At 39.0% G+C, this 144179-nt stretch overlaps 2 protein-coding genes across 3 annotated transcripts; both read right to left on the reverse strand.

Moving 5' to 3' along the window:
- Positions 1 to 5689: 5689 nt before the first annotated feature.
- LOC128520743 (gap junction delta-4 protein) lies at positions 5690 to 9836 on the reverse strand. Its single transcript, XM_053495114.1, has 2 exons — positions 9676 to 9836; positions 5690 to 8493 (listed from the first exon to the last, which is right to left on the reverse strand). The coding sequence occupies exons 1-2, from the start codon at positions 9737 to 9739 to the stop codon at positions 7295 to 7297; spliced, it is 1263 nt and encodes a 420-aa protein (XP_053351089.1). The 5' UTR covers positions 9740 to 9836; the 3' UTR covers positions 5690 to 7294.
- Positions 9837 to 17106: 7270 nt separating this feature from the next.
- ccny (cyclin Y) lies at positions 17107 to 80246 on the reverse strand. Of its 2 annotated transcripts, XM_053494136.1 has the most exons (11): positions 79503 to 80246; positions 37462 to 37536; positions 34379 to 34399; positions 32164 to 32198; positions 31008 to 31111; positions 30789 to 30824; positions 29439 to 29496; positions 29189 to 29308; positions 24525 to 24691; positions 21060 to 21222; positions 17107 to 19856 (listed from the first exon to the last, which is right to left on the reverse strand). In XM_053494136.1, the coding sequence occupies exons 1-11, from the start codon at positions 79654 to 79656 to the stop codon at positions 19740 to 19742; spliced, it is 1050 nt and encodes a 349-aa protein (XP_053350111.1). In that variant the 5' UTR covers positions 79657 to 80246; the 3' UTR covers positions 17107 to 19739. The 2 variants fall into 2 exon arrangements, with proteins under 2 accessions (XP_053350111.1, XP_053350112.1); XM_053494137.1 differs by lacking the exon at positions 34379 to 34399.
- Between the last annotated feature and the right edge of the window lie 63933 nt (positions 80247 to 144179).

Raw genomic sequence — 144179 nt, forward strand, 5'->3', positions numbered from 1 at the left:
TTTGAAGGCTGACGAAAATCACTTAAAACAGACAAAAGAAATTTTGAGAAATTAGCATCAAAGTAAAAATCAGAAGCCTAAACAATTAATCTATCTATCTGATTCATTATGTATGAATGTATGTACACTTTCCATTGAAAAAAAAAATCAGCACTTCTATCAGGGAATGAAAAATTACAAAAATGTTAGATTTTTGAAGGAGTTTAGGTCAAAGTATTAAAGCATTCCATTAATACTGTCTGCTATACAGAAGTTAATAGCTATGAGAGTTGTTCTTATCAGATCTTTAAACAGCACAAAGACATGTTTCAGGAGACAGAGGTCAACCAGGTCTTATTCTGTAAATGCCTTACCCTTTTCTTTATTTCCCTAAATTTTACTATAATTATCATAATTAAAGTAGTTTCAGTATTATTGGCTATTTCTTTGGCTGGTATGTGTACAGATATTTCCAACTTGAAAAAAGGCCAACCTCCTACTATTGATCATATATGATCAAATGATCATATTAAAATTATATACTAAGTCCAAAATGTTCAATAATAATTAAATTGATCAGGCTGATTGTGAAATCGCTTTATTTTAGACTTTAGAAATATTTATATTGTACCTTATAATCTAAAAATAGTTTAAAAAAAATCTAAATAAACAGTTACATCAATCTTTTTATTCATCATAAATAAAATTTGTTAAAATAAACATGATGACGATGATTATTATACTAATACTGTATATTATAATGGTATACAATCTGATCATGGCTCTGGCGTAGTGAAAAAAACGTTCTACCTTGTTGGTATCCAAGCACTAGTGAAGCACTGAGATAAGTGCATTAGTGTAGCAGGGGACGAACACCCCTCGTAACAGACGTGTACTTGAGCTCCTTTATTTAATTACTTGTTGCGTACAGAAAATGTGTAAAGCATTTAGACTTTCAGGTAAATAAATAAATAAAACATTATCAAAACATTGGCATAATCATTACTATCAAAAAGTAATAAGTATCATATTCATGCAGCCACAACAGCAAAAATAAAACTTTTTTTTTTCCCTCCAGAGAAATAACTCAGTCAAAAGAGGGCAAAAGACACACATTAGTAGTTTTGGGGAACTTCAGCCTCACCCTGTGCACATTAGACTGAACACATCTCCTTTGAACATTTCTTTGGAATTGTCTGTCTCAGTTCTCCGCATGTGTAAGGATGGGTCTATTCCAATCTGAACAGAAGAAAGCAGATAGTGGTCATGAAAATGGCAAAACATTTTGGTTTATATATTTTATCATAAAGCTGTGTACGTCTATTTACCTTATGCATACCTGTGTAACTATTAATATTAATCTTTATTGATATAAGGCTTTCTATGTATGTTTCTGACTAATCCTAAATATGCAGCTGTGACTTGGAGGACAAACACTGAATGTTTATCTTACTGATTGATTCCAGATGCTGAAGTCTCTCTCTCTCTCTCTCTTTCTCAACACTCCCACACCCAGATCGATTTGTTCATAATTGAGTCCTGAGGCGAATCCCAGGTTTACACACTATCTGCTTCTCATGTTAATAAACCTGCTGATGAAATATGGCTCAGGGAGTGATGTGTGTGTAATGTGTGTAATGTTGTGTTTCGGGGCTGATTCATGCTATTAATGCCATATTTATCTGTCAGATCTCCAAATATTGGAAAAGTGTCAACACACCAGGCTGAGTGTATAAGTCACATGTTGGTTCAAATCAACACATCGGCTTATTAAGAATCTGCTCTGACTGTCAGGGTATAATGAATGGTAAGTGTATCTGCTTCAGAAGTGGAAGATACCACCAGATAGTGGTCTGCAATAACGATTAGTGTCTCAGGTGCTTAAAAGAGTAAAAAAAAAAAAAAAAAGTTTCCCCAACACACATACAAGCACACATAGAAGCAAAGTGTTTGAGCATGTCCGCTTCATTAACCCATGAAGTTAAGCCAATAATCAGTCAATTTTTATCGTTAGAAGTATAATCATTTGCTTTGGCGCTTTATATTATCCGTCTGAATTTGCAGTCAGGAGGAAATCTTTTTCTACAGTAATCTGCATGACAGAGACAGACACCATACTATTAAACTTGGGATTGAACTGTATTTACAAATGATTGCTTACGTGTACAGTACACAGACAGCCATGATTAACCCTTATTATTATTTATTTGTAATACATGTCATAATTGTAAGGGAATTAATGATGAAATATTAGTAAATTGTCCTCTAAAAATGTACCCTTTTGTATTTAGATTAGCACTGGCTGCTGTCAGATTCTATTAGGACTTTAAAATAATGCTGGATAGCAAACAAGAAAAGTTTGTAAATAAAAGCAAATTATATTTTATATTTTGAATTAAGATACTTTTTAAACCATGAAATAGATAATACTACTATTTCTTTTTCTACTACTACTACTACTACTACTACTACTAATAATAATAATAATAATAATAATAGTAATAATTAATAATCATCATAATCATTATAATTTAATACAATTTTATTTATATAGCACATTTAATGGATGGTGTCGCAAAGCAGCTTTACAGAATAAAAAAATACATATATGTAAATAAATTAGAAAAATATAAAGAAAAAAGTATAAATTGTCATTATGATGAGAAACCTAAGGAGAGCGTGGCGAGAAAAATAGGAATATCTTGAGAGGAACAAGACTCGATAGGAAACCCTTCCTCATCTGGGTGATATCAGAGAGCAGGGATTGATCTGCAGTCATACTGTGTGTTAACCAGCTGGAAGTTCAAATAATAATAATAATAATAATAATAATAATAATATAGGTAGAACATTGTGGCAGATCTTACTAAGTTTCAGGATCTGACTAACATCAAACACCGATCACATCAAAGTATTGCTTAGAATTCATTTTAAATAATAAGTAATAAACACATTTTTTTCTACTTTAAACTAATTAGTCATTGTTATTTGCATACCTATTGTTATATCTGCTCAGTGAAATCATTACCTTCTTTTGAACAGCACAACCATTATACTCTTACTATTTCTCCTCTGTATCTGTAATTAGTGCTGTTGTTCTTTAAGAGGTGATGCACCCTACATAAAGAATTTGAAAACTGTTAATGGTCACAGAAACCATCGTGTATTGTGATTAAAGCATTACGTTCAAAGCAGCCTTTAAATAAAGCAGCCATTTTTGAAGGAAGTAACCAGTGGACACTCTGCTCTCAATATACTTTGAGCTGCTTTTATACTGAATGCAAATCAGTGCTTTGATGCAGGTTTCATGTTTTTATCACTACCTCGGGTGAAAAAAGAAAGGAAATGAAAAACAATACGCATTTGCAATCTAGTTGTTTGTTTTGAAGTTGGCACATTTACACCAACCGGTTGCATATGGGGGAGGTTTTTGATGCTTAAGACTATTTGATCATAATTAAATAAAAGAAATGTTTTAGAGGGAAGAGTCGACTCCTAGTGTTTAATTAAAAGAGTTTCCTCAAAGAGTTGACTCATTTTCTAACGACTCATCACTACTAAACAAAACAACTGTACTAAGGCGAGCGGAGACTGAAGTAAACTTCCTAGATTGAGACACAGGAGGGCAGCAGTGGAGTTTAATTTAGTGATGTTATGTTTGGTACTGGAGGGTACAAGTGTGAATAAAATTGTACATATTTATTCATTTTCCATACCGCAAGGCGGGGTACACCCTGGGTGGGGTGCCAGCCCAGTTTAGGGCACAAGCACACACACAGTTGCACTCACACACCCAATCAGTCGTACACCAGCGGCAATTTTGGAGATGCTAATCAGTGTACATCATAGGACTTTGGAGTGTGGGGGGAAACTGGAGGACCTTGAGGAAACCCACCAAGCACAGGGAGAACATGGAAACTCCATGCACACAGACCCGAGGTGGCAATTCAACCTTCAGTGAGACAAAGCGGAAGAGTGCCACAGTGCAGGTGTGAAATGTCATTAATGTCAAAATTATTTATGTAAAAATGTACTTATTTACATAAAAAATATTAATTTGTCATAATTATATGTATATTTATTTATTTATTTATTTCAGTTATAAAGTATATAGCTCTAACTAAGCATTAATTTTCTAGGAGGAAAAAAATGGAAAAATTACATTTAAAAATGTAAAAAAGAAATTTAGTATAAAATACCAATAATTAGATAAATTGATACTTGGGAATATACAGTATTGTGTATCACAAATACACATAAAATAAACATAGATGTCTAACAGTGCTTTAAACACCACACCCGACACACTTAAGTGTTGTGGTTTTTATATGTCATATTAGCATTTTATTTCCTACATGAATATATAACTGTACCATTATTTTAAAACCAACATTTATATAAGCTTCAAAAAGCTAAATGAATAGGAAGTGAATAAGTCATGACGGTGTATAATGTGGATTCAGGCGTGTGAGTAGGCTCAGTGTTCTACTGAATGTCTGAATTAGAAGAATATCTGAAGGAGGAACAATCCTCTTCTATTGAGCTCCAACACTCGCCTTGAAACATCGAATTATTCACAGAGTAGGAGGCGAAAGAGAAACATCATGGCAGTGCCGTCCCCCAGATACACTGTGTGTGATGGCTTTTTGTTCTTCGTTCTCTTCAAATTCGGTGAAGAAAATAATATATAATGGTTTTGTACAAATGCATGTTACATTACATGGTCTTTATGTTTAAAGCTGAGACTCCATATGGAGCAGTTTAGAGGTTTTCAGCTAAATCACAATAAAAATCATGAACAGTATATAGAACATAGTGTGAGGAACTGGACATGTTTGAAAACCACCTGAAAGTCGCCTGTTTTGTTTTTTTTTTTTTGCTTGTTTGTTTTTTATTTTCTTTAGGATATAATGAAAGGAACTGCAACAACACCTGCATTAATTAGAGTCTGTTTAGTCTGGGTTTTTACTCTGCAGTAATTTATTCTTCCACTAGAGGGCATACATGGATTACACGTGTATGGATTACACACATCTTTTTAATCTGGTGTAATTTTCTGGAATGTTACATAAAAGGGAAAAAAATATTTATTAAGGATGTTTCTGACCTGATGTTTCTAGTAGTTAATGTATATTGTGTATGTGTATTTTGTCGCCTTGCACCTCCAGGGTCCGGGTTCGATTCTCGAGCAGGCTCGATTCCCTTCTCTGTGTGCATGGAGTTTGCATGTTCTCCCCGTGCTTGGTGAGTTTCATCCCACAGTCCAAAGACATGCACATTAGGCTAATTGGCGCTTCCAAATTGCCCATAGTGTGTGGGTGTGAGTGTATGTGTGTGTGCCCTGCGTTGGACTGGGATAGATTCCAGGCCCCCCGTGACCTTGGATACAGAATAAAGCGGTATAGTTTTGTGAGTGAATGAGTGAGATGTGTGTGAAAAAGTCAACACTGACCATGACAGAAAGGTATCAGAACACCCAGTGCATCACAGCCTGCTGTCAGACGGGACATAATGTTGATTAAAAATGGTGCCACTTTATTTCTCTCTCTCATTTTTATTGTTGCATTGGTCATTACTCATGCTTAAATGTTTTTTTTTATGCATTTGTGTTGGGAGAATTTGTCGAATTACACAAATTATTTAAACTTTTAGTCAAGATTTAATCATTCAGCCATTAAAATCATTACACATTGAATGATATGCATGTATGCTTACAATAAACTGGCATGCAAAAACATTACACTGTAAACATGCCTCTTTGAACTACAAATTGTGTAAAGGTTACAAGGAGGTGAAAATTAACAAACGCCACGGTATTTTTGCGAGTGAGGCAGGTAAGGTATATTTTTCATTCTATTTATGCTTTCAGAATGTACACTTTACATAAATGTTGATAAATTATTACATATAAACAGGAACCGCCATGTTATTGTTCAACTAAACAACTTGGCATTGGACCGAGTCGAATGCGGCCCGTTATCTAAAAAGAGTTTGATAGTCTGATCTGGAGTCAGTCTAAGCCTTCCTAAGATTGGAAGAATTATCCATGGCAACAGTCTGCAACTATATACCTACAACTGTACCTAATAACTCACAGATATGTGGCACAAACTGAACACATTTTTCATAGATGGATTCATTCTACAGCAATAACAATCTGGAAAAAAAAACAAAAAACACTACAATTCGGAAACTCAAAACTCAAGCAAGCGGTTGATAATCTCCAGACTTCACATGTTGTGTATTCATTACTGTCTTATTTGTGTTGAAATACAGCCCTAAATTTAGATAAAGATCTGAAGTGATATATCGAGTTCAAACCATTTCAGAGTGATGGGAGAACTTGAGGTCCTTTCTCACTCCTCATGAACAAATAGTCTGACGTGAAGATGGGTAAGTAATAAGTTGGTGAGAAGAGACAGGAGGTTGATATCGGCATGTTGTGGTTAATTCAGCTGTGGAGGTAAAACCTACTCAGAGAGGTTGCGTTGTGTCAGGCGTCATCAGATCTCATGTTTCATTGGGTTGTTGTGTGCTATTTTAAGTGTTTGTAGGTCCTCTAAAGCTCAAGTCACAAATCCCACTGGGTCGTTGAATATATTGTGACAAACCAGCTCCATAAATACAAATCCAGGCTTTGACGTTAATTGCTCTGCCTGGTAGCCAGACTTGGGGAATTTCCTGCTCTTCAGAGTCTGGTCACTGCCCTTGAAAATCAAAAACGCCAAACCCATCAATGCTAATAATGTACTAAAAAAAAAAAACATTGTATGGTCTAGTTACAACCATTGCTTAATTATTGTAAGCCAGGCTAGTTATCGTTTTTTGGAAAGAAAGACGTAATGCCTGTCTTCACTATGGAGAATGTATGTCGGTTTTCAACCTTGGAGGTCTGCTTTTAGAATGATCTCTAACCCTGACGCACACCGCCACATCAAGAGAGGTCAACGCTGATCCATGTTTGGTGTTTAGAGAAGCCCAGTGAGCTAACAGAGGCAACAGGTGGATGGTGAAGGTCGCGGCTGGGCTGTAAAGGGTAAGCATTCCACAGAGACCTCCAAACAGAAGAACCAACAAGAGTCACCTTGTCTTCAAACATTTTTAAGACCTTTGTATATGGTCCCTCATGTCTCCAAACACAAAAATGCACCATTTACATAATTGAGTAAAGTCTGACAGGCTCTGAAAAGTCCCGTCTCATCTAAAGGTTAAGCGATATCAGGACTTTATACTGTTTAAACTTTCCAGCTGCAAATTTTCTTAAAATTTTCAATCCCACCGTGCCACCAATAAGATTAGGATCATCTCTAGACACTCACACCCATGCTGATCTGTTATCCCCACAAGTGGACATTAGGTCACTATCAGAACTTAATCGATTCCTCAACATGTACTGTCCTGGCATAATTTCACAAGTTGTCACAGCTCCGGAGTTATCCAGCAGCCCTTCGCTTGGTGGTTTGTCTTTTCTGGGAGGTGGCAAGGGTTTGTGGCGACTACGTTTGTTGACCCGTATGGACCTGGGCGTGCCTATCGGCTCAGATGGACACAATGCCACTGCACTGCCCTCTCGCTCTGTTACCTCATCTTGAGTCACTGGGTAACAATTGGCTCCATTACCGCTCATAGCACTGGGTATACCAAGATTGATACCTACAGGGGTTCCTTCATGAGGAATGGCTGGATGACTTTTACCTTCTGAATGCAGAGAGGTATCATCATGCACACAGGCTTTGCTCATTCTCTTTCGAAAGCTTCCATTGACCAGCAAGGATTGATGCTCCGGGTCACCAAAGTCAACACCAGTAGTTCCACTGTCTGCAAGAAAGTATCGTCCCTCCTCGTACATCTTCTCCACTATCATCTTCTTCTTGCTTCTGTGTCTTGCTGACTGCTTAATGGCACAGATAAGATCTAACATGTTGAGAAAGATGGACAGGGTAGCCAACCCCAGCATGAAATTCAGCATGATGGTCTTCTCAGTAGGTCTGGATATATAGCAGTCCACCATGGTTGTGCAGGGAGTACGCTGGCATATGAAGCGCTTCGGGATGTAGAAACCAAACAGGTAGTAATGCGCTGCCCCAAAACCAGCTTCCAGGAAGATCCGGACCAAAAGGTGAAAGATGTAGGCTCCAGCGAAACAAGGCAGCCGCCTCACCCCTGGCTTCATACCAGACTTTGACAGGGACGCTTCATTGAAGGATTCCTGTTTAATCTTGTAGAAGTATCTAAACTTCAATCTGTTAGAGGCATCATAACGAGGCAGGCTGGATGTAACTTTGTGGATCACATAAACAACAAATACAATATGAACCAGGATAATAGAGGTAAGCTGGACCAGCCAGAAGCGGAACAGTGACAGAGGGGCAAATATATCGTAACACACGTTGGCACAGCCAGGCTGGATAGTGTTACAGACAAATCTCTCCTGCTCATCCTGGTAGAGCGGATATCCAGCCAGGAACAAGACTGATACACGTAGGAAGACCGTTAGAACCAGCCATATCTTGCCTGGAAGAGAAACAAATAAAGAAGTCACTTTTAAGTGGTTATATAGATACATATATAACAGAAGCTACAACTCTTTAAGGGGAACTTTGAAGGTTTCATGAAGGTGCTTCAATTTCAGTCTATTCTGGTGTGGGAATATATTCGCACAGGGTTCTACAGATCATCTTAAAGGTTCCCCCAGAGAGACAAATCAAAGATCCTTTCACTATCATAAAGGGTACTTTGTTTTATCTCTATGGTACTAGAAACTCTTCGGATATGGAAATGTTCTGTTATAGGGTTTACTATGGAATTCTCCCTGGTGCTAACTAAAGAACATTTAAGGGCTTTACCTTGAAGCCTTATTTAAACGACACTCATTTCTCATACTGATTTAAATGATGGAGATTAAATTAAAGAAATTGGAACAATTGTTTTACTGCAACGGATACAGTTTAAAAACTGGTCATTTATGTAACAGCAGCGACCTCATTTCCCCTCTCGTCTGTTCCAACAACTCAGTATTCAGCATCACCAGTACAGTAATCACCGGCCTGATCATCTGTCGACATCTGCACCTCTTTCTCACTGGTTTATGCCTTGTGTTAGGTGTTTTTTTATGCTGAGACTAATTTATAAATCACTGTGTGGCTTAACAAGCAAAAAACACTTCTTTGAATCTGATCAGCTACAACAACTAGGCAAAAGAGACAAAATAAGTGCTTTATGATGCCTGGAGAACTATTCTACTTATTACTACTATTAATAAATAAATAAATAAATAAATGCAAAAAAAAGTCTGGCTTTTCAAAAACAAAAATATGAAGAAATGAGGGAGCGCTCATGAGCTCATAGACAAATATACAAGTAGTATAAAAATAAAAATGATTTTCATGGTTTTTACAGTTGTTGAATCTACATCAGGTTGATTGCACCTTGTAAATTATTTGGCCAGTTAGTCAATAAAATGGAAACAAAAAAAGATAAACTAATTTTGCCATGTTAAACAAGCTTAATGGAAATCTGAATTATTTAGATACATCTAAAATGTAGTTCCACAAAAGTAAGAGGCCAATAATATAATTATCATTAATTATTTACTAAGTATAACAAGTGCAATACGCAGTTCCCAGATGGGTCTACACTTAATTCATCATTATATATTTTTTAAAAACAACATAATGTTTAATAATTACTACCTACCCGCAATAGTGATGTTGTAATTCAGTGTGATGAAGACAGCTTCCGAGGCTCCTTGCCTCCCCATGACTCAAAGTTCTCCAAAAAAGCAGCTCACTGGATAATGTATTGCCTTTTAATTCGACTCCAGGTGAGCATCCCACAGACCCATCAGATCAATGCTCTTTACAAATGGACAGAAACTCAGTGGCCTCCTAGTCTCCTGCCTCTGCTTCTTGTCTTACCTATTCTCTTGCTTGGACAACAACTGTTCTCAGACAACAGAAAATGACAGACGTGAGCTCCATTGTGAAGCTATTCTTACCCACCAAAGGCACGTCAACAGGCTAACATTGTTGAGATAGCTCGGGTCAGTGTGCACTTAGGAGTGAATAATGAACAAAAAGCCTTTGGTAACTCCTCGTCCTCAATTAATCATTTTTAAGGTAATTAAGGCATCATTTTTATTTTAGAAATGAGAAAAAGTTTTTTATTAGTACATCAGTAACACCAGAATGGTTTTGCAGTAACATTTTGGATTGATGCATTGATTTAAAGAGGCATAAAAACTTTCAGTCATCCAAGCAACAATCATAAGTCATTCAATTATTACTAAAATAAAAAAATTGCCAAAACACAGTATTGGGGCTGATATTTATTTTTTTTTTTTATGGTAAACATATAAAATAAAATGTGTTTGCCAAAGAAGCTACTGTACTTCTGAAGTTTATGCAACATGGAAGTGACCAATCTTGCTTCCCCTAAAAATTTTAAGTTTCTAACTTCAGCCGTTTTGGAGAAATGATTTTATATGTGCCCCAAAAATGCTGTCTTGCTTCACACAATAATAATTTAAAATGCATACATTCTGTACTGTCCATAAACATGTCAAACTCATTTCGCAATATCTTAACAATTTTACATTTTAGAATAATACACTTTTTCAGGTTTGTCTTTTCACATGAAATTGGCCAAGTTTCATCTAAATTTAAAAAAGTTACAGACACTACAAACATCAAAGGGCATGAGATTGTACTTAACAAATGTGTTCTTTTACTCTGATAAAAATTAAAATGTGTATGTATGTTCACACAAAATGAAGCATGGATCGAGAGATAAGAAGCATTAAGGGTTATAAGAAATGGTGTAATATCATAATCTCTGAAAAATTCACTTTTTCGCCTAGATGAGACATTTTCTTTAACACCAATATCATGACTTGGACGAAAATAAAATACTTCTTGCAACCTTCTTGTGTCCAATCTAACAGTAGTTTAAACTTTAAGCTAAAAGAGCATTAATGAGATCAGGCAGTGATGTTCAGTGAGGAGGTCAGGGGTGCAGTCAGTGTTCGAGGTCATCTAAAGGTGTTCGATGGGGTTGAGGTCAGTCAGGGCTCTGTTCAGGGCACTCAAGATATTCCAGTCCAACTTACGCCAACCCTTCATGGAGCTCACTTTGTTTGGATAGGGACGTTGTGATGCTGGATGAGTTTTGGGCCTTTTAGTTGCACTGAAGGGAATTTGTAATGCTACAGCATATGTATAAAGACATTATATCCTATATAGCTGTGTGCTTCTAACTTTGTGGCAACAAAGCAAACCCTGGGGACCATGTTGACCTCAGCGTATCGCTCACCTCGCCTTCTTCAGCAACGCTGACGACAATCATTTCTGCGCAAGGTGATCTGACACTCATCAGACCACTGCTGTATTGTCCAGGTCACATGGTCTTGTGCCCACTGCAAACGTCCACGACTGTGTCTTGGTGTCAGTGGAGTCACCTGCAACGGTTGTCTGGCATTCAAGCCAAAGCGGTGGAGTCGGTTGCGTATGGTTGCTTTGAGACACACCAAGTTCACGAGCAACATCTTACTGCCTGCCATTGACCCAAAGGCGCGCCACGACCAGGTGGCGCTGCTCGTCCGTTAAGTAACGTCATGTGTTCATGGCTGTTTGAATGATGAACTTGGAATGACTTACTGACAATACCAGCTTTTTATACCCACAAAATGTTGAAATTGATGCCACAATTGTTGTCTTTTGGGATTGGCCCCGATATAAGGCGCACCTGTACACCATGAGACCATTACATGGAAAACAAAAAATGAGGTGTGTCTACCACCCCAATACAATCGCCTCCCTATCCCAAAAATGTCTAAAGTGAAACAAACACCGTATGAATGACATCCACTAAGTCACCATAACTTATTGTGAGTAGTGTGTGTGTGCGCGTGTACATAAGGCATTCATTCCTGCTTAACTCCTACAGTTCCTAAGATAGTCTCTGGATCCACTGTGAGCCTGGATAGAATACAACATGTAAATAAAATTAATAAATAAATGCTGTCTTTAATTTGGTACTATACAGGGATCAGATATTGTATTAAAATTAGGACTGTCAATATCAACACGTTTACTATGTTAGTATTTTTAATGCAAATTAATCATATGACCAAGTTTGACCCTAATGGCTTCCCATTATCGCAGCGCTGTTACTTGGCTGTGTGTGATAACGGCACATTTAACGCGGATAATAAGATGACTGAGTAAAAACTTCACCATGTGTGCTGAACATCAAGTTTCATTATAAAAAGCTTCTAGATGAACATTTTTTAAAAACATTTTTGGAGATGAAAAAAAGTTACCATCAAGGGGACAAGCAAGTATTTTAAAGTTGTGATTAATCTCTGGCTCTGAGGTTGTGCTATTACATGCTGTGACACTTTTTCCTTGCCAAAGGAAACAGCTGTCAGAAGCGGTGGTGTTTGGCCCCAGGTCCTTGCAGGTGGATCCAATGAATCAGATTTGATTGTCCTCCACATCCCATGGGTGATCAATTAGACTAGGATCTGGAGATTTTGGAGGCTGGGTCAGGATCTTTGGCATGCAGGCTGCGGTGAATTGGTTTAGTGTTAGATCAGATTGGACGGACTGGACCTTGGTCCCGCTGGACATTGGTGAGCCTTGGGTCATGTCACCAGTATACCGGTGTAAATGAAGGTAACATAACATTTACCTGTCAGTGTTATGGTGATCAGTGTATATGATGGTTGTAGGCATCGCAAATACATCTTTTGATATTACGTGTACATGTAGAAATGCTACAGTGCTTTATTGAGAGAAGTCATTACTCATTTTACTCAGTTACTCATTTCTTTGTGTGAAATGTTTGCCAAAGGAAACCAGTGAGTGTACAGCTTAATAAAGCTTCTGACAGCTGTTTCCTTTGGCAAGGAAAAAGTGTGTCACAGCGTGTAACAAATCAGTGCAGGGCCATGGTACAGCAAAATGAATTACATCCTTATTGTATGTGTGTGTGTGTGTGTGTGTGAGAGAGAAAGAGAGGCTTGCAGTAGACCAAGACTGATTTAGAAAAGCAGGAAATGTGAATTATGTAGAATTACTCCTGAAGATTGTTTGTTGTGACGTGTTTAGGAAACGAGTTTTAAATAATGATCATACCACGGTGAGCGGTGGATTCCGATTGGTCGGTAGGTGTTAAATTAGTTTTCTATTTGAACAGGTTTGACAGAAGTTCTGGCTGATACAAGACTAAGATTCGTCATGCAACGCACTTCTTATACATTCTACTTATTGCAGTAACAAATTTTTATTTGTATTATTTTCCTGTGTGGGAAAGTGTCGTCAGTACGCACTTTTGTGTTCGGCTATCGTTTGGAGATCACAAGATCGTTTTTTTTTTTTTTTTTTTAGGTTGTTACAGACATCCACAGCTGGGAGTCTAAATATCAGATTGGCTGCACTCTCCGTCAGGTGGAAGGGAAGCACAATCGCACTCTCACACCAATCACAGCAACACTACGCCATTATGGGTGTGATAATGCAAGTGGAAGGGGTGGATAGTGCTTTCCTTCGAGCGTGTTACTCTGAAAAAAAAATGCTTTTGTGTTTGGATTGTTTTTTGTTGTGGATTAAAAAAAATAGTTTCTATTGTTAATTTGTTGGCTGACCCTGTATTATTTTATTCATTTGATTGTTTTTTTACTCATGTCAGAAGTCTGTGGCTCTGTATAAAGGAAAAAAAATGCTAGAATAAGATAACACTTGGAGCATAAAGGAAATAAAAATGTGCAAAGCCTAGAAATGTTATAGTGTAGAGATAAAGGAGATTAGAAATAGACAAATCCTTAAAGGCAGCAAGACATGGCTGTAGGGGGATTTTTTTTTGTTGTTTAATATAAAAGAGCTCAGATACTCAGCTCCAGCTCTAAGTGGATTTCTAGATTTCTATACGTTTGAAAGCTGAATAAATACGATGATGCAGAACCATCTTCACTAACAGCATGGTGATGGTAGCTTCAGGTTCAGACATACCCTCGACCTCTTTGTTTATTTTGTGCTTCATATCAGTTTCCAATGAACCACCAATTTACTTAAAAAGTGGGTGGGAAAAAAGGAAGAGGGAAAGACATTGGTGGAAACTGACAAAATCCCAGGCAGGTGTAAAGCGCAGTCCCTTTATTAGAAAAAAAAAAAAGATCTCCTGTATATAGTTAGATGCCATTTAGAAAAGTCATTTTAAGTTAAAAATCAATAAATTCCTTTAATTTACCGATTGACAGTGCAAGCTCCGAACAGCATGCACCACACAAAGGCCTACAATTCACAAGTAAGACTTCTGAAAATACACAAGTTTTTTTTTTTGTTCTTTTCTTTTTTTTTTTCCTGGTATTGATGACAGAAATGTAATACATAAAAGAACAATTTATAATCAATAGTAGCAACAAAAGAAACAATAGTGAGATAAATATCAACCATTTCTCTAAGATTGCTTTTCATGTTTCGACACAAAAAGGAATGACAAAAGCAATGCGATTGCAAAGTCCACAAAGGGGAAGGGAAAAGAAAAGCAGAATCCGGCGGAGTGCGCTCACCTTCAGCGGCGCTCGCTACGGAACTCTGCGTGACGGCTAAAAAATAGTAACAAACTCGACAAAAGCAAAAACAACAGACTCGTGCACTTCTCAACGACGGCACGTAAATTCAGTCACTTTATCATCCCAAGAGCTTTTCTCTTATCATGCATGAAGCTGATCATGACTCAGTTCCTCCCTCATCATCACCACCCTGATTTAAATAGAGATGATTAAACAATGAGATGAATACTGATTTCCCATAAATATCTCGGCATAATATTTAAACTATGATCTCATCTGACACAGTATGTACACTGTACAAAATGTATATATATATATTTATATATAAAGTTAGAATTATCATTTAATGATTTTAAAATCATTAATGAGCTAAGCTTGTTGCTGTCCATAGAAGAAGAAAAATATCAGTCTTTCATTTTTACGGTGAAAAAATGAATAGCATTATTAAATAAACATTTCTGAAAATAGACACAGATCAGGTATAAAAAAAAAATCAGTTGGAAGATTGGCAACTCAACCAGTCATTATTATAATTTGATCTGGAATGAGAAACAATATGCTGTAAAATTAGACTGTTAAGGGTGTGTGATGGGTTAAAAAAAAAAAAAAAAAAAGAATTCTACCAAATAAAGACAACAATACAGTCAGTGGATCTCAGGGGTGTTACGGTTTCAAATTTTCACAGGATCAAAACCTTGTTCGGAAAAATTCAACATTAATTAAAGGACTAAAAAATATAAAGCCTTAGAAAAGCCAATTTATACACGTCTGTGACCTGCATCATCATAACTGAATTCTGTATTAATACAATAAAATTAAACCAGTCACACTGCAGCCACCGTTCTGCCATCGAATACCCTAATCATTACCTTTACCAAGCCTTACACTTAACAGATTATAATATATAATAACCGTTTACAATAAGAATTAATAATAATAAAAAAAAAAACGAATTCTTTATTGAATATTTGATTTATAACTGTTTAGTCAGTTTTCACATGGTGGTTAAAATCATAAAATTATTCACGTTTTTCTATTACAACATCGATCAGCCATAAGGTTAATCCCACAGACAGGTGAGATGAATAACATTGAATATCTGGATACAGGGGAACCTCTTGGAAGGTGGGATACTTTAAACACTGTTTAAACAGTCAGTCCTCAAAGCTGATGTGTTGAAAGCAGGAAAAATGGGTGTGAAAAAAAGTGATTTTGACAAGGGCCAAATTGTGATGTCTAAAAGACTTGGGCAGAGCTAAAAGAGCAGGTCTTGTGGGTTGTTCCCGGTATGCAGTGGCCAGGACCTATCAAAATTGGTCCAAGGAAGGACAACGGTGAGCCTTTGAAGGGGTCAAGGCCTTGAACGAGTCATTGATGTATGCAGGAAGCAAAGGCTAACCTGTCTGGGTCAATTCCTATGAAGAGACTAGAGCTCAAATTGCAGTCAGAACAGTCAGAAGAGTGCCTACACGGAGCGTCGTTCTCCTCAGGAAGTGGACACATGAGCATCAGAACTGCACCATGGAGCACTGGAAGAAGGTGGTCTGGTCTGATAAGTAACAGTTTCTTTTACATCATCATGTGGATGGCCATGTGCGCGTGTTTCACTTAATTGGGGAAGACATGCCACCAGGATGCACTATGGGAAGAAGGCGAGCTGGCGGAGAAAGTGTGATGCTTTGAGCAATGTTCTGGTGGGAAACCTTGGGTCCTGCCATTAATGTGGATGTTACATTGATGTACCAACTACTTAAACATCTTTTCCCTAATGACATTGGCTGATGCAACCCTGCAAACACGCTTTGAGAATGCTTTGAGGAACAAGACAAAGAGTTCAAGAATCAAGCATCTGTAGAAAGTGCTGGAGTAAAATGACTGATCGATGAAGGCAACACCTTACAACTTGTAGGACTTAAAGGATCTTCTACTGGTGTCCTTGTGGCAGATACTACAGCACACCGTCAGAGGTCTAGTGAAGTCCATGCCTTGATGGTTCAGAGTTGCTTAGGGGTCTGATACAATACTGTATTAGGCGGAAGATTTTTAACGTTATGGCTGATCAAAAACAAAACATCAATAGGATACCTTGGGATGACATTTTAGAATGAACATTCTGTAAAAACATGGCATACCTTCTGTGTTTATCATGTTATTCCAAGTTGCTTTTTGAGAATCAATTCATAAATTTTAACAAGAAAAAAGGAAATGTTAGACTATATTCAAGAAATTTACACTTGCTGAGATTGCCAAGACAACAACATTTGTTCAATTTAGATTAGTCCTGGCATCTTCATTTGTCTTTCGGAGCTGATGTTTTTAATTCAGTTATGAAAAAAAAACTTGGAGCTGTAGCAGAGGTAGCAAATGTATCATCTTTACAGCAGTAGTCCAAGCTAACCGTCTGATCTCACACACGTCAGGACTGAGCGTAAAACCATGACAACCGTAACAACCCCGGTGGATCCTGCAGACGTTTAAACCCTCAATTAAAATCTAAGACTCTTCTTTTAGACTTCCAGAGATGATAAAATGACTTCATCCGGGGGAACGTGGCAAACTCTTGAACATCAAACCAATTTAATAGAAAAAAAAATTAGCAACCTTCATTCATGAACAAAGCGAATTAAACAATATATATAACACACTGTAATATGAAAGGTCTGTTGAAGGAGAAGCGTCCATTTCTCTGTAATCTGTGTATTGCTTGGTGTTTGAATCTGAAATGAGGTCAACGTTATCCTTTATTCAGCCCATAAAAATGTACGTGCCAAGTTGTGCAATTTCTTTTTACTTATACTGAAATGGAATGTCTCCTTGAAGAGAAAAGAAATCTGTCCCTCCCTTTCTTCAGTCATCAGATCACCGGGTTCTACAGAGAGAACCAGATCGCTACATATCCACCTTCCAACATGACGTACTTCCTCTGTGGCTTTTTTGAAATTATCATCATCATCATGTGGCGTTAATGGAGGGAAGAAACGCAAGGACACCTGGAATGAGGACCTGGATGGTGTCCAAACCTCCCTTGTCGTGTTCCTGCCTTAACACCAATCCGTTTTGTCTCGGGAACAAGCAGCACGTTTAGAGTGTGAACTGGAATCCACTTCAAATCATCTGATCTTGAAATTCCTTATTTTATATAGAAGATAGAATTTACATTTCTAATTTCAGAAGATTTAGGATGTTCCTTACCGATTCGCCCAAATTATAAAATAAAATGTAAAAAAAAAAATGCGATTACATCATCCTAAACACGATGGGACCAGTAGGTAAGGTGGTGATTAGTGCTGGAACAGGACATCAGTAACGATTAGGAAATTTCCAGCAATTAATCACTGCGCAAAAAAATTTGTGTGCATTAATGTGTATTTTCTTAACCTGGCTCATCACTCACTTGCTATCCAACTTTATTCACTGACTTTGCTCCGTATAACAACATTAGCACTGCCTATAATCAATCAGCTGATTTATTTTTTTTTGCTGAAGAATCACTGGGTTCGTCGGTTTCTTTACAGTTTTGCTTTATCATGTTACTAAAATAAATACTATAAAATTAAAAGTCGATTTGTGCAGTGACACGTAAGCGCAAACCACATTTAGAAACTAAAGAAGCAACGGCAAATTCAGAACCGAACCGGCATGGAGGAAAAATGAAAAGCGTGGACCTGATGTACGACTATCACAAGGAAAAGAATGAAAAGTTCTCTGTCTATTTATTACGTTGGGTGAAAAACTATTTAATATAAAGTTATGTATGGTATAAAAAATCTTTTTGCTTTTATTTACTTGGCTTTCCAGGGTACCGATATATGTATTTAAAAAAACAGAGACCATAAAAGCAAAACTGGAGGGAAAAAAAAAAGGCATTATTTTTTTTTTGCTGTTTACTGATAAGTTGTTCTGGATTTGCAGTATAATTTTAAGTTAAATTTTTCGTCCTGTTGCATATTATTTTGTCCTGTTTTCTTTGTCTGTTTGGTTTTATCAGCTGGTTTTTTAAATAGTTTTTCTTGTTCTGTTTTTTGGACTATTTCTGAATGTGTTTTCTAAACTTACTGTTAGTTTGTTTAGAGTTGTGGCACATTTTGGTCTTACACAATTCTTTTTCTGTTGCATTTTTTATTTTATTTTCTGTGGTCTTTTCCATTTATTTATTTTTTGCTGTTTTGTTGCTTCTTGTTGTCGTTTTGCTTTTAGTTTGTTAATGTGTTTTGCACTTACGGAAAAAAAAATACTTTGAAATAAAAAGTTTAATGCCGTGAACCGTTTTCAATTCATTTCGTTCTATAACCTCGTTGAGTCTCTATGTTCATAAGGTTGTTGAATAAATGATCCGATAATAACTTTAAGGGTAATGAAGCTTGTGACTGGAAAAGTGTTTAATCCCTATATAACCCCGGCCAAGGAAAAAATATAAACTATAGTTTTCGGTTGTTACCGTTAATGGTCCATCTTTTGTAACCTTCCAACTGGAAACTTGAATATGGTGCATCTTTATTTAAAAAAAAAAAAATTTTTAGGTACATCATAGAAACTATGAAGCTCCAAGACTTAGTTAAAGATGTACCTTATATGGTGTCACCATAGCGACAGGGAAAAGACAGAGTGTGAGGCTGGGACTAATTGTGATGTTTCACTCACAAGGTTCCACAGGTTCCTGACACCTGCTTGACTTGAAAGCATAAACTGATCGTTTAAGACCAACTTTCACACCGTGAGCTGAGGATGTTCCGAGTGGCGTATTTTGGGCTGATTATTGATTTTGTTCTGGTCAGACATGCCCCTGTACTTCAGAGGGGACGTAGCAGAAATGAACCGTCAAATAAAAAAAAAATTAAAAAATTAACCTGTACAGAATAAGCAGAAGATGGTTGAAAAACGACAATCGTTTAAGACACACAGAGTCGCTGGAATGCTTTTCCTCCTCATATGAGACAATCCTCACACACTCCAATCAATCTGCTGCTCTCTTTCATTCCTCCTTCTAGCAGGTTTTTTTTTTTTTTTTTTAAGAGTCCTGTCCCGTTCTCCTGTATTTACAGCAGCCATCAGAACAACAAAGACACATGTGGAAGGTAAAAATCTGCCAGGTTTTTGTCTAGAGCAGATTAAGGAAGAGGACATATTCTGTAGACAGTGTCTCTCTGTTTCTCTCGCCGGATCGTCCCGCAGCGTCCCCAAACTGCTGTTAAGAGATGATAGCGGGAGACCACCGCACCACTGTGAGATTGTCCGCACTCACTGACCGCTTCTTGGCTGCTTTTCTCAAGTCTTTATACTTGTCATCGCAAAGCCTGGAGATCGCCTGGGGAAGAGAAAAAGACGCCTTGTCTCAGTAAGAGTCCTAAACCGCACCACACACACACCATTAACAGCCTGCATCATCACAGCTGCAGCTAGATGAAGGCCCAGTGCTCTCGTGAGACACGCAGGAGGACGAGAAACATGTAATTGCTCAATCCTGCTGCTGTCTCGGCTCCTGATTATTACTGCACCGTGGGAGTGTCTCTCTGTCGGGGTGATGCGTCTGTGAGTCGGCGGGTTACAGAGAGAATCCTCAGGTTAATAATAATTACACAAGGAATGTGGTGCCTTAGCCTGTATCTGGATCTGTATCAGGATCCTGATTAGGTTTTGTCCATGTGCAAGTCAAATTAGTCTCGGCTTTATCAGGACTAAAATCGAAATTAAAAAAGGAGACTGAAAGTAGGCAGAAAAAAGATAGCTCGAAAAGAGACAGAAAAGTAAAACAAACAAAAAAAAACAGAAGGTCTGACAGAAAGATGAAAGGAAGGTAGAAGAGAAGGGAGAAGAAAAAAAAGACAAAAAAGAAAGAAATACAAAAGCAAGAAAGCATTAAACAAAAAAGAATAAGAAAAAAAGAAAGAAGAAAACAAGGAAGAACAAAGAAAAAGGATAATGCAAGCAAGAAAAGGAAAAGAAGAAGAAAATAAAAAAATAAAGAAAAAGGAGGACACAAAAAAAGGACAAATGAAAAAGAAAGGACACAGACAGAAAAAAGAAGAGAAATCCAAAAGACAAAGAGATCAAGAGATGGAAATGTGGGCAAACAAACAAACAAAAGGGTCTGGAAAAAAGAGTAAAAGAAAACAGTCTAAAATAAGAAAGAAAGAAGGATGTATATTACAGATTAGTGAAGGATGTTGTGTTGGTCTGCATGCTGATAAACACAGCTAGTAAAACCCATCCCACACTGGGCCTGGGCTGGTGTGTGTACTGTAGCAGGAGGTGGAAGTGTATGCTGTGATAGTCAGTTAAGATTTATTCCTCAGCTGCTCAACACACTTTTCTCCTCCACTGCTGGGGGACACGCGGCCTGTAGTCACTTATCTTCTGCTCCACAAAACTAATAAACCTGCCATAAAGGACCGAATCAGAGGGGTTTGGAGATGGATGCTGATGGATCCTCAGTGCTGAAGGTGGAGCTGAGCTGTCTAGAGGAGGTGTGTGTGTGTGTGTGTGTGTGTGTGTGTGTGCGCGCACTCACCTCTAGTTTCTGGGCCTTCTCTCTGCTCAGAGGCTCCAGAGGGAAGTTCAGGTTGTTGGCCTCGGACAGCGAGCGCAGGTCGAAGTAGTACTTCGCATAAACGCTCGACGGCACATTGATGTTAAACTGCAGCAGCTCCAGGAACTGTCTCTCCAACTCGTTCCTAAAAAAAAAAAACCCAGGGAGAGAAGGATGAAGAGAGAGAAAGGGAGAGAGAGAGAGAAAGATGGGTTTTCTTTAGACACACAAAGACTAATAATATACACAAAGTCTCAATTGTACAAAAAGTAAATCGTGCAGCATGTTCAAAATGTACAGCACTGTAAAATTCCCCATGACTTTACCGCCTGACATGCTACTAAACTGGTTGTTGATTGCTTGGTGTGTGATGTAATACTGTAGGTCAATGGGGGAAAAAAAAGTCCCATACAGACGAGCTGAAAGGCGGCCTATTGTAGTGGAGTCTGACATACTTCAGACAATAAATCGATTGGAAATTAGTCCAATTAAATGGCCTGGTCGAGCTATAACCACAGCTTAACTGTGCATGTGAACGTATAGCCAGAAACCAGAAAGACAGAGAATCAAAAACATTGTCAGAAAAACAGAAAGACAAACAGAAACATAGGACAAAAGACAGACAGATGAACAGACACTTGAATAAAAAACAAACAGGTAAAAAAAATACAGAAAAACAAACAGGCAGAAATGCAGACAGGTGAAAAAAGACAAAGAAATATACAAAACAGACAGACAGACAATAAGGATACATATAAACATAAGGACAGGCAAAAAGACAAGAAAAAAAAAGAAAGGCAAAAAATCAAAAAGGAAGACAATCTGACTATAAGAAAATACATGCAAAACAGATTGACAGAATAGAGAGAAATACAGCATTAAAGACAGAGTAATAGAGAAAAAAAAGATGGACAGAATGAGGACAGGCTGAGACAGAGACAGCTGTCTGCTTTCAACTCTAAAGGATGTTTTACGTTTAATATAACAGCAGCCTCCACCCACTGTAACATTTAAATTAGGATACACACAGACTAAATATAACCAAAATGCTTTGAAAAACACACACACACACACACCTCACAGCATGACACACTTTAACAAACTCTCTGCGCCCCACACGGCGTGGTCTTTAAAATAACTGTGTTTAGTGGAAATCAGAAGACAGGAGACATGCTGAGGGTCACGTCTCCATTTACTCCAGGTTACAGATGAATCCCTCACCATTCAGTCTGATCTAGTGTTGGTCAGAGTGTTTGGATTTGTAAGATCAGCTCTCAGGTGATCTTCCAGATGTGCAGGACAGTGGTGGTGGTGTTGGCTTTTTTCTTTTTAGCACAACACTGGAATGTCACATTAGCACATGATGTACAACACATGCTGACAGCGGTACGTTCTAAGTCACTTTTAATCAGTTTGTGGATAAGAAATGTAAATAAAAAGTGTTATTTAACAAATGAAAAGTAAATTAAGGCAATGTAATTTTTAATAGACTTAAGTTTGCTTGTAGGAAGGAGTCTCCAGTGTCAGAGAAGAAAAAACATGAGCTGATGAAGGAACAAATGTTTTCTAGCTGCTGTTACAACTACATTTACGGCATTCGGCAGACGCCCTTATCCAGAGCAACTTACATTTTTATCTCATTATACATCTGAGCAGTTGAGTGTTAAGGGCCTTGCTCAAAGGCCCAACAGTGGCAACTTGGTGGTTGTGGGATTTTAACCTGGGACCTTCTGAACCTTAAAATTAATTGAAATGAAAAGTGTGATGTGCATTTTTAAATAACGTAAACATATAAAAAGTGAAATTAAATTCCTTAGGGCATTCTGTAATTGGGAAATAATCAGTGTGAAGCTAAAAATCATTAAGAGTCGCTACAACAAGCCAGGACACTTTTGTAGGACTCCTATGGCTCAACATGATCTATGAATCTGTACTGATTTATACGAAAAAAAATAAATAATTATAAGTGGGAAGTGGGTAAATTAATACTATACTATGCATTACTTGACATTTTTGGTTTTTGGTCTGAACTTTAGAAAAGGTTTTTAAAATATTATAGAGATAATTAATTAAAAAGGGAGCAGCTGCTATACAGTATGAAGGGATAAATAAAGAAAACAGATTAACAAGAACAGTATAGATGACCTAATCTAATGTAAACTTTGTAAAAAAAAGTATTAAAAATGGAAACACTCTGGTAAATTGCATTGTTGTGGTATAAAAGGAATAGAAGTATTCAGGAAGTAATCAGCACAGTCACTCTATACTTTACTTCATACATGAGATACTGTGTATTCTGCTAGGATGTGAGTCGCCTATTACTACAGAAACAATAACCTAGAACACTAGACACACTAATACTGTATATACCTGAAATTGAACTGGCAGCCAAAACTTAAAATGTGAAATTATCAGCGTGAGTGATTATCATTATGAGTCATAAGTGATCATTGCTGTAAAATGACAGGGAACATAAGATAAGTGATGAGTACAGCGATATCTCGGGTTAAATCCTGCAGTAACACCCAACTGCCTTTAACTGAAGAATCTGCTGATGTTATTCCAGTCTTTTGTAGAGGGGTCACGACCGACAAGTCTGATCTTTCAGAAAATTCTCCAACTGCTAATTAGAAGTGTGAGGTTCTGCATATCGAGAACTTTTATAATTACTGTAATTAGCTGTTTCTACACCAACGATGTGCCATCATATACAATCTAACAGTCGTTTACTGTTAAATTATATATTAAAGAGAATCTGAATCTTTTAATGATGAAGTGATGGAGAGTTTGAATCTTTTTATAATTAAGAGATGGAGAGCCTGAATCTTTTTAATAATTAAGAGATGGAAAGTCTGAATCTTTTTATAATTAAGAGATGGAGAGCCTGAATCTTTTTAATAATTAAGAGATGGAAAGTCTGAATCTTTTTATAATTAAGAGATGGAGAGTCTGAATCTTTTTAATAATTAAAAGATGGAAAGTCTGAATCTTTTTTATAATAAAGTGATGGAGAGTCTGAATCTTTTTAATAATTTAGAGATGGAAAGTCTGAATCTTTTTATAATTAAGAGATGGAGAGTCTGAATCTTTTTATAATAAAGTGATGGAGAGTCTGAATCTTTTTAATAATTTAAAGATAGAGAGTCTGAATCTTAGTAGGAATGAACAGATAGAGAGTCTAATAACTTCTAATAAAGTGATGAGTCTGAATTTTTTAAGAACAATGAAATAATGGACAGTCAAATAATTTTTATTAAACCGATTGAAAGAGTGTTTTTTTTTAATGAAATGATGGAAAGTCTGATTTTTTTTTTTTAAATAAAGAGATTGAAAGTCCGAACCTATTTAATAAGGCAGTGATGAAGAGTCTAAAAAAGTAGCTGTGGACAAACGACTTGTACACCAAATACATACAGCAAACACACACACCTACACACAGACACTTACATGTCCTCTACGGTGATGTCTTTGAGAATCTGACAGTAGTCCACGTTCCACACGGCCTGATCGTCCCACACCTTAGACGCCAACAATATGGCTCCCAGGACGATCCTCTTCCAGTTAGCAGGACAGATATCAATCTCGGCATATGTTAACAACCTCTCCAAATATACCTGAGAGACAAAAAACAGACCTGCATGGTGAGTAACTAGAACTTATGAATAGTCTAGAATTATTTATTGAAAAGTTCGATTTACATCATGTGTTTAGGTTTAAGACTCGTAGCTCAGTGCAAGCATTAAACTCCTCAGGTTTCTTATGCATCTTAATAAATGTTCTGTGTCGACCTCAAGCTACTGTCTGCTTCAGTATTTCTCACCGCTAAAATATAAACCCAAAGAACCAATCAAGTCCGAAAAGAGAGCCATGCAGAGCAGCAGTGACTCTGTAGTTGTCTTACTTCCTCTAGAACAACTGCCTAAACCATGAAGTGTGTAGATACTAATAGACTACAACGCCATGTCAATTTTCCTGCCTAAGCAAATAGGTCAAATCCCCCAGCTGTACACTAGAGAGATATTCCATCTTAAAAAATAATTCTTATTCAGATTAAGCTGTATCGATCGAGTTGCATGATCTTCCAAGTGCACAATGTCAGGCATTTCTAAACAGACAGACTTGTTTGGAATGCGTGAGTATGAGGAGAGGCCCAAACAAAGACGGCCTTGTGGTTCCAGTGCTCCCCTGCTGCTAACGGAATACTCACGTCACGACTACAGTATGACATACAGGCTTTAAAATTGACCCTCGGAAATGCTGCGGACATTAGATCCTCATATGAAACAGTTTTACAAACAGCAGCAGCCAGTACTTTCTATAATTAATACACTTAATTTGTACATTCCTTAACTGTACAAATTCAAAATTTCAAAGAACTTTATTAATCCCAAAAAGAAATTGGGACAGACACAGACACACAGACACACAGACACACACAGACACACACAGACACACACAGACACACACAGACACACACAGACACACACAGACACACACAGACACACACAGACACACACAGACACACACAGACACACACACACACACACACACACACACACCTGTCCCTGTGTAGAAAGTTACACTGTCTTATTTTTATGTGTTTTTGGTTCCCCCTTACCATCCATGAAAACAATCCTCAGGTGATTCGTTTATGAATTTTTAATAAATAAATCACAGATTGCTGTTCTCTGCCTCTTCAACTCTCTTGGATCACAGTCATTAAAATTCATGACCCCTAATGCTCATTCATATTCATTACTGTCATCTTACCGACACTCCTGGGCAATATATAAAGAAAACAATGCAAAATATTAAACTGTGGGGGCAGTGAGAAGTTTTAGGGTGTTAACTTTAAACAACAGTACAATTTGTAGAAGGAATCCAGACATTTCATCTAGAAAATGTGCAAATTCATGACATAATTCCAATAAAGTCTAACCTCTGCTCTGGGTTGTAATAACAGAAACTGTGGAAAGTTCCATCAGGGTGTGTGTAAATATTTATGCAAGGCAGAATAAGCTACTTAAAATTATATATTCTCTAAGAGAGTAAGCAACATATTTTTCATCTTTTAATTCTGGCAAAACATTCATCATCTGTGGAAGTTCAACAAATAGCAGGCCATTACTACACACACATACGATATATATACACATGTATGAAAGGTAAAAACTAATATAAAATAGACTCAAAGCACGATAATTTAAGCCGTGATTTGTCTTAATTGAGATGGTTATGGCTTACAGCAGCTCATGAAAACCCCAAATCCACAATCTTAGAAAATTAGAATATTACATGCAATCAATAAAACAAGGATTGTACATAGAACATATCGGACCTCTGAAAAGTATAAGTATATGTACTCAGTACTTGGTTTGGGCCACTTTTGCAGCAATTACTGCCTTAATGCGGTGCGGCATGGAAGCTATTAGCCTGAGACACTGCTGAGGTGTTATGGAAGACCAGGATGCTTCAATAGCGGCCTTCAGCTCTTTTGCATTGTTTGGTCTCATGTCTCATCTTTCTCTTTGCAATGCCCCATAGATTCTCTATGGGGTCCAAGTCAGGTAAGTTTGCTGGCCAATCAAGCACGGTAATCCTACTGTCATTAAACCAGGATTTGGTGCTTTTGGCAGTGTGGGCAGGTGCCAAGTCCTGCTGGAAAATGAAGTCAGCATCCCCATAAAGCTCGTTTGTTGGAAATAAACCACAGGGGGCGCTGGTTTTCTATACAGACCTGATTGTAATAACCCATACCCATGACTTGTCTACTACAAACCCGTATCCAGAGTGAAACAAACTGGATCCGAACCTTCAATCCTGAGGATGCCCTGCTTGTTTCTGAGTTGGCACACTGAGTGTGTATTGATTTCCATCACGGCTGATAAGACCGACAATCTGGTTCAAACAAACCACTTATCAAATCAATGCTAAAATCCTCTCCGCTGTTCCACCTGAACACCTGCTGCGTGTCGACATGTTGATTTTTAACATCGTTCACAAATGCGTTGAGTGAAGTTTTAGCTTTTAGTGTAGCAGTGCTTCTTGAGCTGCACAAACAAACTGATAAGTTGTAAGGAGAGCGGAAGCTAGAACCTAACAAGGAGGCTATAAACTATACAACAGGTAGAAACCATGAACTAAAATATTGTGAGCTAAATGGGGAGAGCGGGCCACAGTTTCCATTACAACTATATCCTATTGATATTCCCACTCTAATTCCATTAAAACCAACACTGTCCCAGTTTTCATTCCTAAATTCATTATAACAGTTTGATCTCCATTCCCACCCCTAGTTAAAGTAAACCAGTTCAATCAGTAAGTCAGTTAAAACCAATTCCATCCCTGTTTTTACCCCTAACCCCATCAAAATCATTCCCACCTTTGTTTCATATTGACAATCTGATCTCTATTTCTAGCCCTAATTCCCTTCTAACTGTTATTTCCACCCCCAATGCTGATATAACCAATCTGATCTTTGCTCCCAAACATATTTCCAGATCTCTTTTGTTAACCCAAATTCCATAATATAATAATTCCACTAATTTAGAGGTCACAAATCTAATCTAAATTGTATCCCTAAAAAATAGACACTATAATAGACACTACAATAGACACTGCAGTGCATCAGATACCAACATTTACAATTATATACAATATTATTAGTGCATAAGTGAATGTATAAAATGTCTAAAGTCCAGTATATTGTATGTGTTAGTGCATGTGGAGGTGTTGGAGAAATGATTTGGCCTCAACGATTTCAATGAACCAGTTCGGAAGCGTTCACAGTCTGATACAGTGGAAAACAGCTCTGAGACAAAAGGGTGTCTGGGATTTCCCTCATGATTTAAAGGTGCAGAGAGAAAACTTAGAGATTTATTTGCTTAGGCGCGATTGCTGTTTTTGTAATGGGGTGTGGGAAAGGGGACAGAGATTTAGTCAAATGGATTGGTATGCTTTACATTGTATAATCGTGTCAAAGGTGTATAAGTAACACTTTTTCAGATTTGAGAACAAATCGGACTTACGAACGTACTCCTGGAACAGAAATTGTTTGTAGGTCAGGGATGACCTGTATAAGCATTCTAACGGCTGTTCCCAGTCTCAGATGGAAATGAGGCTACACGTCGCCTTATGGCTTCATCTTAAGGCTTTTCGAAAGCCATAAGAAGAAACTTTAAATAAATTTACTGCTGTAACTGTGTTTATTTTTGTCCTTCTGACTGTGCAGGTCTACTCATGCACATCCCAAATAGATCCAGCAACAACAACAACAAAATCTAGCATTAATGCAAGATTATCACATTCACTCTTTTCCTGTTGCCAGGTATCTAAAAAAAAAAAAAAAAAAAAAAAAAACCTTTTGATACTTGTACAATAAAACTGTGTTCTTTTAGGCTGAGCATAGAACCAGGAAGTGTCTTTAAATTCTCCACATAGTGAGCATCGACATTTATGGAGTCACTCTAGAGAAGTGCAAACATGACATTTAGTGAGTTGTGAAGAATTTTTACTCCATACTCTCTTGAGATGAACAGTAGCGAACACACACACACACCTATAGCTGACGCTTTTCTGGTAATCAGTGTGTACGTGTGTGAGATATAACAAGAAGCTGATCTAGGATCTGGGTTGTCTTTTTGACCAGAGGTGCGAGAATAGACGACAAGCTAAAACAAGCACGTCTTCCTGACTGCTAAACCCGCAAACAGCTGCACCGTATCATACAGTACCTCGCTGCAATGTGATACGCGTAATCAGTCATCGAGCCTGTTACTATGGGACTTGTGCTGGACTAGAAGACAATTTCTCACCTGTTCCTTTAGACAGCTGATTAGTTTATGATTAAAACATGAATAAACCTATTATCTAAACAATCCATTAAGGACTCCCTACGGATTAGTTACAGTTCTACGACTACAACATGGTTTGTATTGACCCTTAAAAGCTATTATTAAAGGCGATCTTATATTACAGTATTTCACTGTATACAAAAGTCTACTTTTATAGAGGAGCTTAAATAATCATGCTAATAATTTAATCTTTCATGCTATATCAGGGCCCCTAACACCTGCACCCTGCTTGTTTCACCCTCATGACCTGAGCCTCACCAGTGTGACGATGGCGCACTCGGCCGTGAGCTGAGCGGCGCTGAAGAGCGTCCGGACGAACCGGTAGATCTGCTTCTGCTCCGGGTCATGTTTATCATAATCCGCCGGGACCTCTGACTTCTGCAGGAAAGACAAACAACACAAATCCGACAACCACCAAGACTGAGGTGTGCATATGGTATTTGTGTTCGGGTTTTTTTTTTCCTCCGTGAGTAAATCTAAAGCTGATCATTGTCAGTGTGAGACTTACCGACAGCGGATGAAGCTTTTCGTCGAATATGTCTAACAGCGTTCGACCATCTACGTCTCTGAAATGAGTAAAAGGACTGAATCAGAGAGACAACATTTGTCAGGAAATCCTTATCATGGATTTATACACAAAACAGAAAGTCGCCTCTTTGACAAGTTATAAATGGATTATGATCGATGGGATAGGACGATAGGACAGAATTTTATTTTTAAGTTAACTTTCTAGGGTGCCTCAGAAATGAACTGCACTCTTAATGCAGAATTTATTTTAATCAACTTTTAGAATAGACAAAAACATAATTTTGACATAATCATTTTTATTTTAATCGCACTTTGTCCGTCTGTCAAAAGCCTTTGATATTCAATTATTAAAAAACTATATAGGCGAGCTATGAATGCGCCACTGTCCTCGTTTCTTCATCAGAGGTGAATTTTCATCCTCATAATGCAGCTTTCAGGAGACCAAAAAGGTGAAAGTCCAATAGAGTGAGATCAGGACTACAGGGAGGATGTGTGAACACCTCAAAACTAAGTTTTTAGCAGAGTATCGATAGTGTGGATAGAAATATGCGAGATCATGACGCCTTCAGAAATCGGTCCTCTGCGTTTAATCCGAAGTTTAGTCTTCAGCTCTTCAATAAGCGTCTCACGGTAACGAGCGCTGTCGATTGTTGAACCTTTTTTCCTGATAAATGGCCCTAGAGATGAGAATCCCAGAAAACTGTAAGTGTTGATGAATCTTCCAGCTGATGGTTGACTTTTGAACTTTTTTCTCAGTCTGAGAAACTTAACTCTCAGGTTTGTAGTGATGAATCCACGTCTCGTCACCAGTAATGATTCCATTTAAAAAACGTTCACTTTCCTCACAGGTTTGCTCCAAGTTTTGTTTGCGGATAACCAAACCTTTTCTACGTACTGTGCACAAAGATGAATAACGGCACCGGGTGCACTCTCAGTCCACAAAAAGAACAAACCACTGCACACGCAAATCACAAAAGCGCTGAGGAGACCAACAGTTAATATAACCCAAGTGCCGATCATTTTTTGACACTGAACAGATGTAATGGGTAATAGTTTTAGACACAAAAACGGTTCCCGGAAGTGTAATAAAAACACACACACTGCTTTATTCCCTCTGATATGAGAGATGATCGTTCTCCAGACTGGGTTGTATGCACATGGAGCTCACTTCTGAAGTGTGTGCCATTTAGCGCTATAGATCCTGAGCTATTTTTGAGGCACGTTGCCAGGCTTTGAAGCGACACCGACATTTACACTCAATAAACACTCTGCCTCGTACATACAGTATGATCGCTGATACAGTCGTACTCGAGATGATGTGAAGCCCTACCTGTTCTTTATGTGGTAGTAGATGGCAAGTGCGACACTGTGGATAGAAGAGAGAGAGAAAGAAAGAAACACATTGATACAGAGAGCAGTTAACATTATCACATGTTCACAGACGTTCTTTAGTTCTTGATCCTGATTGTGTGTGTGTGTGTGTGTGTGTGTGTGTGTGTGTGTGTGTGTGTGTGTGTGTGTGTGTGTTTGTGGTGTCAGGACATCGTACCATTTGATGGTGTATTTGAGGTTAGGTTGGCTGACCGTGCTGTCATCCAGGAAGATGGTCGAGCACGAGCTGTACTTGCGTCTCATTGGACCAGATGGGTGTTGCTAAATTACACACACACACAAATTATCATCATCAGGCATGACCCTTCAGAGGGCTGAGCAGAGAAGAGAGAAAGAATTAGATGACAAAATTAAAAGAATTAGAGGGCAGCTAGATAGAAATAGATAAATGGACAGATGGATAGAAAGAAGTGACTGTATACGATATCACCTAACACCTAATAGTTACTGATTAGGTTTGCACTTCGATTCTGTAAGTCGAACAATTTTTTATAAATATCTGATTTTGTTACAATTCTAAACAAACTAACAATCTTAAAGCTTTAAACAATTAATTCACTGCTACTGTAACACACACAACATTATGCTGCAGACAATGTGTGAAGAGTTTAAAGTCAAATTATTTTTTTTATCCCCCATCTGTAATGGATAGACTGACTGACAGACATACAGACAGACAGAGAGACAGACAGACATAAATATACAGACAGATAGACAGAGACAGACAGACACAAGCATACAGATAGATAGATACAGTAGATACAGCTATAGATACACAGACAGACATACATACAGATATACAGATGTCTGTGTATATATATATATATATATTTTTTTAAATAAATTTTAATGAATCTGTTTGCATTTGAGGTGGTAAAACGTTGCTGTTCCTCTATAATCCTACAGGTGGCGCTCAGCCTCCTGTGTGTTAGGACCAGATTATTTGCAGTTACTTAGGAATAGTAACAGAAAATCGTGGAATAATGAATTGTGATATTTACAAAAATCGCAGTACACCTGGGTAAAGTGATGGTAGCGTATCACCTAGTCCCTGGTGATGCCCGTCCCTGTTAGAAATGTCCTTTTGTCCTTTATTAAAAAGACAGGCTGTGGTGTCAGGTGTGTCCTTACTTTTACATTGACATGGCATTTAACAGAGGAAGTCGCAGACTGAGACATGTGTGTGTGTGTGTGAGATCAGAAGTAAGATCTGATTCACTCTGTAACTGATAAAATATTTGCCATTTTGTGTGTGTTTATGTGCGTGTGTGTGTGTGTGTGTGTGTGTGTGTGTAAGAGAGAGAGACACTTACATGGTTCACGTACATGCTTTTCCTTTTTTCCCGAACTGAAAGAGAAAACGTGTGCGTCAGTTTACCACGTCTCAGCAAACACCCCAAGCGTTACATGGACGCAATCTAAAGCATCAGCAGCACCAGCCGAAGCCAAAACCCCCCTCCACACACACACACACACCAATACACACATCAGTACACACATCAGGAATTCAAATGATTAGAGCGCCAGCAGAGATGTGTTTGCTCAGATTTCATTTGGATTCGCAGAGTTTAATAAATCCCTCGGTTTGTTTGCCGCCTCTGCAGATTCACCCTGGCGCTCGCATCATACTGCTCTTGGTTTGTATTCGTGTGTGTGTGTGTGTTTGTGTACATGTGTATGAAGGAATCTCGGAGGCTTTTGATTCAAACACAAACTCTATTAGTCGATAGTAAGCAGATTCTGTTACACTGGTGAGGTGTGAGCCGTTTCATCCAGAACTGAACGCACCCTTGGTTTTACTGACACACACACACACACACACATATATATACAGCCATGAGGTTGTATGCTGATAATGAGCCACAAATTCCAGACAATACTGTTTTCTGCGTGCTCCCTGATGTCTAACGCCTGTCTAAGTACAACACACACGCACACATACATAAACACACACAAAGCTTGGACTTGTGCTAACAACATAAATGGCACAAAGCTTAAGCAGAAAAACTGTGGTTCTGCACAAAAAGAGCTAAAGCAGCATGCATGAGCTGGCTCCTAGAATGCTTAGTCTAGAAAACACACACACACACACACCACAACACCATGTCTAACGACAGCCTGCATCGCTATCACGTTAGAGGATGTGTTCATTCGCAGGATGAGTTCGAGCTACTTATAGTTTTCTACTGAAGTCAAGACGCTTATGTTGCTAAGTTCTAGCGAGGCCGGAAGCTCTCAGATACCTATTTGGAGACGAGTGAAAGGCAGCACTTGGCTGTACATTACACAAGTTATATGTAAGCTATAAGAAAAAATTATCAATGACATGATGGTATGGTGAGACATAATCATGTCCGATTCATGACAGTACCGTAGTAGTAGATAGTACCGTTTGTAGCCTTGGTGGTGTGAACGCTGCATCCAGGGTGTCCAAGCAGGGTATTTTGGGGAAAAAAGACGAAGGTGTGGCCAGACATCAGAAATATGTGTCGTGTAAATGACGCGAAATTACACCAAAAGAGGATTGTGGCTGTGTTCAAGCTATCTGTAGCTACTAGGAGTGTAATAGATCACTCATTTGTACTGTATTGTTTAATGCAAGATGTACAGTACCAATTAGCACACGAGGCGGCGTTCAGCACGGCAGGTGGTGTTCAGTACAAACTGTACCATTCCATACAGGCGCCATTCAGTACAGGAGGCACCATTCAGTACACACTGTACTATTCAGTACAGGAAGCACCATTCAGTACACACTGTACTATTCAGTACAGGAAGCACCATTCAGTACACGGCATACCCTTCAGTACATAAAGTACCCTTCAGTACAGGAGGCACCATTCAGTACAGGAGGCACCATTTCGTACACAAAGCGCCATTTAGTAAAGGAGGCACCATTTAGTACACAAAATACTATTCAGTACACAAGGCACCACTCAGTAGACGGCAGACCATTTAGTGCATGACATACCATTCAGTACACGAGGCACCATTCAGTACACACCGTACTATTCAGTACATGAGGCACCATTCAGTACAGGAGGCACCATTCAGCACAGTGGTGGGGATGCTGTTGAAGAGGGCAAGATTACATTAATTATAGGTCCTGAATGAAGGAATTCAGAGTTTCTAGTGTCCCCATAATATCCCATACTACACTACGCACTAATGGCGATTTGTAAGAAATTTGAATCAAGGCACCAGGTCGGACAGTCCATTATAAATGCGAAACGGTACTACAGAACAGTATTAGTGTGCTGATTTAGACATGCTGTTTAAATTGCTGTGCTAAACTTCTAGATCTACACGTTCCTTACTCTTTAGCAACATCAGCCTCTTTACCTCAGCACAAAACTAAAGAAGCAGAAGTCTGGGATTGTGTAAATCTGGAATAAGCCAAATGTTCGTTTCAGACTGATGCAGTAATACGGGAGACACGACTGATTACAGAACTGTTAAAAGAAAACAAATACCTTTACAGAGACACACACACACAAAAGACTTTATCAGCCTTGGCATTGGACATACCTTTCTTGCTGGAGGGAACAACTGAAAGACAAGAAATGACTTTATGATTTATTTTTAAACAGAGAAAAGTTTAATGCTGAGTGTATCCTGGGTAATTCAAACACCATGAGTCTACATTACAAAACAATAACACCCGTCCAAGCCTCTGCTTTATTTATTGTATAATTGACTGGTTCTGGTTGGTACATTCCCTTAAGAAAAAAAGGATGCAGTCACGCTCCGAACCACAAGACACACACTCCGGCGGTTCAGTTACATAAGAACAAAGCGGCTAATGAAGAGCATTAAAAAGGGCTGGAACTCACACTAACGGCATCTCAAACAGACCACAACGTGGATTCCCAGAGCAATCTCAGCCAGAGGCAGTGAGCTAAATGAAACTATTATTCACACACACCAGACACAGTCTGTTTCTGTGCATCACACTGATCAGACACTGTGATTTTATTGTTGTTTTTTTTTTAAAGCAAAGATTATTTCCTCACACACACTCAGTTTTTGTGCATCATAGTAATCAAAAACTGTGATTTTTTTGGAAAGCAAAGATTATTTTCTCTCTCTCTCTCACACACACACACACACACACACACACACACACACACATATTCCCTTTGTACCTGTTGTACAGTCATGGCCAAAGTAAATTGAAATATAATTACAAGCACTTCATAAGTTTCAAAGGCGTTTATCGACAATTACATGACAGTTATGCAAAGAGTCAGTATTTGCAGTGTTGGCCCTTCTTTTTCAGGACCTCTGCAATTTGACTGGGCTCTCAATCAACTTCTGGGCCAAATCCTGACTGATAGCAACTCAATCTTTCATAATCACTTCTTGGAGTTTGTCAGAATTATTGGTTTTTTGTTTGTCCACCCGCCTCTTAAGGATTGACCACAAGTTCTCAATGGGATTAAGATCTAGGGAGTTTCCAGGCCATGGACCCAAAATTTCAACGTTTTGGTCCCTGAGCGACTTAGTTATCACTTTTGCCTTATGGCACGGTGCTCCATCGTGCTGGAAAATGCATTGTTTTTTTTACCAAACTGTTGTTGGATTGTTGGAAGAAGTTGCTGTTGGAGGGTGTTTTGGTACCATTCTTTATTCATGGCTGTGTTTTCGGGCAAACATTGTGAGTAAGCTCACTCCCTTAGATGAGAAGCAACCCCACACATGAATGGTCTCAGGATGCTTTACTGTTGGCATGACACAGGACTGATGGTAGAGCTCACCTTTTCTTCTCCAGACAAGCCTTTTTCCAGATGCCCCAAACAATCAGAAAGAGAATTCATTGGAGAATATGACTTTGCCCCAGTCCTCAGCAGTCCATTCACCATACTTTCTGCAGAAGATCAATTTGTCCCTGATGTTTTTTTTTTGGGGGGAGAAGTGGCTTCTTTGCTGGCCTTCTTGACACCAGGCCATCTTCCAAAAGTCTTCGCCTCACTGTGCGTGCAGATGCGCTCACACCTGCCTGCTGCCATTCCTGAGCAAGCTCTGCACTGGTGGCACTTCGATCCCGCAGCTGAATCCTCTTTAGGAGACGATCCTGGCGCTTCTTAGTAGCCACAATATCCTTGCCTGTGAAGCCATTTTTATGCAACGCAATGATTGCTGCACGCGTTTCTTTGCAGGTCACCATGGTTAACAATGGAAGAACAATGATTTCAAGCATCACCCTCCTTTTAACATGTCAAGTCTGCCATTCTAACCCAATCAGCCTGACATAATGATCTCCAGCCTTGTGCTCATCAACATTCTCACCTGAGTCAACAAGACGATTACTGAAATGATCTTAGCAGATCCTTTAACGACAGCAATGAAATGCAGTGGAAAGTTTTTTTTGGGATTAAGTTAATTGTCATGGCAAAGAAGGACTATGCAATTCATCTGATCACTCTTCATAACATTCTGGAGTATATGCAAATTGCTATTATAAAAACTTAAGCAGCAACTTTTCCAATTTCCAATATTTATCTAATTCTTAAAACTTTTGGCCACGACTGTACACAGTGAAGGAGGCATGGCCTATGTGTATTTTATATAAGTTGAAGGAGGCGTGGCCGATGTATAACCATATACAATCAAGGAGGCGTATATACATTGAAGAAGGTGTGGCCTATTTGCATTTTATATACAATAAAAGGGAGGCGTGGCCTATGTACCTGTTATACAAAGTGAAGGGGGTGTGGCCTATGTGCCTTTTATACACAGTGAAGGAGGCGTGGCCCATGTGCCTGTTATACACAGTGAAGGAGGCGTGGCCTATGTGCTGACTATATACAGAGAAGGGGGTGTGGCCTATATCCATTTTATACAAGTTGAAGGAGGTTTGGCCGATGTGTCAACTATATACAGTGAAGGGGGTGTGGCCTATGTATCTGTTATACACAGTGAAGGGGGTGTGGCCTATGTGCCTGTTATACACAGTGAAGGAGGTGTGACCTATGTGCATTTTATATAAGTTGACGGAGGCGTGGCCCATGTGCTGACTATATACAGTCAAGAAGGCGTGACCTATGCGCCTTTTATATCCAGTGAAGGAGGTGTGGCTCATTTGCGTGTTATGTGCAGTAAAAGAGGTGAGGCCTATGTACCTGTTGTGATTGCTATATATACAGTGTGGTTCATGTGTCCTTTTATATAAGGTCAAGGGGGTGTGGCCTATGTACCTGTTTTAAAAAGCAAAGAAGGTGTGGAATTGCTGCCTATGTGCCTGTTATATACAGTAAGGGAGGCGTGGCCTACGTGTCTGTTATATGCAGTCAAGCAGGTGTGGTCCCTCCCCTCCATCCACCCATCACTCTTACATCACCCTTTCATTAACATTCACCCATCACTTCCACATTTTCACGTCACTCCCACGCTACTCTCACAAAATTTCCACATTTCCAAATTACTTCCCTGTCGTTTTCTCATCACTTCCACATTATTCCCCCAACATTTCGACACCACTCCTCTCCTCACTTCTCCATCATTTCTCGTCACTTCCACATTATTCCCCCAACATTTCGACACCACTCCTCTCCTCACTTCTCCATCATTACACCACCACACTCTAAAAGCAATCACAGTCACACACTCACCGTCTGTCTGAGACTTGCTGAGGAAAATCGTGCTGGCACGTGGGTGATCTGACGGGTTGTACTCCATGTTCAGCTCTGAAAGAACACACAGAACAGCAATCAGGAATTAAAGCTCAAGACATATACACGAATGTAAATTAAATATCAATGAGGTCAGGCAGAGGGAAACATATAGACATCTGGGTTATGTCTTGTGACTCCACACAACAAGAGCCTTTAGAGGAGCAGAAACAGAGCATCAGACATGATACAAAGCTGCAGTTACACAACACAGACACTGGGGGGCAGAGCACCACACATCTTAACACCATCTAAAGTAACATTGGGTTTGGATCCAATGTAATTTTTTTAAATAATTTCTAAATTGTATACATTTTGTAGCTTTACTGTCCCAAAAAAACAAACAATTTATAGGTTTTATTTCATGCATATGCAAAAAGCCATAACCATAATGTTTGCATTCAAGTATTAAATTATTAGAAACCACAAAGATGGTTTTATTTTGAAATTTTTAAAACAAGACACTGTATTCAATAGTTAGTATATAACAAATAAAACTGAATAACTCTGCATTACTGCTAAAACAATTTCCAAATTTTTTTTTAAACCTTTAATGACACAAAAAAGATACAAAAAATAGTATATATTCATATCCATAGGTGTTCAACTCAAACTGGGACTTCTGATTGACAGAATGACAAGTTACAAGAGATAAAACTCCCTTTATTTCTCTATATAATTCCTCGATACACTAATGCACTTACTCCCAGTGTTTCACTAGTGTACCGAAAGTTCTCTTAATACGCTGGTGTCGCGTCTGAAACGCCGGCCTCCCAGGAACTCCTTTAACGACCCAAACAAGTAAAAATAGCTTAAAGTCAGGTCAGGACTGTATGAGACGAGAGATGTGGAAATAACTCTTAGCCAAGTTCCTGTAACGCGTAAGTAGTTTTGGTGAACGTTCCCAAAGACGGATGAGTCTCTTCCGCAAGCTGCCGTCAGTTTATCTGTTGATTTTCAAAGACCAAGCGTTCCATTCCACTAGCTGAGGACTGCGTGCCACCCCGGCCGGGATCACCCTTCACGGATGTGTGGGCTTCTTTAAAATGTTTTACTGAGATCAAGAGTCTCATACGGTTCTTGATGTCTTCGGTAAATGTCAACCGGCTTTTCGCATTTCTTGAGCGTTTGTTAATTTATGTTGTATACGTAGCACCTTGGTCCTGGAGGTACGTTGTTTCGTTTCACTTTGTACTTACCTGTATATGGTTGAAATGACAATAAAAGCCGGCTTGACATGACTTTGGCTAGAATGCTGCTTATACACACACTGTAGCTATTAGTTTAGTGCTACAGAAATTTTTGTAACAAACCAAAAGCTTATTTATTTATTAGACTTTGATTTAATTGGACGGTTTTCCATGTAGAAACTGGTTTACACCGTCACATCACTGTCAGCCACGTAGAATTGAGACAGACGTGCTAAAAACCATATGGACAGCGGTGTATATAATATTTATATAATATATTCATTTTCTATTTGACTAAACTTTGCCATTTAATTTCCCTTAAATATTTATGCACCACGACACTAAGATTTTAAAAGTAACCCATCTTTGTGCTCCTTCATGCTCTGGATGCTCATTTGTCTTCATTTCCAAATCCTTTTCTGTTTGTTCATCAGATGTTAAACACAGCACTGCTTTACAGCATCCATATTTCCCCTATTGGCTTACTGTGAAAATCACACATTACCGTATGCTATTATTCCTACAGAACAGAGCGCACACAGGATTAGCGAAGGGTGTGTTTGTTCCCCCACCTGGTTTCTGCTTCGGTGGATAAAATGACTACATCTTAAAATCTGTTACGAGTCCCCAGGGTCAGAGTGTTTTTTTTTTTTTTTTTTGTACTTAACTGTATGAAGCTTTTAACAAAACTGTAAAGTCTTCAGAACAGAGGACTTTCTGATTGAATATTTATGGTTTCTCAACAAAAGGGATTTATTTTCCCATTAACTTAAAGAAAAGGAATAGAACTGAAGCAAAGGAGGAAAACATCATATAAAATATAAAGCTGATGTAATGCATGCCAGAACACAAAGCAAGCTGTAATAAATGAATGAGAAAATAAATATCTAACTTATTTTTTGTGGACCTATTGCACAAAATTATGTTTTAGACATTCAGATGACAAACACCACAAATGTATAGAAAAATACCAGTTTTTGTATTGGATGGGATTGAACCAAAACAATTAGGTGTTTTTTCCCCCCTATTGTGACCTCATATAAGAAGACCCTCCCCAGCCCTGCCATTCTTGAGAGTTGCTGTGATTTGTGCTTCTCCTCTTTGTGGTCTGAGGGTGTAACTGGTGCCGAAACGACTCACGGAGGAGCGCAGACGGAAGCGTTTGGATATCTGCGAAAAGATTTGGAGCGATACTCTGAGGAAGGTGATTGTCTTTTTTTTTTTTTTTTTTTTTTTAAAGACAATCATTATTGGTGACGAGACACGGATTCATCACTACGAGTCTGAGTATGGAACGGAAGCATCCTCAATCACCAGCTTGAGATTACTGGGATTCTCACTCAAGGTCCAGAAGTATTGGAACATCAGGAAAAAAGGTTCAACAATCGACGGCGCTCGTTACAGTGAGATGCTTTTTGAAGAGCTGAAGACTAAACTTCGGATTAAAAGCAAAGGACCGATATCCGAGGACGTCGTCATCTTACAACACACTGTCGACACTGCAAAAACTTCATTTCGAGGTGTTAAAGCGTCCTCTCTATAGTCCTGATCTGGCTCCATCAGACTTTCACCTGTTCAGTCCCCACAAAGCAGCCGAAACTGCATGAGGACGAAAATGCAGTTCTGATTAGGATGTGAAGACAGCGGTGCATTCGTGACTCGCAGTTCAGCCTGAAACATCTTCAATGAGGGAATACGAAAGCTGTGTAAAAGAAGTGTATTAAAAAGCAAGGAGATGATGCATCTGTCTTTTCTAGAAGTTAATAAAAATTAATTGTACGATTGGACAGATTAAATTACCCTGCATATACGAGTGTAGTCATTCACGTCTTGATTACATAATCGTAATTTTTTTTTTTTTATTCACTCTTGCCATGTGAGCGAACGCAAGACCTTGTGCGTGCACGTACGCACATACGGTACGCGCACAGCATGATGTCATGATCTCAGTGCAGGAAGAGGAAAGATGGAGGCACACCCGGCAAGACGAACAGGAAACGCAGACCTTTCCTCTCGGCTTCACAGGGAAGGCCATCGTCCTGTTCTACCTTCCCTCTTTTCTCTTCCTCTCTGTGTGTGTGCGCATATATGTGTGTGTGTGTCCTGAACGCACAGGTTAATGCACTTTGTTAATGAAATGACAGGCGTCATGAGGTGAATAATATGCACGCCAAAAAAAAAAAAAAAAAAAAAAAAAACATGCAGGAGAGCCAGGAAAGGCTTTGTGCCGCGTGCCTTTTGAAGCGATGTGAGAGAGCCACTCGAGCCTCAAAGGATTCTGAGCTCTTACCGTGCACACACACACACACACACAGAGCAGAAGGGTGATAAATAAAAGATGGAGTTCAGCTCCATGTGGGAGGGAAGTGACAGACTGAGAAAGGAAAAGAGAGAGAGAGACAGAGAGAGAGATCATCTGCATTTCTAGCAAGTGTACTGAAGCAATACACAAATATACCTAAGCATAGTTTTATAGGTGAGTTCTACACACACACTTATTCTCTCTCATAATAATTATAAAATAATCAGCCTTGTGATGCCAATCATAATCCTTTCTGCACTACCCCATCATACACCGTGCTAGTTTTCTCCAACAGCACACATTAGACTGGTTTATTCCTCATCTCTTCCAATACCATGATTGCTAATGCTGCTTCCCCCTGCTGCTTGTAAATGTGTGTGTGTGTAAGGGTGCAAAGAAATGTGCCGGCCTCAGCGGTTTCAATCAACCAGTCCAGGAGCATGATGATAGTAAATGTCTGTCCTGTAAAGCTGTCCTGATAGTGAATAATCCTGATTTTGGAAAATCCTCAACAAAACCGAGTTCACGGTCCCATAGAGTGGGAGAGAAAAATGCTGTCCAGGATTCCCCTCAGGATTTAAAAGGCGCAGAGACAACACTGTTACATTTTACATTTATGGTTTTTGACCACATGATGGCGTGAAAGAGGACAAAGATTCAGTCAAGTGGATTGAGCTGCTTTACGTTGTAAATTCGTGTCAAAGGCGTACAGGACTTACTTTGTCGTACTTAAGAACAAATCTGATGTACGAACATGCTCCCAAAACACAACTCGTTCGTTAGTCGGGGATTACCTTCAGAAATATAGCTATATACACACACATTCAGAACTAGCTATATTTATATATATTAACTGTTGACACCCTTTTCTTCAGCGAATCATCTGCCTCCATCTAACCCTATCCTCTGCATCCTCTTCTTTCACTCCAACTACCTTCATGTCCTCTCTCACTGCATCCATAAATCTCCTCTTTGGTCTTCCACTAAACCTCCTGCCTGGCAGTTCCAACCTCAGCATCCTTCTACCGATATATTCACCATCTCTCCTCCGAACAGGTCCAAACCACCTCAATCTGGCCTCTCTGAATTTATCTCCAAAACATCTTACATGGGTTGTCGCTCTGATAAACTCATTCTTGATCCTATCCATCCTTGTCACTCGAAAGGAGAACCTCAACATCTTCAGCTCTGCTACGTTCAACTCTGCCTCCTGTCTTTTCTTCAGTGCCACTGTCTCTAAGCCGTAGAGCATCGCTGTTCCCTTTCAGTCGATTCACTCGGTACAACACATATAGTATGGGATATCACGCCCTCTCGTGTCCTGGCTGAAGCCACCTTTATTCACGCCGTAAAGGCAGGCAAACCTGTGGTGACGTAGGTGTAGCCCCGCCTACACCTATAAACCATCGTCGCCACGGTTGACCCTCAGTTCTTACGCTCTTCACCTCGCTGTGAACACCTTTTCCGTAGAGTTTTCTAGGTGCTGCTAGTAAACTCTACGTTTTACGTTGAAAGACTGCGCTTAAAATCAGCTTAACTGCTCTTGTTGGCGTTAGCGACAACAGCCTCATTTTGGTGAGTCGTCTACCCGCGGGGCGCTGACTTTTAAGTTTTCTGACAGTCAGAACATTAGCGACATCTCAGTTAGTTGGCTTCTGTTTAGACTGTGCTAACAGCGCTAGCTAAGATGAGCATGCAAGCTAATGTAGCTAAGAAGAGGTCCGCTGTTCGCCCCTGTCCTCAGGAGTGCGGCTTCTCCTTGCACGAGAAGGACCAGCACGAAGCGTGCCCCGTCTGTCTGGGGATTCTCCATGCTAGGAGAGTTCTAGCTGAGCCAGAGTCATGTGAGCTTTGTCGCCAGCTCCGGCGTTCAACGCTGGAAAGACGGGTCACGTTCGTGGAAAGGACCCTGGGGAGAAATACAGTCGCTCAGCAGGACCCCCTCCTTTCCGAATCAGCAGTCCCAGCTTCGCCTGTGTCTGCTGACGAGGAATTTCCGTCAGAAGTCCCCGCACCTAGCTGGGCGGACCAGATGGAGTATCTCGAGGGTTCGGAGGACCGTGGGCCCTCCTACAGCGCTGGCCAGCAGCCAGGCACCGAGCAGCATGCTTTCGAGGACGATGACGTGCTCGACATCGGCCTAGGGATACATGGCTTGTCGGAGGACGAGCATGAAATTCTGCCGCCTGCTCAGAGCTCCGCTGCTACTGCGTTAACCGCTCGGGGCGACACTTCATTTTTTGCTCTCTACCGCCGAGCGGCTGAGAAGCTGGAGGTGGAGTGGCCCTCCCCGCAGCCGGCTCAAAAACCGTCAAGGTTCGCGGGATTTTTTTCTTCCTCCTGAACCGACAACAGTTAAGAACTGCTTGCCCATGTTTCCCGACTTTGTCGGCGAATTAACGTCGTCATGGAGCAAGCCGATGTCGACCCGTGTATCAGTGCCCGGTTACGGACAATATTTGGAATTAGACGGAGCTGAGAAGGCAGGACTAGTTAGCCCACCGCCAATGGAGCCATCTTTGGCTGCTTATTTGGCACCCTCGCACAATCATGGAGTGTCTGGACCTACTCTCCTTCCGTCTAAACATTGTAGATTCTCCTCTGCCCAGCTGGAGAAGATTTACCGCGCTCAAGCGGGCACTGCTCGTGCGCTCAATTCCGCTACGCTGCTTCAAACATATCAGGCAATGTGTTTGGCAGAGCTCGGCTCACTGGTGCCTCAGGAGAGCCCGTTCTGTGCGCTGCTTAACGAGGTCAGGACAGCGACAGACTACATTTTGCGCATGTCTCGTTGTGCGGCTCTTTCCCTCGGAAGAGGGATGGCGAGCGCAGTGGTAGCACAGAGGCATTTATGGCTCACGCTCTCTGACATTCCTGATAGAGACAGGGCTGTCTACTTGGACGAACCGCTGTCTGCTGAGGGTTTGTTCGGCCAGTCACTCGATGCCATTCAGGCAAAGTTTGACTTCAGAAGGACCCCCCACCAGGCGTCCGAAAGGATTCAGCGACTAGGAGGAAGAATCCTCACTCCTCCTAGCTCAGATTTTAAAGAGAGAGGAGCTCTGGCAGCAGGGAGACACTGTTTCTCCTCTCTCAATGCCGCCCAAGAGGCCGCTACGTTATGTTCAGGAAATCAGTCCCAAACGGCGCTGCACTTCCCTAACACAGTCTCCCAAGCACAATCCCCCCCCCTCACACACAAGTGTTTATGTTCGAGTTATGAACCCCAGTTGGGGCGTGTTAAAAAGTTCTCAGGGACTTACAGCAAGTACCCTCGATGTTTGCAGTGTGATTGCCCCAAAAATGGTGCATTTTGTAAATCATGTGAATGTTACATTATTAAAACCAATAAAGAATTTTCCTCTTTACAATGTTGCAGAACAAAAAAGCCCAGTGCCATCGATGAGGCTGCACTCTGGCGAAACGCCAGGGGGCAGCAGACCCCTTTCAGAAACCAATGCGGGCCGGTTGGCGTCCCACGTTCTCGAGTGGCGCGCATGCGCAGTCTCGACATGGGTGCAAAACACAGTCGCTATGGGATACCGACTGCAGTTTCGCGTAAAGCCACCGCGCTTCTCTTCCATAATCAACACCGAGGTGTCGGACGACGCCGCAGCGGTGCTTCGGGAAGAGATAAATTCTCTTCTGAGCAAAAGGGCGATTCAAGTGGTGCCTCCTTCGGAAGCGAACTCAGGTTGGTACAGCCGGTATTTTGTCGTTCCGAAGAGGGGGGGAGGACTGCGTCCTATTTTGGATCTGAGAATATTGAACACGTTTCTAAGAACGTACAAGTTCAAAATGCTTACTCTGAGGCAACTGCTAAATGCAATAGGCCCGGGAGATTGGTTCACTACGATCGATCTCACAGATGCTTATTTTCATATAGCGATCTTTCCGCGCCACAGAAAGTTTCTGAGGTTTGCATTCGAGGGCGTGGCCTACGAGTACCTAGTGCTGCCGTTCGGCCTGTCACTAGCTCCCCGAACGTTCACGAAGTGCGCCGAGGCGGCGCTGTCTCCTCTTCGGGAGAAAGGCATTCGCATATTAGCCTATTTAGACGACTGGGCACTGATAGCGAGCTCAAGCGAGCAGGCAGAGAAACAGACAGCACTAGTTCTGTCTCACATTCAGACTTTAGGGTTCTCAGTAAATATGCAGAAAAGCTCACTGATTCCGAGTCAACAGTGTTCATTCCTGGGTCTGGAGATATGCTCCGTTACCAGCCGAGCACGTCTCTCAGAGCACAGAATAGCCGCGTTTCAGCGCTGCCTTGCTCTGTTTCAGTTGCAACACAAACTTCGTTTCCGAGTGTTTTTACAACTAATGGGAATGATGGCGTCTATGATCACTGTGGTGCCTCTCGGGCTGTTGAACATGCGTGCGTTTCAGCGCTGGGTGCGCTCTCACCGCCTATGTGCGGCGCGCCACCTCAACAGGAGGCTGACGGTGACACCGTCATGCATGTCAGCCCTTCTGCCCTGGAGGGAACCCAGGCTATTACGTCAGGGCTCTCCGATAGGCAGGGTATCGTTTCGCAAAGTGGTGTCAACAGATGCCTCCCTCAGCGGCTGGGGCGCTCTGTGCGACGGCTCCGCGATCAGGGGGGCGTGGTCACAGAAACAACGCAGGCTTCACATCAACTATTTGGAGCTGTTAGCAGTGTTCTTAGCCCTGAGTCATTTTCGTCTGGCTTTAACAGGCCATCATGTTCTAATCAGGACAGACAATACAACAGTGGTGTCGTATATAAACAGACAAGGGGGGACTCGTTCACTTCCCCTGCTAAAACTATCTCATTCTCTATTGCTATGGTCCAGTGTTCATCTTCTGTCACTCAGGGCCACTCACATTCCAGGGCACCTGAATTTGGGGGCGGACCTTCTATCCAGAGGGGGCCCGCTTGTGAGGGAATGGAGATTACACCCATGGGTGGTAGCTCAGATCTGGGAGCGCTTCGGCAGGGCGGCAGTGGATCTTTTTGCATCCAAAGAAAATGCTCGCTGCCCACTATTCTTCTCCATAACGGATCGCAATGCCCCACTGGGGATCGATGCGCTGGCACACTCATGGCCCCCAGCTCTATTGTATGCTTTCCCTCCGGTAGAACTGATTCTGCCTGTCACAGAGAGGGTACGTCAGCAGGGCCTGTCACTAATCCTGGTGGCACCTCATTGGCCGGCGAAGTTGTGGTACGCAGAGATAGTCAGCCTGCTAGCAGCAGAACCATGGAAACTTCCTCTCCTCAGGGACCTTCTGTCTCAGGCAGGGGGAGAGGTAGTGCACCCGCGTCCCGAGCTGTGGAACTTGCACGCTTACCTGTTGAAAGGTCCAATTTGTTAGCAAAAGGGCTTCCCCTGAATGTGATTGAGACAATCCAAAGTGCTCGGGCCTCGTCTACTAGAGGTTTATATGCTTACAAGTGGCGAGCATTTGAGCAATGGTGTCAAGAACATAATGTTCTTCCATTTCAGTGCTCCATGGTGGAGATTTTGTCTTTTCTACAAGAACTATTAGAGAAAGGCCTTTCCTTCTCTACTATTAAAGTGTACTTGGCGGCTATATCAGCCTGTCATGTTGGTTTTGACGGAGTGTCACCAGGGGCTCATCCGCTGGCAGTACGGTTTTTAAAGGGAGTGCGACGTCTGCGACCCACTACGAGGTCCAGTGTTCCGTCTTGGGATTTATTGTTAGTGCTTGAGGCCCTCTGTGGTCCTCCTTTTGAGCCAGTTGAGTCTATAGATATGAAAATTCTTTCATATAAGACGGCACTTCTTCTTGCTTTAGCATCTGCTAAACGAGTGGGCGATCTCCACGCTTTGTCCGTGCATCCATCCTGTACGCAGTTTGCTGCTAATGGGTTAAAGGTTACTCTACGGCCGAACGCGGCCTATGTACCGAAGGTCGTCTCCACTGATTATAGCTCTATGGTCTTTGACCTTTATAGCTTTTTTCCTCCTCCTTTTGCTTCTGATGAGCAGAGAAAATTGCATAATTTGTGCCCCGTACGTGCACTACGAGTGTACATGGACCGTACAGTAGATATGCGCTTATGTGATCAACTGTTTATCTGCTTTGCCAGTCCAGTAAAGGGTAAAGCGCTGTCTAAACAGCGGCTTTCCCATTGGATTGTGGAGGCTATTGCACTAGCTTATAGTAGCAAGAGTGTCCCATTGCCTCTGGGTGTGAAAGCACATTCAACGAGAGCTATGGCAACATCATGGGCTCTGTTCAAAGGAATGTCTGTGGGCGAGATTTGCGCGGCAGCCAGTTGGTCCTCACCACACACTTTTGTCCGGTTCTACCGACTTGATATAACGGCCCCCTCGGTGGCTCATTGTGTCCTCTCTGCGGGGTCCATAATGCAGTAGAGTAGCTGTCAGGGTTCTTGTGACTAACTTTGATAGATACTCGGCGGGGCGTGAATATATGTCCCATACTATATGTGTTGTACCGAGTGAATCGACTGAAAGGGAACGAATGGTTATGACTATAACCTCTGTTCCCTGAAGGAGAGGAACGAGGTACAACACATTGCTGCCCCGCCTCATAGTTACGCTCGGCGAAGAGCGGCTATCGAACTGAGGGTCAACCGTGGCGACGATGGTTTATAGGTGTAGGCGGGGCTACACCTACGTCACCACAGGTTTGCCTGCCTTTACGGCGTGAATAAAGGTGGCTTCAGCCAGGACACGAGAGGGCGTGATATCCCATACTATATGTGTTGTACCTCGTTCCTCTCCTTCAGGGAACAGAGGTTATAGTCATAACCATTCGGTCTCACCACTGTCCTGTACACCTTTCCTTTCATTCTCGCTGATACTTTATTATCACACAACACATCTGACACTTTTCTCCACCCGTTCCAACCTGCCTGTACCCGCCTCTCCTCCTCCTATCCACACTCTCCGTTGCTTTAGACTGATGACCCTAAGTCCTAAATCTTCTTGCTCCCTGTAGCCTCACTGTTCCACTTGGGTTCTTTTTATTTACGCACAACGTTCCTGTTGGAAATTTATTCCAATCGGGTCTGACTAAGGTGTTTACATAAACCCTAATGTTCCACTGATGATCGCAATAAAACTGCAGCGGGTTAACACACTTCTTGACATTATATGAAAAAACAATTCACGTATAATGGACAGTCCGTCAATACAAAGCATTGGGCCTCGATACATTCGCCTTAAAATACTCATGGGTGTGCAAATTTTCGAGCTCGACTCTATGCCGATGCAGCGGGTGCACCTGTAGGCTGAAGGTACTGTGAAAATGATGGATGTAGGAAATCAGGCAGGGGGGAAAAAGGATAGCTGGCGCTGTACCGCGACACGCTCGCTTTATGATGAAACGCCTCAATAAGCACTTGGTTAAAGACTGAGGAATTGCACTCGTTTCTCGGGACAATTACGGAACACGGCGCGTCCTGAGATTAGCTTGCGCGTGTGCGCGCGTGTTTGCGGCTGAAAATTGCTGTCATTTCTCAGAAAGCTCTTCAGGTGATAACTTCATTTCACAAAACCCGCCATGTTCTTTAAAGGCGTCCGTCATCTCTCTGACGCCCGCCATCGCGTCGATGAAACGGAAATAAAAAGCGGGAGTGAGATTGATATAAAGGATCAGGCTAATGCTCCAGAAATGGTTGGGAAAATCCCTGGAGAAAGAGAGAGAGAGATAAAAGGACACAGTCTCGTACTTCTGAGTAAGAGATGTGTCCGGACGTCCGATCTTCAACAGATCTTCAGAAAGTCAGAAAAGCAACAAAAAAAAAAATAAATAAAAAAATCAAGACACACAAGTCCAGAAAGCTATTTATCCGTTTCTGATGATATTTTTACTAACTGAAGAGATTTATTTTCTGTACAAGATCATTTTACATGAAGGACGCAAGAGAGGGATCAATCAATCAATCAAAAAAAAAATAAAGATGACTTGCACGAGAGTTTACAAAACCACATTTTGGCACAACCTTATGCCAATATGTACGAATGTCCCAGAGGCCGGGAGTTCGATTCCCGGGTGATGCTGTAACCTCTAGCAGCCAGAGGTCTAGAGAGAGCTGATTGGCCGAGCTCTCTTAGAGGGGAGGGATGAGAGGTACTTAATCACGGCTCTACAGCCAATCAGGGGCGCCTGTGAGCTCACGCAAGCGAAAGGAGCGGCTAGCGCTGTCCTCCGAGTGTGTTGAGCCGCCCCAAGCGGTGCATGAGTGAGCAGTTCGAAAAAGATGCAGTCGGTGACATCACAAGGTTCAGAGGAAACACGGGATAGTCTCAGCCCTCCAAACAAAGTGGTAGTAGTAGCCTTGATGTGGGAGCGCCCTAGTGATGGGGAGGAATTGGACACAACTAGGGAGAAAAATTGGGGGAAAACCCAAAATATATAACTGTGTTCTGGTATTCGGCACAACCAAAAGTCCCGGTTTGACTCGAACGCCCTTGTAGAATAAATATACTGTAAGCACAGTAAGAGGAAGGTTTCAAGCCACAGTGAGTAAGAGCACTGAATGCGGATTAAAATGTTAAAATGCTCATAATGCTCATATTCGAGTTGGGAAAAAAAAAGAATAAATCGTAAGTAAATCAGGAACTGGTAAGAAAAAAATACTCCTAAGTCCTACATGAAAAGTTATTGAATCTTGAACTCATAGATTAAGCAAAGACTTTTTTTTCCCCCACTGCTCGAGTCGGACCTCCCTGTGCTGCTCAGCAGGAACAGACTTTCGAAGTGGTCTTTATAAAGCTTATAAAGCTGTACGATCCTGAATGATGACACACACACACACACACACACTTTCTCCCTCTCATAATCCCCTATGATGAAATGAGGGGAGCACTGAGCACTCTCAGGTGTCCGCTTGGGTCGGGAGACGTTTTGACGATGCCACCCGACCCGCACATGCTCTACTCATCCTCCTCCTGGTCCTCACTCCCGTGATGGGCCGTGTGTATCTCAGCGGGGGCTCTGACATTATTCACGGTGTTTGTAAGAGACTCGCTGAGTGACTACACTCGGTCGTTACGCTCCTCCTCTTCTGTTGTGTGCTTTTTACAGAGTACCGTTTATACTCCTAAATGAGATCAAACGCTATCAAAATAATTGAGCAATGAATCCTAATCTTGTCTCCGCTCTTTCTGCTCGTGTTCAAGGCGATCTCTCAGCGGGGTACAACACACACACACACGCACACACACAGCTGCAGCATGCGGTTAATCAGGGGTTATTTTCGGTACGCCGACTACAAGACGTCTCTCTCACTCTCCCTCTCTGTCTCAGAGACTGGCGCGTAAACAGGCACCGATCACGTCTCTAGGTATAGAGGGACGAGTCTGATTATATACAGATATCATAAGACCCGAATAAGCATTTTTTTTTTTTACAGAAATATTGTTTATATAGTTTTAATTCCATTTTAATCCTGAGCAATGTTTAGACTGGTATTTAATAAACTTGATGTAATATGTTATAGTTTCTATAGTAACAATCATAACACAGGGTAATGTAGAGTAGAGAATAATACATGACCTAAGACTTTATTATTCAGACTTTATTATTATAAAAATGAAGAAAAAAAAACATGCAATTTTTTATATGGTAAGAAGGCATTTATTTATTTATTTATTTATTTATTTTAATGGAAGGAGTCTCCAGTGTCAGTGCTTTGTGAAGATTTTCAGCACATGAAAATCTTCAGGACAAACGAGTTTATGCTTTTTAATTTCTCTGTATAATAGCCAGCTGTGTGTTTGACAGAGAGATGCAGAGAGAGAGAGAGAGAGAGAGAGAGAGAGAGAGAGACTGATAAAGCTTTAAAATACCTGCGAAATCCCACAACATTCTATCTGGCAAGGCAGGAAGCAAAGAAGAAAGTAAAGTCGAAAGGAAGGGAGTAATCAAGAAAAAAAATAAAAGAAGGAAGGAAGGGAAGAAATAATCAAGAAAAGAAGGAAGCAAAGGAGGAAGGGAGGTAGAAATCAAGAAATGAAGCAGGGAAGGGAAAAAGCAATCAAGGAAGGAAGAGACATAGAAATCAAGAAAAGAAGAGAATAAGGGACATAATCAATAAAGGAGGTATAAATCAAGAGAAGAAGGGAGGAAGAAATAAAAGAAAGGGGGAAGGAACATAGAAATGAAAAAAGAAGGAAGCAAGGGATGGAGTAAGATAAGGAAAAAACAAGGGATCAAGCAATCAAGAAAAGAAGGAAACAAGCAAGGACAGAATTTCCCCTGAATAGTCTGAGACACAGAAAAACACGGTGGGAGCGAATCATTCTGCAGGACTGGGGCTAAGGAGAGAGAGAGAGACAGACAGACAGACAGACAGACAGAGAGAGAGAGAGAGAGAGAGAGAGAGAGAGAGAGAGACAGCTCAGAGGAGAATGAGGAGAACGTTTAGGACTGACTGACGTTTATCGTCCCTGTAATAACCACTCTGTACCACCGCAGTGAGCAGAAACACATCTCAGCATGTATGTCAGAGCGCGCGCACACACACACACACACACACACACACACACACACACACACACACACACACACACACACACCATTACTCACACATCCTGCACCAACAGATCCACGAGAGCTTCCTGTGCAGGGACGAGGTCACTTCCTTTCTGGTTTCGTGCCTGAACCTCTGGGTTAATGCACGTTAATTATTTTAATGAATCTCTCTCACACACACACACACACACACACACACACAGGGTTTTGTTTTCTCAGTTTCAGTGTGTATCTCCTCCACATCGCCTCCTGTAGACTTGCCGTGGTGTGTATTGTGTGGCGCTGACGCACAACGAGAGGGGAAGGAAAAGAGCATTGTGTCTGAAACACCGGGGTGGACATGGGGCAGATACAGAGTAACTACACCACACATAGGGACAGCAGGGTACAACACGTGATCAGGGGCAGTTACAGCATCACGCTTTACTTCACGAGCAAAACTACATGCATTCATTCGTTCATCTATCTTTATGTTAGGATGCGCGCACACACACACACACACACACACACACACACACACACACTAACCCAAGTATAACATATTAGACATTTCATTTCCTCTATCCATCACATGTTCCACTTTCATTCATCATCTTTCGTTTCATCTCTCTCCTCATTTGTCACGTTCTCATCTCTATCGCTCCACCTCAACCATCTTACACTCCCTCCTCACCCTCTCTTCATCCCTTTTAACTGGTTCGCTCATCTGTCTTTCTCCTCTTCATCTTTTCTCCTCTCCCTCTCCTTTTCATCTCTCCATCACTCCTGGTCCATCTCCTTCTTGATCCCTCATTCTCTCTCCTCTTTATCTTTTCTCATTATCCTTCCTCCTCTTTATTTCTCATCTCGTTCATTACTCCTTCTCTCTCTTGCTCTTTCTCTCCTTCTCTATCCATCCTTTTCACATCTCTCTGACCTTCTTTAGTTTCCCTTTTGGCTTCCTCCCCATCTCTCTCTCTCTCTCTCCCCATCTTCCTCTCTTCGTTTCTCTCAGTCTCTCTTTCCTCCACCCCCCTCCTTTACCTCGTTCTCATCACTCTCCCATCCATCTCACTCTCTCTCCCAGCCCAGTCCCATATCTCACCTCTTTTTGTCTCATCTCTCCATTTTACACATCATCTTTCCCTCTCCAACATCTCTCCCTCTGTCTCATTCTTAGCTTTTCTCTATTCCCAGTCTGTCACTTTCTCCCCATCCATTGCTTTTCTTTTTTGCCCCTCTCTGTCCTTTGCAATGTCTTACTTTCTCTACCTTTGATTTCATCCGTCTTCCTCTCATCTTGTTTTCCCCCCTCGTACTTCATCTCTCTTTCCTTTTTTTTCATCTCCCATCTTTTGCCTTGTTCTCATCTCCCCCTCATTCTCTCTCTCTCTCTCTGAACAGACTCTCCTCAGTCAGGGAACGATGATGATGATGATGATGAAAGCAAACACAAAGCAGTGTTTTACCCACGCTCCTCTTCCGGGGCATTTGATCTGCCGTACAGAAGCCATCAGCAGCAGGTCTGGATCTGAAACATCTTACTACTTTTTTCATCTTACTCTTTTTTACTCTTTTTTAAAAGTCTACAAAAAGGACAGGACCTGACTATTCCTCAAACAGAGCAGCGTTAACGAGAGACAACACAACAGAACAGAACCTTTACTGACTACCGCAGTGGAAATCTCAGACAACATGACACCTCAGAACCTAATAAAAAAAAAAATAAATAAATAAACAAAGAAATGTGTTTTTCTTTTTTTTCTTTCAGGGAATCAGGAACAGCCGGAATGCTGATGAAACAGGAAACGACTTTTTCAATTAGAATTTTCTAGTCAATAGCAGTATTGTTTATTATCTAAATCGTCTCGGGCAACTAATAAAAGCGTTCAGACTTTTGATTGTGCAGAATAATGAAACCTCCCTTTATTTCTCTATATAAACCTCCGCTATAATAATGTCTCTAATGCTCGGACACCATCAAGGTAGAAAGTTCTTTTAGTACGTCGGAGCCAAGACCGGACTGCCTGCTTCACGTCTAAACGCCGGCCTCCCAGGAACTCCTTGTGGAAATGTCTTGGAACGAGGTCAGGACAGTACAACAAGTGGTGTCGGCAAGCTATCATTAGTTAGTAGAAAATCCGTCGATTTTTATTTCATTATTCTGTCGATGTTTGCGCCCTCTTCTTTTAAAGTCCCAGTTTGATTTGAACACACCTCAAATATATATTTCTGACAAGTTTTAAATCATTACTACTAACCGAGATCTCTTTAAAAACACACACATAAGGTGCTTACAATACATGCTTGCTAACTTTGCTCACATTACTGTATCATCTACAGTTTGTGTGTGTGTGAGAGTGTGTGTGTGAGTGTGTGTGATTTCAGTACTGTGTATAAAAGCGTCTCACAGTCTGGTTTGCGGGTCGTGATAAATAAAGCTGACTTTGAGCTTAAAAATTCAGAGCGTCTCACGGTGAGAGATGACGAACCATTTAGAGAAATCCTGTTTCTAACCACAGCTCCAGTGACCGAACTCCACTTCCTGCCCTCGAACACAGAGAGAGAGAGAGAGAGAGAGAGAGAGAGAGACAGAGAGAGAGGGAGAGAGAGACAGAGAGAGAGATAGAGAGAGAGAGCGGCACGGCCGAGCTCCGAGGTCACGTCCTCCAGACACGACTTCCTTTAACTGAGACGGCACCAGTACACTACAGTAACACGCATTCAGACAATCGTATGGAGGAGAGGGAGGAGGAGGAAATAGTAAGAAAGAAGGAAAGAATTAAACCAGCACCCGTGCGTATTACATTCCGAGACCATCGCGGTGATTATTCATGACCACAGTCTATAGTAGGAGTGTTGTTTTTCTCATCAATGACCAAAGCAGACACGTCTGAGACGTGGAGGTTTCGTTACGACGTCACACTGCTGACTCAATGCTGACACACTGCTGCCCACACACACACACGTTTATCGGCACTGTTATTATTTTAAAAAATACTCTTAAAATTAATCATAATTTTAATTGGATATTTATTTGAATAATTTTTTTTTTTTTATTATTACATACAGCACATGATTTATGAAGGGCATGGCATAATATTTATTAGTATAAATTATTTATAATAATTATAAAAAACATTAAATTATTATTATTATTATTATTATAGGTTTATTTTATTATTGCCTTTTACATTTGGGTAGTTGGACAGGATAGTTTATTTTTATATTTAAGTAACATTTAAATTTATTGTGCGTTTACACATTCATTTTTAACTTTTACATTTTTTACTTTGATGATTTTAGTTACTTAGTCCTTTATTATATAAAAATATTTACATTATATGTGTATAATTTTACCAGCTTAACTTGCATCAAAAGCACAATATTAATTTTTTCCCCTTCATTATATTCGTGACTCATTTTTAAATGTGTGTTATTTACATTTATTATATACATTTATTTATTATATTAGCATGTGTTGTTTTAAGCTTCTTTGTCATTTCCATTATTATTATTTCAATTCCATTATTAAATATTCCTTAAATTAAATAAACATGAGACAAATATGTATATTTTAAATATATGTATTCAATTATATATCTTTATTTTTATTTTTATTTTTTTTTCCTGTTTATTTAATAATTCTAGTTCCACATTAACTACGTGCGCTGTATACATAGAAACACCTGCAGAGCTTTACCACCAATGTGTGCGATGATAAGCAAGGCCACATAGATAGGGGTCAAAGGTCAAGCGTTTTAGTCACGTTAGCTGTTCTTATTCCAGTATAAAATTTAGGATTCCAGTAGAAAATGACAGAAAATTCATTCAGACAGTTTTGCATGAAGTAAGAAAACTTAAATGGACACTTGAGGAGGTTAGTTTCCATGTCGACACGTCTCTCCCACAGCTGAGGGTGATTACGGACCTGGTTACACAACTTCTCCTTGAAACTGAAACATTTTTGACGTCCCTGCTGACTGTTTACATTCAGATTGCACTTTGCGGGGGCGTTAATTTCTGAAGACCTTGCACTACACGGGAACATGAAATACGAGAGGTAACGGCGAATCCACCTCCACCCTTCATGTCCTGTTCGTGCCGCTATGATTGACGTGGGAATACCCCCCCCCCCCCCGGCAGTTCCTAGCTACAGATGATCGATTCAAACTCATGTTATCCGGATGATGGATTGAACGGCTGTCTGTTTTACCCCTCGTGAGCGTGTGATCGATAAATCGGTCGAATCAGAGCCCGATCGATCTGAAAACCCGCCAACAACGGTGACTTTTGACTGGATTATTTCTCCACACTGTCCCTACTCCTTCACTAAAGTATGATTGACAGATGACATACGTCAGCAAAGCGCTCGGTCATTACGACAGTGCGTGTTTTTGTCTTGAGCATGTCCTCTCGAAATAAAGCCATTTAGAGGAGGCTGTATGAGCTCGACTGATCCTCGAGGAACCAGAGCCAAGCCCGAGGCAGACGGGGTCACGGGGTAGAACACCGAACAAGAGCAGGCCTTTATTTTAGAAATCGAGAGACGACTGAACGAGAGAGAGAAAGAGAATTATGACTAAAGAAAACGTGAGGATTGAAACCATGGGAACACATTAATGTGCAAACTGGAGACTCATGCGAGAAATCGCTGACAGCATGAAACAGGCAGATTAGAAGTAGAAGAAGAAGAAGAGGAACAGAGGATTCTTGGCCATTAGTGTGTTCTTTCAGGGTCTGTCTCACTGCTCTGATGAAAAGACTGCTCTGACTCCCACATCCTCCCAACAATGAGCTTCACACACACCAGCCCCGCGGCCTTTACACACAGCTGTGTGCTGTCTTTTCATCCCCCCACTCTCTGGGCAACACACACACACTTCAATCAAAGATGCCCTGAACCATACAATACGCTAATATACAAACACACACACCTGATTCACACTTTGCTGTGTTCGTCTACATCGTATTACACCGAGTTAAACCTACATCATCATCATCATATATCTTATGATCCTCAAGATATAATCTTTATGCTTTTAAAGAACATCAGGAAAAAAAAAAAAACAGGAGAGTTAACCACGGGTTTAAAACAAAAAGTATTTTGTTGATGTCACATGATGGCGAGTTGGTGTTACCACCCTGAAGTGTTTCGTTCCTCTTTGGCCACGCCAGTTTATCACCATTAACACTTTCAGTTCACTAACGTTATACTGTTTATACTAGGAGTGCAAAACTGGATTCATTGAGGTTTTTAATTGAGGATAACAGGAAATAACAAATGATCGCATTAACAGGATGTAAAAGTTTATTTATCGCATCACAGGTATTAAAAAAAAATCTTTTAAAAAAAATGTTGAAGTATTTAAAAATATTTAAGTACTTAAATTCTCGATAAACTCTACATAAATTTCTGACTGTGTGTATATTACATGTACTAACTTACTTAAATTGCTTAAATAATTGCGCAGGTCCGTATTGTTTTGTTTTTTATTAACTGTGCAGTAATACTTTAAATTTAGGTTTAATTTTATTAAAGGTCCATAAAAACATTAAAAAAAAAAAAAAACTTATTAGCTATAAAACAGTCATTTTCTCACCATGTTTAAAATAAATAAGATTTAAAAGAAAGAAAGAAATTAATAAAACATGCTCGGTCATGTTACAATCAGGAGAAAAAGTTTTCCGTCCTCAAGACTTTACCACAGTGAAAAATCAAACTTCACATCACTCACCCTTGATTATTATTATTATTATTATAGTACTTTTTCCCTCTCAAGGTGCATCCTGTTTTATAATCCATTGATTCTTATATCATACAGTAATTTACATCTTTTTTTTCATAATTTTTGCACCCCACTGTTTTTTTTTATTTATTTTTAATCAAGAGGAAAATCTGATCATTTCACCAGCGCATGTTTGTAATCTCTCTTTTTAGTTTTATTCAGATCACGGTGCATCTCTGCTTATTGTAATCTTAACTGTGTTATTTCATTTCTTTTCTCTTTTTTTAATATTCTTGGAGTTTCAAGATATTACACTAAATCACTTCGGCTTAAAAAGAAAAAGAAATACTAAAAGTTGCATGTAAAAGTGCTACAGACGTAAATTTGACTTTCTTCTTTAAATCAGATCTGGTAGAAAAAAGTTGCTTGAGAAAGGAAAAAAAAAGTGAATTTCCTGCCTTCTAAGATTCATTAGTTTTTAATATATAGTATATAAGTATAAATAAAATCCTGTATGTGCTTTCAAAAAATGTGGGGGATACAAACTTTTGCACTCTTCTTTAAAACTTCACAAAAAAAAAAAATATTTTTACAGAGGAATATACACGCCATGATGTCTACTGTACGTCGTGCTCAAACACTATGGTCTGAATGTCTAGTGTGTGTATAAAACTATCAGCACAACCTAGCAACATGAGTAAATCCACATTAGCATTTCTATCATGGCTAATGTTTAGCGTGAGAGCAATGGGTACGCAAACACGCACACGGCTGTTTGGTTAGCACTGTGCACACAGTCCTCACAGTCCTCTTTACTAAAAGGACAGATTTACTGTTGCCACAGACGAGCTGGACTCCACACAAAGACCTCCGAGATGGTCGCTAACAATGTGAGCGGGTGAATCGGACGCATCTGGCTGAGTGAATGTGGGCTGAAAGTTTAAAAGCGAATGAGGTTTGACAGATAACCTCCGTTACAGAGGTAAAGGACAGCGTGACCTTGAGCCATCTTTTGAGCTCGTAGTCTCAGACATGAAAGACTCGTCTGATTTATGGATCTTCATGTCAAGTGGTTAGAACTTCAAAGTGCTCACATTATCTCTTGAATAAGCCCCTGCGTTTAGTATTTCAATGATCTCTCTCTTACACACACACATTTGTTCTTACCATCATTGTGAGGACCTCCCACTGACGATCATTACCACAGCTAATAAGTCACATGCAGTTGACCCCTAAAATTTACTGGGGTTATGTAAAATTTCTGCTAATTTTGCAATTTTTGGTCTAAAAAAAAGGATTTTTTAATAGTTTTTTTCATAGTTTAACACATAGTTCAACACTTTAATTCCATTTCAAACTCATTACCCTTAAAAAAACCTGTAGGTTATGTACAGGAAACAGAAATGAGTAGTTACCTTCGAGTCTTTTTGGTCTGAATTGTCCATTCTTTTGTCACGTGACTCTCATAGACGCTATTCAGTGCAATAGATTCGAAAGACCGAACGACTCGGACCAGAAGATATGAGAGGTGAGCTACTCATTCTGTTTATTATAATATGTCCTTAGCTGCATTGTAATATTTTCATTACTGGAACTACAGCTAAAATTTGTGTATGTAGACGTGTTGGGGGGTCTGTTTACTGAAAATGTAACATTTTATTTTATTTCTAATCAAAAGAACGAAATGAACTGAATGACTGGAAAAAAGATTCGTTCATTTTGATAAATGAGATTCAAAGATCCGAGTTACTAAAATAATTCAAACTTCCCATCACTATATGTCGTTTTCTTTGGTATAAAGTACTATAGGGTAAATATGGTAATAATAATAATAATAATAATAATAATAATTTCACCATCCCTAGCTGCGTTTTTTTCCTTTTTGGTTGCTTTGTGTTCTCTCTACAGTACAAAAAAAGTATTATATTTTTTGTGGAAATTAAGCTGAATTTACTTTAATATTTATGCAGTTAGTGAATTATATTGTTTTTAATAGTTTAGCGGTAGTTCGCATGAAAAATTACATATTGCCACAGAAAAAAAATGCGGAGGATATTTGCGGTTCCCGCAGAAATTGCGGCAGTTTCCGCAAACAATTATAAGTTAGGTTCTAAAGAAAAACACGCGAATGAACCTCTGAACCGTGACTTTGCGGGGGTCGACTGTGCACCTAAAACCTTAAAATGTGCTTTGAGCAATGTTTCCCTTTCTTATTAGTACAAGTTAAAAATGTAATGGATTAAACCATAAACAGTCAGGATTATTTTGCGTGTATTGGAATTACCTTCCTGTCAGTCATTTTATAACCACACCCCCAAATCCTATTACATCATTATGAGGAGAACATCCTGGGTGTAACGATGCGTCCGGTTGTACTGTTCGGTGTGTGGTAAACTCTGAGTGAACAAACTCCAGCTTTAACTATTACTCCGGATTTTCTTAAATAATTCCAGTTTAAAAGAGCAGGCAATGGATTGATCTTGTAGCACAATATTTAATTAGGTAAGATTAGTTCATGTAAAATATAAATGAGCATTCAATCACGAACTGGTCACTAGACTCATTACTGGGACTCTTATTGAGCTAAAAAACTACTGATGTGTTTATACGTCCTCCCTATAGTCCTGATCTCGCTCCATCAGACTTTCACCTGCTTGGTCGCCTAAAAGCTGTCCTACAAGGACGAAGATTCACAAAAAAGTGAAAACAGCGGTGGCATTCGTGACTCGCAGCTCAGCCTAAAATATTTTTTTAATAAAGAAAAAAGCTTGTCGACAGATGAACAAAGGAGATTAGATCAGAAATTTTATCATTAATTATATATAAATAAATATGTAAATAGATGTACATAATTTTTACTTCACCGTTGACGAACCAAACAAACTGCAAATTTTTGCGTACTTTTACAGCTCTATTAATTACAGAGTTTCGACTTTGCTTCCAGTTGCATATCCAAATGCGTTTGACAGTGTGGTCATGAGCATCACCTATAACCTCACTAATGCTAACTAGCTGAACCGGCTAGGGGGGCGAGGGGCCTTTCCGCACAAAGTCAAACCTGTGAATTATTCCTCTCTTTGTGATAACATCTGGTCCCCACCAAGATATAAAAGCATCTCCATACACACACACACACTTTTCACTACATCAGAGAGGAAAGCGAGGAAGGGAAAGAATCCTTACTACGACAATATTTGCGCATTCTTTCCACTGCGCACTGAAAGTCAAAAGTCCTTTCTTTTCTTTTCACCAGCGAGAGCTCACGGTGCTGGACAAAACAGGACAGCTGAGACAAGTTTGCTCAGTGGACAAAGGAGGTTTAAATAATTTAAGAATTAATTATATTTAATATTTCATAATATTTATTTATTCTAAATTCACATATAATTTATATTTATTTAATTATTTATATTTTGCCTTCAGTGTATTTATTTGTCAATCTATCTTTTAATTATTTACAACAGAAAACTTGAGAATAATGTCCAGCCCTATCTTACACATAACTTGGATACCCTTTAAAATGTACACTGTGACCAAAAGGACACCTGATTATCATCCACCCATTCCAAAACTGTTTCCCTCTTTGCTCTTGCAATAACCCCCATCTCTTCTGTCAAGGCTTTCCAAAACCATCTGTATCTGCATAGAGCTGGATTTGATCATGATGTGGCAGGTGGCAGTACTGCACTTACCGGCCATAAAGTCAACAGAAAAACAGTGATGCTCTTGCAAAAAAGGTGATTGAGTGCAGATATTTTTTTAAAAGTTTTTTTTATAATGTTTAATTAAAAAGTGTGAATCCTTCCTGAATAGAAAAATAACCCAACAATTTAATTAATGGTTTCGATCAAGAAAATATCACATCAATATATTTACAAATAACGCTTTTTGATAAAACTGTTTGATTCAGACTTTAAAACTTTATAACCAGGTTAGTCATTTAAAGAACTATCAGCTTCAAACTCTTCATAATAAACAAGTTGTGGGACTTTAAAATGTGCAATATGTAAAATATAAAAGATTATTCACAAAAAAAACTACTATATAATGGATAAAAAAATAATAATGTCACTTTATTTACTGACACACCGATACATGTCGAGCCAGATCTTAGCTTTGATAGATTGGTTTGGCACTGCACTGATCCGACCCGTTTCGATTTAACAGCACTAATGATCACGGTTCGTCCCAACCAGCTTGATTTCTTACAGGTTTTTGAATCGGCTACTAAAAATGATTTAACAAATAATGAAATGCTGTGAAACTCGTGTTGTTGATCAGTTAAATGTCATGTCTTGTAAAAAGTGATAATACTTTTTTCTTTTTAGTTTAAAATCTTCTTCCGGGCCACACTCCAGTCCAGTAGGTGGCAGTAATGGCGCCACCTTTGTATAAACTTAAATGAAGAACAAACAATAATAAGTAAGTATTTCTTAACATGCAAGCGATTTGTAGTTTAAATTTTAAACAGTTTAATGTTTTCAAGTTTGCCTAAAATAATTATGAAAGCGTCAATCAATTTCACAATAAAAAACGGACCCGTTAGTTCAATTAATGGAATTGACCAAACCGACTCCTCATTATGTATTTCATTACAAAGCTTTACACACTATCCCTGACCCTGTAAGTCACTGTTACAATAAAACTACGGAGTGATTTGTCTGATGATTAAAGCTACAGAGAATTCATCAACACCTCCTGACCAAATAAAAACAGAGACTACGACAGCAAGACGACACACCACGATGGATATGAGATGAGTGAATAAGCGCAGGATGTCGGTGCGTTTCCCGTTTCTGTTTTTTTTTTCCAACTTTTTGGGTGGGGCAGAAAAAAGAAAAAAAAAAAAAAGGTTTAAAGTCACTTAGCTCAAAAAAGAGAAGGAATAAAAATAAAAATGGGACGTGAGCTTATTTACGCATTGCTCGGCCCAGACTGCCTGCAGACCTACTTCGACAACGTGCCAAACCAGCACACACACACGTTTAATGTGTGAATGTCAGGAGGAAAGCTTGACGTGTCTAAAATAAACTATGAGGATGAATATCAAAGCACTGAGCGCCTTACAAAAATATAGAAAACAAGCGCAGGAAGCGGCACGTGAGACTCCACTGGGTCGCGGATCAAACGTGGAATAACGGATATTCACAAATGTTTATTTGTCACGGTCACGTCTCAGCGTCTCATTTATTTTACTCTGACGTTACAAGGCTTATTCTTTTATCTATTATATAAATATATAAACTTTTAATTTAAATTGGTATAAACACCACTTCTCAACAGAAAAGCTCATTAAGGGCCATACAGACATTTGCTGCTGCACTGGATGTCCTCCTGAGGTCTGTACAGGACGATTAAATCTGTGTGCCGTGAATTTCATATCACTCCATACTGGAGCAGCAGCGACGCTGTACCTGATACACTCGTATCATCTGTCTTATTGACGTCATAAGGAAGAAAATAGCAGCTGGTCAGGTAAGGACCGGTTATTATTATTATAAGAGATTACATATTTGTGTAAAAAAAACAAAAAAAAAACAGAAAAAGAATATTAATAATAATATTTCTAAGGATTTGAAGTACTGATTGTTTCTATAAAACCTTAAAGAAATATTACACACAGTATACACCATGATATTTCTAGTACATTACAAAAACCTCTATTTTTAATTTCTACTTTTTATTATAACAAAGGTCACCTTAAAAGATTTTTTAAATGTTCTTAAAAGTTCATGGTACGACTCTAAAGGTCAAAATATCATGACTATGTTTTTCTGAAATGTTCTAAATTTATTCTCACAAGATTTTGACTTTATTTTTAAAACATTATGGAAAAAAAAAAAAAAATTCACACATTACTTTTAAAATATTCCAAATTGGGGCTGCAAATTAGCACATTTATATCTATACACACACACACACACACACACATATATATGAGAAAGAACATGAACAATCACGGGCTTTACACACTTATCAAAACTCAAACACCTCTAGGTCTTTACACCCTTATCAGCACTCGAGCGCTCTCATTTCTATTCAGGCGGAAGACTGATGGGAAAGTAAGGAGGTGGTGTGGTGTGGTGTGTGTGTCTGTGTGTGTGTGTGTGTGTGTTCACAGCTGGGCAGCTCCGCTTTTATTTCCCTCTTCACCTCATTCGGCTACACCTCAACACACAAGCGCTGTAGGGCACAAAGTCACAGAGAAACACACACACACACCTATTTCATCCTCTCTCCCTCTCACTCAGACACATAAGGACCATAAGGCATAAAGTCACACACCTCACACATCCTAATCCTCTCTCTCCCTCTCTCTCTGCCTCTCTTACACACACACGAACACACACACAGAAAATGTCATGTCCATCTGACACACTGGGGATTTGACCCATGACCTTTACATCATTTGTGCAATGTGACCGTCAGACGTCTGGGATTTTCAAAAGGCCGCGTTTTCTGTACCAGAGGACATCCGCGAGACGGAATCACGACGGGACACTCCGCCTTTATAAATTAATCAGAATCTGTGCGGACTAGACTTTATGATGACCCCCATACGGTTCCTTCAGGGTGGTGCTAAGTTTTATAAATGCAAACTCTGCCTACATTTCGACACCGATCTCACACTACGCACTTCTGCTCTGGCGGTGTGACGATAGCAAATGCTGATAAGGTATCTTGTAACGTTAGGGCTGGGCGTCATCAGATCACGATATGTTAAGACGTGTTTCTACGATACATACCTTTAGTACGGGAAATGTATTCTACAATTAAAAAATATTCGCACAGTACAAACCCTGATCTGATCATCTACTAGATGTGGAAAATGGACAATATGCATGTATGTGTGACAATCCATCGGAGAGCAAAAATAGACAATTAACCACTACAGGCGATTAGGGAACACCAATTAACCTAATCTACAAGTCTTTGGAGGAAACCGGAGTACCAGGAGGAAACCCACCAAGCACTGGGAGAACATGCAAACTCCATGAGAACTGAATCCTGACCATGAAGGTGTGAGGTCAAAGTGTCTCTCTGTGTGTCAAACCTGTCGCCTTCCCTACATCATATACGTATTCTACACTACTGAACCTGCCGGGAGCTGATTAGATTAAAAGAGTTATAATTTTTCTTTATATTGTATTATGATGAGTTTATAAAGAAAAAGAAACAATTTCCCCTTTTAACTATTAACTTTCTTCGTAGCTATTAAAAGATCTATTCTGGACATTTGTCTCTTTTTTTTTTTCATTCAGGTAGACATGAAGTATCAAATTACAAACAAATGACGCACATAAAACACTTTTTTGTTTTTTGAGAACGTAAATGTGTGAAATTAATCTCATACGCACTAAAGTTTTTTTTTTTTTTTTTTTTTAAATGTACACGACTTCCACAAATACAGAAGTATTTTTCGAAGATTCATTTCTGCAACTTTCAGGCCCTTTTTTTTTTTTTTTTTTTAGCTCTGACTCAGTATATTTCTTCCTCAAATATTAAAATGAGCCTCAGTCATGTGACTAAGCATGTGACTAAGTTTCCTGGGTGCTGGTACGACCATCCACACCTAGGAGTCTAGAGAGGGTGGATGTGCCGCGCCCTGTCAGAGATACTCGCGCATAAATCTGGGTCGCTCATGCAAGTGGAACCGGTGGATAGCGCTTTCCTCAGAGTGCGTCACGCCACTCCCCATGAATGCGTAAGCAGCAATGCAGCTTAAACATTCGGCCATTAAAATCTTACTTCAAAATGCTATATGTAAATATACGTTGATTATATGATGATTCTTTGAGGTTAAACATAAGATAAATACGTCTTTACGTGAAAATAAAAAATTTAAATAAAAAATCATCTCAGCTTGTCCTTAAGGATCAAATATAGTCCATGACATTTTCTTCACCTCATTCAGCCCTACTCCAGAGTTCGGAAGATTTCGTGAGAGAGATCGTAAAATTCAGTGTATTATTTCGTGATCATGTTTAATGAAGACATTTTGTGAGATGTTTCAGCAGGAAACCACAGCGCACACATCCTGCTGTCCTGGTCCAGATAATAAATAAACACCATAGGCTTCCTGTATGAGATGGTTTGCCTTAACAAGATGAAAAGAGATTTTATGAAGACGTTTAAACCAGTACGAGAGCTGTGCCAGGTCGCTGTGACATGGGATTCACAGGTCGCTCCAGTCGCAACACACCGGACAGAACGGAAAGACACGGAGACAAACTAAAGTCATCTGTGAGTACTCTCTCCAGTTAAACATAAACAGAGGAAGAAGACTAAAAAGATGCAATTAATATTTTAGATTTTTTTCTCTTTTTATTTATTTTTTTAAATACAATTTATGCAAGGGGCATTCTGGTCAAAACCGGGACTTTTCATTACACCGAATATAACACACAGTTATGAAAGTAAAAACTCCCTTTATTTCTCTCTATATAATCCCCTGATACACTAATGCACTTATCCCAGTGTTTCACTAGTGCTTGAATACCATCAAGGTAGAAAGATTAATCAATACACCAGAGCTGTGATCAGACTTCCTTGCTTCCTGGCCTTTCAGGAACTCCTTTAATAGCCTGGTTTGGTAACCAAAGGCATTTATTTATTTATTTATTTATTTATTTAAATAAAATCACATGCACATTACAGGAACTTGGCTGGGAGTTACTGTCACATCCCCAGTACATTCCTGACCTCGCTTTAAAGGGGTCATACAGCACTATATGCACTATTTTAAGCTGTTTGGACTAAACTGTGTGTTAGGAGAGTGCGTACATAACCACTCTACGATGATAAAGAGCCGCCCAGTGGTTTTCTTTTCGTTTATTACAGTAACATCCCCCTTCTGAAATCAGGCCAATCGCAAAAGCCTTGCCTTGTGACGCCACACCACAAGAGGGCGTTCCTACACAAGTTGATTGACACTGGTGTTTTAGCAAAGACCCGCCCCGAGTGAGAAGACGCTGTCGGCCATTGTTTTTTCGCCGCTGGAGCAAAATGACGCCTAAGCGAGTGTTGTTTACAGTTGTTGGGTGTAATAGCGAACACAGCAGTCGTCATTCACTACCTAGGGTTAGTGACCTAGGGTACCTACCTAGGTAGAATTTAGTTTTTAAAGCTAACGTCCCCGCTGATTTACATAAATGCGTTCATGTTTGCGATGATCATTTTTCACCAGACTACTTTATAAACGCGGGTCAATATGAAGCAGGTTTTACTAGGAAGCTGCTCCTAAAAATCGGATCTGTACTAACCCTTAGTGTTCCTGCCTTATCTTCACCAGGCTCAGTGAGTAATTCCTTTTTCTATGACTCTTTGCAGATCGCCTTTTCTAATAATCACGATGAATGCGGAGTGTAAGTTAACTTACACTCTCATAGAACATGGTTATGGCTTTTTCTCTATGTACATCCGTCTCTATATAATCCCTAATCGCCCGTTTATAATAAACAATGCATTAAGGTGACTGTCTAGTTGCAAACTGTGTACGTAGTCGGGAAACTATATTATGCTTACCTTTGTAACGTTAGATGGTTTATAACGATGTCTGTCGAAGATTAAGAAGTCATGTAAACACATCAGTAAACACATCGCGTCCGTATCTCTCTCGGTAAGTTTCTCCGCTTTTGTTGTTGTTGCTCGCGGCAGCGTAACAGCCCGTTAATTCATGCCCATGCAGTGATGAGAAAGACAAATCGAGTCGATGCATGTCCATTCTTTTAATTTCTGCGTTGTCAGGCGATATTACAAACTTCCGCGTAGGTTCCGTACTTAAATCAAACCAAAAACGACTGAAGAAAACAGACTCGGGCTCTATAATCCATAGTTTTCCAGTTTGGACTGCATTACCCACAAAGCACTGCGTTGTGGCAATGCTTTGTGGGTAATGCAGTCCAAAGCATTGCCCGCACTAGACTACACTTCCGTCGCTATACCCCACGTGTCACGCCCCACAGAACGGGGGGGAGGCGGGCTCAGCAGAGGTCATGAGCATTTAAATTAGCATGTACTGAAACAGGTTGCTGAGAACAGAGCTAGTTTTTACCAGGTAAAAGTAGTGTTTTTTTTACACAATCCTTTTGAATTTTTAATTAACGTATAATACAAAATTTTCATTAGGACCCTAAAGATCATATTAACATTTAATGAAAAATATAATGTGTAGGACCTTTAAGCCATTTCTACAAGGAGTTCCTGGGAGGCCTGCGTTTTAGACGTAAAGCAGGCAGTCCGATCATGGAGAAAACCTTCTGCCTTCATGATATTCAAGCACTAGTGAAACACTGGAATGAATGCATTTGTGTATCAGGGGATTATATAGAGAGAAATTAAGAGGAGTTTTTACTCTCGTAACTGTGTTCTCATATTCTGTGTAATCAAAAGTCCCAGACATCCTCTCGTAACCTGGTGTTTCTTTTAACCATTACAACATTTTCAGATATGGTACTGTTTTACTATTTTTAGTCACAGTTAATGTTGGGGACGATGCACAAGTCAACTTCCTGTTACTACTAATTTTATAGCAACTCATTTCCTCAGCAACTTCTCTTATTTCTCTTACTTGTTAAGTGACGTAAAAGAAACTAAAAAACAAATGAAATTATTCCAGAAACAAGGACATTTTTCATTAAGATTAATATGTACTGCTGTACACTGTACCGCCGCTGTAGCACTTTTTTTTAACATCATCTCCATTACACTGTTTTCAGCATCAGACAGTACACCTTTGCTAAAATTAGCATCTGTGCTGAGCGAGTGATAAACGATGATGGCAGGACGAATCGAAGCCTCACAAACTGCTTCTTATAGTTTTTTCTCCTGTCTTTCAAACTTAAAAGAAAGTAAAATGTCTTAGTTTTTGTTGAGTGATTTACTTTCTACATTCTACAACAATACACTTTCCTCCAAGCTACGAAACAACACATGGGACTAGTTCACTATTTCACAAGAAAAGCAACAGTCAGGTGTTATTTTAAGACATGAAGGTCGGCTGTTCTGGATCAGTTCTTGCAAGAACAGTATTATGTTCATTAAGCCATATCAAGCTCCATGATGAAACTGTCTCTCATAAAGACCTCCGCTGGAAATCAAGACCAAAACTAACTGAGCTGCAGAGGAGAAGTTCATTTAGGGCCACCAACCTCAGAAATCACCAATTAACAACCAGCACCTTAGATTAGAGCCGTTATGAAGGATTTACAGAGCATAAAGTAGGAGATACATCTCAATATCAACTGTTCAAAGCAGATTATTGTGTATTCTGGACGACTTAAACTTTGCTTTACAGTGTAGAAAGAAAGAAATATCAGGAACGACCATGAAATTAAAACTTTTGAGTGGGGGTGTCCATTCATCTTATATATAATGTAACTGTGACCAATCCTAATTCTTTTTATTCTTTGATCCAGACCCCCTCTGGACATGACTGAATCATCCTGGTGCCCTGGTTGGAGTTCTCGTCACACGGTGGTGACTGCCCACAGTCGCACTTGTCCATGAAGACAATCTCAACCTCAGCTGATGCAGACTTGTGACTGCAGTCGCTTAATAGTTCACGACTGAACAGTTTTGTACCCGAGACTCCAATGAAGAAACTCGCCTCCATATTAACTTAGACATCTCCTGTTCTACTGAACTTCCGGCCTCCTAACACACAGTATGACTGCGGATCAATCCCTGCTATCCGTTATCACCCAGATGAGGATGAGTTCCCTTCCGGGTCAAGATTTTGCCATCTCAGGGATTTTTTTCTCGCCACCGTCGTCCTCGGCTTGCTCATCAGGGACTGTCCCATCATTATGATTTATTAATATTTCTTCACACTTTTCAACCTCATTTCTTTCTAATTCAGTAAAGCTGCTTCACGACAATTAATCACTGCTAAAAGCGCCATATAAACTACCCTGAAATGAACCGTGCAACAGTGAAACTCCAGCCTTATCGCGAGCAAGTGTCTGAAAGTACGACAACACAGAATACAGATTGAACTGCATGTCTCATGGCCGACTTCCTCTCGGTCACAGGATTAGATCTCACACACACAGTCATACGCCTGCCTCAAGGTAAACACTGGGTGAGAATCATGCCTCAGTCACGCTGGATGAATAAACAGGTTGACAAGGTTTATTAGAAAAAAAAAAAAAAAAAAAAAAACTATTCGGCCGTGTTTCTTAACAGCAAAACAAATTCGCTTGTTTTTTTAATCAGCTAAACCCATTTCATGTTAACGCACACACTCACACGCCGCTCGAGTGTCCATTAACGTCTATAAACTGAGTCGAGTGTTTCAGCTGTGAAAAAAAAAAAACAGCTGAAAATGCGCAAATACAATTTTCACTAATTACCTCGATTTCTGCACGCTCGTGCGTTTATTGCGCGCATTAACCCGCGTGTCTACGCTCTCTGCCTGTTTTTTGTTTTTTTTTTATCTGGGAGAAGCGACCACGTGGATCGCTCTGTAGGTGTACGATTACTGACAACGCTGGAGGTTAAAAGCATCGGTGTCACCGCTGGAGCGAGGGACCGTCCACTAAACCGAAAATATCCGACCGGCAGGCGTTTAAACAGACCGCGTCCGCTTTTAAAGCATGCTGTTTCAAAGACCTCACTTTGTTGAAATATTCTTCGACCTTGAGATAAGCTCGGATATTGATTATATTGTTAACTCACTGCAAGAAAGTGCCGGAATAAATACACACGGCACTTAGTATTAAAAAAAAAAAGTTTCCCCATCACACACACACACGCAGTATATGAAATATGTGTTACTTCACCACTTTTCAACAGTCAGCAACTCTGGACCTACAAAACAACCCTTCCATTGCTCTCATAATAAACCTGTATCACTACCTACGCTAGATGGGCAAAAGTATTAAGACACCTCACCCTCATGTCCATCCGAACATGATCGTCGACCGTCCCCGTAAAACAGCGTCAAAAAGATCTAAAAGACATTTAAAGGTCCTATATTGTATACATTTCTTTTAGAACACAGCTTTTAGAGCTCCCCCAAAGTGTGTGTGCGCGCATGTGTGTGTGAAAGCTCCTGCTGAACTACACTATTATTTTAAAACTATTATTATTATTAGGTTATAGAAACAACCGAAAACAGCCATAAAAACATGTGATCTTATGTATCTGATATGATGCTATTTTTTTTACTCTTACGGAAGTGGGCTTGTATTCCAAAACACTCGTGAAGCAAATCAAATTTTCCCAGTAGAAATAATGGAAACTCAAATTAATCATTTCACAGCCCAAAAAATAAATGCCTAAAAATAATTAATACAAAATATTAAGTAAAAATAAAACAAATTAACCTGCATTTTACCTTTTAAAAAGAATCACGTCCTAGCAGTGTTTCTGTGTAGAGCAGAGAAAAAGAGTGTGTGTGTCTGTAAAGGGGAAAGTAGGAGGAGTCTGTGTGCGTGTGTGTGGCACAGTGTCCAATGACGCGCGCATACACAGACACAGAGCAGGCTGAGCCTAGAGCAAAGAGAAAATGGATCTTTAACCTCTCTAATGAGACTTGCTTTTGCTTTACATGCGCGCTGTACACACAAGCATACAAACACAAAATAAAATATGTTTGACACACACACGTGGTCACAGTGTTATAGTAAACAGTACACACGTGCACAGATGTTGATTATACCAGTAAGAGAAGCGCACTAAGATCCAGCAGGGGAGACGATTACCCACAATCCCGCAGTGCAAGAGAGAGAAAAAAAATTTGCTCAGTTGTGATCACGTGATGCTCGGCGTCAAAACAAGAAGCGCATGCGTGATACATGATACTCGGTACTCGTAAACTTGTTAGTTTCCACTTCAAAAATTAATTTAAAAAAATCTTGCGGAACACTCGCAAACCACGTTACTCACAATCCGAGGTTTCACCGTAGCTTAGAATGCACCTGCAGGATGATACAGGAACTGCAACGTTTCACCACCTCAGATGCAAATGTACAAGTTTAATGAACAAATAAAAAATGTATTTAAAAAATATAAATATTTTGGAGTAATGCACAAATTGGCATATAAAACGAGATCAAAAGACTCTAAATCTCTAAATAGCAAGAAATATTTTCCCCTCATCTTTTTTGTGAGACACAAAGCAGAATCTCCATCGCTTACTTTACTGCAGGGAATTATACGGTTACTCCCGGCTTGGAACGGAGAGCGATACTGAGTAGTGGTTGAACACGACACGCGTAACCATTACACTCGATGGGGTGTAGAGTGCTGTGTAATAAAGCAGGAGAAAGGTTTAATTAGAGGAGACTTAAAGGAGGAAAAATGGGGAGAACAGTGCACTCTCTCTCTCTTTTAAACACACACACACAGAGCGAGAAGATAAAAGCTCGTCTACGTGCTCCTGCCACATCTGCCTGGTGCCTGATTCAAAGTGCTGGACTTCCCCCATTTCAGCAGTCTGGTACTGACTGATCTTAAAACACACTATCACGTTTGCTCTACATCTCTTGCTTATCTGATCTTATTCCCCCTTATACACACATTAAACAACAAGTGAAATACACACAAGCGGCGGCGGCGGCACTGAACCTGAACTTGATATTAAACACTAAAGCATTACACGGGATTACGCTCAGCGTGAAGCGTGAGAACGATGCAGAAGCAGATGTTACACCTTATTAGCCCTTAATTAATAACAATAATAAATAATAATAATAAATAATAATAATAATACATAACAGCTGCCACAGCCCTTACTGCAGTGCACATAACATCAGGCCTACATGAGGAGTCTCTGTCTGAGAGTATTTGTTCATTCTCAGGATTACACACAACAAAAACAGGAAGAGGAATTTAGACTATATGCTTTAAATGATTATGATGATAAAAAGCTATGAGGAAATGAACATACGGTGATTGTAACAATCTGGGCCATGTCTGCTGTTACCAACATAATAAATAAGTTCTCTGAGACGGGCCGATTTAGGACAATAATCATTGCCTGACTGGTGTGATGAATATGATCAATCATTCAGAAGGACAAGGGACAAACAGTGACAAACAGTGACAGCACATACAGGTATTCTCCGACTTACGAACATTCATAGATATGAACAAATCACAGAAGTATCTCAAATGTATTTCAATATCTAACGCGTTATGTCCGCCATTTAAGTCCTCAATTATTCTTTTTTCAAAAATGCAATCCGTTATTTAGACAATTTATATAATCCGTGAGCCAGACAGCAGTGAGTCTCAATCCATAAGTGCGTGCGTGTGTGAAAGTCGTCCTACAAGCCTAGCCCCCGATAACCCGCCGCTCTGTTTTTCCTGCTGTTATACCCCTATCATCTATGCGGTTTGACTACGCGAGAACCGATGCGCAGAAAGATGGAAACCTAATCACAGGGGCAAAACTCGCTGTGAATCATGATAAATCGTACTTACAGCCACCGCGCGAAACCACGTAGATGAGATAGGGGTATTAGTAGTTAACAGATTATGGGCCAAACTTTGCTGAGTGATGATGGTAGAATAATTATAAAGGTCTTGACTAAAACAACATGCATAAGGAATCACAAAGGAGTTTTCATTTTCTGCAATGGAAAAGTACTCAAACAAGTTACTTTTATCAGAAAGTAACGCTGTAATGTAACTGATTACTTTTTAAAAACAGTAATTTTGTAACGTAATTAGTTACTATAAAAAGTAACGTCCCTCATCACTGTTCATCAAACAGTTACGGTTTCTTTTGTCCTTGTGTTCACCAGCGAGTATACAGTTCATCACCACACGTGTTTGTTCATATTGGGTGGTTTTGTATCAGAATAAAATAAATGCCACGCGAACATATTAAAAACAAAAATCCAATCAGAGACTGGCATGTACAGCTCTAATTAGGATATAACGTACTGTATTAATCAATTAAACCTGACGTGTTAATTGTAGTTGTTACGCAGAGACTCTGAGAACAGAGCGATAGCTATAGAGAAGACCGAGTTAGAGAGACTGAAAGTTTATTCCAGAATGTTCCGGGGGGTTCATTACATGACGCAATTTTATTCTGATCGAACTATTATTTCCACATTATTAGTGGAATATTAGGACCTGTGTAAACACTCGTTCTTCCTGATTACGCATACTTTTACGCAATGTTTGTCCAGAATAGTGTTAATTTGGTCAGCAAAAACAATGATAAAAAATATTTTGTTGACGACCTTCATTCCTGTGACTAAGACGAGACGATGAAGAAACGTCACGGATATCAATGAACACGAAATCAGGATGCAATATTGTTGACGGAAGAAGGCGAGACTAAAATGTGGTTTAAAAAATAAAAACTACAAAAACTTCCGTCTTCAACTTTCTGTCCACAAATTTCCATCACAACGCGGATGAGGGTGAGGGTCAGGGTGCGCAGCGCATCAGGAGTAGTTTGCGTGCACAGTTACGGGATTTTACAATCTCGGTCGTCTTTAACTTTTCGTCATCACAGCAGTATTACTCGGTGCAAAGAGAAGAGACGATATTCGGGCCCAATTTCTTCATACTGAACCGAAGAAAAGAATTTGATGTGTAGTAATATCACAGGGGAAACAGTGTGGGAAACACAATCGCTGGGAAAATTACCACAAACCTAAAGAGACGCATAGGATCATAGAATAGGACGCATAGAATCACCCAGTTTTACAGCCTTTTTGTGGAAATTATGTTACCACATGTTAACATCACTATGTTGTAATGTATTTTATTTTACTAAATTTTATAGTTAAACCTTTGGCAAACACGTTAAGCTAATTGGTTAGCAAATAATCCTCCAGGCTCTACAGGAGTTTCAAAACATTGTCCATACTGTTCCTATTGTTTTGTAGTTTAAAAATATGGACATGCAGCAGTTGTTCTGATGGTTTAAATAGACTAAAATACTTGGGGGTTTCGCTTGACTACAACTAGACTGAAATACTTGAGGGTTTCCCTTGACTACAACTAGACTAAAATACTTGAGGGGTTCCTTTGACCAAAACTAGACTAAAATACTTGAGGGTTTAGCTTGACTGAAACTGGACTAAAATACTTGAGGGGTTCCCTTGACTGAAACTGGACTAAAATACTTGAGGGTTTCGCTTGACTACAACTAGACTAAAATACTTGAGGGGTTGTCTTGACCACAACTAGACTAAAATACTTGAGGGGTTCCTTTGACTAAAACTAGACTAAAATGTCCAGACTTTTAGTCAACTAAAACTTGACTCAACAAAAACAGGATAAGATTGATTAAATAGAATAAAAACTATTAAGGACATTTATCCTGGAACTAAGACTAAAATTGAAAACAGCTGACAAAATTAACACTAATCCAGAACTACAGTCAGACTGTTGCTATTAAATGAACCAAGAATTCAGACCTGAGAAACCAACAGCTGTGTGATCTTACATAAGCTAGACACAGGCTAATTCGCACAGGTCGCCCGCCCGCGTCTGAACCTCTCTCTGGATTGAGGTGACCCAGAGCTTTCGATCCTGTCTACACCTTTCTTTTAAAAGGTCTGAGGGTTCATCTTTCTCTGGCCCGATTCTGCGTCCTTTAGCTCAGGGGGATGATCAATGAAAGACGTCGGCGAGGACTTATCGAACCTCTGACTCCGAGAAGCTGAAGAGAATCGAGGAGAATAAGCTTCCCGTGAGAAAGAAGGCACGCTCAGGGCCTCCTACGCAGGTGCGATATAGAAAATATTTCGAATCTACACTTTAACATAGCTCGTGTTATGTGGGAGGAAAATGGGCCGGAATTAAAAGTGATAATGTCTCGGATACGTAAACAAATATGTGATAAGTACGTTTTTAGGAGGACCCTGGGCAGGAAATGAAACTATAACAGCAGACTGTGATCTGCAAAATTAAAAACTATAGAATCAAGATACTGCAAGATTCTCTCAGAGATTTATAATCATACATGATATCAGTCTACAGGGTCCTTTTAAAAACTAAAAAAAAAAACTGTGGTTTTTAATAATATGATTAATGACTTTAAAAAGAAATTATTCAACACTGATAAGAACTCATCAGACCACATGAACTTTTTGCATCGCTCCAACCATGCAATTTCACCAAGTGTTTAAGTCTATTCAAGATTTTTTTCTGTCCATGTTACATGAAAATACTGCTTTTGCATTTAAGTTGTGCTTCATTCCTGCTAACAGTAACCCTTTGCATCAAAATATAATTATATTAGTGGTTTTCTTTAGGCTTCTTAAGAAGCTCTATAATTTGACCCTTCTGAAATGGCCACGTTGTTTTGTCGAGGTAGCGTATAAAAGTGCAGTAATCCATACAGATGAGATACAGGATTTACAGCGGTCAAGTCTTCCTATGCAGGACTTTACACACTGGGGCACGAGTAGGATTTTTTCTCTTTTCTTTTTAAATTTTTTTATGAATACTGCATAAGCACTCATGTACGATTTATAAATCCGATCACATTCTGCTTGATAAATGAGGCCTGTTAAAATGACACCATCATACGACTATGAACTCATCCTGAGCGCTGAATGTTTTAATTTTAAACAGATAAAACATACAACCAGGCGAGCGGACGTACGTTACTCTGCACTTGTGACCCTGGTTCTTGCCAGACCGTTCGCAGCTAATTATCTGCCACTTCTTGAGTCGCCGTCCTACGTGACCAAAAAATTGTCAGTCCAGTGCCTTCACTTACGTCACTTTTATGCAGCTTCAGAATCGAAAAGAGTTTTATTGCCAAGTAAGAATTTGTTTTAGTGACAGAACTTCCAGAACAAAACAGTGACGAGACAAAACACGACAAAAAACAAACAAAATAAGAAAATGGTTAACAACATACTGTATGGAGTAGGGTGTGGGATTCTATCGAATAAGTTAAATAAATATCTGTGGTATTACACAGAAATTTTGAATATCACAGTAAAAAAAAACTGTGAAAAAAAATGAAAAAGAACTCACATAAAATGGTCTATATGATCAAAATACATAATCCAAATACTGTCAAGAAACATGTTGTACTTTTAGGGTGTTTTCACATTAGGCCCGGAGATCGTTCCTGAGAACACTGGACCCCAAAGTCTGGTAGATTTTTATGAGTGAGAACATGATCACTCCTCGCTTAGGGACCGCTGGAGAAGGTGGTCTCAAGAACCATACAGCGTACTGTGCCCTCGACTTTGTTTACTTGGAATTTAATTGCACACTCCTAAGCGCGTTTTTAAAATTTTTAAAGTCTGTTACATTTTTATATAAGACCATTTTCCATTTAAAATTCAACAAACCCATTAAAATACGTTCAGTAGTGTTTACGTGATGCGTGTGCAGACAGACAGAGACAGCCAGACAGACATGATATGGTAAAATTTACACATCAAAGACATGTTTGAGCGTTTCTATAGATGGTTATAGAAATAGATAATATAAAGTTAAATATATAAAGTTATAGATAATCTATAGATTATATCACTCACACATTATTCCTACAGTGGTCTACGTAGATGTCTGGGAGAGCTTTATGACATTACAGAACACAGTATCGCTGAACTCTGATCATCTCCAGCACGATATTAAAACACAAAAGTTATACTTGAGTTAATTTGGGTAAAAAAACAAAAAAAAAAAACAATGACGTGCAATCATGGTATGGAAATAACCTTAAAGCCCAACACCATCACAAAAAAAAAGAACCTAGTATTCTGCTTAAGACTTGTGATGAGGAACACACACACACACACTTTAACCATCTTTTCAACATATTATAGCCCCATGTTCGATCTTGACTAACTGCTGTACAGCAACCCCGGTTTGTTCACAGGGGCGGGACTAAGAGGCTTAGCGAGCGTTCGATTGAATAAACGTTTTTCATTGGAGATTTGATATTTACTGTATTATTTGTTTCTACCAAAGGGACACTGACTGGGTTTCCTCATTATAATTAGAGTTATATTTTACAACAGGCCCATATTTTATAAAACAACAATAATTAAATTAATGGATTATTTAATCACTTATTTTGCTCTGCCAACACATAACCAGCAAAAGTAACCAACCACAAGTGGCAGAGCTGGAGGCAGAGAGTTAAAGTAATTTTAACTCAGGAGTGAAAGAAGTTTTAAAGTCTTACTGCTGCTGCTATGTGGGAAAAAAGATATTAAAATAAACCAGAGACATGGTGGAAAGTCCTGAAGATTTCTCTTTATTTTTCAACTTTCATTCTGCTTTACAATATCAGATCCGTTAACTTCAGGAGTTTCAGGGTTAAATCACAATGAGTGTTAAACAGAAAGCTAGTTCACTAGGGTGTACAATCCCTTATTCCACACACACCTAGTAGTGCCCTTGATGAGAGGTCAGAGAGGGATTTGGGATTCAGTCTTGTGTTTAAAGCTAGTTAGCATTATAGCTTGGATTCAGCGTAAATTAAACAACAGGGAACGAACAGTTATAAATCATCTCTTCACAAACTTTCGAGTGGCGCACAGAAACGCATTTTATGGTTATGGTTTTTTTCTCCCAAACTGTGAGCGAATTAGTCTCAAATCCAAACGTTACACACGTTACAAGAAGTGCAAATTATGTAAAAAATTATGTGCGTCAGAAAGAACGGGATACATTTGATACTAATAGAATCACAACATCAATTGAATCGGCAACAAGGTATCGTAATAATATCGTATCGGGAGGGGATTCCCATCCATAATTACAAAGAAGACAAAGTGTTTAAGATGACATAACATAATGAGTCATGTATTTTCTTGCTGAAAGTGCTTCTGTGACTGGTTGTGAATGTGGGTTTTTATCAGGCAGCTGCTGCTCTCTCCTCAATACCACAGACTGTACAGGCACTTCTACTCTCACACATTCTGTGACAGACAGTTAGTATAATTCACGATCATTAGAGAACCTGGGATACGGAGTGATGAGTATAGTTCAGGGCTCTGCAACCTTAAACACTCAAGAGTTATTCAGATACGTTTAATACAGAAAAGAAAACACCAGGAGGCACAAAACCTTTTAGACATCTAAAATGAAGATAACACTGCATATATTGTTGTTTTAGCTTTATGCTATGTAAAAAAACAAACAAACAAAAAACTATAGTGTGTTGCATTTATGAAATGAATGCTAAGGAGAAAACTACATTTTATTACATTTTAGTTCTGCATGCAACAAAGACATCTTGCAAAAACGCTCGGTTGAAGGTTACTTTCAAATAAAACACTCAATATCTATTTGAGTCGTGCTCGTATTTATAGAAATAAAAAGCCAAGCTTAAATTATCCACATGCAACCCAAAAAAAAAAAAAAAAATGCTGTTTGCTTCAGTGTGCCGTCATTCTTTTTTTGTGTGTACTGGAGCGTGCAGTCAGCCGTCAACCTGAATAAAAAAAGGACTATTTATATAAATCGTGTGTCGCAAATCGGCGGTTGTGACGCATATTTTATGCAGACAAACATGTTTTATTTTAACGTTACAAGATCACCACAATATTTACATTTGGAATTATATTTTTTTAAAAACTAAAACTAAACGAAAATACTTTTAAACAAAAAACTTTTTATTTATTTCCTAAACCCACAAAGAGCCGCAACAGAGAAATAAAAGAGCCACAAGCGGCTCCGCGGGTTGCCAAGCCCTGGTATAGTTCAACGTTGCGGTGCTGTTACGGTCTATTATGATCACTCATGGTTAAGTCAAAATTTTAAGTTAAATTCTTTCTTCGCATATTCCAGCGTAACTGAGGTCAGAGCCGTGATACAGCGCCCCTAGAGCAGACAGGGTTAGGGGCCTTGTTCAACAACGGCAACCTGGTGGAGCTGGGAATCGAACCGCCGACCTTCCGATCGCTAACTCGATGCCTGAACTCAGGTTCGGGTGTCGATTCAAAGCTCATGGGGTTCGACTGATCAGTGTATAAGGTGAGGGAGAAATGCATGAGGAAGATAGAAGTACTGTAAATAAAAAACATAAACCAAACAAACAAACAAAACATACAGCATGTACCTGTGAGTAAGTTCCTAAAAGAAGTGAACGGTGTGAAACCGAGTGTGTTGGACGAAAAAATATCGAAGCCATGATGAGGTTGAGGACGAGGTTCCTTAGATGGGAATTTGAGTACAGTGTGGGTATAACTGTCCATTAGAGAGGATGAAGATGAGGACTAGACAGAATCTTGGATGTGATTATGTGTGTGTGTGTGTGTTTTGGGAAGCACTGACAGGGTATTTCCCATCATGGTTAAAGCAGTTGAAAGCCAGATGCTGCACATCTGGAGCTCTTACCGTCGATGTTCTCGCGGTCGCTGATGTGCTGCAGGTTGCAGCCCGTGTCCTCGCGACTCAGCTCCGCTTCCGGTCTGTACGGCTCCAGGCGGGAATGGGCGTTTCTCCGCAGTTTGGGGCTCGAGGACACGCAGCACGAGGTGGTGTTCCCCATGGTGGTGGTGGAGGAGGGCCGAATAAATCTCTCCGCTCACACACACACACACACACCTACAGGGCTGATGAGCTTATGATGGAGTCAGGGGCGTAGCAGCACCTCGAAGGACACACACACACACTCAAACACACTCATATACACACAGTGTGTGGGTCTCTGTCTCTCTCTGATCATCTACACACACACACACCCGCTCTCGACTGAACCCGCGCGTCACGTAGAGCCATCGAAACGCACCGACATCAGATACATAAACAAATAAATATTGATATATTATGTAGTCACTCCGAGCACACGGCACCACCCGCTTTAATCCCCCTAGTAATAGTAATAATAAATTAAGAAATAAATAAACCTCCGGCTACACACACGGCAGCACCGGCGGAGCGAACCAAAACCCCGTCATCGTCATGAAACGCCCTGCAAACAAATGAGCATTTAAAACACACCGTGTCGCTACTCGAGTGTTAGGGGGGGAAAAAAACACAAATCGGTCAGCGCAACATCCTAGAGACGGGTGTGTTTTTTTTCCTGTGCTGCGGTGGGTGTTACTCCATAACTGCGCCGACATGCAACAGAGCGGCGGACGGAAAAAGGTTCCGGTTCAAGTGGGAGGAGGAAAACACACGCGCACGCGCGCGCGCACAAACACGCACACAGAGACACAGGAGAGAGAGAGAGAGAGTTTATTTGAGATCATTTTTGAAAAAATTTTTCCCGAGGGTCACTTTATCTTTGACTGCAGAGATACATTGTTGTGCCATTTTTATAAGTTTTTTTGTAAAAAAAAAATTACTGTAAAATAACTATTACTTTTTTTTTTCTTTGTTGATCTATCTATTCAATCTAATTTTAATCCATTCCTCTATCTAACGTTTAAAGAAAGAAAAAAATATATAAAGTTTTATTAAAAAATGGTAAAACTATTTTTCTCTTCTTTTTTTTTTTTTTTTACTTTTTTTTTTTTTAATTACTATTTATTTTCTTTGTTGGTCTATCTATTCTCTACTCTATTTTATCTATAATATCTATTTAACTTTAAAAAAAAAAGAAAAAATATATTGTATTATAAAAAATAATAAACTATATTTACTCTGTACCTGTACGATATCGATGCAATTTATCTAACTTTAAAAAAGTAGAAAAAAATATCATTTTTTTAAACATAAAAATATATTTTGTATGTACCCTTTTATTTATATTAATTTATTAATCTATTTTATGTTATTTTGCTTAAATTTTCTTTTTATTTTCTCCCTTTTTAAATTTTTTTAATTACTTCTTTTTATCTAGCGTTCCTGTTTTTTCTTCTTCTGATTTCTGAGCTTTGACAATACGAATGCAAATATTTCTCATGCCAATAAAGCACTTTTGAATCTAAAATTTTGAGAGAGAGAGAGAGAGAGAGAGAGAGAGAGAGACCCATGCTATAACAATTTTTGAGTTTTTATTTAGTTTAAATTTGCACAACAATAAAACACATGTTATACGAATTCTATGAACTAAACAAATAGCTAAAAAAAAAATTCGAGCAACAGATATACAAAAAATAACATCAAACGCGTCTTAATCAAAGTACAGTATGATCAAAGGAAGGTTGAATCGAGCGCACAGACTTGGTGAAGTGCGCCCTCTTGTGACCTGAGCAACTAAAGCAACACCATCACAACACTGTCTCCAGGGGCTCGTACACTGGACACTATGCATGATGGGTGCATCACTTTAACCTCTTCCTTTCTTACCCTGACACACCCATCACTCTATAGGAGGGTCAGACCACGTGACTTTATTCCATACAGTAGTTCCCAAGTCAAATCTTTATGATTTCTAGCAAACTAAAGCCTTAGCAAACTGTAAATGCTCTTACTTTTACTATTTAATGTAGGGTGTAACTCAATTTCCTTACTTGTTTCCTTTGTTTGACAAATCACAATAAATTGACCTTTTTAAATTAGTGACCATTTTTTAGCCAGACAGTGTAGCTTAAAAAATGTTGTGACATAGTCAATGCCCTGAGTCAAGTCATAATTTCACTGTAGTTAATAGAGACTCTGTCAACAGTTACTGGTAGTATAATATAAGCCAATAATAATGATGATGATAATAATAATAATAATAATAATAATAATTGTCTAGGTAACTGATCTAGCACAGACATTGGTACATTGGTATTTTAGGGGAGAAACTGTAGATTAAAGTGTATATATCCTATATAACTGTAGATTATAGTGTATATATTAGTGACGTGTATATATCCACTTCAATAATGCGGTTATCTTCATCTTTAAATATAAGGATGGAGTTTGCTGTCTCGTTAACTTTGCTACTGTTTTAAATGTTAATTAGGGATTATCTTACATTTAAGCAGGTGGAGTTTATTAAGATTTGGATTATTATTCTTACACACTGAGCCACACACATTCTTATTCACACATGGAAAGCTCCGTCCTGTAAACTTATAACAGTTCACTTATAGAGTTAGCAAGGCTAACACAGATTAGATTGCTAATATAGTAGAGCTAAACGTGCATAAATAACCCCTTAACTCCATACATGTTTATCTCTATTAGTATTTGTAATCTGGTGTCATTTTGTAACTTCTTAAATTAAATGTGGAACACTCAAGACACTGCATGTTTAGGTGCAAAAGTGCAACTTGTGAATTTAAAATACAGTAGATCAACTACTCACTTTTCCTCAAAGTCCAAAGAATTAAGTGTTAAACACAGAGCTCAAATTTGATCAGATGATAAAATTTGGTCTTCATCATAAACTGAACTTTATAGAAGAAGACTAAATAATAATTTAAAATCATTACATAATACCTAACAATTAGATTAGATATTTCACATGTAAACCATGGCATGTATACTAAGAGATCATAATTTGCACATAATCCATTTTTTTTTGTGTGCGTACATAATGTTTCCCCAGTCAATTAAGTGCTGCCCTCTAGTGGTGAGAACAGCAGTAAACATTGGTCAAATCAATAGGCTTTATTGTCAACCATATACAGTTCAGTACACAGTGAAATGAAACAACATTTCTCCAGGACCAAAGGGCTACATACAACATAAATGTAGGCCTACAACATAAATTAAGAGAACACTAACTAGCTAACTAAGAAGCCTTGGGGGGCCTAAAGCCTATACCAGGAGACTTAGAGCACAAGGTGGGGTACACCCTGGACACGGTGCCAATCCATCGCAGGGCACACACACATACACACACTCACTCACACACTATGACCTATTCTCTTTTTCATGCTTTAAAATATAGAAGATTTATTATTGATCGTCTACCATTTATAATATTGGGGGCATGGTGGCTCCACTCTCAGCACTGTCACCTCACACCTCTAGGGTTGAGAGTTTGAACCTCACCTTCTCTTTGTGAGCTGTACTGTAGAATTTACATGTTCTTTTTTATGGGAAGTGGGTTTCTTTCAGGTACTCTGGATCACCTTCACAGACCAAAGACATTTCTTGTAGGCTGACTGGTGTTTATACACTACTTGCCCGTAGTGTTTGAAAGGGTTTGTGAGTGTGTGTATGTGTGTGTGCGTGCCCTCTGATGCATTGGCACCCATCCACGATGTACCCCACCTTCTGCACTAAGTCTCTGCCTCAGACCCTACAACGGACACATGGTAGGAAAAATGAACAAATGAATGAATCTATATACAGTATTATTACTAACTGCACAGAAGTGTATCACTGCTTCTCTAAAGTCTAATATTTAATGGTCTGCTTAATATTTATTTATTCTACAAAAGAAGTGGCCCTGCTGATTGATACCCCGTGAAGGAGATTAATAGGCAGTGAATAGACAATAATGAAGGTCAGTCACATTTCTCTGTTTAATGTCTCAAAGAACATGCACATAACTTTAGTGGAATAAAAATCCATATTCATGTCATTGTCAGTCTTTTACATCTGACTTTTAAATATAACTGTGGTCAGAAGTTGCATGCACTCATCATGAACATGAATAGAGAGTAAAAATTATACATACAGGGATAAAACTATATTACATGCAGCACACAGATAATACTTGATTTGTAGGTTTATCATTTATCAGCTGCTTTTTTGTCACCATCGAAAAGCTCAGGCGGATTTCCGGTTAGATATTTTACTGCTCTTCTTGGCAAAATTTGAAAGAGTTCAATTAAATTTGTTGATTTCTTGGCCAGGATTTCTCAAGGTCAATGTTCTGTTATAACCCTCAATTCTGTCCAAGTTTCAACCATCTGATGATTTGAGGTTCTGCTGAAGAATCCTAAAGTAGTTCTCTTTCGTCATTATTCCATCCAATATTCCATTTTGTTATTTTGGTCAATCTACACTGCAAAAAATAATCCTTTGAATTTACTTGATTTTAATGTGTACATCATCAAAATGTGGCCAAATTACACAATTTTCGTATTTCATTCATGTTAAACTTGTGTGAAAGAATCATGTTGACTTACCATAATCTTTATCATTTACTGTAATAGAAATTAATTGTGCAATTGTAATGTAATTGAATTATGTCTTTGATCCTCCATTCTCGTTGAAAAGTCTAACAATTTCTTAGTGCTTACATTATTCGAATGTTTAATGTAATTTTAATTTATAAAAATGAATCAGTCAAATTCATTTTATTAGGTTCATTTAACTTATTTACTACAGCTGCGTCCAACATAATTTAATACTGTTAACATTTTTTCAGTTGTAAATTAAGTTGATCCAACTCAAGTAAATTTAAGTTTCAAGCCCTGGTCAACAGAATTCAAGAAAGAAACACAATTTAAAAAGATTTACAAAACATAAAACACCACAAATAAGTATTAATCATAAAAAAACTCCTGAGGTCAGATGCAGACAGGACACTTTCACTCACAAACTGCTGTGAAAAAATACAGAGATAGATTTAATTAAAATTCATGATACTTAATTTAGCAAATTAACAATATTTATACTTTCTTCCTCTTGCTTCACAACTCATGAGAACAGACCGAAACCAGAACCGAACCGCAGATTAAGCACGCACATATAATCGTTTTAAGTGTGATTAAAAATACAAGAAATAGCTTAAACCAAAATAACGTGACTAAACATCGCTAAACAGCAGGTGACATTTATGTGCAGTATTTCGTTTCTATTTAGAAAGATAAGAATTAATTCCTGCTTACCTTTCCCACACGCCCGCCAAACGTTTGTCTTCTCAACAAACTGTTCTACATTTACATTTACATTTAGGCATTTGGCAGACGCCCTTATCCAGAGCGACTTACATTTTTATCTCATTACACATCTGAGCAGTTGAGGGTTAAGGGCCTTGCTCAAGGGCCCAACAGTGGCAACTTGGTGGTTGTGGGGTTTGAACCTGGGATCTTCCGAACTGTAGTCCAATGCCTTAACCACCATTTTAAGTTGCTTAATTTCATACAAATACAACATAACTTATTCATGTTCATCTTGGAAACATGAAATTATTATGTACAAAACACATATTACATTTTAGTAGATGTAACAGGTAGCCAACTTCCCTTTTTTAAGTGTACGTGCCATCCAGCACAATGGGCGACAGTTACCTAAGGGGTCGGGTTGCCAGCTTGATTCCACTTTGTGTTTCAGCAAATCAGTCCCGAAGCATGATGCTACCACCACCATGCTTAACTCCTGGTACAGTCTTCCTGAAGCTGAATGCCTCACCTTTACTCCTCTAAACACACCTTTGGTCGAAACTTCCCTACAGAAGGCTTTATCTATGTCTATGTGGCCAGCTGAAAACTTTAGTTGAGCCTGTATGTCTTTGGACTGCAGGAGGAAAACCAGAGAACCCAAAGGAAAACCAACTAAGCATGGGGAGAACATGAAAACTCCATGCACAAAGGTGGGAATCAAACACCAATCTTGGAGGTGCAAGGCTAACCACTAAGCCATCGTGCCGCCCTTTCAGTTCATGGTGATGTAAAACTCTCTTGACACCCCAACACAGATGTTCCAGCAGCTTTCGGTTCATGGCAGGCTTGGTCTTTGTGGTTCCTGGGTTGTTATTGATTATCTGAACCAATTTACTCTCAGATGAGGCTAACAGCTTGAGTCTTTTTCCAAAGTTGCTACACCTCCCAACAACCTGTTCTAAGGTACAATAGTTTGAGCTGATCTTGGACTCCAAGAGACTTGTGTAAATCTACTGTATTATCCTCTCTCTCAGATCTGCTCCAAGCTCCTTGGACCTTCACAATATATTGTGTGTTGGTTAAGCCTTTTCGTGCTTACACAGAGAAGCTACAAGCTCTAGTCAATCATGATCATTAAGAGGAAGTTGAAAGACCCTAATAATCTAAGTGATTAATTACTGTATAAATGTTAATTACAAAATAATAATACTCCTTGTATTTTACATCCTTGTGGTTAATAGTTATTAAATATGTATGTTGTACAAACATAAAACCCCAGGAAAAGATCAGTTCAATATTGCCATGACATTCGTATTTACGACGAGTGAACAGTATGTAAACTTTGGTATGTAAGTCAATTTAAACTCGATCCATCCATCCACCCATCCATCCATCCATCCATCCATCCATCCATCCATCCATCCATCCATCCACTTTGTTGTATGACCCAACGTTGTATTTCATACATTTGGTAGAGGAAGCCTTTATAAAGGCCCTGCGATGGATTGGTACCCTGTCCAGGATGTACCCCACCTCGTGCCCTAAGTCTCCTGGGACAGGCTTTAAGCTCCCCACCACCCTGAATACAGGATAAAGTGGTATAGAAGATGAGTAGGTGAGTAGGTGAGTGAGCCTCTATAAAGGTAAATTTATTTTTTGAACACTTCTGCCATCTAGTGGTATTTTGTGTGTATTTAACTGCCATGCTAATGAAATTAACAACACAGCATCGACTGCAATCCAAGAAAAATAACCCAACACTGTAACATTCATCTGACTGACTCTATTTTATTCTCTAAAAATTAGATGTTGTGTGCTACAGGTTTGTTCTTTTCTATCAGTCCAAATTTCCGATCATCCATCCATCCATCCATCTAGGAACCTCTGTGGTCCAACTAGGTACGGTGGAGGCCTTTTTAAATTACCATTGTGTATATTTCCATTTTATGAAAGTGATAGGAACTCCAGTCAACATACACACGCTCATTCACACACTACTTAGCCTAATCTGCATGTCTTTGGACTGTGGGGGGAAACTGAAGGAAACGCACTAAGCACATGGGGGAGAACATGCAAACTCCGTAAAACCTCTGACGAGCGAGAATTCATTATGTAAGAAGTCTCTCCAGAGAGTTAAATGAAGAGGATAAGTGAGCATTTATAAATGAGCATGAATAAAACATGATCCAGGATTTTAATTTTGTTAAATATCAAAACATGAAGTGTCTAAAAATTTCCATAAAACATGAGTCATAAGTGAAATTCAGCTCTGCTGTCGCTGAGAATCAGTCTTGCCGGTGTGACGTCAGGCCTGTGATTGCAGACTAAACAGCCTGCGTGTCCTATACAGAGCAGACGAACAGATGCCGAGTGGTACATTTGAAACCCCTTAAATTTGCAGCTTATTATTCAGATATTCATCATGAAGCAGAGAACACTCTTTCATTTTGTAGCTATGTTCTATGCACTATCTGTATTTCCATTAGCTATATTTTGTGTTGTCTGTATAGTTCGAAAAGGTCATTATGAAAATATGAAATGTTTGAAAAATGACAATGTCATGCTTTCATTAGGACATATAGAATTGCTCTACACCGACGAGACCAGACGATGTGACCGTGGTGAGAATATCTGCAACATCCCATTTTGTCTAATGAAAAAAAGTGCCATGATATTTTGCTTTTTAATTATTTTTTTTACTGAATTTCTGTATCCATTTTTAATATCCCCAAAATACATCCATACATTATGTCCCATCATGTTCAAAGGTTAGTACCCCCTGTTTTATTTTGATTTGTTTTTGTGTAAAAACAGTAAAAACCCGATCTGATCATAGCAGCTCTCAGCATTGGGCAAATACAACCTCAGACAAACAACAGCATCTAAGCTTTTTCACCGTGCCATTATTTATTTAATAAAACTAAAGTGGTGTAAAAAGATGTCTACATTTGTCTCTAGAATACACAAAGGAGTTAATGGTCAACTCAGTGACTGCAAGGTGCCCAGATCCTTGTTTTAAATTATTCATATTCTTCATCGCTTATCCCGTACATGGTGTCTCAGGAGAGTTTGGGTACACACACACACTCACGTGCGCGCACAATGAGAAATTTGTGATCACCAATTAAGACAACAAACTGCACTTGTTCAGTCTTCTTCTAATTGTCCTGTCACAGACTTTCACATTTAACATGCTCAGTGAGGCCTGGAGGGTCTGAGGTGTAGATCTTATGTTTTCCGTATTTCCCTAAGCACTGTATGGTCTGACCTTGGGGCAAATGTGCTGGGTTGTCCACTCCTGGGAAGATTGTCGACTGCCTTGAATGCTTTCCACTCCACTTGTGAATAATCTGTCTCACTGTGGAACATTGAACTCCGGATTGTTTGGAAATGATTTTATAAACTGTCCCAGATTGATGTGCACCAACAATCGCTTCTCTAAGACCACAGCCTATGTCGTATGAATGCTTCAGAGATCTGCACAACTGCAGATGGTCAATTAATCAAGGGTTGATGTTTAGCAGCACCTGGCTGCAACTAACACTTTTAAATCCTGCAGAAACAGTAAGAGTAACAGGGGGTACTTAGTATTGTATTCTTTCTTTCTTTTTTTTTTTTGCCTAATCTTTGTTAAATGAATATTGTTATTTTTTGTCTGTGGTTGTATTTGCTTAATAAGAGGAATCACTAAGCTGATTTTTTTTTTAATACATAAAAATACATAGTATTAAACAATACTTTTTAACATGACTGTATATTAATTTACACCTTGGATCGGGTGGAAACATATTGCACACACACTCATACCTCAAGTATTATTATTATTATTATTAGTAGTAGTAGTGGTGATGGTGGTGGTGGAAAGCATTTTATGCAGAAGGCTTATACAATCATGTGCCTCTTTTAACTGTCAACACGTGAAAAAGGACCCTTGCATACTGTGCAAATGTCTAAGACTTTATATTTATTTATTTAGGAACAAATTCTGCCTTACACTATACCGTAAAACGCCCGGAATGCTTTTCTACAACAGGCAAAAAGTGCACAATGTACTGTATACCTGAGACTAAAGATGCATTTAAAAAAGTTTGTCTCATCAATTTTTGTAAAAAAAAATATATATATATATTTATTTTTTTAAATTCTATTTATTTTGATATATATATATTTTACACACTGTAACTGTTTAATATGCTGTTTACTGCTCTATAAGCTTGATGACTAAATGGTGAATGAAATTTTATTCAAATTGATTTTATTATTTGTGAAATATTCTTTTCTTGCTCTACTTCTACCTACATCCCGGAGACTTTTTCCCTCCGTGCTCTGCGTGACTCAAACAGACTGAGACGAAGGACTTCATTTTCCCAGAATGGAAACTGTCATGTATTTTCCAACCGAATGTGAAGTGTGTTGGAATCATTAGTGGTAAAATGTCAGTCCTAGACATGTTTCAAGACAAAAAAATAGACAATCTGAAACAAATAAAGGACACCATAAGTGAAATGTATGGCAGCCAGCCCATTAACTGTACATATATACAATCCTGACTGACAGATTTCACTTTTTTCCCCCTTGTTTTTTCCTGGACCAATTTTTAGGCTTCTCTCTCTCTCTCTCTTACACACACACAAACTGCAGAAGTACATGAAGAAAACCATATGCATTTACATTTAGGAGACGCTCTTATCCAGAGCGACTTACATTTTTTATCTCATTACACATCTGAGCAGTTGAGGGTTAAGGGCCTTGCTCAAGGGCCCAACAGTGGTGGTTGTGGGGTTTGAACCTGGGATCTTCCGAACCGTAGTCCAATGCCTTAACCACTGAGCTACCCCTGGCCCACCAAGGGGTCACCAAGGGGTCACCAAGGGGTCACCTTGGCCAGGGGTAACCAAGGCCCACCATATACACCTTTAGATGTGCTCACAAGTGCTGAACAAATGAACATTGCGACAGTTCAGCGCGAGTTACAGGATGTTTTCAGGGTTAGGGTTAGGATAAGGGTTAGAGTTAGGGTTAGTCTGCACATGTCAAGTCCTAAATCATGAACATGATTAACGCATAATATAACCACAGCTTATTATTTATGAGGGGCGCTCAAGTAAAACCAGAACTTTTTCTCTAAAAAAAAACGTCTTGTGGGCGAAAGCGTAAAAACAGATTGACACTTACAGTACGATGATGAGACTCTTAGCTTCAGTAAAACATTTAAACAGTGCAAACATTTTAAAGAAGGCGGTACTTCCATGAATGGGGGCGCTCGGAGCACAGTCGTTCATGAGAACATTCAGCGAATGGAACACCTGGTCCTTGACGATCTACAGATAAGTTGTTTTCAACTTGTGGAAGAGACACATCTGTCAGTGTGAACATCTACACACAATCATTCACCAACACCACTTGCACATTACAGGAACTCGGCTGGGAGTTATTGCCACATCCCCTGTATGTTTCTGATCTCACTCCAAACCAGCGTTTCAGACGTAAAGCAGTCCGACCGTGGCTCAAACACATCCTCACTCACTCACTCACTCATCGTCTATACCGCTTTATCCCGTATTCAGCCAATCCATCGCAGGGGATACACACACACACTCATTCACACACTACAGGCAATTTGTAAACACCAATTAGCCTAATCTGCATGTCTTTGGACTGTGGGAGGAAACCGGAGTACCCGGTTTCACTGACTGGTCACGAAAGCACCATATTAAAGAACATTTTCTTTAATGCTTTAAGGAAGATGGAAACAAATCACATAAAGGATTTGCATTAACCAAGTCCAATCTTAAAGGACTCTTATTCACAATCCGCTTATACTAGACATCAACACAGGTAGTGCTGTTAAGACTTAACTCTTCTACACCTGTACACAGTCATGGCATATGATCCCACTCTCCGCTGTCACGCAGAAGAGATTGAGTTTGCATTTGAGTTTTCAAGAGTTCCTCCTCATCTTGTCTCAAGGAGTTTTTCTTTCCAACGTTCACCTCTAGATTTCTCGCTACACAAGAAAATATATCAACATCTGGATTTCTTTTAAAGTGGATCTCTTCTCTACACCTCTTTTCGTGTACAGGGTCATGGGAGGCCTGGAGCCGATCCCAGTGGACTAAAGATAAATTGTGGATGGAGTGCCAGTCCATCGCACACACACTCACATACCCACTGGAGGTTTTGCTCCGTCCTCTTCTCTCTCCTTCTCCTCTCTCTCTCTCTTTCTCTCTCTCTCTTTTTCCCTCTCCCTGTCTCTCCATCGAGCTATACATGTCGCTCCTGAGCTGCCAGTGATCCAGACCTCCTCTGCCCTCTGGAACTGTCTGACTTGTCCTGGTGTCCTGTTTCTGGTTGGAGATCTCGTTGCATGGATGTCCCGTGTGGTCTGCCTGGGATGCGAGTGGTGACTGGGGACGATTCCACTTAACCACGAAGACGGTCCTGGCCTGGCCTGAAGCAGACAGCTGTTCTCTGAGGAGTCAGGACTTTAGTTGCTCGATAGTTTAGGACTTTAGTTTCCTACAGTCTGCCTGAGCCTCCAATAACGACCTGGACTCCATATTAACCTAAACAAATCTCCTCTTATACTGAAGTTCCAGTCTGACACAGTATGATCTGTTATTAGGATGGGTTCCCTGTTGAGTCTGGTTCCTTTCAAGGTTTCTTCCTATTACCATCTCAGGGAGTTTTTCCTTGCCACTGTCGCCCTTGGCTTGCTCATCAGGGACTATCTGATCATTTTGATTCATGCACTTTCACATTTTATACAAACTAAAATAATTCTTTTGATTTGAAACCAGATGATTTGGAGGAAACAAACCAAGCATGAGGAGCATGCAGGCAACTCACACATACAGACGGGAGTCGAACCCTTGACCCTAGTGGTGTGAGGTACACTACTGGTTATCTGTTGGTTTTTTTTCTTCCTGTCCCCAGTCAAATAAAGTGTGTGTATCTTCCTTAGATTAACTGTAATTAAGCAGAAATCTCATTTCTTCAGAATATCCCGGGTCAGTATCGGGTCATTCCATATAATCATCAGCTCTTCATTACGGTTGATTAAAACCAACAGCTGATAAGGATTTTAATTAAGATTTAAGCGTTAAACACCATCACACAGACTTAGATCTATTAGATCCTTAGGGAGGAAAAAGAATGTGACTGTTAGATGTTAGATGTTTTATTAAGTCTGATTTATGATTGTATAATTATGTCTTTAAATAAGCCAGAATGGTGGCTTAATGGTTGGCACTGTCACCTTGCACCTCCAGGGTTTGGGTTTGATTTCCAGCTTAATGGGTTTCTTCTGGGTTCTCCGGTTTCCTTTCACTATCTGAAGACATGTAGAGTGGGTTAATTGATGTTTCCAAATTGCCTGTAGTGTATAAATGCACGTGTGTATGAGTGTGTGTGTGCTCTGCGATGGGTAGGCACCCCATCTCTAAGTCTCTTGGGATAGGCTCCAGGCTCTCCGTGACCCTGTGTACAGGATAAAGCACTATAGTCAATGAGTGAATTTTCCTTTTTTCTTTCTTTCTTTCTTTCTTTCTTTCTTTCTTTCTTTCTTTCTATTTAACTTTTTAAATCATTCAGTAGTATTGTATTGTTTTTTTCTTATGACATGCGTTTTATGTTCAGCATCCTTATACTGTATAACTAAAATAATGAACTAAACTTCTTAAAATTTTAATAATTGTGAAAACAAACAAATAAAAAGTCAGGTGGCAGAATAAAAGTGTGTGAGTGTTACAGAAGAGCAGTGTTTCACTTTTTTTTTAATTCGATAAGCCACCATATTTCTCGGGCGCTCGGCTTATCTGAGGAATACACATTTCTCCTCTTTTCTTCTCGAGCCTCTTTCTTCGTTGCAAAAGGACACAAGACATCTTTTCCATTCCTATTCACATCTTGAATGACATTTATGGAAATCAGATTACAAGCCTTGGATTTGCATATCTAAGTGAATTGTGCTGAATGGTTGGGAAATGTCATGACGAGCGAAACGTTGTGGTGTTGCCACGGCATTTTGTTGTCCCGAATCTGGTTAAGTTCACGACGTGTTCTCCGTACACCTTGCCTCGTTCTTCTGCGCTGGTGCTTGATAATTAGATTTTGTGAAATCGAGGTCGTGAACTCAGGACGAGAGCACTCGAAATTGATCAGATGTTTGATAATGAGACTTTTGTTTTGCCCAGAAAGCCTCAGGAAAGTTGAAGGTAGCTTAGGTGAGCAGTGCCATGTTGAGCCTATTGGGGGCAGTATGGTGTAAGCCATGTGCTCTATTCCATGTACGATACGTCATATTCAGTCACTGCGTCTATTTATATAGAGGAGATGACAGGGCATATTTGTTTTTGTTGATAAATGTATTGCTCATTTGATTATTTGAAATGAGCTCCATAATGCACCTTTACACTCGTTATTTAGCGCGGCAGTAAAAGGACAATCCCACGATCAGTCATTACTGTCTAAGACGAAATGCAGCCATGTATGAAATTCACTTTCTGAGTCGAAGTGTAAGGAGGATAAAGTCGGTGTAGCTCTGCTTTCCAGTCATTTCCTCTGAAATAGACTTTTAAACTGATGACAAAGTTCAAGACGTTAATTATCCTGTTAGACTATGCTCTACGCTTGGTTCATTTATTTTATTCATTTATTTATTTATTTATTTAATTTAAGTGATGAGAGCGGTACCCAATTCTAAACTTTTATTTAGGATGTCTCCGACATTGTGCTGATTTTCTCCCATAAAACATTCTACAGTATTATATTATCGCATATTACTTTGTGACAGTATACCATAATTTTTTTTCCCTTCTATGACGTTGAAGCTAAAAATGTTATATCTGTATATCTTAATATCTGTTATTGTTTTCTTTACTAAACTTTGTTCATTTGTTATTGTTATTTATATTTATTTATAAATAAAAGCAATTTACGGTTAAACAGTTTCACAGACAAATGACTTAACTGTAAGTTATAAATACAACACATGTAATAAATGAATAAATAAATAAATAAATAAATATCAGGTCTGTTTACGTACAAAATTAAAAGCTTCGTTTCCTCACTTTTCACGACTTTAACTGGTATCGACCCAATACTGATGACTACTCTGTATACTATCTCTACATTATGAGTTATTATTACAATTAATAATGTTACTATTACTACTAATATTATTATCAGACAGTAACATCACAAGGAACTGAAGAACTAAACAAAGAACTCATAAAGAACCAAAGTAAACTAATGTCAAAAAAACATCAATAAGGAAATCAAAGTAGTTTTCTGTAGCACACATCAGCACAAAAAAAGCATTAATTTGGTTAGAAGTTCAAACTGACTTATCTATTTGTTTTTAAAGTTTTTTATGAACTGCAATTTCCCTCCTTGAGCAAATTACAACTACTGACCCCCGAATATTCCAGTCCGGAAGCTGGGGTCAGAGTTCAGGGTCAGCCAGGATACAGCGCCCAGGAGAAGATAGGGTTAAGGGCCTGGCTCAAGGACTCAACAGTGGCAACTTGGCGGTGCTGGGGCTTGAACCCCTGACTTTCCAAACAGTTACCTAGTAACCTACAGCCTTCACTGTTTCAGCATACATGCCACATTAATTTTGCATATGATTAAATATTTATGAAAATATGTTACAGCTATCTTTATTACAGATTATAAATTGTCATTATGATACATATGACTGTCAGCAGTGGTCATAACACTTTAAATCACCCAGCACAATACAACAGAAATATAACAGTTTGTAAATGTGTCCCTAACTCTGAGGCCTTTTCATAAATCATTATACTGTAACACTGTGTGTCATTTCTTACGAATGCGTTATAAGATATTAAAATATAGTCCTACTGCGTTTTTTTTGGAAAGCTGTACATCAAACAAAAAATGTAAAAATTTCATGCTACACTTAATCACCAAGTGATCAGTTATGTCCATTTGAATATATCCATAAGCAAAAAGGCTTACATAAGAGAGTAAGGTGTGTCTAACGTATGTTAGAATTAAAAATAAATAACGTTGACAGGGAAATAAATAAATAATCACTTTTTTTTTAAAATATTCCGGATTCCCACCACGGTTCAGGATGATAAAGCAATCCAAATCAATTAAATCAGGATGAATTAAAGCGGCTTGGAGTTTAAAGTCTGCTGATGGGGCTGAATCTTGGCCCGACTGCTTGGCCTAATTATCTCTGATGCATTTCCATCCAAACGAAGGCTGGCATTTTCCTGGTTTACACTCCAACCATTAAGTTATGATGGGTCTTGTGAGTAAATGCCCTCGGCGTATGCCTCATCATTAATCTCTGCTTTATTAAATCAGCGTGATTTATGGGCATGGGCACAGGACTGCAGTGTGTTACATAAACAAGTATTTAACCAAATTTCATTAACGTCTGACCTACAGACTAGAGATTATATTGCTCTCTATCAGCGCACAACCCTGTTTCCGGCTCACGTTTAAATTGCGGATGCTCTTTTTTTTTTCTCTACTGAAAATATATGAGACCACTGGCTGCTGAATAATCAGCCATTACTGACCCGTTAGTGCAAGTGGCTTTAGGTAATCCATGTATGCGTCTCTCTCTCTCTCTCTCTCTCTCTCTCTGTGTGTGTTCATGCTCAGTTTTGCATATTAATGCAGCCGCTATGTGGATTTTCCTCTTAATAGCTTAACACAAGTGTGTGTGTGTGTGCAGGTAAATGCTGTGGTTTGAAGTTATGTGTTGCAGGTAAGGCACTGCCTTTCAGGCTTCTTTGAAGGAGAGACATCATGCTGCGACTCAGAAATGGATGTGAATGCTCGTCGCGTCTGTATCATCAGCCTTCCTCCGAGCGCCCTGTTGAATTTTAAGCAGAGGTTTAAGTCGTACTATTCACCTGGGAAAAGAGCAAATTTGGACACATTACCTGGACAAAACCAGCGCTGCCAGCGGAGGGGGATTTAGCTAAGCTCCTCTGTTCCTCCTGAGATTTTCCGAGGTCAATCAGATGGACAGATGGGGAGATGTTACACTAGTCCTGTGATCTGTATGTCCTCGAGGCTAAACAGTAAGGGTCAAGCTTTTGCTCCGTTCTGTGGGTGATACGGCCGAGTCGATAAAATGACATTCGCCCCAGGAAGGACGGTGTCTGCATGTTTATTTCATTCGTTCCTATCAGAGGACGATGTAGGCGATCTCATGAATATTATACATCGTCTGTGTGTATTCAGGCTGTACATACTGGATTATTCTTTCACGCTGTCACCTTGGCCTCTCTCCTGCTCACTCAGTCTCCCCCACTCTCCATCTCTTTCTTTCTCTTTCTCTTTCTCTTTCTCCATATCTGGCCTTGAGATGTTCAACCCAACAGGGAAGGCTGACAGAGCTGTATTTTCCCATTTCGGCCTTTCGGATGGAGATGCCGGTTATTGTATTGGCACCTGTCAATGTTAATATGTGGCAAAAGGACAAGGCAGCGTTTTCACACAGTGCTCAAATCTAATTAGGAGTTTTCACTTTCTTACTGGATTCCTTATCACATAGTGGACTACAGCTCAAGTGTCAAAGGACGTGCCCTTCTTATCTTGCGTAACAGAAAACTTAGAACCTAAGAAACTTAATAGTATGCTCATTGTGTTTGCTTATATACACTGTTTATGGTGATCAGGTGGCACACTGGCATATTGGTTAGCACTCTCGCCCTGCACTTCCAGGGTTGGGGGTTCGAATGTAACCTCTGGTCTATGTGAGTGGATGTTCTGGGTGGGTGTCCTCTGGGTCCTCTGGTTTCTTCCCACAATCCAAAGACCCTCAGTGTACGCTGATTGGTGTTGGTAAATTGCCTGTAGTGTATGTGCCCCATCCTGGCTGTCCCCCGTCTTGTGCGATGAGCTCTCTGAGACAACACACCCCTAGACAGGATAAACAATGTGGATAATGGATAGATAGATGATGTGATAAGTCTGCGCTCAGGACAGATTCTAGACTTATTTGTAGGTGAGGACTATAATTAAAAGGTTGCTTGACATTTAGAAGAACTCCTTCTGAACCTTCAGCTCCGTTGCTTTTTTGGATAAACAGCTTGTTATTGGGTGGGGATACCTGCAAAATAAGGAGTGCTTCAATCGCATGGAACATTTGTAGATATTTAGGTTGCTGCAGCACTAATTAAAGTGTTATAAAAGGCTGGTTTAGTATGCATCATTCAGACATTCTGTCTCCTACATGCGGCTCATACAACCTATTCCCCACTAGGGCTACTGTATTGAAACATTTTCTATGTTGAGCTGGCCTCAGATAAAGATTCAATTATTTGTCACATATATCTTACATCACAGTAAAATATTTTTTTTTTCACATATGCCAGTTAGAAAGCTGGAGTCAGAGGGTAGGGTCAGCCAGGATACAGTGCCCCTGGAGTGAAAAGGGTTAAGGGCCTTGCTCGAGGGCTCTGCAACTTAGCGATGCTCGGACTTGAAATCCTCAACCTTCTGATCAGTAACACCGAGACTTAACTTTTGAGCCATATTTATTGCTATTTGTTCTTGGGCCTGTCTTTGTATTGCGTATTTGCCTGGCTAAAGGCGGTCTCGATGGTGGTAATGTTAGTGTTGTCTTGAAATGAAGCCAAGTAGTTCAACTAAAGGTTTAACCACAAGATATTTTATAGTTTTCAGGCTTGACAATGAAATCAGGCTTGATCTTGACTGGGCCTCGACTCCCTTAAGACTTGGTACTGCCTTGATTCCGGCAATGGTGACACCTTGACAATGGTGGTCATGACTCCAACTCTCCAATTCCTCTCCATCACAAAACAGAAAGTAACACGACAAGCTGAACCCAATCACTCCATTTGGTTTGTAGTATCACCTGCAGATGGCTTCCATAGCTAACATAAACTGCACCATGGTCATGTCAAAAGGTGAACCCAGACCAGCCAGATTTCCTGCTTCACCAAATACACCAATCTCCCAAGAAAGAAAACTTTAAGTGTGACCTTGAGCACATCCAAAAAAGAAAAATATAGGTACCTGATATATATGAGCATAGCAACATTATCATAGACTAAATAGCCCAACTAATACCATATGCATTAAATGCAACCTCGCTTTCCATTCCCATACCATCTATCTTCCGAGCCTCTTAAAAAGATCTCTGTATCATCCCACCAAGACAGCACCTTTAAGTAAAGTACTATGCCCAAGCTTTGTTGGCTCCATTACAGCCTCTGGTATTGCACATATGCATTTAACGTGGGCGGTCCTTCGGTACTTATCTTGAATCTGCAATGCATCAGCCTACCGTGGAGTGACGATTGCGCCATTCTCTCTGAATGGCTTCGAACACCCCCCCAGAAGGCTATATCATCAGCCACGAGCAACGAGCTGACAAGTCGGAGGCAGCCAGCCAAGTTTCTGCATCGCTACATAAATCTAAACAACACATATGCAGCTGTCAGTAAGGTATTGTACCCTCAGCTCGGGAGTCTGCTGTGCCAGCATGGTCCATTCTGATAGACTCGTAAGGAGACTGCCTGTTTAAAGATAGCTATGAGCTTTTAATTCTGCCTGCGTGTCAAGTTTAAACCAGGATTAATCAGCACCGGGTGACAGCGAGGCAGGGAACATGATTTATATTCGATTAAGAGAGGTTTAACGTTCACATGACTGCATCAGTAACCTGAACGCGTTATCGTGCATTCCTCGGGGCAGAGGTAAAATATTTAACCATGATTTGGCTTCATGAAGGAATCTGAGTACGAGTGGTAGTCTCGAGTCAGGTCTCTTTTTAGAAGGTGTTAATGAGTGTTAATGAGGAAGACTGACGCTAGGCAGACATTCCTTGACATCTATGAAAATAACTTTCAATTAGAATCATTTATTTATATATGGTTGGAATGCCGAGGACAAGTCATTTGCTGATTAGTTAAATCTCATGTGGTGAGTGGGAGGTCCACCAGAACCAGGGTTGAGAACCAGAGCTCTACAGGATAGCACTCTTATGCATACTTGAGCACATAGACACATGCAAATGACACTGTGATTGACAGATGAAAGAGATTATGCCCCTCCCATGCAGACAACACAGCCACTGTTGAAATCATCAAGATTTGAACTTGTGATTACCTGTTGATAGGGTGAACTCTTCCATTGTGACACTTGGGAGCCTTACGTTGCAATTTTACAGATTGACATTTTACATGCAGCTGGAATGTGTTGAAATTTTTTATTAATTTTTTTTTTGCGCTGTGAAGCAATCCACTTAGACCCGTCAACTTAAAAGGTTACAAGAGTGCTCACACTGTGTGCAATTTGTAAGTGCTCTGCATGTCTTTGGACTGTTAGAGGATACCCACCAAGCATGGGCAAAGTATGCAAACTCCACACACACACACACACACACACAGACCTGAAGGCAGGACTCGAACCTCACCACGACTCTGAAGGTGCGAGGCGACAGTGACAGCCACCATGCCATGACCGTTATATATGACAGAAAATCAACATCATACACTCATTATCAATACAAGATGATAGATATATAGTTTCTTTGATAACATCATTAGAGTTTACCTAAACAAATTAAAAATAGAAAAATAGCTTAAAAAAAAAAGGTTTCTATTTTTATTTCTAATTTATGGAGAGAGTCTCAAATATCAGTAAGTTTTCCGACACAGAAGAATCTACAGAACTGTTTTTATTAACAAAAGATAAAAACAAAAAGATGGAGATGAGAAAAATGTCTGTGTACAGCTGCTATAACATAAGTGATAACAAAAACAAATTTGTTTTTTCACGATATTTAATGACATTACATGTAAATCTGAATATAGGAAAATTCAGACTGTTATAGGAAAATCATCATAGACTGGGTGGTGGGATGTAACCTGATGTGAAGTGTGTCAGGGTTGTGGGTTCGAATCCCGTCTGTGGGCGTGGAGTTTGCATGTTCTCCCAGTGCTTGGTGGATTTTCTCCCACAGTCCAAAAAATAGGCTAAGTGTGTGTTTCTGTCCCTTTTGATGGATGGGCATCCTGACCAAGGTGTACCCCACCTCATGCCCGTAATCCTGGATAGGCAGGATAAAGAAATGATTGATTGAATAAATAAATTAAAGCATGGTAAAAACCTCAGAAATTACACCACGATAACTTTATGGATCTAATTTTTATTTCTACACTGCCAGTCTTTTAGTGTTTTCCCTGAGAGACATAAACAAGCTCTAGGCCTAAACAGAAGAACAGGTGCTCATTTACTGCTATCTCTCTTTCTTGCAAGACGGCAAGTTAAAAGAAAAATGTGCAGCAGTTAGTAGAAGTCTTAAATGTCCTGAGATACCTCTGCCGCCAAAATTGATATTTTGCTTGGGCAATGTCGATGTGATCTAAACCAGGCTTTAAAAGCTCTCAAAAACCAAAACCCTTCATATTAGGCTTCGCTGCAGCACCTCGCTGATGAGACTTTCCTGGAATCTGGCATTTACGACGGAAATGTCTCGTTCATTTAGCGGTAAAGAGCATCGCAGGGCTGTCAGGGTTGGAGAGTGAGCCTATATTTAGATCTGAACTTCACCTTTGGCATTTCTGTACAGATTTGATCGCTGTTCTATGAAGTCCGGATGTATTCGAAGATGTCCGCGTGCCACGCTGTGCTGTGCTGTTTATTAAAGACGATACTGTACAGTACGTGTACCTGTTTATGCAGTCAACACGGACAGTCATTTGTAAACACTTACCGGAAAGAGACCAGATGAATTCAGGTGACATCAACTCCGGGAAAGCTGTTGAGGGAACTTTGGCACACATCGGATGATCGGTTGCTGATGGGAACTGATGCAGTGAGCATGACAGGGGTATTTTAATCACAATCTTAGAACAGAGAGATGAGCTGCAGAACTGGCATGCATGTGTGTGTGTGTGTGTGTGTGTGTGTGGAATTACTCAGGATCCTGTTTCTGCAGCATGACATACTCAAGGTGGAGTGGAACCTGTTTATGTGTATGTAAGCGTATGTGTGTGTGTGTGTGTGTGTGTGTGTGTATGTGTTTTGCGTGTGCAGCAAGCTGAGGGTGAAATTTAGAAAGCAGCTTACACACGGCTCACTGATTCCGTGGCTAAAAGTAAACCCTCTTCCCGCGTCTGCGTTTTTTTACATTTCAAATATGTTCAGTCACACTCTGATTGATGTTAGCCTCAGACACGTCCCATTCCATACTGTTTATCCCCCATCTATTATTCCTATATTTGCATTATGCTCTATACACGGCAGTTTTTCACCAGCCCGTCCTCGATGCTCCACAGATAATTCCCCCACTTTAGGGTTCCTGGAAGCATTTTTACGCACTTAATTGACAGCGAAACTGAATCATGGAAATGTAAAAATAAAAAATGATCTCAAAACGGCTTCGCCCGGTTGCATAACATGTCCATATTTGTCCTTGCGCTGGAGAGAAAAGAAACAAGGGGAATAAAAACGACGAATTATGCAAATTATAGAGGACGGCGATTTGCACCCTTATTTTTCCATTAAGGCAGCCTTTTCCTTTTCATGTCACCTAGAATCGTCTTTGTTTTTCTTTTCAACCTCCCTGGCTTGGCTGAGAACGTCCTAACAATTTATGTCTTAATGTGCGTGTGCGCTTGTGCGTGTGTGTGTGTGTTAGACGTTGTGGTCGAATCCAAAGGCGTGACCATGTTCTGGACTTGGAAAGGACAGGGTGCAACTTTAATTTCGTAACGCCGTCATTTTTAGCCCAACGGGACTCTCCCTGTGAGTCACCCGGAGCTCAGTCCCTCCCGAATCTGAATCATCCTCATCCTCATCCTCATCACATCTCAGGATAGCCATCTAACTACTATCCTCTTATCCTAACCATAGATTCCATCTGGAAACATACCTCCACTTCTAATGTACTCCAGCCTGTGTGTGTGTGTCTGTGTGTGTGTGTGTGTGTGTCTTTGGTGGAAACACATGCCCTCGCCTGTTTAATAAGATTAATCACGCTTCATTATGGCTATTACTTGAGGTTAGGACCTCAAACTAACTCTCGCTTGGGTAAATTCCCAGCTGCAGTATTAGCCACTGATGCTCAAGCTATTACTTCCAGCTCTGTTGTCTGAGTCATTCTAGCTGGATGTGATGAAGAGTCCAGGAACAAAGTCCTGCTGTCCCTGATTCAGCATCTCACCCTCCCACTCACTTACATTCACACACACACACACACACACAGGCGCACGCGCACGTACGCAAACATTCAGCACCTGACTGCCAGTAATACTAGAAGAACCTGCCTGAATAAAAATGATGTCATTAACCCGTAACCCAACAGGGCCAGGGGGAGAGAGGCTCGGGTGCAGATTCCCGCTGGTCATTATCTTAGTCATATGCGCATGATTTAAAAGGTGGCAGGGGGCAAATTTAACTACATATCATTAATAATGCAGCGCCCACTGGAAGCTATTACCGGCCACAGTTTGGGCGTTTTGATAAGGCCGTTTTTTCCCCCATTTTCTTTTTTTCTTTCCTCCGCATGAAATTTTGATCCGTTTTTAAAAAAAAAAAATAATACAGTCTAATGCGTGCACAGACCGGGGGACTCACTTTCACATAGTTCCTCCTCCAGGCTGTGCTGGTGAATATGTTTTTTAAATTCGGCTCCAAAGAAAAGCTCCCTATGGAGCATATGGTGTAGTAAGCACGCCACATAAAGCATTAATACCCTGCATTCACACTGGATGCTCATGTTGCATATCGTTTGTTTTGCGAGTATGTATCATCCGTTTAGCGTTTTTATTTCCGATACAAAAGCGCACCAGCCAGAATGTATAGCCTACAGCACTTACTTTATACCAGTATATGGTTTATTGTCTTTAAAGTGCTTTCCAGAAATAAAGTGATAGATACTTCTCAGTGGCATTCTACCAAGGTCAACTTTTCTTACAGGTTAAAAAAATGCAGGTAGGAAATAAAAGCTTGTAATTAATAATAATAATAATAATAATAATAATAATAATAATAATAATAAAGTGGCACCATTCGCTTCCAAATACCCAATTTGCATTAACATCCTTGCGTAAATTTGCTTAAGCTCACATGTCAAACTCGTGCTTTGTCACTCCCTCCTATTTGGTTTATCACTCCGATTTTTTGCGTGAACCCACTTTCAGACATCCTATTTCGTGCACTCACACAGGAAGTCCAAATGTGACATTTCACCCTACTTTCGTGCAAGAAAGCCTTGCGTCACTTGTGTCGCCCTTAGTTTTGTCCACTGTGCAAGTTCCTCTTGATAAAAGAACAAAGCTAGGCATCATCAACATGCCACACTGACATGCTGCCATGCTTCCTCATCTCTCTTAGCAAGTAGCCAGGAATGTAGATAAGTAGCCAAACTGGGAGGCTGCAAAAAATTAATTATGCTGACAGCAGGTTCCTGCTGATAAAACTACCTACACATTCCATACCACTCCCCAACCCATTGCCTACTCGGTGTAACTGATACCATAAACGTGCATTACATTTATAGCCTATAATTCAATAACCAGTTCCATATGACTGCACGGATAGAGTCTGTAATAATATAAGTGATAATAATAATATAGTTGTTGTCCTGGTTGAATTTATAAGCTATATTTAGTACCGCATATATATTTTCAGGATGAACTTCAGAGAGGATCACATGAGAAAGTTCACTGTGGTATAGATACCGTGATAGTCACATGGTACTTTTATAGTGGTATTTTTAACAGTAACATGGTACCTATTTGCTGATATAAGACATATATTATGCTATGATATACAGTATGGTTGGTATATGGTTCTACTATGGCACATACTTTGCTACAATAGTACATACAACCGTAGTATAGTACTAAGGAACATGTAACATCAGCCTGTCGAAAATATATCATACCAAAAGTATAATATTAATATATTTTATATATTTGCTTGTTATGGTATTTTATAAAAGGTAATATGCAATACTGGGGCGAATACCATGGTACTCATTGGGTACTTCAATGGCTAGGTATCTGATATGGTACCTCATATACTATAGACAGTGTTGAGTGTTGGATTACTCTTTCAATGTAACGAGTAATTTAACGCGTTAGGTTTAAGTACCGACATTTAAGTACTCAATTATTTCGTTATATTTTTAAAAATGTAATCCGTTATTCAGACAATTTATGTAATCCGTGAGGCAGACATCAGTGATTCCGTTAGTGTGTGTGTGTGCGTGTTTGTGTGTGCGCATGAAAGTCATCCTACAAGCCCCGTCCCCGCCCCTGTTATTCCTGCTGCTGTTGGTAGTGAACAGATTATGAGCCAAACTTTGCTGAGTGATGATGGTGGAATAATTATAGATATAAATAAAGGTCTTGACTAAAACAACATACATGAAGAATCACAAAGAAGTTTTCATTTTCTACAATGGAAAAGTCCTCTAACTAGTTACTTTTATCAGAAGGTAACGCTGTAATGTAACTAATTACTTTTTAATGACAGTAATTTTGTAATGTAATTAGTTACTTTAATTGTAACCTCTCCTAACACTGATTATAGCATCACAGTAGTATGAAATAATATACAAATATGTCCATTTAAAGTACCAAAGTACCTAACATCAAGTACGGTGATACACAGCATAGTATTTCCACAGTACCCACTAGTACATGACATAGTACACTGTAGTATTGCCGTGGTACTTGAGACATTACCAGTATCATACTATGGTGTGGCCATATGGTCAAGTGCCATATTACTCACCATGATACTCTATAAAGTCCTAATGTAATGTCTGACATACTAATGTAATGTCTGAAGATTGAATATGCAATACTACACATACAAAACACTACTGTATAACATAGTAAAATTTCTCATGGGATGGATAAAGATTTACAAGCAAATCTCAACCTTCGAAAGCTGCCAACCAAAGATGTAGAGTTAGCTCTTTGAAAGCTCAAAAGGACCAGCTGTGGTAAATTTAATGAGACAGCTCGTATTACTGCGTCCCCTCTAGATGGCACACTAGTCAGCTGTCTATGCTAAAGGCCTAGCCTCGTTGCTATGCAAATTGCAAATGTAAGGCTTGAAGGAAAAGGACTTCTCTATCCACACAGATGAGGTCATACAGTCATGTGTCAGCTTTCCAGATGGATCAGTAAGGTATGAAAGTGACTCATGGGCAGGTGTGCTGCCACACATCACTAGGCCAAAGCAGATCCATTTGTAAACATGGAAATATCATGCTACCTAGGAGCAGCTGTGCACACAGATAGAGATGTAATTTTGATTCGAATACGGCTAAATTCCATGCTACGCTGCGATAACCTCATCGCTACATACTATATAGAGTCTGTATATTGGAATGGCTTCCTCGCTGATAAGCCATCATGGGGATTTCCAACTTCCTGCCTTACCAGATGTTGCCGATGTTCCACATAAGTGCATATGGTAAACATCAGGATCCACCACAAGAATAGCAGCACCACTGAACATCATCACAATTCTCACAGCTCGCCACCGGCTTGGGATTTGCAGCGTGGGCAAAGCCGCTTGCTGTTTTCCCATGACTCTCTGCTCCAGCTGCCTTGCTGGAGGTCTCAACGAGACTTGTGTGAAGACTGTTGGCTGTGGACCAGAATAGAGGTCCTGTCGAAGAACCCCAGTCATATGGATGCACAGGCACATCTGGAAACCCATGAGGGAATTAAGTTGTAACGCCAAATCCATAGTTGCATAAAGCACCTTATGGCTTGTGTGCATGAGTGTGTGCCTGCACGTGCACTAGTGCATGTCAAGTTGGTTCCACCACATCACATGACATGGCTTTACTTTCATATTCATTACAAAGTCGGATTTCTTTTTAGCTAAATGACAGGCTGTATATAAGGAAACATAACAAAGCTCTGGGATGATGTTATATATCCTCCCAAATTCTTCCTACACATCCATCTCAACTTTTTTTTTTTTTTTTTTTTTTTTTGCTAATATACACGCACTGTTATTTCATTATCCCACACAAGAGAGAAGAAAAATCATGGGGATGAATGAAACCGATTTAAATGTCCATCATAAGAAGCTTTTTTGTATTCCCTGACCTTACCACTCTTTTTTATTGCCAGTATTTAAGTACCAGCATTTTATATGTAGTTTTAATTCAATTTTCAATTTAATTTTATTTATATAGCGCTTTTAACATTGGTCATTGTCTCAAAGCAAAAATGAAAAAATGGAAAGTTTTAAAATATAATTCATAACATGACCTTGCAGTCAATGTCAGATGTGCAGTCAAGAGCTGTGGATGCATGAATTTGCAGCTTAAAATAGAATTCTTACATTCATAGGGAGAAAAAAAAAATATATATATATATAAATTCTTCTTAGGAGCTAAGTTTTGGTTTATAACAAAGATAGAAATCAGAGACAGGTGGTAAAGCTGTGAATTATGAGTAGAGAGTTTTTAACTATATAATATCATACAATAGCAGTATTATACCGTGGGCCAGGGGTAGCTTAGTGGTTAAGGCATTGGACTACAGTTCAGAAGATCCCAGGTTCAAACCCCACAACCACCAAGTTGCCACTGTTGGGCCCTTGAGCAAGGCCCTTAACCCTCAACTGCTCAGATGGATAATGAGATAAAAATGTAAGTCGCTCTGGATAAGAGCGTCTGCCAAATGCCTAAATGTAAATGTATTATTGTCTTATTTGTCTCAGACAGGTATATTTCTTATAGGTTTTGAAATATTAAAAAAAATATATATATTTAATAGTCATTGAAATGCTATGTAGTTGTTAATGTAGATGTTTAAATGCCTTGTATAAAGTGACATCTTTTATTCCTACTAATCTTCGGTGCCATACTCTCATCCAGTAGGTGGGTTTACTCCTGCAAAACAAGAGTATTTTGTACCATTTTAGACTATTTAATTTTACCTAAACAATTTAAAAGAGTGAATTGATTCTGAATTCAAAATTTAAATCATATTTATTAGTTGAATAAACTGAATCAACCAATAAAAGATTGAATAAATTGCATAACTGATTTATTACAAATCTATAGAGCTGTGCAATTAATCACATACAGTAAGAATCAACATTGCTATATGGATCTGTGCAATTATCTAATGACGAAACAGGTTATACATGTATAGTCAGGAATTTCTGGAGAGTTTATTAATAATTAAAGTATTTGTTTATTTTTTTATGCTAAATAAATATTTGCAAACCTCATATTAATGAGATCATTTGTGCCATTATTTGCTGATTTCCTTCTAGCCCAGACTGTATAATCATAGCATCTATCCCTGAAAGTGCCTTAAAGCAGTTATTAAACAGAATAATCCTGAACATCCTAAGTAAAAATTTGAAATTGTGAAATATATTGAAATACAAACAGTGTTTATTCCAAAAACATTTTAACCGTTGGTGGGAAAAGCTAACATCTGATTAAAATCAGATTGAGCATGCACTGTGACGTTGAATCATAAATTTAATGTGACTTTTTTTAATAATAATAAATATTTACGGTCTTGAAGATTTATTTCTTTAAAAATTAAACCACATATGCAACTGTTTATTGGCCTTTAGGCATGTGTGCGTAAAATACTCTGACTCACACTATTCTTATTATGTCACACAGACTCCATCATGATTCAAAACATCAACACTCAATTCTCATATTTAAGGAATTTCCTTCTCGGATTAATAACCTTCTTTAAATCTTGAATCTAATATGTTCATTATCGAGCCGTTGATAGCATTAGATTTCAGCCTTCCATCAAAAATCATAACCATCATAACCAGCCATCATTTTGACAATAACACATTTCAGCATGACTCGACATATTTTTTAATGACAGCCAAATGACATTCAATACCCCAAAACAAAGCAGGCTGGATCTATACCAAAGCATCCAGCAAACCCCAGGTTCTGATTTGCAGGCTCGAAAACAAACAAGACTGTTTGGTGATGAGCCAAAGGATCAGTTTGTTTTCACGATCGAGTGATCAGTCTCACCACAGAGGACACTGCGGTGTAGCATTGTAGCACTTTCTGGGAAAAAAAAGAAGAAGAAGAAGAGTAGAAACCCTGCTTTAAGTTCCATCCCTCCGCGCCCCCCCCCCCCCCCCCCCCCCCCCGCCCCCCTCTCATTCTCACTCCATCTCTCTACAAGGCCTCAAGTGCTGTATTATATTTCAAACAGGTCATTTCTCACTGTCATTAACGCACATCAGATCCCACTATCACGTAGAGAAGAAACTCAGTCTACATTAATGCCTTTTACCCACAGCTAAGGCTTGCTACAGGAAATCACATTTAACATTGCCCCATATGTCTTGGACTCGGCTTGCAGTGGTGTAGAAATCACACGGGCCACAAACAGAAAGCAGATACGGTAATCCATCTTGATCTTATTTGTGCTCGGCAGCAGATTTTGATTTTGAACGTTTTTTTTTTTTTTTTTTTTGATATTCCACCATGCCCTCGTATAGTCAAATGAAAGAAATGGAATCTAAGACCTAAAACTGCAAAGAATTTACTACAACTAGGGCTAGACATGGATGGCACAGGAATATGTGTTTGTGCATGTTTTTGTGAGCCTAAAGTGGGTCATAAATATTGCTATTATAATAGTTTCCATTGCATAAAGGCACACGCCATAAAAAAGGAAAAAAAAAAAAAAAGAAAGCACATGATGGTGACAAGAAGTGAAAGTTTCCAGTTTGGGCTGGCGTCAGCGTATCCTTGAATGACCTCGCTGCTTTACAGGCAGAGCTAAATGCAGCCCAGTGGCCATTTTCAAAATTAAAATCATTCAATTTAAAAGAACAAAAAAACAAAAAAACAAATTAAGAAAGAAAGAAATGGAGAAAGGAAGACAAGTGGCACTGTCTCACGCCGACAGACAGACAGACAGATTTATTGGTTCAAAGAAATAGGAGTGACCTTTGCAGAAATATCAAGGTCATATTTTTCGGTGCCATCTGTGAGACAGACGTGCCACCCCAAACTAAAGGAGCAATCGGGAATATATATTTATGTTTCGAAAGAAAGTGTGGAAGAAAAGAGCATCGGGATTCATTTCTGCTATAATTCTACACATTCCTCTTTTAGACTCGTACAGTACACTTGTCATCACAAACTCCCTGTATGTGATGTAAATCTATTGTAGTTTTTACATAGTGAACGTTTGACATTAAAGTTTTTGGGCGAATTTAAAATTGAAATTTCAGACAAATCACATTCACCCCATATTCTGTGCCACTGTCCACAGTTTGGATTTGCGCCTCTATATTCTGGCATTGTGAGTAAGAACATCCAGTGAGTCATAGTGCAGGAGTGGAATAATCAGAGGCAGAATGTGTCAGAGTATTTTAACTGACTTCTGCCTTCTGTTTAAGTGACAGACTGTCAGTCGAGCTATCAATCATTCCATCAGTGACTTAGATAGATAAGTCAGTACTTACAGTCATTCAGTTCCCTGATTCAGTCAGTACTTAAGTAAGTCAGTAGTTTAGTCAGTGAGTCAGTAAGTCAGACATTACTTGTTAGTAAATCATTAAGTATGTAGATCAGACCATCAGTCACTCAGTCAGCCACATGAGCCAGTCAGTACTTAATCAGTCAGTACTTTAGTTAATCATTAAGCCAATAAGTACTTCTGTCATTCAGTCAGTACATGAGTCTGTCAGTACTTAAGACAATTAATACATTAGTCAAATAGTATTTTAGTCAGTCAATACGTTAGTCAGTACATCAGTCAGAACTTTGGTCAATCTTCAGTCACTCAGTACTTCAGTCAGTTTCTACATGAGTCAGTTTTGTCATTTACATTTGTGTCAGTCAGTACTTTAGTCAGTCAGTCTTAAGTACATCATTCACTTAATTAGTCAGTAATTTATCAGTCAGTACATCAATCCATGAATGCATGAGTCAGTCAGTACTTAAGTCAGTCAGTATATGAATGAGTCAGTATATGAGTCAGTCAAGATTGATAATTCTATTCAGTACTTTAGTCAGTTAGTTAGTAAGACAGAAAGTACTTCAGTCAGTCAGTCATAAGTCAGTCTGTCAGTCCATTAGTCATTTAATTAGTCAGTAGTTTTTCAGTCAGTACATTGGTCAGTAAGATCTTCAGTCATTCAATCCGTTAGTCATTCAGTCAGTATTGAAATCAGTCAATAAAAGAGTTAGTGTTTCTGTCAATTATTCAGTCATCAAATTAATCAATTAATCAATCAATCAGTCAGTCAGTCAGTCAGTCAGTCAGTCAGTCAGTCAGGGCATGAGTTAGTCATTAAACTAGAGAATAATTATATAAGTAAGTAAGTAAGTAAATCAGTCAGTCCATTGGTCTGTCAGTCAGTCGTCCTGTCATGCTTTCCATCAGTCAGTCAGTCAGTCAGTCAGTCAGTCAGTCAGTCAGTCCTTCAATAAATCAGCGATAAAGGCAGTCAGGAAATTAGTCAGTTGCTCAGTCAGTAAATCATGTCTGTTAGCAGCAGGTTGCAGCTTTAGTGACACAAGAAAAACCTGCATGGAGTGTTGGTAGAAAATTTGATAAGGTATTAAAATCGCTGAAAGTGCTAGGAGTATCACTGTTGCTACAGTTACAATGCACATGTGTCCGGAGGCACAGTTTTCATATCATCATGGGAGGTATTAGTGCTTTTTCTCTAGGAAATTATGTGTGAAAATGGCCACTTGATGTATTTCCATGATTTATGCCCTTGTAATTATGGTCTGTGCTAAATCTGTGCTTGTTGTTATGGTTAGTGACCCGTAGTCTTGCTGTGTGTACAGCACAGTGGTGATGCTGCTCTCAATGTCAGCTCTTTTCACCTTGCAATGCATTTTCAGTTTTACGTATCTGTTTAGCGTCATGATACCTGCTGGTGTGTGGGCGCAATTTCACACATGGTACACTGACGTAAAGCCTTAATATATGCATTGACAAGCTAAAGGCCATCACACAGAATTAATTCACTTAAAATTAACTGACATTTCAGTTTTTCTGAGCAGTTTGACTGACTTCAGTCAAAATTCAGGAGTAAAATTGTCAAGTTTAGTTAAAGATATAATCTTACAACAGAGCATATAATTGAAAGTACAGTATTATAATCATGGCTTATTTATTAGTCCAATATAGGAAAGCAGGATAAATATAAATATCCAGTGTATCTTTTTTCCTCCTTTTGCATGTTTAAGTGTTTTGTATGGTATTTATACTGTAGCTAGACAATTTTTAAGGTAGCTCTCAAGATGTTAACCAATGCTTAAATAATGTGAAGATGAAGAGGAAACATTACAGCCAGAACAGCAACCGATGGCTTTTTTTTTTTTTTGCAGAGGGCATAAACATCTTGTCTTACCTTGGGCAGGTCTATATAAATAAAAGCAAGGTTTTTGTTTGTACATTGTTTAGAACTCGTTCTTTCAATGTGATCTTTACATTTCATATATTGGAGGTCCTGAAACCATTAGAAAAAAATTTTGTCTCTTTGTCTGTCTGGACAGATTTTGTCTCAGCATCACGCAAAACTGGCAGGACGAGAACTTTTGCAGGACTTAGTTAAACCTGCGCCATACGTGAAATCAAAATGTTGAGTAGAAGTGATGTTATGAGCAGTTTTGTGGCCGATTATAAACCACGAGTTTTGACAGCGTACTGCACAAGCATCAAACTGTGGGCGCGTCTTCAATCGACCGCTGGACAGAATTTATTGAAAATTTTGCAGTACTTACATATCTGCCTGAAGTTTATCTTGCACCATAAATTAAATCAATATGTTGAATAAAAGCAATGTTACGGATTCGAACTTACTGGGTCAAGTAAGAAAGTACGTCGAGTGACACTCAACCTGAAAAAAATATTTTTTTCTTTGTACTAATAAGTTATGTAGAGAGTTCTGCCATGCAAAAAGATTCAACCTAAAATATAATATTACATTAAAGATTACATTAAAGTTATTTCAACAACCGTCTGTCAACAATAGGTACTTAAGCTGGTCTTGAACAAGGATAATGACTATGGCTGAGTTAAATTCTACACAGACACACAGCTTACTATACTTTATCACATTATGTTAGCTTCCAATTTTAGGGAATCAGAATCCAAAAGATGCGATTGGGCAGCACGATGTGACTGGTGGTCTAGCTGGTGAATTTATAATCCATTCAACCTTAACATCACTTGTATGAATTAGATCCTGTTATTTTACTTACTTTGAGTTTCCTGCTACTTCCTGCTACTGGCATGACTTTGGGACGTAACCAGACGCACGTGCATACAGGGAGAACATATTAACCTCCACATGCACATGTAACCCGAGCTCAGGATCGAACCAGGCACCCTGGAGCTGAATTTATCCGGATTTTCATCTGAAAATAATACAAAAGAATTTTTTTTTTTAATACAAGCAGAATTTTTTTTTGCATTTACGTTCTATTATCTTTACACACCAGTTACATTTCTATAAAGGCTATAAAGCAGGAGACTACACCGTGTACAATGTGTGTGTGTAAACACAAACAGAAAACCAGTCCAGGGTTTCCCCTTTTCGTCTGCACACAGGATGACGTTCTGACTGACAGACGAAGGCTGCAGAGGAGGTCGGCTCGTGTGTCACCCGCTCCACCGGTTCTGAGCGATCGTCTCTTCAGGGTCAGACACACTAGAGGGCACTGTGGGCACTACGCTGAACCTCCGGCAGAACGAATACATCCTGCTTTCAGAACTAGAGCTTTAAAAAAAAAAAAAATCTGATCAGGTTTGATTTAAATTACATTAAGCCCGAAATTACATTACATAACCACATAATTATAAAGAAATATACGTATGTCCTGATTTATTTTTCTTTTTTTTCTCCCTCTGCTCCTACTTTCACGTGGCTGCCGCTTGGAAAGGAATAGCTCGGCGAGCAGAGATAAGCCTGCAGGTTAAACAATCAAAACGAAATGGGAAGATAATATCCTAAAGTGGCTTTGATGCCTTCATCAAGTTTTATTTCATTACATTCCAGTCTCGTGCTTTTTATTTGATTCGGCTGGTCTTCGAGGGCCTCGCTAATTAAAATTGGGACCAATTAATCAAACAGTGGCGACCTGCAGGTCAGGGCCGGGATTACACATAATACAGCTGTGGCATGAGGGCTGATCCACACCTTCTGGAGTCAGCACACACACACAAGCACACACACACACACACGTTCCCTCTGAGTCGATCTTGAAGCTCAGAGCGTCTGGCTCTCCTTCCACATGGCTGACAAGGCGGCATCAAAGAGACATTGTCTCTGTCACATTATGCGTCTCTTCCCCGGCCAAACTTTGATTGAGCGTAGTGATCCACGACTGATGCCTCCTGGACACAGACAGAGGACGGTAAAAGAAAGAAAACGAGAAAGAGAGAGAGGGAGATCTTGTCATTCTTAGAAGCATCTTGGCATATATGAGGCGAGGTTAGAAAAGATGACAGCGTCGGCCACGCTCGGTGGAGTCTGATAGGAGCTCGTCTTGTTCTCCTTCGCCTTAAAGTGATGTCTCTCTCTCTCTCTCTCTCTCTCTCTATGAGAACAGCTTTCACCATTCAATTACCACCAAGATGCACAGTGCATGAAAATAGAAGCACGGGGGTCGTCACTCAGACGCTCTCACTGGCTGGTTATTTTTGTTTTTGACATATACGTATATATTGACAAATATATATGTATGTGTGGGTATGTTTACTTTTTTTATTGCTCATTCTTTTACCTCTGTAATAGATCTCAATATCGCACGTGCAAAATGTACTATGCGCATACGCATGCAAACACGTGAAAAAAAAAAAAAATTGTAATAGAAATGTCACCCTCACTTGACCTTCATCACTGATGCAATAGGGACCACTCATATCTTTATATAGATGTCATAGAACCTCCTGCTCGTGTCTCAATCAGATCGCCTGACACGGAACCAGCCTGCTTGTCTGTTCCTTTTTTCCGCGGCACGCTTCAAATCACTCGAATTACAGGACGCTTCGAACGGCGCGCACTCTGAACCGAGCCGCTCATCTTCATCCACGTCCCATTAGCATGAAACAGGCATCACATTTCATATTCGAGGGTTCGAGCACGTGCCGTTTTCAGGTGTCAAGCGCACACGCACAAAGCTTTGGCTTCTTTCCTGTTTCCGTGGCACTAATGAATCCAGGGGCTATCTTGACGAGGCGCCCCCGATGATGCTCCGCTAGCTTTCTGACAGGCCATGTTTCTCTTTAAGTACCCCCACCACCGCACATACACATACACACACACACATTCTAACACACCTTTTTTTCCTCTTCATACGCAGATTAATGATATAAAAATATCTGTCTGCGAAACAGTCAAAAAAGGTGAACATAATCCCCGAGGTTCGTTACAGTTTCGCTTTAACCGTCGAGCGCAGATGAGTTTCCGACATTAAATCTGACATTTAATTTGGAAGTAACATGCCGTCCTGGTTTTGCACAGGCTTCTGTAGACTGTCTGAGGCTGATTTTTCCATCTGCGGCCTCACCGAGGCACGCCACTGCGCTTTGCTTTTTCGGAGACATGGACGCCTCTCCAATGGAGCACATGTTGAGATCATTAGCATCATCCAAGCCAAAACTACTTCTCACCAAGCATTCCTGTTCTCTCTTTCTCTCTCCCTCTCTCTCTTTCAGACAGAAATTCTCTATCTCTCTCCTATTTTCCTCATTACTTTCACACACACACACACACACACACACACACACACACACACACACACACACACACACACACACACTTACACACTCACGCTTACTGCTTAAACTCCGAAAAAAAACCTTTCAAACGTCTGACGTGTATTCGAAAGCCACGTGTTCGGCACACTTCAGGAACACGGTTGAGACAGAACACACATGGAATAAACACTCACACACATACAAACAAACACTTTCTTTCTCTCTCACACTCGTTTCAAACACACACACGCCAGATGGATTCAAGGTGCAGCGGCAACTTATTATGTAAAGCGTTAACCGTTTCTTGATGCAAAACTAAGTGCTTTTGGAACATAATTACGTTATTATTATTATTATTATTATTGCGATGTTATGTTACTATTATTATATAACTGCTCTGGCGATTCACATTGGTTGGAAGATGTTGGTGTGATGGTGGCTCCAGCTGGAGTTTAGATCACAGGTTGCATAATGGAACTGACATATAATTAAAAGCTGACCGCAAAAATATATATTTATATTAATAATAATAATAATAATAATAATAATAATGAAAAAATGGGTTTTATATGATAACAAAAAGCAAAATGTGGTGAAAGGAAGGAGTCTCCAGTATCAGTATGTTGTAACAGTATGTTTTTGGATGTAGGAATGTCTTCACGAGAGAGGATTTGGCGCTCTCTGGATGTTTAATACTTTGTGAAAGAGAGAGAGAGAGAGAGAGAGAGAGAGAGAAAGAGAGAGAGAGAGAGAAATGATTGTTTACAGCTGCTGCAACCATATAACATCACGTGATCAGGTAAAGAGGTGATTAGTCAATAAATCATTTGAATGGGTTGAAAAAAAAACAACAACAAATAATTCTGCAGTGTGTCTTATTTTATTCTGTTTATTTTACTTTTCCAAAGGATTTATTTGTACTATTGGATCAAGTGCGATGTGTGTAAATTTTAAAACTAATCCTTCCTCTCTCTCTACATGCTGGTGGTTCCTTAATAGATCATGACACAAGCTAATCAGTCCTGCACGCTCTCTCTCTCTCTCTCTCTCTCTCTCTGTCACACCCAGACCGCAGTTCAATCGGCACAACCTCTCTCCTTAACTTTAGCCTCTGTTTATCTTGGCTGATAAATGTACGAATCTGGATCCTTTTTTCCTCTCCTCGCTGCTTGTTAGATCAGAGGCCGTTGGCTGAGACAGCTGGGGAGTGATCAAGCAATGACGTTTACTGCTCTCACATGACAGCGGTGGATACGAAACGAGCCCGGTTCTCTACTTTTAAGGAAATAGAGCTTGTTTTTGTGGCAGGGTTTGTTCATGCACACTGCTAGATCATACCCACCGGTCCTATTGTGATAAAAGTCTTGTGTTCAAATGATGGTGAATCCTGCTGCGCTGCCTAATGTAATAGTCTAATTGATGTGACGTATTATTAAATACTGAAACGGTTCTCTTTCGGCATCTTCTTAACTCGATAAACGCTGCTTAATATCAATACTTTGTGAAGGACAATTTTAAAGTGTTTTACTGATGCGTTACCGTGTTTCATTAAGTGTTGGTGTTTAGCTAGTTATAAGTACAAATGCTTTTGGCTTAACTACTAGGGGTGCTTAATTTTAACCCAGGAAGTTTGCTCAGAATAACAGAACACAATTATAAGAATGAAAAATCATGCACTTTTTATTTCTCTCTATATAATCCCCTGCTACACTAATGCACTTATCTCAGGGTTTCACTACTGCTTGGACACCATCAGGGTAAAAAGGGTAGACATGATCGGACTCCTTCTTTCAGGTCTGAAACGCTGGCCTCCCAGGAACTCCTTTAATGGCCCAAACGATGTGAAAATCACTTGTAATCAGGTCAGGATTGTACTGAGGATCTGGCAATAATTCCCTGTAACTTCCTGTAATGTGTAAGTGGTGCAGTGGGCAGTATGAGGTTGTGCATTTTCTTGCAAAAACAGAGAACTTTGGTGAGCCTTTTTTAATTTCCATTAAAGGAAAGAACCTTTAAAGGGGTTCCAGAGTTCCAGACATTAAGCAGGCAGTCCAAGCTTGTCTCCAAAGTATGGAGAAAATTTTTAACCTTGATGGTATCCAAGCACTAGTGAAACAATGGGATTTAGTGAAACAAAGTGCATTAGTGTAGCAGGGGATTATATAATGGAATAAACAGTTAATGAGTTTTTTATTCTGCACGATCAAATGTCCTGGTTTGACTTTAACATTCCCTTGCACATTTCTTTCTTTAAAATAAAGAAGCAAAATCACATCAATTAATCTGCTGCATACATCAGCCATCATCTTTATTACTTATAATTAGTGTAGAAATTAGTTTGCATGCCCTGTCCGGACAAGACAATACTACAAAGGATGCCTTAATTTACTCTTTAGGCTTTAAGTCTACTATGGCCTTGTTTGTTTTCACGTTTGTGACTGTGAAAGTTTGACATGCCAACTAATACCTATGCAAACCAGAAAGTGAAAATGCTGCACACATCTGAAACTTTAATAACCGTATTAAAACACATAAAGGTGTGTAGCTGATTAAATACTTTTTAATTAGCTAGCTAGTTACCTAATGAGTGATAGCATTTAATGTTGTTTATGATTTGATAATGAATGATTAATGAAAATATTAAAATGTTTTAATGACATCTAATCTCAGGTACATTAAGTAGCCGAATAGCTTTGTATGAAATACCAAAAACACCTACCCTTAAATCCTATGTAGCTTGTAACTAGAAGCATGATGAATTCCAAATTACTTTTCAAACACCGTTTTTTGCTAACAGTTGCATAAAAAAAAGAATACAAGAAAACCTGATTAGTTAATCAAACAAATGTGTAGCTTAAAAATGCTTTGTCTATGCATCCAATGCTAATTTTCTCTTTCCCTCTGTAGAACTCGCAGCATTTTGGCAGCGCTACAGCTCATTTTGTGCTTTGTAGCTCTGCTTAGTCATTTATATCTATTCAATAAATAAATAAATAAATGAAAATTCCAGCCCAAAATATTTGCGGCCAGCTCTTTTTGGTCCGGGTTCGAGTACGATCGCTGGGCTCTCACACGCAACTCAAAGAACTACACCAAAAATAAAATGTCATGTTCAATTGAACACTGTGTATTTAACAGCACCGTAAATATTACTGATTCAATTAAAATATTAATAGCAATTATAAATAAAAAAAATATGAACTGAACATACTGTACTAGGGAAATGGCACAAGGGACTTTTACAAGGGAGACGATTTATGCCTCATGCACTTCTCCTCAAATTACACTAGAAAGTAGGCTAGGGGAGTGCAGGAACACTATTACCTACAGGATTCGCCAGTTAGACAATTACTTTAACTTCTGAAATGGATATATATATATATATATATATATATATATATATATATATATATATATATATATATATATATATAAGATGGCCTTAGGAACTTCGCCTGTGTTTACAGCTTGTGTAATATTATGTTTTATAATTTGTGTCTGTTTTACTGCATATTTATTAATAGTGTTGTAAAGCACTTTGGTCAACCTCGGTTGTTTTTAAATTGTGCTCTATAAATAAAAATTGTATTGTATTGTATATATATATACATTTCAGAAGTTAAAGTAATTGAAGGTAAAGTAATAATGTATATAATATATATATATATATATATATATATATATATATATATATATATATATATATATATATACATTTCAGAAGTTAAAGTAATTGTCTAACTGGCGAATCCTATATTATATATCCTATAATATTATATATATATTTATATATATATATATATATATATATATGTAGCTTGCTTTTGTATGCTATGCTAAGGATAGCACTAGCTTTATCATTCCAGTAATAAAAACTGTTTGCAAACGTACAAACAGTGTTTAGACAAAAGACAAAAAACAAAACAAAACAAAACAAAAAGAAACTTTTCCATCATGTCTCTGTCCTTTATATCATTGGTACATTCCTGTCGTCATCCACAGAACACAGATGTGTGTGTGTGCGTGTGTGCGTGTGTGTGTTTGCTATTACTTTAATATCTAGGTTTGACATCAAGGAATGATGAAACTTCCAGGGTGACACAGTGTAGAAAACCTACACGGGGATGGAGCTGTAAGTGTAATGTAACAATTTTAAGCTAATAAAGAGGAAAAACAGGAGGACAGATTTATAAGGAGGGAGATTTACACTACACGTGTCCAGGCAGCGCTTTTACATCTTGACTCTTAGGCTGAGCATGGGCCAAGATTTATTACATAACATTTAAAAGAATAACAAAAAACAAATAGATTTATTTATTTATTCATTTATTATTATTTTTATATTTTATGTTGTTGAAATGTAAAGATTTTGGTATATTGACTAAGAGGTGTCCACATATAATCTTGTAATGCCTAGAGTTTTTACTGGACCTTAAAAGAGAGAGAGAGAGAGAGAGAGAGAGAGAGACCTTCAGAAGTGCTCTTACAGGAAAATAATCAATGGTGGAGTGTTTGAAAGTGGCAAGAAGCAAAGTGTCACAAGGAATTTTCCAAAGAAGGGTACAGTATGTAACTTCTATCCATTTACAGTTACATAACTATACAAAGGAATGTCTGCGAAACAAGTTAGTTCTTGTTATCACTTATAATAACAATCATTCCCTCATTTTATCTGGAATTGTAATACTTTTAGCTACATATTAACAAACACCCAAAACCTTCCCATAGAGGGAAATGTAAAGTAATACAGTAGCTGTACTGCTGGCACTGGAGACTCCTTTCTAAAGTGGCCACCATATGTACAGTATACAGTACATACACTGTATATATAAAACAGAATCACTATCATTAGTAATGGTTATCATTAGACAGGGATTAAAGTGGGATTTGGCTGGTGGGGGGGATCCCTAAAACCCAGTGTAGCGGTGCAGCTGGGAAAATGACTCACCTCAAAATAACTCAGACGCTTGTGAGCTTTTCCACGATTAATTCTGAGACACCCATGCACTCACAGAGTTTTGAGATGAAAGCAGACACGATGCACTTTTTCATGACCTTTGTTAGTAATGTAACTCCATGCAGTATATTACAGTACACTCTCAACTGTTGAGTATCTTAATGGCATGAGCCTAAAGAAAAGCCAATCTACAACCAGACTGCAACATACAAAAAGTTAATTTAACAGTTTGCTTAACATTCAGGTCATATAGAAAGGTTTTTTGCTGATAAAGGTGGAACAAGCTATTGAACAATGGGGGTACCTAGTATTTCCCACATGGTTTTTTTCTTCAATTTTTGTGAAATAAATAATGGAACAAGGAAAAAAATATATATTCTTTTATACCGCTTTATCCTGTATTCACTGTCGCAGGGAGCCTGGAGCCTATCCCAGGAGGCTTAAGGCACGAGGCAGGGTACACCCTGGACAGGGTGCCAATCCATCGCAGGGCATACACACATACACACACTACGAGCAATTTGGGAACGCCAATTAGCCTAACCTGCATATCTTTGGACTGTGGGAGGAAACCAGAGTACCTGGAGGAAACCCACCAAGCACGGGGAGAACATGCAAACTCCCCCACTATGATCAGATCTTTATTGTTTTTACACAAAAACACACAGAAAGAGAGTAAAAACAACTAAAAAGATGGGAACTAACATGGTTAGCACTGGTTAGCACTGTCGCCCCACACCTCAAGGGTCCGGGGTTCGATTCCCACTTTTGCGAGCATGTTCTACTGTACCTGTGCTTGGTGGGCTTCCTCCAGGTACTCCGGTTTCCTCACACAGTCCAAAAACATGCAGATTTCCAAATTGCCTGTATTGTGTGTGAATGAGTGCCCTGTGTTGGATTGGCACCCTGTTCAGTGCCCTATACACATGTATATATGAGATGTTTATGCTACAGACTCAGTATGTACAGCGAAGAGCCGACCGAGGAGTCTCCTTTACAGCTGTATTATTTATGCGTTCCATTTCTGTATAACCCGTAATACAGCTGCTGGAAAAATACTGGAGTCTGTCATGCTGAGTTACCCGCATTCACCGCTACATGACTTTCCACAATCCCAAATCAATGTGCAGCCAGCGGGACAAGGGGAGAGAGTGAGACTGACAGACAGACAAACATAAATGCTGACAGACAGAGAGACAGACAGACAGACAGACAGACAGAAAGATGAAAAAAAAGAGAAAGGAACACAAAACATCTGAATGAGGCTGTTATAGTATTTAGGATTACTTTGCTTAATGAAGTACAGAAAAATCCCATTGAGCAATGTGATTGAATTTAATTTGTATTACATGTTTAACAATAGACATTTTCACAAAACAGCTTGTGCATGTAGGTTTAGATTGCTAATGAGCAAGCCAGAGGCGACAATGATGAGGACAAAGTCCCTGAGATGAAATGACGAAGAAACCTTGGGACTAATAAGAGAACCCGTCCTCTTCTTGGTGTCAGCCGATAGCGAGCAAATAGTATTTCAAGACCTAATTCTTGTCAGCTGATGGTTGAGTTTTTCTTCTGTATAAAATCGCATAACAGGAGCACGACAATAGGGAACTGTCAAACACCAGGAAATAAGGTAATTGAACTGATTAAATTCAAATCAATCCATATATTTGTTCTGCACGATTGAGCTCAGTTACATTAAAACAATATGTTTTTATACATTCAACATGATTCGATCATGCACCGGTGTTCTACAGCAGATACTTTACCACTCTACCATGTAGGGCATTCGAGTCAAACCAGGACTTTTGCTTAATGCACTTATCCCAGAGCTTCACTAGTGCTTGGATACAATCAAGGTAGAAAGTTCTCTCAGTATGATGGAGCCATGATCGGACTGCTGGCCATCCAGAAACTCCTTTAATGGCCCAAACACATGGAGATAGGTTGGAGTATTGGGATGTGGCAATAACTTCCATCCAAGTTTCTGTAATGTCAAAGTGATGTAGTGGACAGTATGAGGTCATACATTGTCCTGCAAAAACAGAACAGCTTGGTGATCAAAACGGGTCATGTTTTCCTCCTCCGCTTGCTGAATGTTCACGGAACGACTCCAGCAGGCCCAGAGCCACCTCGGCTGGGATCTTCATCCACAGATGTACAGCCCTCCCTAAAATATTTGCACCATTTAAATGTCTTACTCTGAGAGCTACAGTAAGAAAGTTTTCTGTAAACATTGATTGTTTTTTTCACCTTTAGGAATTTTCACAATTTCCAGTTTGTCTCAATAAAATTTCATTTGTATGATACATTTATTGTTTTTATATTTCAAGCATTCATACATTTTTCATGTCACTTTTCCTTTGTAAGGCCCCTGGGGGCCTGGAGCCTGTCCCAGAGATTTCAAGGCACTAGGTGGGTGGCGGGGGATGGGGGGGCACATCCTGGATTGGGTGCCAATACATACATTGCAGGGTACGAGCACACTTACAGTACTGTTTACAATCATATTTTACGGCTGCTATGGAAATACTGATAATCCGCCAATGAATGTTTTGGACTGGAGGAAATCCGCCAAGCACTGGGAGAACATACACTACAAACTCCACATATGAAGACCAGAGGTGAGATCTGAACCCCTAACTCTGGAGGTGCAGCGCTAAAGAGTAAGCATTGTGACATAAACTATACAGAATATATTCTCTTAAATTTGACTGACTACATATTGCGTTTTATCTGGTGCAGGGAACGGGCTGATGATTGAAGAGTTTCATACACTATATTTCACAGGTGTGTTTATTACTCTGTGACAGGATTTAATTTCATTTGCTTTATTGGCTTCACTGTTCCAGTTGTAGTACTGCCAAAACATTGACATGAAACAAACAAAAATAATTCACTACTCACTCATTTGTTCTTGAACAAATCTAAGGTCAATAAAGTAACTGAGCTCACTATAAACTTAACTCATGTGACTATACAGTACAGTCGGATTCACAGAACCATTAATCATCTCCTTTCATTTATTTATAAGACTTCTGTAGAGGCACTTAAGTTCACAGCCTACATCAGAGAATGAAAACAAACATTGCAGTCATTATTGGTATCCCATGGCTGCCAAGATCAGGTCATTTGTGCACCACCAATTCTTCACTATGCTTTCAGATACCAATGCGGAATGCCAGACCTTGAAAATAGTGCATTATGCAGAGGACAAATCATGACTAGGCATGTTGTTATAAGAAAATAATCAATGATGTGGTGGTGTGAGGTGGCATGATTTAAATCAGATTCCCCTCAAAGGTAAAATCATGCTTTAAAGTGGGTTTATTTTTGTTATTGTTATTGTATATATATATATATATATATATATATATATATATATATATATATATATATATATAATTTTTTTTAAATATTTTTTTTAATAAAAATGTTCATTAAACAAACAAAAACGTGCTTTTAAAAAACGTGCATTCAAAAAGTCCCTTTGCAGTGGCCATGTAAATTAGGTTATGGGAAAATTTTATTTAATAAAACTCATTATTATTCTTACTCATGTATTTATTTATTTAATCTTGCACAGTATTGTGATGTGGTATTCTTGTCTCCAGGGGTCCGTTCTACGTCGCTAACTCAGTTAGCTGGATTTGATTGTTGTGGATTTGTCCTAATCTTGGATTGTTTCGTTCTTCGATGCGCTTCTAGCATTTGTTGTCATAGCAACATATCCGTAAGCTTGAACCTGCTCGGGAGCAGGTTTATTTCATGTAAACAGGATTTAGCCTGCGCTCCTGCCGGGTTATGATTGGTTGAAATGGCGAGGTCACATCTGATTGGTTAAAGAGCACGACTGACTCACGTGGAAAAAGAAAAGTATATGCCCCCTGCCATGGTCTACCCTCCACACACACACACACACATAATCGCTATCAAATATTATATACGAACATAAATTCATAGGTTTAGTATTATCAAATATGATATTACTATTATAATAAACTCTAGGCACGAGACAGCCGTCGAGACCATTATTACAAATTCTTGTATAATGTTTATTTTGTAACATTTATTTTTCAGGGGTTTGTCATAAAAATATGCTAATAAATATTTATATATATTAAAAAATAATATTTAATAATGATAAATTGGACGAAACTAATTTTATTATAAAATAAACAATATAAAAGTATACATAATATTTCTATTTCTTTCATATACGACATATTTATTTTCATATTTCTTATTTTATTTTATTGTCTCATGTAATTTGTAATTTGTAAACCATTAACTTATGAATTTATGTTCTAATATAATATTTGATAGTGATTATGTGGGGGTGCAATCCATGGCAGGGGGGCATTTCAGCGCATAACACGTGTTACAAAAAAAGTTGAGCCGCTCTTTTTATATTTCGTCAACCAATCGAAGGGCTTGTGATCAGTGTTTCTACTGTCGATGCATATCGCCTTTTAAACCAACGCACGAGCGCGCAATAATCCTAGACAACTCAATCCAGCTATACTAATCATCAACAACAGGTGAGCTCAAAGAACCAACTTAGCCGGATCGTAATTAGCACGATGATCTCATCTTAGATGTGTCAATTCATCTCGGATGTGTCAAGCGACGTACGAAGAACGGACCTCAGAAAAGCTGCTTGAAATCTGAATAAAACAGATATAAAAAAAAAAATATATATATATATATATATATATATATATATATATATATATACAGTATATATTTTGCCATATATCCTTTATCCTTTTTCCCATCACACCTAATATGATAAATACATAAAAAAAGTAAATTACACAGTTACAAATAAATAGCACATTCACATATGATCACTTGTTTTTATGGTTGTTTTTGGATGTTTCTATGGCCAAAAAAAAAAAAATAATAACAACAACAACAACAACAATAATAATAATAATAATAATAATTATTATTATTATTATTATTATTATTATTATTATTATTATACAAGCATTTTATAAATTGGTCATTTTTTTTTGACATCCTTCATTCTTCCCATATTCAGGTAGTGGTAAAATTTACAGGGTGTAAAAATGAATTAATGATAAATTTTGTTCTACAGTACCTGACATATCCGAAAACCCAAATACACAGCTTGACCGCACAGTTTGCACAGGATGTCTGTGTGAACATTTTTTTATTTTTATTTTTTTTATTAATCATTGGCCAGTGCTGTGTTATTGCTTGAGTTTTAAGAGGTGTCACATGTTGGGCCAATTAAAGGAGTTCCTGGAAGGCCAGCGTGTCAGACGTTGAGCAGGCAATTCGATCATGGCTGCGTCATCCTGAGAAAACGTTCCACCTTGATGATATCCAAGCACTACTAAGACGCCTTATTGTTAGTGTATTAGTGTATTATACAGTGGGTTATATAGGGAAATAACGTTTTAATAGTGTTATCTATTCACATGGAGCAACCACAATGCATGTGGTTAACCATATTGTATTTGAATAAGTTCATCTGGAACTGCAGCTAAAACTACTGTAGTATCCAATCAGATTTAAGAATTCAACAGCACTGTATACTGTATATCTGCATCAGCAACATAGAATTGAATGTCCTTTTAAATCTCTTTTAATAGAAAGTAAAATGCTTCACACGTTTTAGCTCTGTGACGGTTATGAAAATTTTAACACGTTATTATGTTGCTCCACACATGCCTAAGGATGATAACACTACGAGGGACGTTGCCAGCTCAGCAACTCTCAAATGCAGATGCCATCTTTAATGAGGATCCCAGAGCCCCTGCACTGTGGGATGACTCTTAAAAGTGTGTGTGTGTGTGTGTGTGCCAAGGGATGGACCGACTCTTCATCGAATTCAGCCTGGCCTGTGGAAACACAGAACAGGTTGGCATGAAGGTTGGCAGTGTGGGAGGGTGAGAGCCCACTCAAAGACCTGCAGCTGGGGAGCAGCGTTGGCACTGCCATGTGGTTAGCACACAAAAGGCAGGATCAAAGGCCGTCACGGCCCACTTTCATCTGCTTTCCTACACCTGACAAGAAGCAGCGGCAGGGGGCAAGACTTCAGAAATGCGCTCACATTTCCTCTCTCGCACACACTCTTTCTCTCTGTCCTGTCTTTTCTCCTTTTTGCATAATCTCACACATGTCCATATTTTTGCTTCTGTACACTATTCTGCAGGGAGCTTCTACAAAATTGGAGCCAGTCGATGGAACAGGATGGTTTTGCATTTCAGAAAAGTATACATGCTTCACTTCACTGAAACTGTACTTGACACACTTTTCTCTCACCGCATGCGGCCACTTGCAACCACTTGCGACACATCCTATTTTTCTATTATTATGGAGAGGAGCAAATCTTCTCTTATTGTATGGGTATGTGTATGGGTATGGGTATTGATGTGCTGCCCGAAAAAGAAAGAACAGAAGATAGATGTCGAAAGACTTTTCATTGATGCTCCAAGCACTGCTTGGCCAACATCAGATCATCACCTAGGTCAAACTTTCAGCGTGTGGGTTGTTAGTGGTTTCTAAACATGATTTTTTAAAATATTATTTAAAATAATAACTTTTGCTCCATCATCTTAACTCATTTTAAGGCTCAGCCTAAAGATATCTGGGTTTCTGTTAACAAAGCACAATAAAGCCAATGCTTTATAAAACTTATGCTTTTTCTTTTTTCTTTTTTTCTTGGTGTTTGGGGGGGATTGAATTTCTTTCCCATTCTTTTATTTTTCCATTCTTTTTTTGTTTCATACCAAAACATTGCAATTAACTATACAAATGTTAATTACTGTAAATTAACATCATTTTGTTTAGTAACACATCCCTCAAAGTTTTTTCAATTATTATTTTTTTAGTCTTTCACTTAAATAATCGCAGTTCACCCCAAATATAAAAACTTTTACACCATGTCTTGTGATTTCCACCATTTTAAATTTAAACAAACTAACAAACAAATAAAGAAACAAACAAATAAATAAAGATTTTATTCCTCTCATATCACATCAGTTTTGCCAGCGTATAATTTTCTTATTGACTAAAGAATAGAATTTGATTTTATTTAATGTTGTTGCCAGTTGTCACTTACGCTACAGCAACTATAAAACAGGTAGAACTTTAAAGAAAGCTACAACTCCTGTCCTAAAGAATTCCCTATGTTAGAAAATCTTTTGAGTGTTTGGAACTTGAAACTGAAAACTCCTTTAATAAATGTTAAATACTCATCTGCTTGCAGAAAACTTCCATGCAAGTTTGCAATAGCTTTAATGAAGGACGGATGTATGTAAATGACGATCTCTAGATTGCTTGTGGGACAGTCTGTGGAAACTATACACACTATCATTCACCAACACCACTTGCACATTACAGTAAGTAATTTTAGAACTACCCATATAGTTCTTACTTTACTTCAAGCCATTTCCACATGTTTGGGACATTAAAGGAGTTCCTGGGAGGCCAGGTTTCAGACATGAAGCAGGAAAGTCTGGTCATGGCTCCGGTGTACTGAGTATCCAAGCACAAGTGTAACGCTGGGATAAGTGCATAAGTGTAGCAGAGGATTATATAGAGAAATAAAGGGAGTTTTTCTCTTTAACAAGAATATTAATATGTCTGATTATATGTGTAGTTGTAAAAGTGAGTTCAGCCAGAACTCCAATAAGACCTGCTATTACACAAGCTTTATCATGGCCAGTTAGAATAAAACTGCACTGTAGTGTTACTAAAATATAAAAAAAAAAGATACATATTTACGTTTCCAAAGCTGTGTTCAATATGGTTCAATATTGTGTACTTGGTTTCCATGGCAACAGCCCAAACCTGTCAGAAACATCTAAAGGACCACCGGCAGTGAGCAGAAAGACAGCGAATTTACAGGTGAAGTTGTATCATCACTGATCATTCAGGTTCTCTGCAGGACACAGTATGTGTGTCTCAGTGTGTCCTGCGGAGTTGTAAGGAAGAGAAAGAGCAGGGAATTTTTCTGATCCAAGTCAGAGCGCAATTAACGCTTGTGGTTTACCCTGGTATGCCCATATACACTACAGAGCGCGGTGCAAGGCTCGGCTCACGAGGAGAAAAAAAACACAAAGAGAAGATCTTGTTAAAATGATTTGTTTTAATGCATTAGCAATGAGTTGGGTAATTCTAAGAGTGACAAAGCAAATGATTGGTTGTTATTCAAAGCACAGCTTTACTGTATATTAATGCACTTGTTCTTATATTTTTTTTCGTTTTTATGTAGTAGCTCCACATAGATGTAAAAGAAAATGTGAAATCATTGAACTGTTTGAGATTTCTGTTTAGGTATCATGGCTGGAAGGAGTCTCCAGTGCCAGAGCTTCGTAACAAATACACTGTTGGTCTACTGCTTGTCTCAGTTCTAAAGTATTACATTTATACAACTTAATAAAGTAAAGGAAAGAAAACATAGAAAAAGTGTAATTGTCTGGGAATGTAAGAGGAATAAAACACTTAAAAAATAATGAAATATTAAAATAAATGAAAAATAATAAGCACTGCACCTCCAGGGTCCGGGTTCGATTCCCGGCCAGGCTCGATTCCCGCCTCTGTGTGCATGGAATTCTCTCCGTGTTTGGTGGGTTTTCTCCCGGTACTCCGGTTTCCTCCCACAATCCAAAGACATGTAGATTAGGCGAATTGGTGTCCCCAAATTTCCCGTGGTGTGTGAATGAGTATATGAGTGAGCCCTGCAATAAATTGGCACCCTATCCAGGTTGTACCCTGCCTTGGGCCCTAAGTATCCTTGGATAGGCTCCAGGCCCCTAAAACCTGAATACAGGATAAAGTGGTATATATGATAAACATTACTGTAATTCTAGTAGTACGGTGGCATAGTGGTTAGCACTGCGGCCTCACACCACCAGGGTTGAGGGTTTGATTCCCTGCTTTGGTCTGGCATGTTCTCCCTCTGGGTACAACGGTTTCCTCCCACAATCCAAAGAGACATGAAGATTGGACTAATTGGCGTTCCCAAACTGCCCATAGTATGTGTGCATATACCCTGCCTCCCGCCCAAAGTCTCCTGTTATTGGCTCCATGCCCATGTGACCCTATATACAGGATAAAGCAGTATAGACAATTAATAAGACATATATAATTGAGCTCTAAGTATATAATCGGTACTAGGTAATTCTCGGGAAAGAAAAAAAAAATAGTTATAGTAGGCCATAAACAAATAGGACATTTAGAAGAAGGCTAATTTAGTGCAGCACTTTCAAGCAATAAAACAAACTCCTGCTAGGTTGACATAAAATAAAATGTGTTCAGTCTTATTGAGATCATGCAGCATGCAGCTGGGACAGATCCAAAATAATGGTCTTCTCATGCAGCTCAAAGCTTGTAGAATATACCATTTGGAGAACCTTAACAAGTCTCCAGTGCCTGTCAAGCACATCAGGGATAGCGGAGGAGGAAAAAATTTGGAGCATGGTGTCCGACATTTCCGCAATGCACCCCAATTTAGGAGGCAGCGGCTTGAGTGAAACCTTCAGGGAACTGTGAAACGATGGCAGGTGAAACCTTACAGCCGTTGTTGTGACTTCTCACTTCTTGTACAGGTCATGAACAAAGACGCAGTGAGGCCTTCATTCACACATGACAGCACCGTTATCATGTGCTAAAAATCGCCTGTTATGTTTAAGTGTGAGCATGTGAGGTGAGGTCCTGCTACACACTGGGGAAAAAAAAACAAACAAAAACAGTGCTTTGGAAAATAAGTGGAGGGTTTCTGTACATTCTTTCTTCATGTTGCTTCCTTCTTACCTGTACATTAGCAAAGGCATATAAACACGGACGCTTGTAAAACATTAAATGGCATTTCCATAACACACAGGTTTTTTTATGCTGAAGCATGTCAGTACAGGATCCGTGGTGCAGGTTCATGCACGTGAAATCATCTTCTTTCTGTAGTGCATTTAATACTCTGCTTCAGTTTTGCGCATAAAATTATTTAATGCAGTTTTTCGTAAAGCTATTATATGTTATACACCACTGATGGATTCTCAAATCTGATTGGTTAGAAAGTGTTAACTTTCTTTAACAACAGCCCCACATTAGTTCTGTCTACAAGGCAAATCAAAGGTTTGTATGGATGCATTATTGTAATTTAAACTAATAATAATGACCGCAAATAAAAACAAAACAAAATATAGAGTATATTTGACGACATAGAGATCTTCTGTAAGTTCATTTAACATTTACACAAAGAGACAAAATGATTCATTATTATGTGTTTAATATTTACAGTATATATATTTTCAATGTGAGGAATATAGTTGAATTGAATTAAAATTATGCAAAAAGTCTCCAGTTTCAATGCTTTGCAACATCAGTAGCTTGTCCAGTATTTATTCCAGTTTCTTACCAATGTTTTTATTATTATTATTATTATTATTATTATTATTGTCGTTATTATCTTTTGGCTAATCCCATCAAGGCGTTGCCATAGTGGACCATCTGATACACATACAACTTGGGAGAGGGTTTAGCCTGGATGCTAACCCTATTTTATCCAAGCTTGGGACTGGTACTGCATCCAGTGGCTGGAGTTTGGGCATTGGCAGGGAATTTATTGAACCCAGGCAAAAGACCTACCATCCCATGTCATGTGAAAGACATGGCATTGGATAAACCTACCATAATTATTATTATTATTATTATTATTAAAAAAATTATCCATTCTTCATTTACTTCTGTTGGCCGCACTGTCTTATAAGTGCTTTCCGTTCAAGGCCTGTCTCCCCAGTCAGGTGTGAACGTGTTACATCACTTCATTTGTAACTACGTTGTGAACAAAAATGGATGCCCCACTTGTGATTTACACAAAAGAAGAGCAGAATGCAGTGATTCGTTTTTTTTATGGTCTGAGGTTGTACCTGGTGGCTGTATTTACTGATGACTTTGCGTGCAGTATGGAGAAGGTGTATGTATGTATGAATGAACAGATGTATGAATGGATAGAAGTTCAAAGAAGGTTGCACAAGCGTTAACCATCAAGAAGGAGCCGGACGCCCAACCACGTGATTTTGCTCTATTTGGTCTCCTGAAAGCAGCCCTACGAGGATGAAGATTTAATTCTGATGAAGAAGTGCATTCATGGTTCACAGCTCAGCCTGAAATATTTTTAATGACAAAAAAACAAAAAAAAAAAAAAAAAAAAAAAAAGCTTATTGAAGTGCATTTAAAAGAAAGATTAGGTCAAAAATTATGTGTTGTATTTGTCTTTTCAAAAAAAAAAAAAAAAAAAAATTCTACAGCTAGAGTGCAGGTAATTTTTACTCACCCTCATATTATTATTATTATTATTATTATTATTATTATTATTATTATTATATAATGCCTCTCTAAAGCTGCTGTAGTATAGAATGTATGCAGTTGACGACACTGCTTCGCCTGTTTTCTGGACTCCTGCCATTTCATTCATTCAATCTTTTAGCTAGCTTTATGGTTACAAAACCATAAACGCCAGAGAAGTGTTGTCTGTTTTAATGTTTCCAGCAGAAATAAAAAATAAAAATAAAAAAAAACCCTAAAACATTTGTTCAGAATTCCTGATGTCTCTGACTCGGACTACAGATCCAGGTGAAATTTACTATGTTGGATTGTTCAATATGTCTAACCTGATGTACTGCGGTTGACATTGCTCTATCTGCTTTGTGCTTTCAGTGGCGTTCCTTTGTTATATTTTATCCTCCAAAAATTTTGTGCAAAAGAAGGGATCTGCTTTGTTCTTATATTCTAAGTAAATGCAAATCCTAAAATTAGAAAGACAAAGTGATCATTTTTTCTTCTAAAGCTTGGAGAGTTAAATCTGCCAGCCTACTATTTGCCCGTTCCACAGCAACACTCCTTCTCATTTAAGTTAAATTAGCTCCTACACAGTAAAATCCCCAGACCTGATTTAACACCTTGAGACTTAATTTGAGTCTAACTGGACCTATATAAACATAGTGGTGTGTTGATTCTGGAAGTTAATATAACAATCGGGACTTTGTAATCATGATCATTTATTAAAATCAGGATTGAATTACAGCAAAAATTACAGTATTGTAGTAGATATAACATTGTTCAGATTGCTGCCAAATCATGGTGCATACATTCTATAGACAAATTTTAAACATAAATTCACCCCATTGAGTTTCCCCTTATCATATGTTGTTATACAGTAAGTACAACAATTAGTTAAAAAATACACTATAGTTATCGTATACTTTGTCCTTGTATTTACTGTAAGTATCGAGTAATGCTAATACTGAATTAATTCCTGAAAGCCATATACATATCTTGGCTTTCACATTCTGATGAGCAAACAATTATGCACTGGTCAATTATGCAACTCATCTGTTCCAATAAAATAAATAAATATATAAATAAATAAATAATGCAAGGTCAAGAACTTCTATTAGTCTGGCATAGCTCCTGGTGCCAGACGGGCTGCTGAATTTTTTAGAAACTACTATTTTCCTAGAAATTTTACACACAACATTCTAACAACCTTTGCAGTTCTGTGGATTGAAACACCTTTTTGATAAGATAAATTACAGAAAAATGTCCCAATTTAAGGTTCAGAAATGGATTAGGTAATTCTCTGCAAACAAAACTATTTGTTTGATGAACAAAAAAGCATCTTAGAAAACACAACATACCAAACTTTGATGTAGATGGTTATATTCCCCTCCTGTCAGCCAAAAAAAGAAATCTAAAACTGACCATGGGCATTGACTCAAACTGCACAGCTGAAGAGCAAAAGTCAAATCATTTGGATTTATTTCTAATTCTCAACAGTCCAGTTTGCGTAAGCCTAGGAAAGCCTAGGTATACTGTAGTTACATGCATGACAGTTCATAAAGCATGTGTGTAGGATTTATTATTTAAAATAAGGTTACATAACACTTCATTATGATTAGTGGGTTAATGCACAATAATATATAAACCCGGGTGTTTATGAAGATCCATAAAACCTTATTTCAGGTTATCATGTTACTGGCTTTAGTTGAATTAAGAATGTAACTAAAGTAAAAAAAAAAAGAAAAAAAAAACTGTTAATAAAGCACTTACAGTGCACTCCGAGTACTGTTTACAGTGTTTTAATTAAATGAAAAATAAATAAATAAATAAAACTGTGTACTGTGTGTCCTCAATATTCGAACTTTATATTTAATAAACAAATAAACAAGCATAACAAACAAGCATTTAAACAGAAATTGTGTTTGCTTATTTATTTATTCATTTTTACTAATATGAAAGTGATTACAGCTTCTGCAGTGTACTTATTAAAACGTAAGGTTGTGTTTGATTCCACAGTGCACTTAAACAGTGCTCCCTCTTCAGGCAATATCGGTTAAGATAGCTTCCTTTGACAAAGCTCTCTGTTTGAAATACCCTGCTATGTCATTTTTCACCCTGCAACATCACAAGGTATACATCGCTTCCTACTTTTCTTACCCTGGTAAGTTATACCACATCGGATACCTGATGCTCCTATTGTGGCAATTTCACACTATTAAATTAAAATATCGTATATAGTGTAGGCCTATATTAAAACAAAGATTGACACCATTTAAAATAGCCTATATCATTTTAATGCAAGTAACGTGCTAATAAATTATAAATTTTATAATATAATAACAAATTACATTTACAATTTTAATAATTTACAAGATATTATGAAGGTGTTCCGGTGCCTTTCTATTGTAGCTTTACTGTAGGATCGTGTGGGTGTTTTTTTGGTCCAGTAAGCGTTTGCTGTTGTATATTTGGTGATCAATGTTATTCAGCTTAGCTGGAGGCGCTGTTGATGTTATGGCTGTTTGTTCTTCTGTAAGCGTTCCTAATCCTAATGAAGTCTGTAATGACTTAATGGCATAATTCTATAATATGTGTTATGTACTGCACCTTCTTTATAAAGGCTTGATTCAAGTACAATTATGTACAGTATGTAAAATTAAAACCTATTAATTATCCCTTACAGTCTTCAGTGTGCATGTGATCATTTATAATATTTAAATCATAAAGCCATGCTTTATTAAACTGCTTTTAAGCACTGTTTGAGTATTAGGCATGCTATAATGCATTTTAATTAATTACAAATACACCAATCTGGTAGAATCTTTAAAATATAATGGACATGTTTCCATTTGAAGATAAACCTACAACTAAAACATTTTTTTTTCTCAGTTTTCCTTTAGGCTATAATAAACTCCAAGACAACCTTTTGTCCAACATCTGTACAACAGTCAAAGGGGTGGGGGAGAAACGATTTATTTTTTTAAAAACACGCTTGCCGTAATTGTGACAATTACTGTCCTCTGACGTGAATAGGATGATTTCTTTTCACAACCTCATAAACGTCCTTGTGTGCCTGTAATTGCACAATATTTCCTTTTGCCCGAGTTTGAAATAATAAAGCTGTTCTCCGCACGCATTCTTGTTTGTTTACGCGCCGACTTTCCCTTGTTCGCCGGCTTTTAAGTGCACTTTGAATCCCATTTTCTTCAGAGGTGCTCTTAGCATAAGTAAGCCTAAGTAGATGATGTTGAACCTTGTGCATATTGAAATGCGAACGGCAATAAGGATCTCCAAGCCGTGATTCCAGTGATTAAAGAAAGCAGAGCAGTGTGTCGTGCATAACGCGCGCCTTCTGAACTCAGCAGCTTACTCTCGACACTACTCTGAGTGTCTGCCAATAATTAAAGGCATGTATCAAAACAACAGGAAATGCATGTTGTGGTGGTAGAAGCATTTAGATCTCTCACAGATCTCCTTAATGCCCAGCAGTGATCGATACCCTTTTAAAAACAAATGGACATCTCTGAAAGCCCAGATGGCCACTTTCCCAATTATAAGTCCATGTGGATTTTCAACCTCATCCTGGCAAATTCGGTTGGCTGTGTTTTTTTTTTTTTTTTTACATTTTGAATAACAACCAAAGTGCTGATTTTCTGCTCTATATTTTGTTTGAGTCAGAGCTGGAGTACAAAGATTTTTACTGTGGAAAGTTTGACCTGGTGCGTGTTTAAACATTCTTTGTCACATAGCAGTTTCTGACGCTGCTTGCGGCTTCGTCTAAGGAAACCATTTTCTCCATTGTTTCACTTGTAGTGGGTTAGAATCAAACAATCAGTAAACTTCAGAGACTACACAAAACTGACCAAAAGAAGAAGTCTGAAACATCTGCGAATCTGTTTACACACACAAAGAGCACATGCAATATAACATCACACAGTTTGCTACATTTAACTTGAATGCAATTTTTTTTGGTTAAGACTATCAGGTTTAATAAAAACATGTAAACTGGTGACAAATTCATGGGCACCCAAGGTTCAACCGTGCCCATAGGGACCAAAAGCCAGCCAACATGATCCGATCTCACAGACAAGCCAATGCACCAAAAAGTAGATGCTCGCAATGATAGAAAGGTGCCAGAACATACAGCGCACCACACCCCGCACCACAGCATCCAAACTCCTCCAATACCAATCAGATTGTGCACCTGTGAGACACAATAAACAAACAAGTCTGATCCAAGTCTGATGGAGTCCTCATGCTACAATCCAAAGCACCCAGAGGCTTTGCTTCCAATGTCCTGGTGCCAGACACCACAACACACCCTCAGGGGACTTGTATCTGCTCCTGCTTATTTACATTGTACAAATATTTAATGAGCTAATCATGTGACAGTGGGGTAATGCAAGGTATCATGCAGGTGCAGGTCAAGAGCTGCTCACTTTAGACATCAAAAAAGGGAAAAAAATGTGATCTTGGTGTTTCGGACCATTGCAGCCAAATGGTCTGGTTTGAGTATCTCAGAAACTGCTGCTAAAGTCAACAGTCTCTAGAGTTTCAGCAGAATTGAGTGGGGAAATAAAATTGATCCGTTCTGTGGGCTTAAACCATTGTTGATGAAGGATGTCAAATGGGAATGACCTGATGGAATGTATAGCAACTCAAATAATCGCTGGTGAACAGAAAAAACATCTAAAAAAAAGCCCATAAATTTATATCTTCTTAAAATGTGACATAGAGTGTTTGGATTGTGGACATCCCTGATATACACATAATCAACATTCTTGGCAGTTTTCAAGTGATTCATGCTTAGGATTTTAAAATTCCACATTCTTGATCTTGGATCCACCCAGCACATAGAGGGGTCCCACCCTACTGTGCAAGGGTGTGTTTCAACTCCAGCTGGGGGGAGAGAGAGAGAGAGAGAGAGAGAGAGAGAGAGAGAGAGAGATCCGGCAGCTGTCAACATGTTCTTATGTTGAACAGATGTGTAGACACTCCCCCACTCCCCAGCCCCACACTCTCCTCCATAGCCTGAAGTCAAACACACGCATGCTCTCCCAGAAGCAAAACAATCATTTGGCGTAAATTTTTGGGATGCCAGAGATACTAGCAACAGCCATCACATGCTAAAGTCCAAATCATAGTGATAGAAGTACGATCATTCTGCACAAGGCCTAGAGTAAATCCACTTGGCACTGAGGCCCTTAGCAAGTCACAATGGCCAGAACACGGTATTGTATTTATTCTCCTTGAGTTGATTTCAGTGTGTGTGTGTGTGTCTAATGGCTGCAGAGCGTTCCAAGTACATAGCTGGAACATGTCTGTGTCTCAGTGAAAGAAGAGAGAGGGAGGATTTTAAGAGATTAGATCAGCCAGTGAACTCCCATCGCCCCCGTTCGGCTAGTAATGGGGTAAGGGTCAGTGTCCTACGCTCATGCCCAGCTCTGAGGAAATGTATTGTTGAATGTTTCTCCAGGTTGTCCACCAAATTTCTGAATAGGCTGCTGGATGAATCAAATGAATCAAAGAATTTGATGCATTTGTTCAATATTTAGAACCTGGATGGAGTTTTGATGTTACAGTGGATAGTGTCATCAGATCAAAGCCCCTACCCCTATCCAGCATTCCCAGTTTAATTCTGAGCTCAGGTTTATATGTCCATGTCACGTTCCTTTGCATTCTCCCTCCACCTTCCAAAGACATGCCAGTATGAAGATGTACTAAATTTCCTGAAGGTGTATGGAGTGTGTGGATGTGGTGCAGTGAGATGGCCTGGTGTCCCATACAGGTGTATTAGTTCATCGCATCTCCAGATTCACTGTGACTCTGACTAGGACAAGATGAATGAATGAATGAATTAATAAAGGTTTTTGCATTGGTCTTAACACATTTTTTTTTTAACATTTCAGTGAGTTGAGGTAAAGTGGTTGAAAAGCAACAAAAACCCAGACCCTTAACCTAACCTTTGCAAGTTTTCAAATAAGTAAAAAAAAGTACAATACCTTACAAACGTCTCGAGCCATCTCTCATTTCTTCATTTTTTGCTTCCAAAGAGCCAGACGTTCTTATATTTTTCAATGTAGTCTTAAATAATAGTTCTCCAGCCTTTTCTGAAGGACTTCTTTGGCTCTCATTTTCAGTCCAGTCCCTCTACCTGAGCAGTTTCAAAGAAATATTTTAGTTTTTTAAGCCACACAGTGATTTATGACTCATTCAAGTATGAAAAAAGCATCCATCTTAAGGCATGAACCAGTGAGGAACCGGTGCAGATGATGACAGATGATCAGGCTGGTGATGCTTCATGCTGAGTGGTTGGAACAGATGAAAGGGGAAATGAGGTCGCTGCTGAAGTTGCTACATAAACACACACTTTTTAAATTGTCTCTTTAGGCGCTTGGCTTTAAGTCGCAGTAAAACATTTGTTCCTGTTTTCTTTAATTTAATCTACATCTTCAAGATTTTTGTACAGTTCTTTAAGTCATTCAAACTGTGATTCCCTTTTAAACATCAGACAAACACTCTGTGTTTATGTGCTTGATGGGAAGCTAAGATATCAAAAAACAGATTATAAACAAACATGTATTCACATTAACATTTTAAAACAGCTAATGTACTGACATGGTTTTGGGAGGTGAAAGGAACCCTGAGAAACCAAACGAGACCCTCATTGACATGGGAACAACATGTTAAACTCTGTACAATATCCAGTGGTAAGAGTCGGTCCTGAGGTTGTGAACTGAACTGAACGCAGAGCTACTGTACTTCTGACTTTAACTTTCTAGTCGCCACTTAACCCTTTAAACATGTTCGATCCCTACAAAAAACAACAACAACAAACAAAGACTGTGAGTGCCATTTACAATCTGCGTGACTCATTCTTACAAATCTGTAACCCATCATTACTCATCCTGTACCGACAAATCAAAATGAAGAATGATTCTGGTCAAAGGAAGGAAATCAAAGTAAGGAAACATAAAGTTAGGATTCGTTAAAGATCCGTGTCTGAGATGAGGTGAATAATTCATAGCAAATTACCTTTCGATCGTGGCCTCATGCAACATTTTATCATTCCATTAGCCGGCGAATGCTGGTGACAAATATTGAGTAAAATGTTGTTTTTCATGATGACTTAAACCAAGGATTGATAAGGATCTCCGTATTAAGTGATTTATTGGATGTCTTTATGTGTGCACCCTATTTAGGCATTTGGTTTGTAAGCAAAATAAACAACGGAGGTTTAAAAAAAAGAAAAAAGCAAAAGCAGATTTAAATTGACAAAGGTGGCCTCTGGTTGTTTTCCTGCCTTGGCAGTGATGGAGGTGAAAGAAACGGTAATAAGATGGAAATCTTGACTGATTAGATCCTTCATCCGAAATGCGGTCTACTTAAACCCAACCTGGCTGCTGTTTACTCATCTCTGTTTTGCCGGAGTTTAAACAGCGAGTTAAAAACTCACTCATTTGTATTGGTATTAGGTGTCAGATACATTCTGCTGTAATAACAAGGTTTCGTAGTAATGAGATTCTCCTGGTAGCGTGAACATGCTTATTCATTTCAGTAATGGTTATTGTGGGGGAAGACTTTGAGGTTCCTTTCCTGATTGATTTTTACTGTGGTGCTTCTTGCTCACTTATTAGTGTACATCCAGCAGGGTCTGCTCTGTTTGAAGTGGGATACGGGGTGGCTGTTTGTTAACCGCTGTGCCTCTGGGCATTCTTCTTTTTCATGGGTCCAATTGCCTGCCGACCTCTTGAGTGCACGGAGCGTTCAGCGGTCAGGGATTTGGCCACTGGAGAGCGGGTCATGCTGTAATCTCCACTTAGATGAGTCATGCTAAGACCTTAGAGAAAAGAGTTTACAAGTGGATGATTACCTGAGCAAGCACAGGCTTGAGGATCGAGTCTCGCTGAACTGACTGTGTATATTCTCAATTCCTGACTGAGGAAAAAACCATTCAGGGCTCATTTACATTTCATATCGCGTACAAGAACCCAAAGAGTGCATATATTCCACTTTATGAAATGTAAAGGCAAAGAGTTTTGGTCTTTTTCATTTCCTTGGACTTTTGCTCAATGGTTTATTTGTATAGAAGGGCATTCTTGTTTTTTCCATACAAGAGTCAAAATACATTGGATCCTCCTCACACCGGAACGTACTCACATTTTTGTCTTAGATAAAAAATAACACCATGGGACACTAGATATTAATAATTATAAAACATGAAATAATACAGATAATAAAAAAAAACCCACATGTATATTTAAAATATAGCGCCCTAGAACAAAATATACTGAACGTATTATAGGCAGCTGAAATGTTACACTTCTAGGACACAGACAGCTTAATCACAGTATATCCACAACATGGATTTCAGATTTCTCACACAAAAAAAATTGTGGCCTCTGTCTAGCACAGTAGCCTTGAAACACCAGGGGCGAGGATTTGATTTTCACCTTATATCAATGTGTGTGGCGTGTGCATGTTCTTACCATGCTTGCTGGGTTTCCTCCAGGGACTCCAATTTCCTTCCACACTGGCGTTTCCAAATTGCCTATGTGCAAGGTTGTTTGCACTTGTGCCCTGCGATGGACTGCCATCCCATCCAGGGTGTACCCTGCCTTGTGCCCTGATTCCCCTGCGATATGATCCAGGCCTCCCGTGACTCTAAACAGATTACGCGGAATAAAGAATGAGTGAGTGAGATAGCTGTGTAGATAACTAGAACATCCTAGAACTGCAAGCTTCTTAATATCTAGAAGCTAGGAGGTCATTACAAAAGAGATATAGATAATAGAGAAAATTGAGTGCATATAAATAATCCCTAGGTAACACTAAACAATAGACATCTAAAACTTATAAATCTGGAACATAACAGAAAATCTAGAATATGGAACATATAGAATATAGCTAATCCTGGAACCTGATGAATATTTATACACCCCAGTTGATATGATATAGATGTATATCACAACAGAACTGTAGAGCATTGAGAAAGCTGTAACCTAATAAACAGATTTACAATCTAGAAAGGCAAAAATATAATGATAACAGTTACCCAACGTAATAGAAATTAAGCATATACAGTACCGTAGCTACCTCTGGATCCTGTTGAATATATTATCTAGGAGTCAGAAAAAATAGACTATGTAGAACAGAACTCTAGAACATCTAGGACAGAATTGAAATATGTCTAGAACCTAGGCTCAAAAAACAACATATACTGTAGTGTAACAATATAAAACATCAGCATCTGGATTAAACAGAAACCTACAACATGGAGATCACTGGAACGGAATAAATACGGAGAAAATCTGGATCTAAAGCAGTGTTTCTTAGAATCTAGTACCTAGAGTATATACAGTATAGAGTATGTAGAACATAAAATAAATCTAGAAGACAACCTATTACATACATAGAACTTTCATCCGTACATTATAATTCTCATCTAGCATAGATTAGAAAAGAACAGATCTAGAATTTAAATGTTAAGGAGATGATGTAAAGGGGCTGGACTTGTTCAGCAGCTACCACTGGTCAGATGTCCCATATGTTGTTCATCTGTGTCTTGTTATTTTATGTATTTAAGTTCAGTATCTGGGTCTGGCTTTTGTTCATGCGACTGATAATTCCTTTATATATAGTTTATATATAGTTCATGTTTAATGTTCATGGTGTGATTGTATAGGGTTAGCTCAGTAGCTACTGATCAGAAGGCAGAGGTTCAAACCCCAGCACCATCACGTTGCCACCATTGGGCTCTTCAGCAAGGCCCTTCACCCTGATGTATCATCAGATTCAAAAATAGTGATATATATTTTTTTTATGTAAGTCACTCTGGATAAGAATGCCTGCCAAATGCTGTGAACGTGTGTACACTATGTCCATTATCTGACGAAAAGCATTGTCTACTGTTGAAGAAGGTCTGGAAGCAGCTTAAGGTGAGGAAGCATGATCAGCTTTGGGCCCACGCTATATACAGTATATATATATATATATACACACACACACAATGCACAAACACCAGCCACTGGATGCAGTGAAAAGCCTGGATAAAATGGGGGATTTGTGTCAAGGAGAGGCATCTGGCGTAAAACCTGTGCCAAGTTGTTGTGCGAATCGTTTGGTCTGCTGTGGTGATGGGAGCAGCAATGACAACAAGATGGTTGTAAAGACTGGTTACTTCAGGAGTTTTCAAGAGCTTTTATTGGGTTTAGGTCCTAATTAGAGACCTAATTATCAATATTACTTCATAAAATCATGTTTTTTGTTTTGTTTTATTTTTTAAAGGGAAAACTATAATACGTAGTATATATAACGGACTGTTTACTCTGTTGCGGTCTGGGAAGCGATTCCGCTCCTTGAAGGCCAACACAGAGAGACTGAGGAGGAGCTTCTTCCCGCAGGCGATAAGGTCTCTCAACCACACCACTATGCAGAACTAACACAATCTTTTCATAACTGATCAAATCTATCAATCTTTTTACATCCATGAACACTATGGACAATTACACGCTCACCTTCCTTCATATCTACACTACATGTTGTGCGTTTACATCCTGGACCATTGCACAAAGACACTTTAATAACTTTGCACACCTACCTTCACAACTACACTACATGTTTACGTTTACATCCTGGACCAGTGCACAAAGTCACTTTAATAACCTCTGCACAAAGACACTTTGTTCTATGCATATTTGCACACCCAGTACAGTATATTTCAATTTGTACAGTATATTTCTATTTTTGTACATCATATTTCTATTTTTATTTTTGGTTCTATTTTTCCTAGCACATTTCTATTTTTATTTTTAGTTCTATTTTTCCTAGTTTAATTTAATTTTTTATTTAATTTCTATCGTATTTCTTTTATTCATATTTATTTCTTATTTGTGAACTTTAATTCTCTTTTAGGGTCAATGGCAGTCGTATAATGCATTTCACTACATTTCGTACTGTGTATGTTTGTGTATGTGACAAATAAAATTTGAATTTGAATTTATTGTTTTAACTCTTTCGGCCACCTCTGTACATGTATATGTGTGTTTCTTATAAAGTGGCCGGGCATTGATTTTATAAAAAGCAAAAAAAAAGCAAAAGATTTTCCAATAAAATCAAGTCAGTCTTTCCATTTTCACTTGCAGTTAGCAAAACTGTGACACATGTTTCATCCGTGTATGTGTAACATTATATGTGTACAGTTTCTGTTTCAGGTTCCGGCACACTGTAGACCATAAAGAAAGTGATAACAGGAAGAAACTTATTATGTGAAGCAATAAATGGATAAAAAAAGTATTTTTAATTGAATAAAAGAAGAGAAATAATTGGCAAATTGCTGTAGTATAGGACGAGTAAAACACTCCCGGATGTGCTGTTATTGGAAAAATATCACTTCCTCGTGGTAACAGTAGCTCTGGTGCATCACACCACCTTGTCATTGATTTTTTCCCCCCCTGTAACCTTAAGCTTTTTAAGTGTTTTATTCCTTACTTCCAGGTTTTTTCACCACTTACAACAAATCAACTAATACTATAACTGTGCTTAAGGAAATGGTGATAAAGACATGGTGATGTTTTGACATTGTCATTCAGACGCCTTTCTTTGTTTGCTCGGTGATTGACGCTTGTTGTTTTAAGTCGATGAAAGGCTCTTCTTCAGGACACACAAGGACACACACCGAAGAAAAAGAAACACAGGTGCAGAACATTTACTGCTTGAACGGAGTATGAAAGCATCATTGCTTTGTGTGTGTGTGTGTGTGTATGTGTGTGTGTGTGTGCGAGAGTAAGGTCAACTTTATCATTCACTTTTCATACGAGCGTGAAGCGCCACTGAGAGCCGACCTCGAAGCATTACTCTTACCCCATCTGATCAAATCAAAGAAAGGAACATGAGCTGATTCCTTATCTTTTTAAGATACCGCATTTCCCCTTGCACCAGAAAGCAAACAGAGAAAGGGAAAGCGAGAGAGAGAGAGAAGGAGCATTACAAATCATTTGATTACTTTGGGCTCAAATGGAAAAGACGTGGCGCAGCCACTACGCCGGGAGCTCTGCGTGCCGCGTCGAAATCACATTAAAGCCTGCAGCTTCTGCATTTGTTTTAAGATTTTAGAATAATTAACTGAGCTAAACGCTGTTATGGATGCAAAATGGGATTAAACGGGACATTACGAGTTCTTTAGATTGAAGACAAAGCAGAGCAGAAATGACTTTCTTTCTGATTTCACTGACTCAGAGCTCCCTTTCGCTCACGTTCCTGGCTTTTTTCCTGGAACAGCAACGAATCTGTGCCATTTTGACAGAACATCTCAGGTCGTTAAGGCTGAGGTTGAGGTTAGATGCACGACTGCAGGTGTTCTTATGATCTACTAATTCATCCATGTTGTCATAGTTTGTTTAAATGCATGCACATTTCACGTTATTAGTTTTCATACCAGGTGCGTTTGATAAAAAAATAATTAAAAGGAGACAAGCTAAGCTTCACATTGTTTATGAATGTCTGGATAAGCACTGAATTATGACACCAGTTGCATTTTGATGCTTAAAGCTAATTTTTTTTTTCTTTCTTTGGAGCTGAAACCCTTTTCTCCACCAGTCTATGACTCTTAATCTATATGCGTAGGACATATCTAGCACTAAAATAGCCTTACTTTAATAACGCTTGAGACAAGGACAGTATGGCAGATGTTCCTCAATCCTTCCAGGCACTGCTATACTAAAGGTGACATGACCAGGGGCTGTTTTAAGGGCAGATGTGTCCTTCCTTCCTGCCTCCATATGCTCGATTCCTGAAGACACGCAGCAATCAGCTCTCTTTTACTGGACTCCATACATTAATCAAATTCCCACTACAGCATTTTGCCTTTAATTGAATAGATAATATAGCAATAACGGCGCGCAATGGACTGAGCTGTGAAGCTCCCGAGCCGAGCGGTGTTTGGGACGAGGCCCTGTAATAACCTTTTGTTAATATCACTTCAGCGGCCCTTGTGTTAATCACATCCTGGATTGGCATGAAGAGGTGGAACACTCCACAGCCAGACTCTTGGCCATGGAAGGATCTAATTAACTCATCGTGAGTTTCATTACTGTGGATGGCTCTTAGCTAGCATTGTGGTTCAAGTGTATAATTATCACGTTACACTCAATGCCTTTGGGAGATCAAGTAATGTTTCAATCAGCCGTCGGAGGTGGATTCGGAAAGAAAGAATAAAAGAATGGAAGAGATAGAGGCTGACGGTGGCCTCGTTGTTTTCTATGTATTAACAACAGATAGAAAATCTTGTTACCTTCCAGCTTCTCCTGTGCTGCAGATATCAATTGAGAACAATATGAAATGGAGA

The sequence above is a fragment of the Clarias gariepinus genome, chromosome 4 (assembly GCF_024256425.1).
Source record: "Clarias gariepinus isolate MV-2021 ecotype Netherlands chromosome 4, CGAR_prim_01v2, whole genome shotgun sequence".
NCBI lineage: Eukaryota > Metazoa > Chordata > Actinopteri > Siluriformes > Clariidae > Clarias > Clarias gariepinus.

Bases quoted from the DNA above. Each gene is read 5' to 3' on its own strand.
- LOC128520743 (XM_053495114.1), bottom strand. From the start codon at position 9,739: ATGGGGAGGCAAGGAGCCTCGGAAGCTGTCTTCATCACACTGAATTAC. The intron at 8,494-9,675 runs GTAGGTAGTAAT...TTTCTCTTCCAG, and splicing joins TTACAACATCACTATTGCGG to GCAAGATATGGCTGGTTCTA.
- ccny (XM_053494136.1), bottom strand. From the start codon at position 79,656: ATGGGGAACACCACCTCGTGCTGCGTGTCCTCGAGCCCCAAACTGCGG. The intron at 34,400-37,461 runs GTGAGTGTGTGA...CTTGTCTTTCAG, and splicing joins CAGCAAGTCTCAGACAGACG to TTGTTCCCTCCAGCAAGAAA. The intron at 29,309-29,438 runs GTAAGTCTCACA...TCTTTCCTGCAG, and splicing joins AAAAGCTTCATCCGCTGTCG to AAGTCAGAGGTCCCGGCGGA.